We start from the raw sequence: 144,179 nt of genomic DNA, 5'->3' as shown, positions 1-144,179 counted from the left end.
ACGCTATATTAATGATCTAAATAAATACATCATCAATATAGTTTCATTGTCTGATTAAACAGATCATGTGAATGAAATGGGTACAGGTGCAATTTAAAAGAGCTTTTCAGATCATTTGGGTTGAGACTTCAGTTATGTAATGGGACTGGGATCCGGTGGACAGAATAAAACAAAAGAAATACATTTACATCATTTGGCAGATGCCCTTATCATGAGCGACTTACATTATCTCATTTTTTTTTTTATACAGCTGAGCAATTGAGGGTTAAGGGCCTTGCTCAGGGGCCCAACAGTGGCAGCTTGGTGGACCCGGGATTGAACTCACAACCTTTCAATTGGTAGCCCAACACCTTAAACACTAGGCTACCACAGATAATAATAATAAATAAAAGTCATAGGAGCAAGAGCTCGTTTTTTTATTGTAATGCAGACGTGAGTAAGATCTCAAATAAAGACCACATTTGTTACTATGAACATGGAGCAGCTTTTACAAAATACCTTTTCTGGGTCATGATGGTTTAGGTTACTAGATTTTCAGGGAAATAAACCAAGTAAATCAGGACCGACACATTTTAGTTTTTTTAGTTAAGGCTGATTATGACAATATTATGATTGGGGAATTCACAAACCATCCCTTGTGTTTACAGTTTTAAATCTGAGCACAGACACAGATATTTTAGTGCCTAGTCTAAGTTATATATGTTATATGTATATATGTTATATGTACAGATTTTGCACCGATTTTCCAATATCTAGCTTCATGAACACATGGTTTGCTGATGCTGTAATGGAAAAACACCTTTGTGCCTGATTTTGTGCCAAGCCTTTTCATCCTACATCGGTGCCCAATCTTACTAATCCCCAAGCTGCACTCCAAAATCTAGTGGAACATAAGCGTATATAAGTATAATAATCAGACGTCTACATCCCTTTGCCTATACAGTGTATAACAGGATGTAATAATACTGTAAGTCTGCAAGGATAAGGTGCTTTGGGACCTTTACAATATAACATTTATTAAAAAAGACTGTCAGCATTCAAATGAGTCCATGTCCCTTAAATATTTTAGGCAAAAGTGACACACTCAGGTGATCTAAAAACAACAACATTGCTCCATTTATTCCGCAGGGCCCTTAGACCTCATTTCCCCAATTATCCACCATGGCCCAGGTAACCAGACGCTGGCACGGGGCTCCAGTGCCAAGCTCCAGTGCCATGTAATGGGCATCCCACCTCCCAGCATCAGGTGGGAGAAGGACGGACAGAGACTCTCGGCAGATGGCGTCCACGTCAGTTTGATTGAAAACGGCACTTTACACATCAGCAGCCTGCAGGTATTTGATGGACAGTTCAAGGCAAAACAGATTGTTGGCTTTCGTTAGTTAGTGGGTCGGAAATGGAAAGCATATATAATATACACATGGCACATATAAAGGCAGATCTGGCTCTGACTAGACTTTTCAAATCAAGGGAAAAGTTTACAAAAACACACAGCTAATAGAGCTGATCTGAAACATTTACAATGACTCGACTGATTCTAACGTGGAACATAAAGTGTGTTAGTTGCCAGCTTTATTATTGTACATTTAATTTAATTTAGTCATTTAATTTAAATTAATCCAGATAATTGATACCATATTACCATATCAAGGAGGATTAACTTGTATAGATAAGATCAGAAAAAATAAGATAAGATATTAAATGTTATTCATTTCAAAGGAGATTCTTTTTCCAGAGACTGTTTTTGAGTACACAAGAGAAATAAATCTAAATGGAATCTAAATGAAATATCCTATTTATACAAAATAGATAAAATAAAGAAAGATAAAATTGCACGATATGATATTAAACATGATATTGGACACGATATGATTTTCACTTGTCACTACAGAGTTCATACCCACCGAACATTTTCACATTTTGACACGTTACAACCACAAACAAAAAAGTATTTTATTAGGATTTTATGTGATAGCCCAACACAAAGTGGCACATAATTGTGAAGTGGAAGGAAAATGAGAACTGGTGTCCACAAATTTTTTTACAAATAAATATCTGAAAAGTGTGGTGTGCATTTGTATTCAGCCCCACTGAGGCAATACTTTGTAGAACCACCTTTTGCTGCAATTACAGCTGCAAGTCTTTTGGGGTATGTCTCTAAAAGCTTTGCACATCTAGGGAGTGAAATTTTTGCCCATTCTTCATTCATAGCTCAAGCTCGGTCAGATTGGATGGTGAGCGTCTGTGAAGAGCGATTTTCAGGTCTCGCCACAGATTCTCAATTGGATTTAGGTCTAGACTTTGACTGGGCCATTCTAACACGTTAATATGCTTTGATATAAACCACTCCATTGTAGCTCTGGCTGTATGTTTAGGGTCATTGTCTTGCTGAATGGTGAACCTCCACCCCAGTCACAAGTCTTTTGCAGACTCTAACAGGTTTTCATTTAAGATTGCCCTGTATTTGGCTCCATCCATCTTCCCATCAACTCTGACCAACTTCCCTGTCCCTGCTGAAGAAAAGCATCCCCACAACATGATGCTGCCACCACCATGTTTCACGGTGAGGATGGTGTGTTCAGGGTAATGTGCAGTGTTAGGTTTCCGCCACACACAACGTTATAAATTTTGGCCAAAAAGTTCAATTTTGGTCTCATCTGACCAGAGCACCTTCTTCCACATGCTTGCTGTGTCCCCCACATGGCTTGTCGCAAACTGCAAACGGGATTTCTTATGGCTTTCTTTCAACAACGGCTTTCTTCTTGCCACTCTTCCATAAAGACCAGATTTGTGGAGTGCATGACTAATAGTTGTCCTGTGGACAGATTCTCCCACCTGAGCTGTGGATCTCTGCACCTCCTCCAGAGTTACCATGGGCCTTTTGGCTGCTTCTCTGATTAATGCTCTCCTTGCACGGACTGTCAGTTTAGGTGGAGGTGTCGGTAGGCTTGCAATGGATTGTACAGAGCTCCGTGAGATGTTCAAGGCTTAGGATATTAATTTATAACCGAACCCTGCTTTAAACTTCTCCACAACTTTATCCCTGACCTGTCTGGTGTGTTCTTTGGTCTTCATGATGCTGTTTGTTCACTAATGTTCTCTAACACACTTCTGAGGGCTTCACAGAACAGCTGAATTTATACTGAGATTAAATGACACACAGGTGCACTCTATTTACTAATTAGGTAACTTCTGAAGGCAGTTGGTTTCACTGGATTTTAGTTAGGGGTAAAGGGGGCTGAATACAAATGCACACCACAATTTTCTGATATTTATTTGTAAAAAAAAAAAAAAAGGTTTTTTAGTTTTCATTCCAATTCACTATTACAGTATGTGCCACTTTCTTTGGGTCTATTTCATAATATCCCAATAAAATACATTTTTCTTTGTGGTTGTAACGTGTCAAAATGTGAAAAGGTGCAGTGGGTATGAATACTTTTGCAAGGCACTGTATGTATTCTCCCAAATAATGTTTCAAAAAACAGAAGAAAATTCACAAAATCTTAGGAACTCCAATGGAGTTGAAGGATGGGAATTGATTGGGATCAGCTGATATTATAGCAGAGATGAAATTGCTATTCGCTTCACCGTGTTTCAATAAATAACAATTAGAGTAACTAGCTCTTTAATTCTTTTTGGTACTCCTTTGCTTTTTTGTTAGGTGAACGGTTTTTATAAACGATCTGCAGACAAAACAAAACGATAGCCAAAATCAGGTACAAGTCAGGAGAAAAAGAATAGAATAAAAACAGAACGCCTTTATCGTCATTTTTGTGAAATTCGGAGCACTGACACAGACATACTGTATAACAACAGCAAGAATGTAATCAAGTACCTAAAAGATCAAGAGGTAAAAAAAAAAAAAAAATGAAACGACTCCAAATTTACATAAAGTGCAATCGTTTGGAGTATAATGAGGTACTACGAGGTACACAGATCAGGAGGTTACCGATTCTGCTTCCCTGAATAACACCACAATCATCACCCTTGCACCAGAGATATTTACATTGTTTATTATTATATTATTTAAATTTGATTTCCTTGGGCTGTATTTTCTTGATCATAGTTCATGCACAAAAATAAGGCAGAAGGCATAGAATCAGTTCATTGTGTAACTATTTTTATGATCTTCAACACAAGTGACTCACAGCAGAACAAACTGCAAATCAAAACATTATTAACAAGGCATGGTCAGGTGAGCTGCTGTGATATCCAATTATATCCGTTTATCTCTTTTCCTAAGAACCGTGGGCCTTATTAACGTTTAAGATTCCCCTCATTATTTTTCATCCTTATCATGCCTAGATATCCATAATCAGTCAGTGGTTTTGGATATTTTTACGTTTGCTTTCTTGACTGTTATTCCCCTGAGTCAGAGCCACGCGGTGATGTCGAGCAACTAGCGGAGGTAGATGGATGGAGAAATGTGTCCATTTTTTATTACTGAACTCCCACACTAGTGCACCGTGTCAGACTAAAACAACGCAAACACTTCTAATTTAAACATGGCTTGCCTGTAGGTGACTCCTACTAACATTTTAAAATAATAACTCAGAATCCTTACTTATATTTATAGCAATAAAGCAATAGTCATGATATTCATTTGTGAAATAAATCAATAATACAAAACCGGAGACTTGAGTTTTTCTCATTTGTAAATCATGCTTGGTCCCAACCTCTAGTCTGGGAACCCTGAGGTTAAGCCAGTAGTCATGAGGCTAATAAAGAAATCGAAAATTACTCAAGAGAAAAACAAGATGAATGTCAGGGATGGATAACATCATTTGTGAACTTCAGGCATACGCAAAGTTTCCCTGTATGGTTTATAAGCACCGTATAAAGCCAAATTCAATCTATATTCTGTGGTTTATGCTTCCAAATAAAAGACCACTATATTTAGTATGTAGTTTGACTAGTAAAACAAAACAACTAGAAAATTTACACTATGTGTTTTTATCAATGGAGCTGAATGCTCATGAGTCACTGCACACTAATCATGTCTGAACACACTGTAAGCAAACACACGTTGTGTAAACGCATGTAAGACGAGCATAAATAGAGGAGTTAATGCCGGTTTAATTCCCTTTTTTTTTCTCGTAACAACCCCCCAAAGAGCAACACACTGTAGGTGATGTAAACCATAACAACACAATTTTAAAAGGCTTCCAGAGCATCCATCATCCTGCTATTCCTCTAGAGTTTTAAATAGAAAATGGAAGCATTATCTCGCTTTAGAAAAGATTGAAGAAGGTTGTTTTTTTTATTACTTGTATCCCCAGTATTTCTTAAAATAAAAAACTCCTAAGCCACTTGGGGGTTAAAACGGTCTCGATAAAAGCGCCCAGTGTGGATTGCATCGCTGATAAATTTCAAGTGAGACACTGCATGCAGCTATAAATCACTCACCCTGTTTATTCATTTCATTTCACTCATTTAGTCATTGTTTGTTTCCTAATTGGGAGTTTTAGATTCAGTACACAATATAGAACAGATCGTTCCCTTCTCATTACAGGCAGGTGTACAGTGAATAAGGAGGAATAGTGGCACTTAGTTTAATGTAATTGTGGCTCGAGTGCAAATAATGCAGAACTGACAGTTTTCTTGAATCAAATTGCGCTGAGAAACAAATCCAAATTGTGATTTAATATGCGTTGTTGTGCCGTCTTTGCAAAACCCTTTACAAATTGGCTTGGACCCAATAGCAAAATGATGATTTTAATATTTGCGCTGGTATAAAAATTGAGCCCATTAACTTGACTGCATTGCGGATTGCCGTCAGCAGCCGTAGTGTTGGTTTTGATTCATTTTTAGTAGCGGGACTCTTCTTGACGTACGTTATGATTGTTTTATTCAACACTCACGCTTCTACGATATGAATCGATTCAGTACAACCTATCAGTTTGTGATCATTGTTCAAGGATCTTGGTAGGTTTGCTGTTAATTTGTGAATATGTTGAATATGTTTTTACACACCAATGTCTGCATTTATAAAGACTCTAAGAATCATTTAGCTTAAAAAATTGTATCTAGGAATCTTAGTTTAAGAGTGATTCAGGAACAATAGCATAACAACTCTGAGCAAGGAAAATACAACTAATTTTATCTTAGAGAGGAGGCGGGGCTTAACACTGTTACTAAGTATGACACATTCTTTTGAAGACTGTGATTGGTTGGGCAATAATTAAAAAGAAAAAAATCTGGTCTATTATAACCCTTCAGTTTGTCTCTATGTTAAGATATTTGAGACTTTATCGTGTCGGGATTACATTCATGACCGATCTTATTAGAGATGCTCTAATCTGTATGTTACAAATGCATTAAATGTAATGTAATCTAATTGTAAACATCTCCAACACAGAGCAGAAATGTCATAGAGACAAATTATGTGCCACTGTTATTCTGCCACAATGGCATTTTTGTGCTGTGTCAAAGATGTTATCTCTAATATGATCGGTCACAAAAAAAAAATCCCTACACGTTCTAATCATACCTTATTAACTCACTACCATTATTAATATTGTATACAATACATTTCTTCTTCCTCTTCAGCTTTTGGCCATTTTCTTCTCTATTAAATAAACTCTTAAGCTTCTTAAAAAGTCATTCTCCTAACTCCTTAGTCTTTTGTCCTTTTATTTATACTAGGATCTTCTCTTTAATTTCAAGGTGCATTGCATTTCTAAGAATTTTCGTAGAATGTTGTCAGTAGAAGCGACTCTTTGCACTAAGAGGTTTCATGAATACGGGCCCAGTTGCTTGTCTATTTAATAAATGATTTAGAATGGTATGAATTCATTTTAATCACCTTTATAAAATTTTCCATCACTCCAAATCATTAGATTCTAGTTTACGCGATGCTTCTGATCGTTTACCCATACAGTGATTTTATTGCTTGACAGTAGGCGTTACTACTACCGGTTGCCACGGTAATAACATTAATCAGTGGGTAGCACAACTAGCATTCCAAATCTAATTTCAAACTAATATGAAACATCCTGGAGGAAGATTTGAAATTTGCATATAAAACCATCATATGAGATGCAGGAGAAGCGCCGTGTGATCTTCGGACGGTTCACCTGCGCCCTTCCATCCTCACTCTGATTGGAAGTCGCTCTATATTTGCATAACTTTCTCAACTTTGTCACATCCCTGGACACGCCCACATCGAGTCACCAGCAGTTGTTGTCGCTTAAAAAAAAAATTAAAAAAAAAAAAAGAATTAAAATTCGTTTCCAAGCATCCAACAAGTACTATTGTTTTTACTCATTTTGTGTGTCACATTAAGTTTTTATTTCTTTCTCTTTCCCATGTCTTTGTTCCATACTGTTCTTCAGTCAAATTCCTATTAAGCACACAAAATCGTATTAGTAATTAATGGGCTCATTTAGAAATGTAAATAGTGGCTTTGACAGAGTGCCAGTTGGGCTTTTTCTCACCTCACCTGCTGTTTGCAGCTCTGAACAGAGCGTATTGGCTATAGTAATTAATTCAGAACGCATGTGATTTATAGTCTGGTGAATTCTAATTAGAAACTGTCAGGTGAAGAAACACTTTAAGCTTTGTCCCTTTTCAATAAGGTTCAGTCGCAGTGGTAATGCGCCTTCTCCATGCCCAATACATCAGCGAAGTGAAGCGAATCTGTCATGCCGTGATAGTGTTGAACACGAGAGATGCATTAGCCTATCAAAGGCTTAGATAGCATAAAGAGACATTTCCAAAAAGTGGACTGTAATGCTTAATTCACATTACTCTGTAAAGCTGGCTTGAATACTGAAGCAGTGGGCAGCACTGAACAAGCAGCTCTCCTTTCAAAGGAGGTCTTTACATGACCTTTTTCAGGTCTGTGCAATTCTAACAACATTGTGGTGTAGCCACTGACACCTGCTGTTTATATTTTAATAGAAAATCAAGTAATAATAGAGCAGCTTGCTTAGTAGCACATATATACCTGCAAATTCATCTAGTTATCCGGTCAATCAATCATTTAGAACTTGAGAAGATGAGTTCACTTACTCACTCATTTTCTACCGCTTATCCGAACTACCTCGGGTCACGGGGAGCCTGTGCCTATCTCAGGCGTCATTGGGCATCAAGGCAGGATACACCCTGGACGGAGTGCCAACCCATCGCAGGGCACACACACACTCTCATTCACTCACGCAATCACATGCTACGGACAATTTTCCAGAGATGCCAATCAACCTACCATGCATGTTTTTATACCAGGGGAGGAAACCGGAGTACCCGGAGGAAACCCCGAGGCACGGGGAGAACATGCAAACCCCACACACACAAGGCGGAGGCGGGAATATGAGTTCATTTTAACATAAATCCTGAGAATAGGGAAAGCTCTCAATGACTTTGACTGTGCCATAGTTATTGGTGCAGAGAAGACAATGAGGAGAATACAGGTGGAGGTTTGATTTTATTTCTAACAGCAAACAGTCCAAAACACTTGGAAGTCTCAATAACAGGCAACAAGTACAGTATATAAAAGTATACAAAATTAAAAACAGTGAACAAGTAAAGTCATAAACCAGAAGAAGCAAACACTGACTCTAGGGAAACCGAACGTATGTGTCGCACTGTGGCTGAAACTAAAAGGGGTTTATAAAGGTGAGCAGTGTGTGTGAGACAATATGCAGCAGAAGAGCTCGAATTAAACGTCTGCCAATTGCAGGTGTGTTGTCCAGTGGAGGAGTCCAGTGTAATGGGAAACTGAGTGTTTGGGTTTATGTATTTCAGGAACTGATACACTTCAGGGATTTATATGCACAATACACCCTAGAGTTAACACAGCCTGGTGTGAAAAAAACAACAAAATATAAAGATCCTGTTCTGTAGGCAGAAACACCTTATTCAGCTCCTCCCTTCTGGCAGGTGCTGCTGAACTCTGCTTACTAAAACTGCCAGACTCAGGAACAGTTTCTTTCCCCAGACAATCACCCTGATCATCAACTCACCATAATTATATTCACTGCTTCATACAGTATCTATAAGTACTGCATTATCAAGACTGTCAGGCATCACATTATCTGTATATATTACACACACTACTGCTGCTATACATTGTACAAAAGGCATAATATTGCACGATATTGTTATTTGCACTCCCACACTTTATGTACATAACTGATCGTTCATATTCTATATTCATACTCATATCTCATCGTCTCAGTGTCTTGTATAGTATAGTGTTATTTACAGTATGTCTGTACTTTTGAGAGTCACAAACAGCTGGGACCAAATTCCTTGTGTGTATCAACATACTTGGCCCATAAACCTTCTGATACTGATTGTTGGGAGAGGAGGATGGAGAACTGAATAGAATGACCAGACTGGTTGAAGCTGACAGGAAAACTATGGTAACCCAGATTACCACTTTTTGCACTTCTATGGAACAGCTTTTTTTTTCCCCATGGTGATTTTTAGAGTAAACATTAACCGAAGCTCACTGTATTTGCTGGATTTCATGCATTGCATCAGTGTCACACACGTGGCTGATTGGATAACTGCATGAATTATCAGATGTAGATGTATTCCTAATAAAGTGGCCACTGAGTGTATACCTCGTATATTTAAATACAGTATGTCTCACCTTTTTTTTTCCCCATCAGCACCCATCCCATGGATCCCTAGTTTACTGAGGTGGTTGTACTATTTTAAATGCTGCATGTAGATGATTTTAAGTGGCCTGCACGGCCTGATTTCAAGCTGTTAGACAAAGTCATGTACTCGTACAGAAATGTTTGTCAGTTCTTTGGGTGACCTCTAATTCTCAGCAAACAGGCTGTATCTGCCCAAATGTCCCATTTGATCTGCTCCATTTGGATACGGTGCGCTGCTTGCAATTATCTCTGCCTGCTTTCATCCATAAAGTGAGATTATTTGGCCTTGACTGTTGCTAGGAGACCGACTCAGGGATGTACACGTGTGTAGCCTCCAGTTCCGCAGGAGAGACGAGGTGGAGTGGTGCCATCACAGTGAGAGGTGAGACAACAAAGAATTCTTCACAATGAGAACTTTTTTTTTTTTTTTTTTACATCCCAGTGCATGCATTTAAAATGTTTTCCAGGCTTTCAGATTACGTTCTGGAACAAGGTATGTCAAAGTGGGAGAGGTTTATTCATATAAAATAATGGGAAAAGAATAACATGAAGATAGCATAATGAGAAAAAAGGCATGTCAAGCGAAGGGTTAAATGCATAAAGAAATTATATAATTTAAACATGCGCATGGTAATTATGTAAAATTATGCGCTTGAATTTTTATTAATATAAACCTGGGATTTGAATTCCAGGCTATTCACAAACATATTATCATTGGAATGAAATTTTTAGATAAATCGCTGATGAGCGCCTCATACAACCATACAATAATAATAAGCTTTATTTGTGAGTTTGTGTGGGAAAACCCTTTGGATGGCAACGTGGAGGAATTTAGGGAAACAGTCAGTATAAAAGCCTATAAGACATTTTTCTGCCTATAAGATATTTTGATGCTCAACTTTAAGAAAGGAAGATCAGAAGCTTGCGAGGAGGGCTGCACATCCAAAATCCCCCCAAAAAATGTTAGGGTACAGGTGCTGGGCAACAAATAATCAACGAGAAAAACAACAGAAGCCCGCACACTGATAAACTGCTCCAATAAATTTAATGGTGCAATGTTTCGAATACTTTCAATACTTTTTCACCACTAGGGCTCGATGATGAGTTTGACATTAAGCCATTTTTATAGATCTTTAAATGGTTATATTTGTATTGTTGATATGAACTGTACATTTTTTTTATTTTATTTTTGTATTTTTCTGTGTTTATTTAAGATTTTTGTAACATGTGAGTTGATTAATGCTTTATGCATCGTGTGCCTTACTTTGAAAGTGAGTGTAATTAAGGCATACACCTGTTTCCTATTTATAGAGGTGAGGTGATCACATTCTTATATTGTGCCTGACGAAGACCTGATGGTCGAAACGTTGCACCATTAAATTTATTGGAACAGTTTAACAGTGTGCGGGCGTCTTCTGTGGTTATTTTAACTTTAAGAAACAAATTTATTTCAATTCAAGTTTTACCTGTATAGCACTTTTAGCAAACGGACATTCACATGAAACCGCTTAACAGAAATCCGGATATAAAATTTGAAATTGATCCCTAGCGAGAAAGCCAGAAGCAACAATGTCCCTGAGGAGACAAAGACAAAGTCCCTGAGGAGACAACAGGAAGAAACCTTGAAAGGAACCAGCCTCAAAAGGGAACACATCAGACAGTGTGATTATAGATCATTCCACTTCTGTAACTGTATATTACTTCTTCATACTGACGACTCGCATGTTCAAATTTGGCACGTTTTACGCCGGATGCCCTTCCTGACGCCCTCTATTTATTTATCTGGTCCTTGGACTTGCACAGAAATCCCTGTGGCTAACCCCTGTGGCTAGCTTCTATAACTGTATACTACATTGGTTTTAAAAGAAGTTCTTCATCTTTATGCGAAGACCACGTCGTGTAAGGATCCAGTTATACAAACACAGCAGTCAAAAGATGCCTAAAACCCGCGAGCTAATGTTTTGTTGTCCCAATAAGCAACATAGCTGACTCTGAAACTGCAGCTTTATTTTTACAAAAAGGTTTTGTCATTGAGGGTTGTTAATAATTATGTCCTCACAAGTATAGTAAGACAAGCACGTCTGTCTTACAGAGACGTCATCCCTGGTGCGGCTCTCACAGACCCTGCAGCTGCCTGGTCCCCCGCTGAAGCCCGCTGTGACGGACGTGAGCCAGAGCAGCGTCACACTGACGTGGCAACCCAACCAGCACGAAGGAGGCGCTGCTGTCACCTCCTACATTATCGAAGCTTTTAGGTAAACCCGCTAAGAGCTACACTGGTACTTTCACACCAATTCTCACCTCCAGTGTGTATTGTCTGTGTGTGAGTGTAATGAGCTCTGTGACGTCGCGAGTGTGAATCACAAACGTTTTTGTTAGATGCTGTGGAATTTTTTTCACCGTTCTGTTGAAGTGATAAAAGTCTGTTAAGCACAGCACTGACAGTAGTGCCTGGAACTAAACTCCCGCCTATATATTAACGTGCTCCTTGTAATATGCTATCGTTCTGTAGTAACAGCTCATTCACAGGGACTTGCATGGCAGATGCTCCACTTAATTCAAAATGTGTTGCCCTTTACGAAACAAAAGCACAGAACTGATGATAGGAGGAAGCTTTCTGGGAAGTTCTGTAAATTCAAGTCAAAGTAAAGTCAGCTTACAGTACTTAAAGAAGCTTTTAGTGGCATTTCAACCATATATTGCTGAGACGGTACACAGTGAAACGTGACAACCTTTCTCCAGGACCATGGTGCTACATACAGTAGAACAAAGACAGAGCTACATAGAATGACACAGAGCTCGAATTTATGTACTATATGTGTCACAAGATGGAATCTTAGACAGATGCAAAAGCAGGTGTGGCAGCCTGGAGATATATGGGATTGTTATGGATGGCACAAGTTAGACATCATGGAGATAGCTTTGGACTGCAATCGCCACAAAGATTTATTCATTTAAGTCACCATCACTGAACAGTTGGTTAAGTTCAGCATGATAGACTTCCTGTTATAACAAGAATACATTTCTTGGGTACACAATTGCACTTTATGTCCATATACGTAGTACACAGTTATACAAGGGAAATGATTTCTAATCCCACTCTCCGGTGTCACCCTTTTTCTTTTCTTTTTTTTGCTACACAAATAAAATTGAATGAAATTCAAGAAAACAGGAGATTGGCAAACAGGATTAATTAGGCTTGGGAAAATACAAGAAACAGTAGTGTGTGTGTGTGAACGTGTCTCTGCATGCGTATGTGCGCGCAAGTGTGTATGTGTGCGTGCATGCCTGTGTGTGTGTGTGTACGCACGTGTTTGTGTACGTGTGTGCGTGTGTGTACGCATGTGTGTGTGTGAGGATGTGTAGACATGTACGTGCATGAGTGTGTGTAATTGTGTGCATGTGTGTGTGTATGCCTGTGTGCCTGTGTGTGTTTTCTGGTCCAGCGACATCAGTTGGGTTTCATGAACTCAATTGACATAACAATATGTAAGATGTTTGTGTTGTCTCCTCTACTGGAGAGCCTTCAGGACCAAAGGTTTGGTTCTCCCTGGATTCTCAGTAACATGACAAATTGTGGTTTTGTCTTTCTTCAAAAAAGACAGAACAGAAAGAAACAGAGAGCTTGGTGATGGAATTGCTGTTTACATGCTGGGATGTGGTAGCACAGTGCACCAAATGGGGGGTGGGTGTGTGTGATGTCAGCACATATGTTGTTTTCCTCAGTGTATCACACCTGACTTAGCTGAATGAAACTTTCCCGAGCAACTCGTTGGCATGAGGCTGTTCGTCTTTATCTATCTCTGTATGACTAAGTTGTATATAAACAGGTCTAGATATTGTCACTGGATTCATTATTATTTAATTTACCACCAAGATTCAAAGCTCATTATTACATGCAAATCAGCTTTCAGGTACAAAGACAATGCACTAGGGCTAACCCCATCCATCTCACATCATTGTGTTTGCTTTTTCAGTTGCTTTTTCAGAATGGTACGTATTGTGGAAAGGTCTCATTAGGGTGATGGCTTTCGGAGCAGCTCTATTCAAAGGCTGTCATGCTGATGGAGGCTCAGGCTACACCCGAGAGCATTGGCTTTTCTGTTGCAGAATCCTTTTAATACTCTTTTGTTTAACTCAGGTCTAAGCAATATTTTTAAAGGGATATTTGTATCTTTGGCTTTTGATGATGAGTCATTCTCAAAATTACACAATGCAAAGATTATATTCAGGACTTTTTGACCTGAGAGTAACAATAGGAAGTAAAACAGATAAGATGGGAAGTTGATGATGAATGTTCTGGTTGTATTGCTGTAAAAGCCACAGATACTGTATGGTCTGGGGCAACTGTGCATTCATGGTGGGGTGTCAGCGAGGTTGGAAGCAGAGGTCAAGTCATTACTTAGCTTTGCTTTGACACCTTATTAAGGATGTGTTCCGATTTATAGCGTGGCCTCCTCACACTTCAGAGAGTTTGCACATATACCGTCTTTCTATCTGAGTCTCTGTACTGTATGTAGTAGAAAGGCTCTCGTCAAATCTGTCTTTCACACATGTAGAACGTGTGTGTGCATTTCCTTTCAACAACTATTCAGCATAGCTTGTGTTCTGACGTTTTTAATAAACGGGAGCACCAGGATTAACTTTCAGCATAATTTACTAGCTCAGTCTGACATGTTGCTATTTTGATTGGGTGCCAGCAAAAACCTTTTCATGTTTCCCAAGGTTAGAAATGAATGCATTGCCCTGGTGTAGGTGAAGCAGTTCGAAAAGGAGGTTCATTAATAATCTGCAAACTCCACACCAATGAGACATTCACACATATTTTTGTCTAATAATGCGTATGCATAACAACCTTTCGAAAGTCCCAGTTTATTTGCTCCTTATAAGCAGTTGTGTGGATGTCTGAATATGTTACTGTTCCAAAATAACAAATAAGAATAAGAATAACAAAAAAATGCTATGAAAAAAAGGATTTTTGACAAATGCTTGTATTATTTTACAGTATACATGGTGTGACAGCATCTTTTGTAACTGCTGCTCATGCTGCATCACGTGCTGCATCACTGTGTAACATACAGTACACAGAGGAAAGTGCCATCAACCCATTTCTGCATACATGAGCTAACAGACGTCTGTGTTTCAACATTGGTAATGCGGTCTGGGATGAATCAATAGTAATACACTAGCCAATAAAGGGTGTGATAATAGAGACTCAGGAAATTAAGATATGGGGGGGAATCTTTTCCACAGGATTTTCACAAGATCTCATTAGAAGTGTACGTTTACCTTTGTGTGAAATTGTTTTTGCTGTTGGAGTAGATTATCTGGCTAAACCTAAAGGTCATAGGCCTTCAAGATTGCCATGTAATGATTTGTTAAAAAATAAAAGGAATTTCTTTTTGCAAAGAAATTCATTTTTAACCCATTAAACAATATGTTTTTGCCTGCAGTGTGATGGTGGATAATTTGTATCGTGCATAATGATAGCTTTTTCCCCTCAGGCTATCAGACTAATTAGCAGGCATAACTAATACACCCTACAGCATACTGTACTTCCACAATATAGTATGCCACACATTGCACGTTAACTTCAACAGGACTATACATACACACTGCATTTAATACAATAATCTATCTGTTACCACTGGATACCATCCGATACACATCCATGACATTTCTGTATCCGTACAATCTGTTGCACCTTAACATAGTTTATATATAATATATATTTATATATTAGTACATATTGCATACAGTATAATGTACACTGTAAATATGTCTATTAGTACACAGTGTGTACTGACTATGTATGAGCATACTGCACATTTTCACCTGTTAATTTCACTGTATGTAAATTGTTTCTGCAATTTCTGCAGCTCGCTCCCAAGAATTTCACCCACCAAGGCACATGTGCTGTGGTGATGTGACAATAAGTGACTTGACTTGACTTGACCCATGGGAATTCATTTTCCCTAATTTGCTGGGATTTTCACATTTATTGTGTTTTGGAATTTAACTCTTGAATATACAGTCTTTCATAGACTGTTTTAATTGTTAGCATCTTCTTCTTCTTCTTCTTCTTCTTCTTCTTCTTCTTCTTCTTCTTCTTCTTCTTTCGGCTTTACCCTTCAGGGGCCGCCACAGCGAATCATCTCTCTCCACCTATCCCTATCTTCTGCATCCTCAACACTTGCTCCCACTAGCTTCATATCCTCATTAATTACACCCATATACCTCTTCTTTGGCCTTCCTCTTTGCCTCCTGCTTGCAGCTCCATGTCCAACATTCTCCTACCAATATACTCACTCTCCCTCCTCTGAATCTGTCCAAACCATCTTAATCTGGCCTCCCTAACTTTGTTCCCCCAAACGTCCAACATGAGCTGTCCATCTGATGTACTCGTTCCTAATCCTGTCCGATCTTGTCACTCCCAAAGAGAACCTCAACATCTTCAGCTCGGCTACCTCTAGCTCTGACTCCTGTCTCGTCCTCAGTGACACTGTCTCTAAACCATACAGCATGGCCGGTCTCACCACTGTCCTGTACACCTTCCCCTTGATTCTCGCTGATATTTTCCCATCACACAGAACTCCTGACACCCTTCTCCACAAATTCCAACTTGCCTGCACTCACTTCTCTACCTCTTTCCCACTCTCTCCATTACTCTGGACTGTAGATTGACTCTTGGATTTTGTAGTGACCATGCCAGGAGAATTGTGAACTCTGTATAATTCAGGTATTTGTGTCCTGTTTTGTTGTGTCCATGTTTAGCATTGAATTTCTTTTACATGTCACATTCCACAGTGGTGTGAATAAAACTCATGAAAATAGTCACTCAGGGATTTAAGAATGTATTCTTTTTTATACATTTTTCTGTTCATACCTAGCCTATTACAGGCGATATATTATTACATATTATATAGTTACAGAAAACAAAAAGGTTATTTTTTGTTTTGTTTTGTTTTTTCACACAAATGTGTATATTATATGATGATATTAAACCTATTTGTGTTCTGAGTTTCTCCAACTGCTTGTTCATAAGCATTTAAAATTTGAAGAGGTTTTCTTAAACCGCTATAATTCTGTTTTTAAGGTTACACCAACAGAAGTAAAGACAAACATCACGCACTGAAAGCTAACAGCGTCCTGACTCATTTTCTAACAGACTTGCGGCGATAAAATAATTCATTTGCTTGTACTGATTGAAAATGTTCATTTGTGTCTGCCAGAGCGCCCAAACTTAATTCGAACCCAACCCTGTTGTCCACTCTGTGCTGCATACCAAAGAATAAAAAAAACGCTCTGATATCATGACATTCGTTAAGGTCATGAAACTCCTGAGAGTTTTTTTGGCATGTGGGAATAAATGTGCTTAACCATATCAACTGAAAAGCAACACCATGTATTTGAGTTACTCTTTTATGCAATTATACATCTCAAATGTTTAACATGTTGATCAGATTTTTTTGAAACCCTGTTCTTGTTTTTTTTAGTCAGTCAGTGGGAAACACATGGCAGACCGTAGCAGATCAAGTGAAGCAGGAGAAACACACAGTGTCTGGTCTCTTCCCCAACACTGTGTACCTTTTCATTGTTCGTGCAGTGAACTCGTACGGCCTGAGCGACCCCAGCCCCATCTCAGAGCCTGTCAGAACGCAAGGTGAGTCTGATCACCAAATGTGAGATTTACTGAATTCTTTTGTCTCACTGAGTTATGATTGACATCTATGTGTATATACAGAAGAGTCCAAAGCCTTGTTTACACCTTGCATGGACATGTAAGCACACAAGAAACCTTTATCATCTATTATTTCAAACAGAATGAGATCCGTTAGCCAGACCATCTCCGTCAGCAGTGCAATGTGATTGTGGGTCTCAAGCCTTATTTTCATTTGAACAATTATAGGAAATAAACACTTTGCTAACAGACAGATTGCCCAGATGTCCTTTTCTCTGTAAACTTTGTGTACGCTTAGGTTTACCCACATTTACTATGATTACTGATACAAACTACATTACATATTATGTATACATATACATTACATATTATATTACATAATAATATATTACATATATTACTGTACACTACAGTTACATCTCGCATTCTTATTCATATAAATCAAAACCCTTTGTTGCATACATATTATAAATGGAATTCAATTTTGGACCTCATACAATGGAAAACTTTGTTTGTGAGTCAGCTTGTGAAAATCCTTTGGATGTTATTATGGAGGAATTCAGGAAAACAGTCGATAAAGAAGAAGATTAGAGAAGAAGATTTTTATTATCGCTACATATACATTACAGCACAGTGGAATTCTTTTCTGCACATACCCCAACTGAGGAGGTTGGGGTCAGTGTGCAGGGGCAGGGGCAGCTATGATACAGCACCCCTGGAGCAGGGAGGGTTGAGGGCCTTGCTCAAGGGCCCAGCAGTGGCAGCTTGACTGTGCTGGGCCTTGAACCCCGATCCTCCGATCAACAACCCAGAGCCTTAACCAGTTGCGCCACCACTGCCCCATTTTAAAAAGATAAAAATGTGGATTTGCATATGAGACCTTTTGATGCTCAACTAAAAAAATCAATGCTATTCAGTTCTAAGTAATGGACACTGACACAAAACAGCATTACAGAAATCCAGCTAACAGAAATAAACCTTAAAAGGAAACACATGGAACACATCCTCTTATGGGTGACAGCAGACAGTGCGATTATAGATCATTCCACTTCAGTAACTCTATACTACATGTATTATTTCTACGAATTGATTTTAAATCAACTTTTTCATCTTGCCTAGGTAATCATCCGGCAAAGGAAGTCGTGTAAGGAGCCAATTTAGTAAATGCAGCAATATAATAGATGTATTGCTAGCTCAAGTGTGATTTTCTCACACAGTGAACAACAGGCTTCGATCAAGCTGTCGGATTGTTGCGCCACATACAATAGCAAGACCTAAGCCTAATTACAGTGTTAAGCCTAATTAATAGAGTTTGTAATCAGATACCCAGCAAAATGGCCAACATGCTCCAGCACTGGGTTGAAATCTTTCACTGCCATTTACATACAAATGAGAAACAACTGGAATAGAGAAGCCAATTAAGTTGTTTTTGCTGTAGACTGAAGACATCTGAGTTTGAGATCAAAAGATCGTCTTGCTATTTATATGTGCATGTGTTAAACAAAATAGAACCTTGTGCGTTTCGTATCGGACTACCCAATTTGATATGGCAGATGTTATCCAGCTGTGTAGTTGTTAGATTGATTTAAACAGTATACAGGGCTCTCAAGTTTTGAAGACAGGCAAGCGTGACATCTCCAACCCCCCAGCAACACCGCCACCCCCAACCACTCCAATTAAAAAAAAAAACAATAATGGGAGAGTAGTTGTGTTTGGTAAGGATCACTGACCAAAATTTAACCAAATACAAAGTATTTGTTTAATTTCAATTTATTAATTTGTGTGTGTGTGTGTGTGTGTGTGAGAGAGAGAGAGAGAGAGAGAGAGAGAGAGAGAGAGAGAGAGAGAGAGAGATATTATGACTGGTGTTGTTTATTGTGTTTGTTGCCTTTGTGGACTCCATTATCATTTGTAATGTTGCTCCCATTTAAAACACTTCGGCTCAAGCCCAGCCATTTTTAGGATCATGATTGTTTCGTTTAACCGGCCATCGAAAATACCCTCACGAATGAATGTTTTTTTTTTGTTTTTTTTTATTGGATGTTGCATTAAATCTTACTCAGATAGTGCTATTTTCTGATTGGCTATTCTGTAGCCTCTTTTTTGATTGGCTGATAAGTGTCAGGCTCGACTATGCGGTGCGTGCGGACTGATACATTTTGGGCGCTGTGGCTGATTAAATATATGATAAATAGTCAAAAAGTTTTTCTGCGTGAGAAATACGATGTGTGGCGGGAGAGCGGGAGAAAAGACCCAAATGCGTGACTGTCACTCTAAATGCGTGACACTTGACAGCCCTGAGTATATATATACCTGAATTTACACTTTTGTTTTAAGCCTTCAGTTAAACCTGCTTTTAAAAGGATCGTTCTTCATAAAGATGTCTATGGGAGAAAAGCAAACAAAATTTTGCAGCTGAGAAAAAAAAAGGAAAAGTCAATCAGGGACTTTGCAAAAATATTGGTCATAGCCATTCCAACACTGTGGAATATTCTGAAATAAACTAATAACCAGATGTCAGCCAAAGAAACGCTGAGAAACGTCTTATTTCACTGTGTACTGCAACTGCGATATACTGTATGGTTGAAATGACAATAAAAGCTTCTTGACTTGAAAACAACAGCAGCTGATGACTGAAACATTTTGGGAGCGGTGAAGAAAAACATCAGAATAACAGTGTGTGACAACAGCAAGAACCCCCAAAGGGCAGGGGTGACGGTATCACAATCCACCATTCGCAAGAAAAAGAAATAGAGAGCTGAAATATAAAGGCCATACCACAAGATACAAACCTGTCATCAGCAGTAAGAATCAGAAGACCAGATTAGAATTCACAAAGAAATACAGAGATGATTCACAGAAGTTCCGTTACCAAGATTAACCTCTACCAAAGTGATAACCAGCTCATTTTTCATGAGGTGGGTGGGGTGTCATGGCGGTGGGCTTGCATGGCTGCTTCTGGAACAGGATCACTAATGTTTATTGATGATGTAAGACATTTTGGCAGCAGAAGAATGAATTCAGAAGTTTATAGGAGCATTCTGTCTGCCAATTTTCAGAGAAATGCATCCAATCTAATCAGGAGGAACTTCATCATGCTGCAAGACAGTGATCCAAAACGCACTGCCAACACAACAAAGGACTTCATTCTACTTTTTCAGGGGAAAACATAAAACGTTTTAAACTGGCCAAGTCCTTACCTTAAAGAAAGACTTTAACTAAGCTCCTGAAGAGAAGATTAAATGAAAAGAACAAAACAAACACATGAAAGCTGCTGTAGTACAAACCTAAAAAAACATCATAAACCAAGTATCAAAGAGTTTGATCATTTCAGTGACTTACAGACTTGATGCAGTTTCTACAGGCAGGAGATACGCAACAAATCATTAAGTGTTTTTTTACATAATACATTTGAGGTATGAGGTAACGAAAGCTGAAATTCTGATCTGTCGTCTCATATCCATCTTCTGATCTCAAAGCAAATGTCTTTGGTGTACAGCACAAAGTATTGAATTGGACTTGCTGTTCTGATGGATGGATAGATGGATGGATGGATGGATGGATGGATGGATGGATGGATGAGTCAGCTGTGTATTTTTGTCCATGGAATTATATTATTATATATATATATATATTTATTATATTATATTATATTATATTATATTATATTATATTATATTATATTATATTTTGCAAGCAAGTATAACTGTAATTCATTCATTCATTTTCTACCGCTTATCCCAACTTCTCGGGTCACGGGGTATAACGTAATGTTAAGGAAACCTGTATGGCTTTAAAACTATGCAGTTGAGAAATTTATCACACAATGTTACTCTGGACTAGATTAATATATAACAACCAAGCTGTGAATCTGAAGTTATTGACCTCTGAGCTGGTTTTGTCAAATAATCCTAGTATCTCTGCCCTCTGGCATAGGATGGTGAAGGGAAAAATAACGGTTAGCTAAGATTATAAATGAAATAAAATTATTCACTGTATTACACAAGCCATCAGAGGTTTAGACAATGTAGTTTAAATAATTTTCAAGCCAACTAGCTGCAGATCTGTTGAGACAGGGATGATGGAAGAACGTGGTGCATTACTGTATGTCCAAGTTGTAGAGAATGTGTTGGCTTTCTGAGGAGCCTACTGAGGAGCAGAAAATAATTTTGGGTGTAGCAAATTAAGACTTGATTAAGACAGTCATCAGTAAATGAAGTCTTATTGCTGTTACTGCGTCATTAAAAAAAAATCATGTTTTTATTTTGTGTGTCTGTGTGTGTGTGTTTCAGATGGCAGGCCTAGCAGTTCACCAATCGATCCCAGGCGCATACAGGCGGATTTAGCAGAGGTCATGGTGTATCTGCATCCTCCAGAGATCCTGACTCCCACCAGCATACAGATCACATGGACTGTAAGAAAAGGCTTTATTATATTTGTGGATAGCAAATTCATTTTCAGCTTTAGCAACACATTAACTACTAGCGTGTTGTGTTATTTCAGGTCGAGCGTCAGCCGTTCTACCTTCAGGGTTACAGGCTGCTGTACAGGCCGTCAGGCAGCGCCTGGCTGCTTCAGGACATAAAGGCAGGGTCCAAACACACAGCAGTGTTATCAGAGCTGCGCAGAGGCACAGAGTACGAGCTCAAAATGAGACCCTACTTCAAAGAGTTCCAGGGCTCTGACAGTGAGCTAGTAGTGTTTTGCACCCCAAAGGAAGGTATGTTTTTTATATTAACTAATTCCTTTTCTGGTTTTATTCAGAGTCTACAAAATACCCTCCAGCTAGGAACAATGTTCCCTTCACCTACAATATACCAGTTCCTTTATTGCCCATGCTGCCAACTCCAGTTATCTGACCCCAACCTCATTTCAGGATGCAGGAATGGAGCTGTAGGGTTTTCTATGCCAGGAGTTATGAAAATAAGTTGTGAACATTTTGCACTGATCACCTCAGGACGGGTTTCTTAACGAACCGTTCGGGGGGAAAATGAGAATGGAACAAAAGTTAAAAGGAATGTTGAAGCTTGAACTTCTTGAGCTTGGCTCAATGTCTCGATTGAAGTTGTTTAGTAAAACCATGTTTATATTGTAAGCTGACTTTATTAAAGTGTTGCAAACGATTGGGATTTGCAAATATATACCGTATTTTCCGCACTATAAGGCGCACCTAAGAGCCTTAAATTTTCTCAAAAATCGGCCATGCGCTTAATAATCCGGTGCCAATCAGAGAACATTACGTAATACGTACAGTACGTACGCTTACCTCCACCACGCCTCCGGTCGGTATAGTACCAGTTTGTTGCAAAACAAAATTTGTTTGCCTAAGGACCCCCCAAAATGGCACCAGTGAAGAGACATGCTTACGAGGCACAACCGCTCCAACCGCTGGACATATGTGTAAACAGGGCATTCAAAATTAACACACCTTAACTAAGACTTGGAGGCAGCGCCGGGCGAGTTACACCACCATATATGGATGGATTGTGGATGCCTGGGCTAAGGTAACTGTTGTTCGAGCTTTCGCAAAAGCCGGCATCATTGCTGAACAGCCACCTGGCAACGAGACTGACTCCGACAATGATGAGAGGGAACCCGGCATGTTTGATGGCGAAATTGCTCAGCTGTTCAATTCAGACACAGAAGATGAGGACTTTGATGGATTTGTGGGAGAAGATTGATTAAAAAATAATGTGTGTGTGTATGTTGTTAAACAGTAGAATAAAGTTCAACTAAACTCAGAACTAAACTATGTTTTAGCATGCGCCTTATAATACGGTGTGCCTTATGTATGGGTCAAGTACAGAAATAGACCCCGTAATCAAGACTGTGCCTTATAATCCGGTGCGCCTTATGGTGCGGAAAATACGGTAACCAAAGCGTTTCCTGTCCCTTTTAAAAACCTAGTCTTCTGTACATCCAGTAGGTTTTGTTTCATAAACACTGCTGACGAATTAAGATATATTGAGAATATTAGCGTGAAATATACAATAGAATTTAACAAGCAGAAGTGGACCAATTGGATATCCATTGCTTTGTAAAGAACAGAACATAATGACTTGGATTTAATCAGAGTTAAACTTTTTTTTTCTGCTTTTAAAGTGCTAAGTGCCCCCCCTCAAGCTGTCACTGTGGTCCAGTTGGATAACAGCTCCACAGTGCGAGTGTCCTGGGAGCCACCTATCAGTGATGTCCAGGATGAGCCCATTTTGGAGTACAGGGTACAGAATAACAACAGTGCACCATTTTTGGAAAAGTTTGCATTACATTGACCATGATACTGAGTGCCACTCTGGTGTCCTGTACAGGTGTTGTGTGTAGGGAATGTGTCTGGACTTCAGATGCAGATAAACCAAAGTGTGAGCGGGGAAGTCCTCCACGTGCTGGTAAATGAGCTGGTGCCCGAGATGCTGTACAACGTGCAGGTGGTTGCAGTGACCAGCGCAGGAGCTGGAGAACCCAGTGCGCCAGTATTTATTCTCATCAGTGAGTGCCTTCCCCTGACAGCTGACAGCTGCCTCTGGAGCTCAGGGTGACATTTATTGGACGATACAGATTGAACGAGAGAAACGTCCTATCCAATTGCACATCATGTTCATAGAGCTGCACAGCAGATGAACTTTGACAGAATGGGATATGTGTTATTAATGCTTTTTTCACTAGAAGTGCAAGTCAAATTAACATAGATCAGTATTTTATGAGACAAAATATTTCAGAACATGTTTCAAATGATCTGTTTTCAGTTCTAGGTTTCATTTACTGAAGCAAAATTTTGAGCCTCTGCCTAAATGTTTTAAGACAGGAGTTGTGAGACTTCATCTTCACTATCAACTCAACTCCAATGTTATTCGCATTAAGTATCTTTTTTTTACTTAGATTTGGTGTCATGAACACCAGCTGTCGGTAGTAGGATGTAGCAAATGCAACCTCTTGGCAAAACGCATCAGAAAAAATTCGTACAACTCACAAAAATTGGAAAACCACTCAAAATATAAGGAACAGGGATCAGTAAAGAACTAGCGAATAATCCAATTCATGTTAGTCCAATCGCATGGTCAGAAACAGGCACAGGCTAATCAGGATATAGAGAAGTTCCTAACAGGATAGGCTCAATCATGGTAGAAATAGGGAATATATTTAGTCTAGAAACTGAATCAATGGTGATTTTAAACAGCTAGAAACCAAACATACATCATTTGGATGAACACAATTAGGATGACGGTGACTGCGAGAGTCGGAGTGCAAGTAATCCTGAGTGTGAGTGTCCGTGTCTGCCATGTTCGTAGGCCACAGTGAAATGTAGCATTAAGTAATATAGTATTAGGTAATTACAATTTTTAGCACGCTCTTTATGATATTAATGAATTAGTGTTTTAATCACAGTCCTTTAAATCCACTCCAGTGCCACCCACAACCCATAACAGTTTACTTGCAAACGCTTATTTAACAAGTGTATCATCTATTACAAAGACCTGACATACAAATACATTCAAATAGAAAGAGGAAATCTGCTTTCAAGAATACACGAATAGCCTCCAAGGAAAATATTCCACGTTCATCATCAGCATCAGGAAATCCCCAGTAGCCAGTGGATCAGAAACATCAAACAGATGAATTTGCTTAGAAGCATTAAACCAACTAAGGAAATCACCATGAGTTAGTGCTAACAGTGTGAATCGGCTATTACTGATTATTTCAATTCTTGTGATTTTTTCCTCACAAGATGACCCCTACTGTTGGGCAGCAAAGTCTGATTGAAGTGTCAGTTCCACTGTCAGTTGCTAATTATGTTGGCGGTTAATCAGTCACACAAGGCCATCTGTCCGTCTAATGTGACTTAGCTGGACTTCTCCACACACCAAAGAGAGAAAAGAAATCCTACTCGGATCATATTCCTTTTTGGCATTTCAAGACCAATGAAACTATTATGATAATACTTGCAGAGATTAAATATATTAAATTGACTTATACTAAAGTGCAGACTGTCAGCCATAGAATACTATGAAGCGGATTGTGGAATGGAAATCAATTACTTGACCTGAACCTTATTTTTAACGTGCGGTTTTCTGAATACAAGACAAGCCACAGCATCGCAGGATTTGCTTTTAAATTAAAGCTGACATTCTGCACTTTAGCATAATGCGTGTTAAATTACGTAGAAACTGTGCTGCAATTTAGATTTTCTTTTTGTAGCCGTCACAAAACCGACGAATTCGTCTCCTGTGCTGTATCGCTAATTTCACACAGCTATTTTGATGTCAGTTCTGTTATCTTTCCAGAATCCCATATATCTGACAAATCTAACATTACATTCATTCATACCTTCCACTCGATTACACTGAACAGCCAATATGTCATCCTCTCTCTCTCTCTCTCTCTCTCTCTCTCTCTCTCTCTCTCTCTCTCTCTCTCTCTCTCTCTCGCTCTCTCTCGCTCTCTCTCACTCTCTCTCGCTGAAGCCCCCGTGGGTGAGCCCTCATTGCCTGTGCTGAATGATGACAGCAGCAGTCTTTCGGAGCACATCTCGGTACTGTTCAGACAGCCAGCTTTTATTGCTACTCTGGGTTCAGCCTGCTGGATGGTGCTGATGGGCTTCAGTGCCTGGATCTACTGCAGACACAAGAGAAAGAAAGAGCTTGGCCATTATGCCACTTCTTTTGCCTACACACCTGCTGGTATCCTGAAATGAATTATACCACATTGCTTTTATCTTTCTGCCAGCAATCGATTCCAGTGTTTTAATGTTTAAGCACGAGTCTCAAGTTAATCCAATTTCAGTGGTCAGAACCTCTAATCCGTTCTGTTTGGCATTGTTTTTGCTCAAAAAATATCTCATTTAAGTGTGTGCTGTGAAATGAGAGACTAAACAAATCCCGCTGAGAGCTTAACGAATTGTAATTAGGTACTGTTCTCTTCATTTCTGGCAGTAATATAATGCTTTAACCTGTTTTCTTGCTTTACTTACTCATATTCTCAGTAGAGTTACAGATTAATGGTATTAACCTTCCGTTTTTGTCCCAGTCGGCCTCTCCAACGGTGACAGGGCAGGACTTAGCAACGGAAGGTACGCAAAGTCCATCTGCTTCTATTTTTCCTACATGCCTTTGAAAGTATGCTGTCGAAACATACAGTACATAATGACTTTTCTCTGTAGGCCATGCTTGCTCGGATCCAACATGGTTAACTATCCCTGGCTGGCGGAGTCTTGGCCGAACAACAACTTTAACCAGAGCAATAAAGATTCCATGAATTGCTGCACTGGCAAACACGACTCCACTGACAGATACTGCAACAGTAAGAGACTTCTCATATCATAACAGTGACCATGACAGTATTTTTTTACATTTCCCTGTAATTCTTTATAATTCAAGGACGATGGTTGGTTGTGCTGATGGCTTTGATAGCTGTGCTACCCAACTAACTAGCTCAGCAACTAATTTAACAGTAATTTAAAGTAATACAAAGCAGATTTAAATGTTTCAATTCATTCTGAATATATTTATCATACTTGATTATTAAAGGCAGGTCTCTGATTTTTGAAAGCCAATGTCAACATTTGAAATCACCAAAACAAACACGCCCCTAACCCAAATGGGTCCCACCCCTGTATTTATAGCTCCGCCCACATATACATACGTAACCCAGGCAAATAATGGAAAGAAATGTGTCTTTATCATAGCTGAAGGGAAGAACAATACGATTGCAGATAAACAAACAAGCAAAAATGACACACAAGCATAATCATGCAAAGGACGGCATATATTAGTTCTGTGTAACAAAGCAAAACCAACGTTACTCACCTATCGAGAAGGAAAAAGTGCCTCGGCATCTTAAGTAAAGTTGAATTCCCGAGTGAATAACTCCTGAGCTAAACGCTGTTACTACACAAAACGCAGTTGTAGCTGCCTCTCTACATTACTACGATAGAAAAGAGGTGTTATTTGTGTAGTAACAGCATTTAGCTCAGGAGTTATTGACTCGGGAAACTCCAATCTGTGAATATGCGGCCAACTTCCTGCCCTTCAGTTCTCTCCAGCGCTGGAAAGCTGATCCTATATTAACACGTCCTACTTCTTGCCTTATCGTAAGTCTTTCTTCGCTTTCTTTCTTTGTTTTTATCCTCCATGTCAATGTTAAAACAGCTTTCTGCTAATGTCACACATGCGCACTGAACACTCTCTCCGCCCATATTGACAAGCCCCGCCCCTTTCTGCTTATTGGCTACATGTTTGTTTTGATTTTTGTTTTGATTTTTGTTTTTAATTATTCGGCTCGAAGTTTTTTGAAGCATTTCTCAAAAATCGGAGACCCTGCCTCTAAGTCAGTGATACTGTCTGTATATGTATTGGTATTTGTTTAGCTATTTTTTGTTATTTTTGGAGCAGTGGGGATTTAAACTGTTAAGGTGCTGGGTTGTTGATCTGAAGTTTGGGCTTCAAGCCCCAGCACGACTACGCTGCCACTGCTCAGCCCCTGAGCAAGGCCCTTAACCACGCCACACCATGTGCACCGTATCATAGCTGACCCTGTGCTCCGACACTAATATGTGGAGATGAATTTCACTTTGCTGTAATGTATATGTAACAAAAATAAAGGTTTATTTTTGTGGTGATTAGTGTTACAAACATCCTTATATCTATCTTTGTTTGGATTTAGGTCTTAAATGTTCTTTATTTAATTAAATAAATTCCATTATTCTTGTAAATATGTCCTCAGAAACATGCAAAATATGCTGGGAAAAGTGCCACAAAGGTGGGAATGCAAGTCGTCAGCACAGTCTGTGAATTCTGGCTCAGACAGTTTCTTAACCTCAGTTGAATTCATAATTGGCCTCAACTAGAGAGTTGTTTAGTGTTGTTTTGTTTTGTTTCACATGGAATCGTTTCCCAAAATCCCATGACATTTATCAAACAGTTAAGGATGAACAAATAAACACTGCATTTTCATGTTACTGAACATTGGTTTCTTTGTCCCACAAGCCTTATATCTGTTCACAAAAAATAGCTTTTTTTTTAGTTACATCTATCTATCTATCTATCTATCTATCTATCTATCTATCTATCTATCTATCTATCTATCTATCTATCTATCTATCTATCTGTCTGTCTGTCTGTCTGTCTGTCTGTCTGTCTGTCTGTCTGTCTGTCTGTCTGTCTATTCAGTTACATCCCTATATACAGCTTTAACAGGTTTTATGTGAGTAAAGCCTTACATCAGGTAAAAATCTGAAATAGAAACTAAACTAAAATATAGAAGGTATGGACAAGTATTCTGGCAGTTGTGAAGAAATGCCATATTTCTAACTAAGGAGAATGTGTCCCTCTGCTTTGCCCTCCATTTTTTCCCTCCACATCCAAAATGGTTTTCTCTTGTTCCTTTATTCTCCAGCTGCAGGGACAAGCATCGTGGGGCCAAACCAAATATACAGCCCAACATCCAACGAAGGTGCCATCTACAGCACTATAGACAGAGCTAGCGAGTCACAGCATGACCTGAGTAGTGTTTACTCACATGACCTCTACACAAGCTCACCAGTCCTGTCCAAACCTGACCTGGACCAGTGGAGCTTACAGTCTGACCTCAGCTCAGCTGAATATGCCCAGCTCCAGTACCCAAGGACAGGCGACGGTACTGTGGATGCATTTCACCTTCTGTCTTAAAACTCATGTACTATTGACTACATCACATTGTACTTGTATATCCTGTTGACCCAAACAATCTCATAGTAATCATGTAATCATGTAGCAGTAAAATTGTAGGCTTTATTTTAGAATAACCAATATACTGTTTTTTTATATATTGTTTAGTTCAGTCTTTTTTAAAAGATATCAGGATAACTTTATATTCTGGGGGGCACGGTGGCTTAGTTGTTAGCACGTTCTCCTCACACCTCCAGGGCTGGGGGTTTGATTCCCGCCTCGACCTTGTGTGTGTGGAGTTTGCATGTTCTCCCCGTGCCTCGGGGTTTCCTCCCCCGGTCCAAAGACATGCATGGTAGGTTGATTGGCATCTCTGGAAAATTGTCCATAGTGTGTGAGTGTGTGTGTGAATGAGAGTGTGTGTGCCCTGCGATGGGTTGGCACTCCGTCCAGGGTGTATCCTGCCTTGATGCCCGATGACGCCTGAGATAGGCACAGGCTCCCCGTGACCCGAGTAGTTTTGATAAGCGATAGAAAATGTATGAATGAACTTTATATATTTTCACCTTCACCTTGTTGACACGTTAAATATTTTGTTTTAAAATTCATAACACTTGTTAAAACATGTAATTGCGTTGAACATACTGTAAGTGTCAAGTTAATAGATATTTATCTAAGCCCGGATTGCCTTTACATATAAGATAATTATGCCATTTTTAAATGAAATTCTTAAATGTTCTCTGCTGTTACAGATAATATGGAAATGCAGAAGCCTTCTGAGTCAGCGACGTATAACTGGTCCAATGTTCTGTCCCTGCCGCCGCCAAACACACGAGAACAGAGACAGCAGCCCAGGTCAGATCCAACAGCATGCACGTCTTACACAAAGCCAACAGGCAAAATAGTACGACTTAAGAAAACAGCACCATGATTTGAAATAAAATGTTTTAAATCTAAAACTAAAGTTGAACAACTAAGTGAAATTTTTTAGAGAGACCCTTAATATACAATATTTAAATCTAAACACAAACTATTTGATCATTTCAATAACTTATGAAAGTTATGAAGGAATATCAGTGACTCCTTAAAATAAATGTCATCTTGGAATTAATTCCACTTTTACTCTTTACTGCCAGAAAGATTGCAGACATATGACCAGTACATCACATGTGCTTGTTGAACATTTCATTATTGATGTATTCCCCTGTTGGTGTTATAATAACCTCCACTCTTCTGGGAAGGCTTTCCACTCGATTTTGGAGCGTGGCAGTGGGGATTTGTGCTCATTCATCCGTAAGAGCATTAGTGAAGTCGGACACTGATGTTGGGAAAGGACTGGCATGCAGTCAGCGTTCCAGTTCATCCCAAAAGTGATCATTGGGGTTGAGGGCGGTGCAGGAACAAGTTTTGGCCTCTTAAGTTTTGGCTGCTTGGTTTCAGCGAACGGAAATCTAAATGCTGCCTCATACATGTATATTCCAGACAGTTTCGTGCTACCAACTTCGTAGCAACAGTACATACGGCAAGTGTCACATACTGTACGTTTGGCTACATAGTGCCTTCATCTTCTTCATTTATCTTCTTCAATTATTTTATACTCAGTCGTATACTATTCTAAAATTTGCATTCCTGTGTATATTCATTTCATATCCAGTACACCTTTTCTGTGTGTCAGATTTTTTTTTTTTTTTTTTTTTTGCCAGACTATTTTTGACATATTTCTTAATTAGCCAGCCTTGTGCTGGACTGCTCTCAGTGGACAGAACGCAGGTGGAGAGTAAATAAAGGACCCATTTTATCTTCTTATAGTGACAGCTTATAAGTTATAATGACAGAAGCTAATGAAGTTAGAGCCCAAGTCTAAGCTTCAGTGCCACACTAAGAGAACAAGCAGGATGAGACACAGGCCACCTGAGCATAGACGCTTTATAGTAGCTGCTGGCAGTGCACTGTGCAATGAAACACATCAACTTAACTTCCTCCTCTCCTCACATCATGTTTGCAGTGTTGCCCTCTGGGATCGACTGGGTTTAAGAGGATTTTTGTTGCAGTGTTCAATATGTAATATCCATAAATCCTATCCACAAACAGCCCAAGGGTCTGTGGTCTTCTGATACTTGATCCATTTATTTGTTTGGTCTGTTTCTCTGTCATGCTTTTGTATAATTACCTCAGGTCTCAGTGGGCGGGTTGTTAGAATGTTTGTTTAGCAAAAACTCTTAAATGGGTCTCCAATTTCAGTAATCCAGGTCATTTCGATTTGTGGTAACCAGATCCTCTTCAGGATTACTATGATATGGATGAATGGTATGTGCTTTGTCTCCCGGTCCTGCAGGTGTGAGGAGGAAGATGACTGGTGTGCTCCTCTGCCGGAGAGGACCTATCAAAAGGATGGTATGGAGAACTCTGCCACATTGCCTCTGAGAGGGGAGCGCTGTGGGCGAGCTACCACCTACAACCAGCCGTTCACAGCAACCCTAAACCCATCTCCCAACGAGGAACTAATGCCAGTTAATCCATGTTTGCAGCATCCTGACCTACTGCTACGGTACACACACATACTTACACACCTACACATCAGCGTCAAAAACTAGCCCGCATAATTCCTGGCCAGCTCTAGCATCACCAGATGGCTAGCAACCTGAATCAGCATCCATTCTAATGAAAAAAATAATGGCCAGGGAACAGGCAGGTCAGATGAAGGGTTTATGCAATGTACCCTCTACGCATATTAACAAGGAAGGATCAATTGGAATTTCAGACAAGTTCTAAGACTTTGTACTTGGATAAAATAGCTAATAGTGTGCTGGTCAGGAGATGGTTGGTCCCTTGTGTTGAAAGATACATGTATAAATACGTCAGTATTAGGGTTTGTTTTTGTCATCACATTATTTGCTGTTAACAAAGCAGATTGTTTTGGATTTTTTTTTTTTGGAACCAAGTGTGACTGTCTTCTAGCTCTGTCTTTTAGCCCAGGCTGTAGATTGATGCAGCCTCTCGGTGACAGTTGTGTCAAATAAAACACCCCCAGTGTTCACAGCAGCAGCGATGTGAAACAATTGTGGGTATAATGAACCTGAAAAGAGAGGGAATTTAGTCTGTCATCATAATATCTCCTGAAATTCATCAACACTAATAGTTGTCAGGCTATTGATAGATATTAGATTTCTGTCCAATTTCATGACCAGCCATCACTGTGTAGTAAAATTCACAAGGGAACATTTACAATGGCTGGCTAGCTGTGATCCATCTTACTTATTCGCGGATCATTAATTGTAGGGCATTTGTTGTTGTACCATAATTCATTTAATTACAGAGCATGTCAACGTGCATTCAGTTACAGAGACTGTTGTGAGAGCTGTCGTAATTTTTACGTAAATGGTCAAAAAGGACTATAATAAACATTATACATCAAGGGAGTTCAGTTTCATCCGTTAAAGCCAAGTCGGGGTCAACTTTGAAATTAATAAGGGATAAAACTTCAGTTCTTCAGTGCAGTTGTTGTCATTTGTTGGAGGTCAAAATGTTCTTGGGTTTGTTCTTATCTAGCACTAAGGGGCCATGCGCACCAAATTTCAAATCAACTCTCCCCAACTCAAACCTACTCACCAACCTGGAATCACACAACAGCCTGCCCCGTCTGCAGGGCCACTGGAGAGACATCTGCCAAGTGGAGAGGTCTGAGCACTTCAAAGGTAAACACTCTACCAAATGATCTGTTTCAAAACTCTATCATGGGCTAATATAGTGTCACATTTTCTCTAATTATGTTTCTGATTTGATTTCTGAGTAGGCGAGATTGCTTTATTTGTGCGCGAGAAGTCAATTCCATCCCCCACTGAGCAACCACGGTCCAAAAAGACATCATCCAGGGACGGACCTCGGAGAAGAGAAACCTTAAAAACAGGAGGTCAGGAGACAATGTTCTTATTTCCGGAGAATGTTGGTGCGGTAGGTGTGGTACAGTGCATGTAACAATCTCATTCGTTTGATTATTTGTTCAGATCTGCCCCCGCCACCTGAACCCCCTCCGGCAGAAGGCACTAAGGTGGACCTGGCAGCCATGTCGAAGACCAGAACACAGCCACCTGGCCAAGAACGGAGGGCAGACCTGAAAACACAGAACCGGTGGAGCACAGAAGGTCTGAAATCCTACTACACACTCACTAATAGGGTCAGTCACCCATTCTGTAACTAATGTCAGTCAAGTTCTGCAGGGATACCAGAGGAATTTAAACGAGTCTGTTCATGTTTAAAAGCCAATCACTAACAAAGACACACGCTCTCTTAAGGTCAACCCCCTAATTTGATTCCGTTCCATCAGTGCATCCTGTCTGAGTGTAAATGCTGAATGCTGTGTTTGTATACAGAGAAGGAGCTCATCCACTACAGTGTGAACATGCAGTCCAGGGGTCAGTGTTCTCCTCCTGCAACTTCCAGCTCTTGCTCTCGTCCCCACACAGCTTCCCACACCAGGAGGAAAAAAGAGGTGAGCTGGGGATATAAGCACAGTTGTGTGTGTGTGTGTGTGTGTGTGTGTGTGTGTGTGTGTGTGTGTGTGTGTGTGTGTGTGTGTGTGTGTGTGTGTGTGTGTGTGTGTGTGGATGTTTGTTTCTGGATTAATTCAAACTCATTTGAAGCACTAAACCCAAATCCTTGAAAGCATGCATATTTCATAGTCAGATACACAAGACGATATAATTAGACATTTGTAAGACTGTGTGTGTGGTGTGTGTGTGTTTACACGCTACTTGGTTCAATAGGCCTAAATTAGTTAATTATAGTATTTACTCACACAGAACACACGGCACAGTAGAGCGGAGATCGATCTCAAACACAAAGGCCGTTTAATCACAAGGTTCATAATTGACCTTTCATTGATAAACAGTAACAAGTCTTCAAGTAGGACTAACAGAAGTAAGATCTGATTACAGAAAACATCGTCACTAGGTCTGTAGCGTTCAAAGCATCCAGCCACTCAGGAGATCATCTTGTCTTTTGTGCTGTCCTCTGTCCTCAGTACCAGCAGTTTTTCATCATGTGTTTGTTTGCTCGCAGAACGCGATGTGAGTGGAAGATGACGACGACGATGAATTTCTACTCGGTGTCCTACTGTGCCAAATGAACCTTTATTGCAAATGATGTCCAGTAGAACACAAGAGCCATACAAGTCTATGTAATTTTCATCCACCTCCTTAAGCTACTTATTTATTTGTTTGTTTGTTTGTTTGTTTGTTTGTTTGTTTGTTTATTCATTTGTTTGTTTTTTTATTTCTATGCTGTTGAAACCTTTATTTTGAGGCATCTAATATTTTGGACTATGCTTCGTGTGACAGATCAACAAACGATTTTTGCCAGACAAAAATATCTCTGAATGTAATTTTTTTTTCTTTACCTCGATACCTCGATGTTTACATTTAATTCCACACTGTTTATCTTGTGTAATACTAGAGTCTCTGAGTCTAAACCCATAACAGTTTTTATGGTAGAATAGTTTATGATCCAGCATCTCTGCTTCAAATCCGTCCACACTGCAAAACTGTCATGCGCTCCGGAGAGATGAGTCTCGCCTGCTAAGCTGCGCTGCTGACATACACATAACCAGGCTGTGCAAGCTAAAGTGCTAATGTTACACACACTGAATGGAAGTAAACGGAGCGTATTAATATTATACGAATGACATGATTGTGTTGAACACATTAGCATTAAAATTGTCCTTTGTCGTATTTTGGATTGTGCAAGAAAACACAATAAAATAAAAAACATTGAAATACAGTTTTTTAAAATAAATGTTTGTCTAGAAGCTTTTTTTTAAAGAACTGATTTAAATGAATGAATTATGATAGATGAACTGCACTGAGCTATATTTTCATTCCATTCCATTGCAGTGTAATATGTTAGTGAACAAACAGGGTTGGGTTGTTTTTTTTTTTTGTTTTTTTTTGTGCAGAAGTTTAATGGAGTGGTGCAAAAGGGGCCGTAACCTTCTGCCAACACCGTGGGATTTTTAAACCTATTTTTGCTTAAATAGGTGTATGCGTCACTGCCTGCCATGATCCCTCTTGAGATGCAGGGATATTTTCCTGACTTTAAACTCAGAGTTATAGGTTTTTTCCCACTTATAAGAAGAAACATTTTGTGGATGTTTGCTACTGGTCTGTATCTCTTACTTCACATAAACTGACCAATTCATCCAGATACTAAAAATCTGAAAGCGACAGGATATTATTACAATAGACATTATTATGTAGTTGTAGCTATGAAAGGTCAGGTGATAATAAAAGGATTTACAATGTAAGTCTTAAGGAGTTCGGGACAGAGCTAAGAGGCAAGCTAAGAAATGATCATCGCTCAATTTAATCTTGTATTCATGAAAATCCTGTTCAAAGTTTTAATTTTTGATTTACATATAGAGAGACTCACTAATGTGAAACTAATGATATACTGTATAGAGCTTACAGTGGCAAGTTTAAATTGTGATATTTCATGTTAAATACTTAAAGAAAGTAATCCAAAACAAATCTATCAGCTTAGACTAATGTGATGTTAATTCAAAATACAATATTTATTAAATGACTATTCACAGCTTTGTAGCATTAAGGTTAACTTAATTAACGTTATAAAACGGATTGTATGTGATCGATAAAAGTCGGTTTGAATGTTTTTTTATGTACATTTACATTATAATATTATTATAGTATCATTATTATATTATTAGGACATGCAGGCAAATTTCATTTTACAGTTACAGTAATGAACGTGATTGCAGAGACACGATGCTTCAGATTTTAGCATGTTTGCCTCGTTTGAGTCCCTCTACTGCGGCGAAGACATGCTTTGTAGGCTGATTGGCATTTCTAAATTGTCTGTAGTGTCTGAGTGTGTACGTGATTGTGCCGTGAGGTGGGTTGGCATGTCGTACCCAGCCTCGTCCCTTGGGATTGTCTCTAGTTTAATGTGGCGTTGTGTAGGATAAGTGCTTGCTTTTCACTGGTGTCAAAAAAGACAAGCATGGGATTAATCGCATTCTGTACTGAGAACTGAACGATCAACACAAGCAGCAGGATGGTGTAGTGTATGATATCGCCACCACCTTCAACTCCAGCATCCTGCTTCGATCCTAAATTTGAGTTACTGTCTGTATAGAGTTTCTCTGTTCACACCGTGTGTCTGTGTAGGTTTCATCTGGTTTCCTGTCACCTCTCAAATACTTAGCATTAGGATGTAACGCTCACATTTATTAACCCTTTAAACATGTTTCCTTAAAGTGAGAAAAACCTGAAGCAAAATGTGACTTACATCATGTTAAAGAGGTAAACTATTCAATTCAGCTTAGTTATCACTTGTACGCCTAGACAATTAATCATTAAAATCATTAAAAAAACTTTTAAAACAATTGCTTATTACATTTATTTATAGTAATTCTATTTTATTTGTATGGCACTTTTTACAATGGACATTGCCTTAAGGCAGCTTTACAGAAGTATTAAAATTCAGAATATTTTAAAAAAAAGTTTAAAATGAACTTTTAATTTTTATCTCTAATGAGCAAGCCTGAGGTAACGTAGTGACTTAAAACTCCCTACAACTATATGATGAAGAAACCTGGAGCTGAACCAGACTCAGAAGGGAACCCAAACTCTTCTGGTTGACACCGAAATGTGTGTATAAATAATGTTCTTTCTACACCTGTATATATTATAAGTGTAGAAAGTGTGTTAGTTCATTCATTCATTCATTTTTCTACCGCTTATCCGAACTTCTCGGGTCACGGGGAGCCTGTGCCTATCTTAGGCGTCATTGGGCATCAAGGCAGGATACACCCTGGACGGAGTGCCAACCCATCGCAGGGCACACACACACTCTCATTCACTCACACACTACAGACAATTTTCCAGAGATGCCAATCAACCTACCATGCATGTCTTTGGACCGGGGAGGAAACCCCCGAGGCACGGGCAGAACATGCAAACTCCACACACACATAATTATTTCTACTAAGATATTTTACAACAGGTGGAGGCGGGAATCGAACCCCCAACCCTGGAGGTGTGAGGCAAGCGTGCTAACCACTAAGCCACCCTGCCCCCAGCGTGTGAGTTGTGTAAGCATATATAACATAGATATTATATATGTTAGGACTGGAAAAAAGAGCGAGTGAATCTGGATAACTGCATGAATAAGCAGGTGTATGAGCAGGTGTTCCAATTAAAGTGGACACTGGGTTTATATATTACATCATTGGATCTCTGCGTGTTTTTTCTTAAATGCTATTAGACACATGGGGAATTGTTTTATGTCGGTCAGGCTGTCAACTGAATGTAAAATGTGACATTCTTCTTTTAAATAGACTTTTTTTTTCATGCAGTTTAGTGGCTTTATGGCTTGTGTGAGTGCAACCGAACTAATCAGCCATATTGTTCCATAAGATGTTGCATAGCCATAACTGATTCATTATTTCTTGTTAGTGAACAATTCTGTAAACCAGACAATGTAATCCCATTTTTACCTGATTTTAATAATGTAGGTCTATTGTGGAGGGTAACAGCACTAACATAGATTTTGGAACAAGTCAACCAATTTCGGTCAGTCTGGAAGCCGGTGATGTCCAATATGGATTAACCGTGTGTGTGTGTGTGTGTGTGTGTGTGTGTGTGTGTGTGTGTGTGTGTGTGTGTGTGTGTGTGTGTGTGTGTGTGTGTGTGTGTGTGTGTAACAAAAAATGTTTTTTAAATGATAATAAAAGAAGCTTCAGGCTGTGCATATAAATAAATACACCTAGTGTTAAAGAAGCCTTACTCGACTAAAACATGATAATATTATATTTAAGCACATCCTAAAAGCATGTGCAAGGAATATCAATCTCAGGTTTAGAATTAATTTGACATCAGAGATAGCAGTTATAATCAATTGTTGTGTAGGTATTGTGTGAAGAGCCTGCTACTTTTAAATAGATCTGCATCAACAAGCCACAATGCCAGATTTCCCATTATCAACCTACTGTACGCAACAACCTAACTTCTGCATTCAGTATTATTCATGCATTTCCATTTTGAAGTAGTGACACTGTAGCGTTTCAACAGAACAGAACATTTTAAGGAACAAATAATAGTCTGATAAATGTTGTGTCTCATAAATACAAATAATGGTTCCTTAACCTACAGTATGCAACCGTTTAATCCAAGTCAGACATCTGTAGCTTAAAAAAAAATCCAGTGTGTCTGTAGTATTTCACATGTACACACACCTGCACACATACGTGGTGAAAATAAATAGCTGATTCATATCCAGCTGTGTTTGCAGTGTTACCAACAAACCCATTAACGTTAGGCCACTTGCTGTGCATGTGCTGAATGAACAATGAATGAACACTGTACAGAGCGAGCTGTGATCTCTTCCCGAAGTGGCAGGATATATATCTCACAGAAGTGAGTACACCCCTCACATTTTTGTAAATATTTTATTATATCTTTTCATGTGACACTGAAGAAATGAGACTGTGCTACAATAAAAAGTGTGTGTTGAGTGTACAGCTTGTATAACAGTGTAAATTTGCTGTCCCCTAAAAATAACTCAACTCACATCCATTGATGTCTAAACCAAATGTCCAAATTAGGGCCAAAGTGTCATTATTTTGTGTAGCCACCATTATTTTCCAGCACTGCCTTAACCCTCTTGGGCATTGAGTTCACCAAAGCATCACAGGTTGCCACTGGAGTCCTCTTCCACTCCTCCATGACGACATCACAGAGCTGGTGGACCATCCTTAAACGGATGGTCAACGGATATGTTTAATAGGGTTTAGGTCTGGATACATGCTTGGGCAGTCCATCACCTTAGAATTCATGCCATTAATTATTTTTGTTTCTTCAAATCATCACTTGGGAAACTTTTGCATCACTTTTGCTCGCAAAACATGTTTAGCTTCTCTGCTTTAGATTTATAGCAAGTGTCCTTGACTGACCAGTCTGTTGTTAATAACATATAATTTCTTGAACAAATATATATATATATATATATATATATATATATATATATATATATATATATATATATATATATATATATATTCATAACAACAATAAATGACTGTTTAAACAATTTTATTCATGAAATTAGCCTTAACATGTATTTATTTGTTTGTTTGTTTTAGTTTTTTTTAAGGTACTACAGCATGCAAGATGCTATGCAGGCACCAGTAGGGAGAGCTGCAGCTCTATTCAAGCTTTACTTAAGTGCAGTAGCTGCGTATCATATTTTTAATATTTGTAGATTTTTGACTGTTAGAATTGCATCCAAGTCTTCATAATATCACTTAAACAGTAACGTAATATCCAGTGGAATGGAAGAAAGAATTTTCTACCAATAAAAATCTACCGTTATAAAAAATGTCAAGTGCAATCACTCAAACTCAGACTCTATTTACTTTTGTATTACTCCTGTACACATGGCATCCAACAAATATGCAACGCCAGGTCGTATGCCTTTGTTTCTTCATTTGTACTACAGTATGTCATAAAAACTGAACCCTTTATCACAAAGTAAATTTTTATCTCGGAGGTATCTTGCATCTCCTCTACTTTTAACCCCTGTTTATTTTTCTTTTATTTTGGCTTCAGTGGTTTAATAACACAATTATGCACGATGTGTTCCAGGAAAGATGGAAGAAAGAATTTACCCTTTACTGGAGCTAATTGACCTAAACATGTTTTAACATAACTGTACCCCTGTGAATACAGTAAGCGCCATGAAGACATGAATTTCATCAGTCTGCACAATAGAATCAATTCAGCAGGACTCGGAGTGGTCATGATAAATGCTAGAAATAATTCTTATATAAACTATCCAAGAGAGAGTTTAATGTTTTTATAGGAATCTAGCTCGAAAGTGGAATGTCTTAGTTATTAATGACCTGTCTAGTAGGTCCCAGAAGGAGAATGTTGAAAAAGATGATATGCTGCATCTGAAGAATCAGAAATGATCTCCTTTACTCACTTAGGAGTGTTCGGAATAATATAAAAGAATTATTCATTTTTCTATGTATGAAATGATGTGAAAGTTAAGGGAGGTCTGTTCCAGTTAGGACTTTGAAGTATATCGCAGGACTGAATATCTGATTTTCCAAATGAAACATATCATATTAATGGAAAAATTATATAACTACTGTATAATATATATATTCAACATCCACTTTATTAGGAAAAACTGCACATCCACACATTCGTACAGTTGTCCAATTATCGAATCGTGCAGTAGCAGCACAACGAGAGCCATCATGCAGATACAAGTCCACTGATTCATTTAATGTTCAAATCAAAGATCAGAGTGGAGAGAAATGGAGCTCTCTGTGACTTGTTGATATCAGATGGGCTGGACAGAGTATTTCAGAAACTGACGATGTCCTGGGAACTTCACACACAACAGTCTATGGAATTTAACAGAATTCACAGAATGGTGCAAAAATAAAATCAGTGAGTGAGCAACAGATCTGCGGGTGGAAATGCTTTGTTGATAAGAGACGTCAGTGGAAAAGGCCGGATTGATTCATGCTGCACACACACACACACACACACACACACACACACACACACACACACACACACACACACACACACACACACACACACACACACACACATAAAGTAACTCACTTTTTTAAATCACTCTTTACAACTGTGATGAGCAGAAAATCATCTCAGCATGTACTAAACACAAGAGCAGGTAACCACATCAAGATCCACTCATACTGTATCAGGCAAGAATTAGTATCTCAGCACAGACTAATCAAAACTGGACAGCTAAAGACTGGATGATTTTTTTCCTCTAATCTACAACTGTCCAGTGTGTCTGTGCTTCCATGCTACTGTGATACCTATCATGGCTGACAGGAGTGGACCCTGGTGTCGTCATCTTCTGTTGTGGCCCTTCCACCGCAAGGCTTGATGTGTTGTGCTTTCTGAGATGCGTTTCTGCTCACCACAAGTGTACAGAGTGATTATTTTAGTTACTAGTAACTTCCTAACAACTCAGTGTAGTCTAATCATTCTCCTCTAATCTCTTTCATCAACAAGGTGTTTCAGCCTCACAGGATTTTTTTGTGGTTTCTGAAATACTCAAATCAGCCCATCAGGCACCAAAAATCATGTCATGCTTGAGTCGCAGGGACGTGTTGAGAACATAAACTGAAGCTGTTGACCTGTGTCTGCATGATTGTATGTGCATGTCATGAATCATTTTATTTTAGACTCTTGTATAAACAGTCATATGGTTTAATATCGATCAAATGAAGAAGTTATTCATGCAGCCTATTCGTAACAGTCACTAAGAGAAACACTACTTACTGTAGATTTGCTATCTATTTGGATCCTCACTGTCACTGTCATCAGCAGTGCTTAAGGAGACGTGAAATACCGTCACAGTGTAATGAACACCGACAAAGTGGAGTATTTACATTTACCTGAAAATGTCTTTGAACGTTGACTGAACATGCATTGTGCGATTAAATTAGAAATTACACAAAAGGACAGACAAAAGAATCAAGTCGAGTGGGTTTTTTATTAGCTGTGAAAGAAAATGTCACCACTTTCCTGTTTAGCATGGATGGTATTTAGAGGAAAAACAGCACAAAGTCAAAAGCAATTAAAAAAATTAGAAATCACAGCTTCTCATCTGTCTTTAAGTTTGTGTGTAATAGTTTACACCACCCCAAGCCTATTATGTGGCTGATGAGACACAATGTACTGGTCAATGTGAACAGTTTAATTTTCAATCTATTGATGGATATTACATTATATCCCTCCAATTAGAGTTTTATAATTATTAGATTACAACTGTTGTGGACGTTTTTGAGAAAATAAAATATCACACTGGTGGGCTTTTATTTTTATCACACGATTTATTTGTACTGCTGCACAGCAGGACCTAACACTCCTCGTGTAGAATCAGAGAGCTTTGGGGCCTTGATCATTGATTACATTAAGATTTAATAGGCATAATTCAAACAAGAAAACATGTAAGAAAAAAACTTCATCATTGGCTCAGATGCACAACGCCTACTTATCTCCTGATCTGGCTAATCTTGTCCTTACCAAGGCCTGTTAAAAGCTGTTTATGAGTCTTGCCAACTTGTCTACGGTTCCCTCTGTCCCTCTCATATTATACAAAACAATCCCTGGTAACAACAATTTCTAGTCACAACAATGACATCATTGGAAGTTCAAATCCTTACGAATCCTTACTGTAAGTAAAAATGTCCACCACAATTCCCCCCTTTTGCCCCTGGGACATTACATAAAACTTTTCTAATCATTAATCATTAATCAGTAACAAAGAACTAAGCATCATGACCAGCCATCACTGTTTGAGCTATACATGTCATTTTAATCTGAATCCATATCATGACTCTTCCAGTACTGGCCATGCAGATCAAAAAGTTAAATGACGAGGTGATTATTTAGTTGATGGATGTGTAAAGATGTTGTCAGCATGCATCAGTGGATCAGACTGAACAAAAAGCCAGATGCCAAGCTTGGCTTTTCATGCAATTTAAAAACCAGGAACCTTCTGCAGTTGGCATCCGATAAATGGGGAGAGACATGACAAAACTGCTTTCTGGCTTAATGTATTAGCCATGGTTCGACTGACTCGAACTGCTAAAAATGATGAGAGAACAAGAGTGTGCTTGCAGTTTATAAAGTCCTCAAAAAGTGAGGCATCTCAAAGCAAAGTGTTAGAAATTGAAGGTCACATTAGCAATACGGTGTAATTACCATACACAAAAAAACAAAACAAAGCATAACAGTTTTGTATTTTAGGCTATTTTAAGGCTTTGTAATTCAGCAAAAATATAACACCCTGGACCAGAAGAAATGCAAGCTATAACACTGGGGATTTAGAGCAGCAACCAAGAGCTTGTTCAAGTGTCTTAAAAGGTCAAAGGCACAAAAAAAAGAGAAAATAATGGAAGTGTGCGCAATACTGCTGCATTACAGCTCACACGGTCAATTTCAGTAAACTATTCACAAACCACGCAGGCAATTTTCACAATACTTTTTTTGCATTTAAACCTATTCATGTCCTGCTCAGTGTGATACACCGTGAACAGCAGGAATAATCAATAGGCTTACCCAAGTGTTTAAAAACACCTGTGAGAAGAGTTTGAAAGCTGGGAAAAGTGTATTCACTCCTGTGTATTCTCTCTGATATTTTTTTTTTTTTTAGTAATTTTCAGAACAATAATCCTGATCTGATATTAGTATAATAATCCTGATCATACATTAGTCTCTCTGTAGAAACAAATGCATTTCAGGTGATCATAAAATTTTAATGCAAACAAACAGGATAGACTATAGTGACTCTAATAACTTGATATATTAATCTAATGGCTGTTGCATTGCAGATGAAAGATGGTACTGCAGTAAATGCATGTAAGGCGCTGCAGTACAGGAGAGCTGATTAACTGATTCATTATAATCAGTCCCTGAACTAAATGGACCATTTGTTGCGATGTGGGAGTTTTTTTTTGTATTGATCCAGGTTGTGCATTGAATGAGCAACAAGGTGCTGCAGTGTTTGGCCCAGAGGTATGTGTTAATCTTAAACATTTATGGCAAATGCTCCTGGCACATAAATTGTTATTTAGCGCTTATTGTTTATAATATTTTCGATTTAGAGGCATATGCGGTGACTTATATCCCCATGGTACCAGGATTAAAGCAAAGATGCTTTGAGAATTGCTTGTCATAAATCATTTGCCATTCCCTGCATGCCAGTTTAGATTAACTCTGAATGGCTACATAGAGTCAGGTTGGTTTTTATAATGATGAAAGACAATTAAAATCATCCTCGCCCAAAGGAATGTATGTATAGCGTCCCACGTGTTGCTAATCTTCAAGGATAGACATAAGTAGATGGCTTGATAGATATGCAGTAAATTTTAGAAGTATTTCTACACTTTAGGATGGCAAATTGATTGAATGCATGAGAAAACATAAACCATTACACACACTAAAAAAACAAAACATTATGCTCCTTGATATAAAGCTAGTTTTTAATTAAGCAACAAGAGAAAGTAGAAGCTCACACGCTAACAACAATCCAACAATCCTGAATTAACAGATAAGCATTCACACTGTCATAAAATTTCCAAAGTGAATCCTGACAGGGTACTCCGGTTTCCTCCCCCGGTCCAAAGACATGCATGGTAGGTTGATTGGCATCTCTGGAAAATTGTCTGGTGTGTGTGTGTGTGTGTGTGTGTGTGTGTGTGTGTGTGTGTGTGTGTGTGTGTGTGTGTGTGTGTGTGTGTGTGTGTGTGTGTGTGTGTGTGTGTGTGTGTGTGTGTGTGTGTGAGTGAATGAGAGTGTGTGTGTGTGTGCCCTGCGATGGGTTGGCACTCTGTCCAGGGTGTATCCTGCCTTGATGCCCGATGACGCCTGAGATAGGCACAGGCTCCCCGTGACCCGAGAAGTTCGGATAAGCGTTAGAAAATGAATGAATGAATGAATCCTGACAATACCACAACCATTTGTGGCCAAGAGTAAAGACAGTAAAACTGGTCAAACTCACAGGATGGAAGAGATGGAATACTCTCCGTGTTAATCACAGTGGCATAAGGCATAAGAGTTATTAGGAATGAAACCAAAATGCAAACACATAATTTTTATGATGCAAACTGAAGCTATAAAAGCTGATATCTAGTTAACTGAAAGTGCAAAAAGTACATCATTGATTTAATAAGATGATCTAAAGATAATCTGAAAAGGTATAGTGGTGCATTGGCTACCCAGGATAAATAGAATTCCTGATAGACTCTGAGTTGTGGCATGTTTCCCATTAAAGTAAATAGTTGCTGCCATCTAGTGTGAGATTTATAAATTAATGCATTAGAAATGTAGCATGGCTTGGAGCCATTTTCAAAGGAAAATTGAGCCCAATGTAGGAAGAGATCCTGAATGGAATGCCAGTTTGTTGCAGTGCACCACATACACACTCATTCACACACTCATTTGCACCTAGGAGCAGTTTCCATTCATCCGTTTTCTGAAACGCAGGGTCGCAGGAAGCTGGGAGCCTATCCTTGGGGACTCGTGGCACTAAGCAAGAGTGCCAGTCTGTGGCAGGGAACACACACATCCACACACTACAGACAATTTTGAGATGCATGGCTTTGGACTAGGGGAGTTCCTGTAGGAAACAGCTGAAGCACAGTGACAACACGAATACTTTCAGGCACACGGTGGGAATCCTAAGAATTTAGCCTATCCACTTTCTGGCATGCTTTTGAAAGGTGGAAGAAAACCAGAGAACCCTGAAGTAGCCCAAGCTCTGAATCAAACCTAGGGCTCAGGATGTGCGAGGTAGCAACACTACCCAATATCACTTTCCAGACCAGTGTGCCACATCATGAAGGTAAAGGATTAAGTTTAAGAATGCAGGAGCATGGGATGTTTATATAAGAAATATGTTTATGTGATGGTGCTGGTCTTTTCCAGGATGACAATGCCCCATTAATAGTACAAGTGGAGGAAGGCGCAACAGTTACAGTAGCAATGCCAGATTGCAGCTCCAGAAGAGTTTAAGATTCAGGTTATGATGTCATTATTATGTTTTATGTAGTGTATCTATCTTTCTGGGTTTTCTCCAGGTTTCCTATCAACACCCAAAACATAGCAGTCGCTGGACTGGCTACAATAAACTGCCCCAGGTATGTATTAATGTTTTGTGTGTGTGTGTGTGTGTGTGTGTGTGTGTGTGTGTGTGTGTGTGTGTGTGTGTGTGTGTGTGTGTGTGTGTGTGTGTGTGTGTGTGTGTGTGTGTGTGTGTGTCCAGATCTACCACACCACAACCATGACCAGTGGGATAAAGTGTTTACTGAAAGGTAATAATATGTGAGAAATTGAACACACCTAGGTGTGGCTGATTGTATAATGATAATGATAACTTGGATGAATCAAAATACAGCTCTCATATTTACATTAAAAAATGAAAATATGGTTACGTATAGTGATCTATAGTCTGTCTAGTCACACAAGTACTCCTTTCTGCTATGAAAGCCAAAGCTCAAACTATCTTTAGCGTAGTAATTCTCTCTCATATCATTCTCTGTCAACATCTCTCATATGCCTGGAACTCTGAGGTAAACCATTTAGCATGATTATTTAGCATGTTATAGTTTGTATCATCAACATTTTATTCACTAACTTTTTTTTCTGCTAGAGCATTTTTGGATTTTTGATGCTCTTCCAACCCGTACTAATCTGTCTATTAGCATCTCAGTATAATGGTATCAAAGCAGGATACCACAGGGAAAATGAACAGGGTGTTTGCAGGACTGTAATACTGTAATGAAGTATTTAGGCTTCTTGTAGATTCTGACCCAAGATACAATGTACATTATCCCCAACCATTATATAAAACTATAAAACTAACCACACTCTCTCTCTCTCTCTCTCTCTCTCTCTCTCTCTCTCTCTCTCTCTCTCTCTCTCTCTCTCTCTCTCTCTCTCTCTCTCTCTCTCTCTCTCTCTCTCTCTCTCTCTCTCTCTCTCTGCTCCTGACCCCTTCTGCTCTCCAGATGGCCCCATATGGACAGCCTTAAGATACACAACATTACCGTGGATGCCATCACTTAAAAACCATGAAAATTGCTTTGGACTGCAATTGATACAAACAGTTTTGCTACAATGCCTTAGGACTACAATTGTTATGACAGCTTTAGAACTGCAATTGTCAGAAATCGTTTTGCACTCAAACCTCCATCTGTGAAGGATCGATAACTTCAGTAAAATGGACTTCATTCTAAAACTAGAATGAATTTCCTTTTTATATAATTGAACTTTAACCAGTATTTTAGTACACAGTTACAGAAGGGAAATGATTTATAATCACACTACCGGTGTCAGATGGGGATGAGTTCACTTTGAGTCTGGTTCTTGTCACTGTTTCTCCCTCAGCATTTCATAGCATTTATTGTATGAAATTAAATATTTCTGAGATTTAGGAATCGCTGAGGTATTGCAAAAATTTTTGGAGGTGATGTTTGTTCATGGGGATGTTAACAAATATCCATTGGTGTCATTCAAAATTGTACACATGGGCAAAAATCATAAAACTAATTGGGCAGTTAGCTCCCACTTTTACCAATTAACACCTTTTGGGAATATAGTAGCTGGGGATTGTTTTGTCTAATACTGTACGTAAGCCTGGGTATGTCACAGCAAGCATTCTGGTGTGAGGTTTCTCAGCCTTAGGAGCAGGCACACTTCCTGGTGAGTCTGTGACTAGGTGGAGAATAGGAGAAAAGAAAAACTGTGATCAAGTTGTTGGTTCTTAAGAGATGCAAGAAAATGAATTTCCATGATGCCCAATATAGCTCCATGGCTGCCTACCTCAGCGTGGAAAAACCATACATGAGTTAATGGCCCGATTGTATTGCCTGGGGATGTACGGTGGTGTACATCAGTGGTGTAATGACAAAAGACAGCTGTCAGTCCACCCCAAAAGTGTTATTGCACCATCTGTTCCATATTGAGAATCCCTTGTACACTAAGCGTATAATCAGGCCATTAGTCCAGTTAGCACATGGATATAAATTTGTATTAAACCTCATGGACTATGTGGACTTCCTGAAATATTCTCTGTGAAGATTATGACTGAGGCACTGTTGGGATCCAACAGTGATCCAAAGTGAACAGGCCACATAATGTATATCATTGTATATATATACATGCCACAAACTTTATGAACTATTGGGAATTAAAGTCATCCAAACTGTCTTGTGCTGACCCCAAAACAACAGGGTTTTGTGGATGATTTGTAGGTTCATACACAGTGATAAACAAATACTGTATAAATAAGAGTAATGGTTGATTGCTAGTTTTTGCAGTCTAGGAGTCCAAGCAGATCTCTTTAAAACTTATTTGCAATGTTTTTCTATTAATACAGACTTCATAGAACAACACATGTTGTCTTATTTCCTGGCTAAGGACAAAAGAAAAGCAGCTCAGGGAAAAATTGGACAAATTCTCAAAATGGGAGTTAGACAAATATCCACAGTGATTGGAACAGCTTATGTTCAAAGATTTCTGAGTGGATTTCCCAAAGGGGAATTGTGTTTCTAAATCTGTCTAGCATTTGCTTATCCTAGTGCGTTTTATTGATGAGTTCCTGGACAGGCAGGACATGGCTTGTTTTGTACTTGACCCCAGATTTGCTTCACTTGTTACCAAAATCCAAGGCAATATTGGCTCGGACTTTGTTTTTAGTGAATAAATCCAAGGCAATATTCGTTCAGACATAGTTTTTAGTGAATTTAGTGATCAAACTTCCAGAATCAATTTACAGAATCAGTCATGAGGACGTGCAGTATGTGAGGCCAGCCTTGAGAGTCCTTGTCAGCCTCACAGGAAACAACAAAATGTTCAAGATAGCTGGGCTTCAGCTATAGTACAGAATCTAGACAGCAATTGCAACCTGCCCAAAACCCAATTCAATCACAAGTGTGATTTAAGTCATTTTTCGTCTGTAACTGTATAGTATAAGATAAGCAGTGCCTAAAGGAAGTGTGTTAAAGGAAGATGAGCAAGAGCATCATTGAAGTTTTAACTTTTTAGCTTATATGTATTAAAATAAAGCTTCTTCAAGATCTTCTTCAACAACGTGAGTGACTTTCAGCTGAGCAAGGCTCTGAGAAGTGGTGCATCAAGAAGAACCAGGCAAACCCAGAGTACAGAAGGAGGGGTGGTGGTTTAAGAGGGTTAAAACTAAAAGGGTTCTCTTGTCTAACTGTAAACCTGTACATTTGTCATGTGAGAATGAAACGTTCTTGCTCACTTCCATGTACTGACCTATATTTTTTGCTTACTTATATTCCTGTCAGTGTAAAACTCGTTACTGCTTTGGCAGATTTTTCCTACTTTATAAAGACTACATTAGAATTAGAATCAGAATCAGAATCAGAATCAGATTTATTGGCCAAGTGTGATGACACGCACAAGGAATTTGGTTCCAGCAGTTTGTGACTCTCAAAGGTACAGACATAAATAACACTATATTATACAAGAAAACAATGCAGATTATGAGATACAATATAGACAGAATGAGTATATTATATGAATATAGAATGAATAAATATATAAAATATGAATACGATCAGTTATGTACATAAAGTGTGGAAGTGCAAATAACAAAATTGTGCAATATTATGCTTTTTGTGCATATATATATATATATATATATATATATATATATATATATATATATATATATATATATATATATATATATATATATATACAGATGATGTGATGACTGACAGGTTTCTGGTTCTTGTGTCCTACAAGTGCATTTTTTCTGCTGTTCTAAGCATGTGTTGCAGTCCGTTTCTGTCCTGTTTTGTTACTGCACCAAACCAGATGGTGATGGATGTGCACAGGACACATTCAATGACTGCAGTGTAGAACAGCATCAACAGCTCCTGTGGCAGACCAGACTTCCTTAATTGACGTAGAAAGTACGTCAATTTTGATGATAGAGTTTATGTTGGACTCCCTTTTCAGGTCTTGGGAAATGGTAGTGCCCAGAAACTTGAAGGCCTCCAAAGATGACACCGGGCTGTTGGATATTGTGAGGGGGAGTAGTGTTGGGGGGTCTTTCCTAACGTCCACTATCACCTCCACAGTTTTGAGGGTGTTTAGCTCCAGACTGTTCTGACTGCACCATAGCACCAGCCGCTTCACCTCCTGTCGGTATGCAGATTCATCGGCATCTTGGATGAGACCGACGAGCGTAGTATCATCTGCAAATTTCAATAGTTTAACAGTTTGGTCACTTGAACTGCAGTCATTAGTGTAGAGGGAGAATAGCAGTGGGGAGAGGACACATCCCTGTGGAGCGCCAGTGCTGATTGTCCGAATGCTGGAGGTGACACCTCACAGTCTCACCTGTTGTTTCCTGTCTGTCAGGAAGCTGGTGATCCACTGACAGATGCACGGGGGTATAGTGAGCCTTAGGAGTTTGGAGTGGAGAATTTCCAGAAATATAGAATTAAAAGCCGAACTAAAGTCAACAAAGAGAATCCGGGCGTATGTCCCTGGGCAGTCCAGGTGTTGCAGAATGTAGTGCAGTCCAATGTTGACTGCGTCGTCCACTGATCTGTTTGCACGGTAGGCAAACTGTAGGGGATCCAGCATCTGTTCTGTGACAGTCTTTAGATGGGCCAATAAGAGGTGTTCAAAGGTCTTCATGACAACAGATGTCAGAGCGACAGGTCTGTAGTCATTCAGTCCAGTGATGGAGGGTTTCTTGGGGACCCGGACGATTGTGGAGAGTTTAAAGCAGGAGGGGACTTCACACTAGAGGTCTTCACGGGTCCACTTAGATCTGAAAACCCAAGGTCCAACCCGAGCGAGTTTGGGTCTAAAAGTTTCACGTGTGCCTCGAACACAGTCGGGTATACGTGATAATAACGGCACCGGATCTTGGCTAATTTAAAATGAATGTGTTTTCACCGAACGGACCAGAGAAGACCCGAACTACTGTATCTCGTGTGTGTGCATCAACTCGAGTCCTCTTCCAACCTCTCCTCTGTTTGCCAAGGCCGCTTGCGACATGTGGCTGGCAATGTGTGGCTGGCGGTAAGCTCATTTTCGTTAAAATAGACCTGTCAATCAATTTTGAATCCACTCTGTAGCGGTTACTTTAGTGTAAAGTTATGCAACATTTGCGTCCAGCCGGGTTAAAAAAAATTGGCGTCGGGTCGGACTCGGGTCTAATTTTTTAGGGTTTGTCTCGGGTTGGGTCTTTCTAAAAATAAAAAATAAAAAAATTATGCACGTCGGTTTCGGGTAAAAAGTGATTCGGGTCACTTCGGGTCGGGTACATTTCTTTAGACCCGAGAAGACCTCTACTTCACACAGCTCCAGAGATCTGTTGAAGATATGGGTGAAAATAGGAGCCAGTTGATCAGCACATTCACATCTATTGAAAACTTTTCTTTATATCACCTACAGGTGCATAATGAACAGCTTATTGGGAGGTGGAATAGTCTGTGCTGGAGTTGGAAATATACTGCTGGCTGCATCCACAGCCACAGATTACTGGATGCAATATCACCAGGCCAGTGGTTACATGCACCAGGGCCTGTGGCACTTCTGTGTGCCTGGGAAATGCATAATAAACACTGAAAACATTGGTGAGACATAAGAAACTATATTTTAATAAAATTGCATACAGCATAAACATCTACAAATCTTTTTTTCCCCTATTACAGGTTTCCTGAATGGCGTCGGCATATATATGATCATGGCTAACATAACAGGCATCCTTGGCATGTTTCTAGGCATCATGGCTTTCTTTAACTACAACACTGTTGTTCGCTTAAACAGAACATTTTTCGCTGCATTTTTATATTACCTGTCATGTGAGTGTGCTCAATCTGACAGTCAAACTCACTAAACTTACTTATAGTTATGTATTGTCATAAAAAATTAAGCATTGTTTTAAATTATAGTAATCTTCTAAATAATAGGTAAGACCATTTAGTCATTTTTCCCCAGTCTTTTACGTGCTTCCTGCGATGGTTACATACACTCTGATGACTGTGTACTACTATGAGAAGCAATACGAAAACTGGAGATTCTCCTGGTCGTATTTAACGGGCTGGGTGTCAGTGGTGTTTACATTCTTTTCAGGTATATTTCATAAATATTCTACATTACATTTGGGCAGATAAAATGCCTAGTGTATAAAGTAGTTACAAGGGACTTATCTTTTTTTTTTTTTTTTTTTTGCAGGCATTTTCTTCGTGTGCGCTCGTCGGATACACTCACCAACAGGCACTGAGGTCTGAGGCAACTCATCATCTCCTCTTAGATCGACTCATCATTCAGGCTGAAATGGTTCAGTGTGATCCTGGATGCTTACATTTTAATTCATTTCTTTACCTTATGATAAAAGAATAAATGGTTGAGACAAAACTACATGTTCTACTTTAATTTACAAAATAAAACAATCCTAGAGAATACAGTATTTTGGTCTGTTTCACAATTTCTTTACAATTGGGCAATAAGGCACAAATATAAAAAAATGTAGAAATTAAAGATGTAATACTGAAGACAAACAAACATAGGGAGTCAGAACTTAAAAGTTTATTGTACTGTTTTAACAAGAATGAAACATAATATGGAACATGCTTCTCACTGAGCAAACTGGCAGGTGTCTGCCTAAATCTATATTATTACTGTGACTAAAAATATGACAGAATAGAAAAAAACGCACAGCCGCATTGTCACAAAAGTACAATAATTAAAATAGTATTTTTTGTGCCGTAACTTTATTTTTTAAGGTTACACAGGTCAAAACAGATGTACAATAGATCTATTTTTTTTTTTTTTTTTACTTTTTTATGATGCCAGTAAGAATTCTAGCAGGGCAAGTAAAAAAAACAACAAACAAACAAAAAAACTGAACAAGCAGATTTCCTCCAGATCTGCTCCAGAAAAACAACAACACATTACATCACAGAACACATGGTATTTATTACTTAATTTTGTGAATTAAACAACAATATATATTTATATATACTATACAATTGGTAACTAGCCACACCATAAAAACTGAGAGCTTAGTGTGTACTATACTGTTACTTGCTATTTGAACAAGCCAAACACATGTCTATGTCTGTCATTACCAGAAATAAACTGCTGGCATATTTGTTTCACATCGATTTTGTCCAGTTTGTCCTGGTGGACATGGCAAACAGCAATACTGTTCAGTCTCACTTGTGTCATTGTTGTTCTGAGCCATGTTTTTAATCTTCGGAGAGCACTAAAACGTCTTTCGGCCTCAGCTGATGACGCTAAAACCACTAAAAGCAGCCTGACAAGGGTTTCAACTTGACCAAACAGGCCTCTCAATTCAACTGACATTCCTCTTAGAATTGTAGCCACATCAGTAGATCTAAAAGTGTTTCTAGAGCGAAACATGGCTAGCTGGACTTTTAGATTGTCTCTGTTCAGTTCTGGATACTGATCAACAATTTCATTCACTTTTTCAGTCAGTACAGTTTCCTTTAACTTCTGCAGAACATCTAGATCTGGTTGACTGAACCTGTCCCTAAGCTGAACACCAACACTATCTACTGTAGCATTTTATAGAACTCTGTTCTGTAATGCACCACCGGTGACATGACAGTGTGCTGGCTTGCCCCACCAGTGTATCGCCTTGGTGGATGTCTTTGGTGAGGAATCTGAAAGGACGTAATTCCAAAGGAGTCAACCATTGCAGCTGCTTTATTAAAAAAACTCCTGAAAACTTTCCTCATTTCTTTTGGCTTGTAAAGTGGACTTAATGCACTCTATTGCACTTCTCATTCCTGCAACAGTTTCAGTCAATATTTACAGAGTGGAGACATGAATGTAAACTGTTCTAAGGAACTGCGTAAGGCTTTCTAAGAAAGAACATACATCCATTGACAAGTTTCATCTATCTCATAGATCAGTTGAACTAAAGTCAACATTGTACACTTGTACATACAGATACAATCTATATTTCTTCATTTAATTAAAAATTATGATTGTATTTATGGGTGTGTTTGATTTTTTTTTACTTAATTTGACTTTTTTTTACAGTTTCTTTTTTTGTACTTGTCAAGCATTCTCTGTGGACAGCAAAGAAATAATTTAATTGTACGGGGAACTTGTTTCCTTACTGTGCATCTGATAATAAACGCTTAAAATCTTAAAAAATAATCTCATGCAGATCTTCTTTTTCAACAACGTGAGTGACTTTGAGCTAAGCAAGGCTCTGAGGAGAAGTGGTGCATAAAGAAGGACCAGGCAAAGCCAAAGTACAGAAGGGGGGGTGGTGGTATAAGAACATCCCGGTTGTCCATATTAATTAAAACTAAAAGGGTTCTCTTGTCTAACTGTAAACCTGTAGATTTGTCATGTGAGTATGAAGCGTTCTTGCTCACTTCCATGTCTTGACTAACAGCTTTTGTTTACTTAAATTCCTGTCAGTGTAAAACTCATGACTGCTTTGGCAGATTTTTCCTACTTTATAAAGACTGCATTAGAGTGGTTATGAAGTAGTGTGTCATTAGTTGGATGTACTGAATAAATTTGCTCCTTTTAGTATGAATGAGAGGGGTAGATCTACTAATTCTGGGTGAACTGGTACTTGCAGTTCATGAACAAAAGTGGACCTTGTCATTTGAGAGAATAAATTTTGGTGAACCGATGATTATTTCATTTGAAACAATTTGTAAATAAATTCACCTGGACTTTTTTTTGTGGACTGAACTTGCCAATTTTAATAAATCATAATACTAACTCTCGTCTCTTAAAATGTTGAAGCAATAATTTACTCTGATATCTAAAAAGGCACTCAGTGCTGCCATCTAGTGGTGCAATTGTATAACTGGGATGAATTGTGGAACTGGGATGAATTCTATCCTTTATGGGAAAGCAGGGGCGTAATCGACAGACTACCACTGTGTGTATGTGTGTGTGCATATATATATATATATATAAAATTTTGTATTTAATCTTCGAAAATAACTGATCCACATTCATTTTATTAAAGTTGCACAACTTCATAACTTTACTGTTGGAAAACAAAAGGGGAAAATAATCTAACAATCATGTTTTTAAATTGTCAATCAAAAGTACTTTGTCATCAGTATCAGTGTGACCCTCTATATCTTGTGCTAAATGGTTTTGTATTTTCAGCAAATTCCCTTCAGCGATTGACTGCGTCTCTGGCAGCTCTATTGTCCTTTAGTGCTGTGATCCCCTGGTGCCTGAACACGACAGAAACACATCTGTCTATGGTAGTGCAAGAGCTGTGTGTCCTAGTATAACTGAGCCTCAAAGTTTTTAACTCAACAAAGTAAGGTGAATAATACTTAAAGGTAGGTGTTGGGTGTACGTACATATAAGATAGATTTAAATTGCAAAATCATATATTTGGGAAATGCTGGAAATTGTACATATTAAGTTGATCGTTTTGTACACATGTACATACATAAGAGTATTTTAAAAATCTGTTGTTTATCTGATTTTTTATTTTTTTCCCTTTAAAAATATTCTGTAATGTGTACTAACTATCTTATATATAATTTTATATTACTTTATTTTCATGTTTTTATTTACTTAAACTAATTAAATACAACATAAACTCAGGAAAGTAGATTAAATATCATTAAATAGACATGTTTTTGCTTAGATTGCTAATGTGTAGGTCATGTTTTTAATATTCAGAAGTATTATACATTTTTAAGTGAAATACATTCAATAGCCAATAAATAGCCAATATGTCGATAGCCAAATAATTTTTTTTATTTATATCACCTACAGGTGCATAATGTACAGCTTTATGGGAGGTGGATTATTCTGTGCTGGAGTTGGAAATATACTGCTGGTTGTATCCACAGCCACTGATTACTGGATGCAATATCGCCAGGCCAGTGGTTACATGCACCAGGGCCTGTGGCGCTACTGTGTGCCTGGGAAATGCATGATACACTCTGACAGCATTGGTGAGACATAGGAAACTGTATTTAGAAAAAAGAAAACATACAGCATAAACATATACACATCTTTTTTTTCTCCCTATTACAGCTTACTGGGATGCCACCCGGGCATTTATGATCTTGGCAATCATGGCATGCTTCTTTGGCATGCTTATAGGCATCATGGCTTTCATTAACTACAACTCTTTTGGTGGCTTTGACAAAACATTTGCTGCTGGAATTCTCTATTTCATTTCATGTGAGTGTGCTCAGTCTGACAGTCAAACTTACTTATACTGTACATTAGTTATGTATTGCCATAAAGTATTTAAGCATTGTTTTAAATTATATTAATCTTCTAAATAATATTTTAAACCGTTTAGTAATTTTTTCCCAGGCTTTTTCGTGCTTCTGGCGATGGCTATATTCACTGGGGTGACTGTGAACTACTATGGGAAGCGATACGGAAACTGGAGATTCTCCTGGTCGTATATAATGGGCTGGGTGTCAGTGGTGCTTACGTTCTTTTCAGGTATATTTCATAAATATTCTACATTACAGACACAATGCCTAGTGTATAAATTCTTATAATTCTGACTAATCTTTTTTTTTTGCAGGCATGTTCTACATGTGTGCTTATCGGATGCACTCACCAATAGGCCCGATGTCACGCTGAGGCAACTCATCTCCTCCTAGATCGACTTATCATTCAGGCTGAAATGGTTCAGTGTGATCCTGGATGCTTACATTTTAATTCATTTCTTTACCTCATAATGAAAGAATAAATGGTTGAGACAAAACGACGTTCTACTTTAATTTACAAAATAAAACAATCCTAGAGAATACAGTATTTTGGTCTGTTTCACAATTTCTTTACAATTGGGCAATAAGGCACAAATATAAAAACAATGTAGAAATTAAAGATGTAATACTGAAGACAAACAAACATAGGGAGTCAGAACTTAAAAGTGTTTATTGTACTGTTTTAATAAGAATGAAACATAATATGGAACATGCTTCTCACTGAGCAAACTGGCAGGTGTCTGCCTAAATCTTAACACCTTAACACAAAGGTTACTGTGACTAAAAATATGACACCAAAGAAAACAAACGGACTGTGTAATGAGTAGAAATCAGTAGTAAAATGTTGAACAGTTTAATCAACTTCCTCAATAGTTGGTCCAGAAGACCCTCCTCCAGGTGCAGCATTGCCCCCTGGGAATCCCCCAGGCATCCCACCAGGCATGCCACCTGCACCCTGGTACAGCTTGGTGATGATGGGGTTACAGATCTTCTCTAGTTCCTTCTGCTGATGCTCAAACTCTTCTTTCTCAGCAGTCTACGAACATGGTAAGAGTAAACAAATTTAAAGAAGGATCACAAGGAATACTAGGTAAAGAAAGTAATGGTTTTGACACTTGTGACTTAGACCTATGATATGATCAATAAAAATAAACCTTAGCTTGACTTAGCAATGACCCTTGAATACACATCAATTATCAGTTAAGAAAAGCTATTATGCATGTTAGCAGCTTTGTGTGAAAAGCAAGTCGCTTATAAAGGTTTCTCTACCTGGTTCTTATCCAGCCAGCTGATAACCTCGTTGCATTTTTCCAGGATCTTCTTCTTGTCTTCATCACTGATCTTTCCTTTCACTTTCTCATCCTCAACAGTGGACTTCATGTTGAAAGCATAAGACTCAAGGCTATTCTTTGCAGTTACTTTGTCTCGCTGGACATCATCCTCAGCTTTGTATCTCTCTGCCTCCTGGACCATTCGCTCAATGTCATCCTTGCTGAGACGACCTGAAAACAAAAATTAAAAATATTATTATTATTGTAAAAAGAAAAAAAAATGATAAGGTATAAAAAGTCATGACAGTTGTGCTACCTTTGTCATTGGTGATGGTTATCTTGTTCTCCTTGCCCGTGCTCTTGTCCACTGCAGAAACGTTCATGATACCGTTGGCGTCGATGTCAAAAGTAACCTCGATCTGAGGAACACCCCGAGGTGCAGGAGGAATGCCTGTCAACTCAAACTTCCCAAGCAGGTTGTTGTCCTTGGTCATGGCTCGTTCACCCTCATACACCTGGTACAATGATTAAGATTAGAATTTGCTTTTGAGAAATGAACTTTTTAACTGTCTCATCACCAGTTTGATATTCTCACCTGAATGAGTACACCAGGTTGATTGTCTGAATAAGTGGTGAAAGTCTGCGTTTGCTTGGTTGGAATAGTAGTGTTGCGTTTGATCAGGACAGTCATCACTCCTCCCGCCGTCTCAATACCCAGGGACAGAGGGGTGACGTCCAACAGCAGAAGGTCCTGAACATTTTCTGACTTGTCTCCTGCCAAAATGGCTGCCTGGACAGCTGTGGAGCAAAAAGAAATTTATGTGCACTGTGTGCAAATCTTAACCAATGTGACCGTTGCCAATGAATATTCAATTTACCTGCTCCATAAGCAACAGCCTCATCAGGATTGATGCTCTTGTTAAGTTCTTTTCCATTGAAGAAGTCCTGTAGAAGCTTCTGAATCTTTGGGATTCGGGTAGAACCTCCAACCAGGACAATTTCATGGACTTGAGATTTGTCCTGCTTGGCATCACGAAGAGCTTTCTCAACAGGGTCCAAAGTGCCACGGAACAGGTCGGCGTTTAGTTCCTCGAAGCGAGCCCTGGTGATGGAGGTGTAGAAATCAATGCCCTCGTAGAGAGAGTCAATCTCGATACTGGCCTGAGTACTGGAGGACAGGGTCCGCTTGGCTCGCTCACAGGCAGTACGCAGACGCCGCACAGCCCTCTTGTTGTCGCTGATGTCCTTCTTGTGTTTGCGTTTAAACTCGGCGATGAAGTGATTGACCATGCGATTGTCGAAATCCTCACCACCCAGATGGGTGTCGCCCGCTGTGGCCTTCACCTCAAAGATTCCGTCTTCAATGGTAAGGATGGACACGTCAAAAGTTCCACCACCGAGATCAAAGATCAGGACATTTCTTTCTGCTCCTAACTGCAAACGAGGTATTAGGCAATAATCAGAAAAAATTCATATATATTACAGTTTCTTTTCTACTGCTATGATGTATTGCAAGCACACCCACTTTCTTGTCCAGGCCATAAGCGATGGCAGCTGCAGTTGGTTCGTTGATAATTCGAAGGACATTTAGTCCTGAAATGGTGCCTGCATCTTTAGTAGCTTGTCGCTGAGAGTCATTGAAATATGCAGGTACTGTAACTACTGCATTCGTGACGGTCTTAAGGAGGAAACAATTGGGGCAGTTAAAACAGTTAGTGAAGGTTGAAGGTTTAATAAACACAGCAAACAAGAGTTTCCACTGCAAATGTTTTACATGTAAACATAGACTAACATTTCCAGTGTAAAGAATGTGACCCTGAGCCAATAAACAAAGACATCATAAGTATTTGAGAGAGCACAGCTTCAGCATGTTTATGGTTTAAGACCAATGCAAAGTTACAGGACCAAAGACATTGAGTTCATGATCACCTTTCCAAGATATGCTTCTGCAATTTCCTTCATCTTTACAAGCACCATTGAGGAGATTTCCTCCGGAAAAAATGATTTGGTCTCTCCTTTGTATTCCACTTGAACTTTTGGACGTGAGGAATCATTGATCACTTTAAACGGCCAGTGCTTCATGTCAGACTGAACAACCTGATCGTCAAACCGCCGTCCAATCAGCCTTTTGGCATCTGTAAATGTACCATTTAACTGTCACAATTTACACATATAATTTGTGTAAAATTGAAAAAGAGAAGCAAATATAATGCTTACCAAAAACTGTGTTGGTGGGATTCAGGGCAACTTGATTTTTGGCTGCATCACCGATCAGTCGCTCTGTGTCAGTGAAGGCAACGTAACTGGGTGTGGTCCGATTACCCTGATCGTTGGCAATGATTTCAACTTTGCCATGCTGAAACACACCCACACACGAGTATGTGGTGCCAAGATCAATTCCAACTGCTGGTCCCTTTGACATGGTTTGCGACACCTAAAAATACACAGTTAACTGATAAGCCATTTTCGTTTAGTGTGATTTCATTCTAAAATCTGTCTTGCTTTTTATTTTCCTAACCGTATAATGACCGCTCAACTAATCTAATGGTCTTTTTTTTCCCCACCGACTGTCAGCTGGACTTACTTTCATTATCCAGCACCTGTTCAACTGATCTCTTAACAGACCTCAGCTGTCTGTCTGATCTAAAGCTCCCTTAGCAATTAACCTTTATTTTCATGTGCATACGCCATAGTTAAAGGCCATGTATTTATAGTTGGTTCTTATAATAAACTTACAAAAAAAAAAAAAGTTAAAAAGTTATCTGGCTCTTGTAGCTCACATACATTACAGAGCTCATGTACATTATGGTCTGTTTTTTGCTGCCTCATGATTTTACAGGCATAAAGAGAAAGTGGACCTGAAATAAACAAAACATAACAATATGTTGCTATGACATTAGCTACTTTAGCTACAAAACAAGAAGGTTGTTTCTTTCCTCAGTCTTTCGTTAGTATCAACAGGAATCATGCAAACATTACATAACAGCATAAGGGAGTGTCTTGAATGCCTTTTATGGGCATATTTCGAAACAATCACAAATGCTTTCTGGAACATTCTGCATATTCTGGCACAAACTCAATAACAGCAAAGCAAAACTATCCAGCACTCCTATCCATGTACCCTCTGAATTCTATAACACTTCTATGAAGCTACAATGTCCATCTCGACATAGTGTTTACATTTTTCTTAATCAGCTTAACAACATAAACACTAGCATATTTTTTTTTCCTAGCATATTTGTTATTTACAGCCTTAGCTGGATGTACTTACTGAATAATAAAAAAAAGGATTTACAGGTTTTTTTTTTACCTTTTAACACTTTTTAGAGTTCTGGTCCTTTCAGCTGGTTCCCACTGTTGTCACGTCGATGCACAATCTCACCGCCTCTACAGCATGGGCGCATCTTATATACTGCCTGCTGGATTCCTGTACTAACGCCCATAGAATCGTCCAGAACATGGAGGGTGGGATGCAGCCAATCAGAATCGAGAAAGCAAACCAGCGCCGTCCAATCAGAAAAGCGGACTGCGCCCGGATCACCAGATCACAAACAGAAAAAAGCGTCAGATTTAGGTAGAAAGATCTAGAGAACTGTTCAAGAAGGAACAGGAAATAAACATGAAAAAAAAAATAGGTAAAGGTTGGCTAAAAAAATGTAACAACACTAGAGAACGTCAGTGAGCAACGTATGACTGATAAATTATATAGATTACTCATGAATACAGATGCATTTACAATTCAAAGCCTTTCTTATAATAAACTATAATGAATATCATAGCATAATAATGTGTGTATAATAGCAAACTAGGGCTACAGTAACATGCTGAACATTAGGAATAGGGATTTGGTAGCCTAGTGGTTAAGGTGCTGGATTACCAATGGGAAGGTTGTGAGTTCAATTCCCATGTCCACCAGGCTACCAGTTGTATAAAATGAGATGAAAATTGCTCTGGATAAGGGAATCTGCTAAATGCTGGAAATCTAGCACTATATAAGTGCCCAGCTGCAAGCCAAATGATTGGAAACGCCCTGTCTGCTGTTAACTTAGGGGTGCAAAGTGATTTTTTTTACTTATTTGCATATTGCTTACTTTTTTTATTTTTTCTACTTATTTGCATATTGCAGTTGAAATGTTAGCACATACATTTATTTACACATAGCACCGATTTTAATACACCAACTTAACACCTGTAAACCTGCTCATTCATTCAGTTATCCAGTCAGTCAATCATGTGACAGCAGTTGAAATGTTTTTTAATATAAAAATTATAAATGTATAAATTATTAAATTATCATTTTTTTATTTATCAAATTATTTATTTATCAATTAAATGTTTTTTATTTTTACATTGTGTATTTTTTGGTAATCTCATCTTGTTGTTTCTGTGTACTAGAAGTGCATATATTCTGATTCTGATTCTGATTCATGAAGGCATACAGACACAGGTGAAGAGCTCAGTTGATGTTCATGTCAAATATCAAAAGGGGTGGATTGATGTGAGTGTGACCAATGGCAGAGTTTTAGAAACTATTTTTTATTAATAGTCAATCTAACAGGGCACACCTGCTTAACAAGAAACACCTGTCAGTCACACACTTGTGACAAAATGTTTTTGATGGAAAATCTGTGAGTTCATGCAAACAGTGCCATTGTCTAAGATGTTTAACCCATTGGCCTTTCCATTGTAATACTTTTAGAAAGGACTGGATATGCGATCATTTAAGAATTTCCATCACCATCACTCCCCATACACTATGATATCAAAAACCAAATTGAACAACTTTAAGTGTTCTTAAGTTTAAGAATTTTCACAAAAAAAAATTATGTGCAGTATTTCACGTGCTTTAGTAGTATGAGCAAGAGTATAAAGCTTTAGAGTTACTAAAGGTAACCTTTAAAGCTCTTAAGGAAGTTATGACTGCTTTCATAAATCTATTGCATCACCCAGAAGAGTAAATGCAATGCATGAGTTGATGTATGATGAATTGCACCACTGCCTGACCTACTGATTAAACAGTCCTGTTGACATATTTCCATTTTCCAGTCAGACAAAATAAAAATACTTTATCAGGTTATTAGGTTTTGATCATTAGCTACTTTCGATACACCCGACTTGGCTTCATGAGGAGTCTGATAATTAGCAGATACAGTATGTAAAAATGAAAAATCAAGTCAAGAAGCTTTAATTGTCATTTCAACCATATAGCTGTTGCAGTACACAGTGAAATGAAACAGTGTTTCTCCAGGATCATGGTGCTACATAGAACAAAGTAGTTCTATTAAGTAGTCCTAGCCACATAAAGTGCATCTGTGCAACCTGGTGCAAACAGTGCAGGATAAGACAAAAAGACAGTGCAAGACAAAATATAGTGCAAACAAACAATAAAAGGCATTACACAAAAGACAATATACTAAAGTAGCACCAACCATTGTACATCCTGTATATTCTATAGTGCATGTGCAGAAATATTGGAATGAACACTTAATATAGTAGCAGCAGTTATATGAGGTATTGTAATGAGTTGTGCAAAAATGCCATTGACTGAAATGTACAAAACTGCATGTGCAAAAACAGTTGGGTGATGCTGTATACATACTGTAGATGTATATTGGTAGAGTGTGAATTGGTGTAGTTCAGTGCAACATAATGGCATAATAATCATTCCAGGGAGGCCCAGTAATGCAGTAGTTAAATCATTCATATTGATACAGTATAAATAATAAATGCACACACACAATCAGGCACTGATTTACTAATATGAACACAATTTTGGAATTAGGATGACCTTGCATCACACATTTCAAGGGACAGTGCTCAAAAATTCATTCTGGTCCTACATTTCACTGGTCACGGGGTTAAGTAGTAGGACACTCTCACTCACTCTCTCATTCATTTTCTCACTCATTTTCTACCGCTTTATCCGAACTACCTCGGGTCACGTGGAGCCTGTGCCTATCTCAGGCGTCATCGGGCATCAAGGCAGGATACACCCTGGACGGAGTGCCAACCCATCGCAGGGCACATACACACTCTCATTCACTCACAGACTACGGACAATTTTCCAGAGATTTCAATCAACCTACCATGCATGTCTTTGGACCGGGGGAGGAAACCGGAGTACCCGGAGGAAACCCCCGAGGCACGGGGAGAACATGCACAATCCGCACACACAAGGCAGAGGTGGGAATCGAACCCCAACCCTGGAGGTATGAGGCGAATGAATGTGCTACCCACTAAGCCACCGTGCCCCCCAGTAGTAGGACATTAACTTCAAATATTTTGTTTTACCTCCTAAAATCTAATCCAACATTCATTGCACAGGTGACAAGAGTATGACAAATCAGCAAATAACAAAGTGGCTATTAGTAAAAGTACTGGCAATTGGGGCTCTGATAAAAAAAAGTTCCATAGCCAGTTATGATTATCCCTAGTATTCTGACATATTGTTGGACTAGTAAGATTTTATTCATTAGCATAGAATGTGGATACAGTTTGTATATATCCAAATACTGTATTTTGTATAAAAGTTAGTATGTATATTTCATGAAAAATGCATTTACAACAGTAGAACATGTACAGTAGCCAACATGAGTTGGCTAGGATTTAGTGCCTTTTGCAAAGTATCAAATAACCTTAAACCTTTTGAAATCATTGATGTAAATATGCATGCCAATGATCTTATTTATCAACGATTCATATAGATGCTGTGTGAAATGTAAATGTATGTAGACTTACATGGGAAAGGGTGCAAATTTGAATGAAGATGTTTGGCCATGGAAACCCATACTATGAAGCTCTCTACACTCTGTTCTGGAGCTAATCTGAAGGCCACACAAAGTTTGGAGGTCTGTAGTTATTGATTCTGCAGAAATTTGGTGACTTCTGTCCACTATGTGCCTCAGCATGCGTTCACCCTGCTCTGTGATTCACTTTTTTGGCTGAGTTGCTTTTGTTTTCAGTTGATTCCACTTTGTTATAATACTACTAACAGTTAACCTGAATCCAATGATTTGGAGGGGTGTCCCAAAACATTTGGTAATACATCAAATACAAGATATAAAAAAATTTGGCAGATGTGGTGTTGGGAAATATGGGAGACATCGGTGATCTCAGTATTTCAATTTAAATTGCAATTGATATCACTAGATGCAAAGGAACAAGAGTGAGACATTCCCATTCACTTCTATGAAATTAATAATACTACTTGTCAACATACATTGAAGCAAAACCAGGTCACCATTAATGATGATGGAAAGTATATCCAGGGAAAGGCCCACTCTCACAAAAGAGATACATGCTTTGTCTAGTGGGTGGGATGATTTAAAGAAAAGCTATATAGAAAACACTCACTCCTATTCACAACAACATGACTTTGAACAAAAGAACATGTTGTTGCATATAATAGCCTGTATTTTAAAAGCCTGGAGGTATGTAAACTTATGAAAAACATTTTTCAGCAATATTTAGATTACAAAATTGTTTCAGTTTAGTTCTAGAGTTGCTGATCACATATTTTTTATGCCATGGTTGCAAATTTATGTTTTGATTACGCAGACATGGTTGTCTCATACAGTTTCAGTAACCGCTTTATCTCGGTTAATGTTGTTGTAGCAGAAATAACAATAACTCTGGCTTATGTCTATTTTTTAACCTCAAAAAAATTAAAAACGATAAATTATATGTCACTAAAACATCAGTGTGTCTGAATATTTTTATTGGGTGTGATTGACATTCCGTTTAGATGTTGGGTGAGTAGATAGTAAGTAATGAACCCTGACATCTCTAGGACACCCAGTGCAAAAACAATAAACAGGCTAAATATTATATAATAATATTTAAACCCACATGCTATATCTGTTACAAAAACAACTTGAATATCAGTATATCATTATTTCAATTGAATGATGTAGTCCTCATGGTACTAATTTTAGAGTAGTGTTAAATGAATCAAGACACTATTGTTGCAATAATATAATGCAAAATATCCAAGGAGACACAGACAAGGAAGAGCAAAACAATCCAAACCAGTAGAGAACAAAGATGTCCTGGAGGAATAATAGCACATAGCACTTTTGGTTAAGATGTTTAAGAATTAAACCCGTATAAATGATCAATTTTCCTTTAATATTGGACGCTATTAGTTTCTCAGACCAGTCTGAATGGGTCTTGCGTTCCTGGGGCATCAGTGAAAGGTTTCATGTTGCTCTTGCCTTTGTGTCTTCACACCCTTCACCTCAAAGGCAGAGCTAATAAATAGGCTCATTCTGTACACGGCATACAGCCATAAAGGAAGAAGGAAACCAACAGCTATATGTCTGAGAGATTTTAAACCAATAAGGTAAGGCACTGATCTTTTCTTATTAAGAAGTACTTATTAAAATCTGTTGTACACATGTTTGTTGCTCTGACCATATTGGTTTAACCAAAGCAAAATGGTAACAATCTGGTCTGGTTTTGGTCGATTAGACCAGCACAAAAAAACAGTGTGTTTTCAGGATAATGTGGCGAGCATTGCTGATTTGTGTGACTACTTTGACTGTACACTGTGAAGCTCAGACAGGCTCTGAAACATGCAGACACCACTCTACCTTTAGACCAGCAGGTTAGTTTTAAGCATTGCTGTTTGTCTGACTTATATTCACTATTTTAAATAGAACGATCAACCGGAAATTGTAACACACACTCTGTTTTATCTGTATAATAGGCTTAGCCACTGGGAATTGTAATATATCACCTGTGTAGTATTTCCCTCCTTTATATTCCCTGGTTCACTACTATGTAATCATTTGCCAAAAAAAACACGATTATAGAATTAATATTGTTAGAATTTGTAACTTTAACCTGAGACAAATATATCTTGTTATCTGTTTGACAGATGCTTGAAAAAGTATGATTAAAATAAATGTACAGGTTTAGATATATTAATAATTTTATTTTATATAACACCTTTTCAGTTGTATTTATCATTAGATATAATATAATAAATAACTGTATTTGAAAAATTGTGATTTTATTCATATAGTATTGTACACATATGCTCTATTATCGTAATATTATAATAAAAAGTTCCCAGTAGCCAGAGACCCCATTATCTGTAATTTGTCCCCCCCCACAACTATTTATTACTCTGTCATATATAACTATATCCAAAATATCATGCTTAATATTTATATGTGTTCAATAATACTTAAAACATATAGCTTTTTAATTCCTGAAAATTCCACTTCCAGAACATATATTATTGTCAAATGTCATTAGGGATTCCTACTGGTATATTTTCACAGTTGTATCTGTAAAGAATTATGCAATGTTGTATGAGAAATTTGACATCTTTTTAAAAAATTTTTATAACTAAGATAATAACACTCCACATATTTGCACCATATGATAAATAGTTGTCTTTCTTTCTCAGCTGACCAGGACATCACAGTAATGTGCGGAACTGATAGAATCCATCTGAGCATCCTGCTTTGTCCAGTCTACTATGCTGGCTACAATGAATCTCTTATAGCCCTCAATGGGAAATTTAACATTCCAGCCTGCCTTGGAAATGTGGATTTAAAAGCCAATACCCCTGTCCTGAGATTTAATTTCTCAATTTCTGCCGAGGAAATGTCACTCTGTGATAATTCTCTTGAAGTAAGAACTGTAAATACGAGACTTTTTCTCCAAACATAGAAGTAATAAAATAGTGTTAAAGTTTATAGTAGAAGTCATAACCTTACACGTCCTTACAACAACTTAAACTTTTAACTTTTAAACAATTAAGGCTACAAATTCATTTCAATTTTGAACATTATTTTTATTCTTTATTAAGGAATGTAATAAAGGTTTTATTTTAGTGAAAAAACATTTTTAACCCCTTTAAAATAATCATGATGGCTCAAGAGAACATATGTGTTTAAGCTTTTTCCTTTTTTTTTTTTTGTTTTTAGCTTACAGATAAGGTGGGCACAGTCCAATTCTCTGACACCAGAGTTCAGTCTGTCAACATTTCAGGAAGGATAATTCCTTGGGAACCTGTCAGTGTCCCCTATACATTCCACCAATATCTTATTTATCAATTCTCCTGCTGTTACCTACTACAGGATTTAATAAATGACACTAAATTTAACATGTGAGTCCAGATTGACAGTTATACCTTTAAGTTTAAATTTGCCGTTTGGGTCCTGTTGAAATGTTGTGTTGTGTGTTGGCAGGTTAGGCATGAACCTAGCTGCCCTAGAAAATAGAGGAAGTTTTGTCAAGGCACTCCATATAAATCTCTTCACTGTAAGAATATTGCTTGATTTATTCTGCATTCCTCGCTGATCAAAACAGGATGTTTTAATAATGGTTTTGTTTTTATTGCTAAGAATCGACAATATACACAGCCTTTAAAAATACCTGAAAAAGGGCTACAACTGAAAACCCGGATATATGTCCAGGTCAAGGCAACCAATCTGACTAACAGGTATTTTTTTATATATCAGATTCAATAAAATTATTGCCCATGGTAAATATGTACAATTTGCTAGTATTAGCATTATTTTTTTTTGCATTGTTATTTCTTTTATACTGTTAAATCATGTTCTTAAAGGTTAAATGTCCTGCTGGATCGCTGCTTTACAACCACAAGCCCTAATCCAACAAGCACAATTTATTACGATCTTTTTGTCGGGTGAGTATAACGCAAATAAAGAAAATAGGAAAAAATCTCCAGAGAATTTCCAAGAGAAAATCTTTTATAACAATATTGTAAAGGCAGTTACATTTCATTGCAGGTGCAGACATGATGGGCAGACAGTGGTGTATTTAAATGGAGTATCCCAAGAAGCACGCTTTTCCTTTGAGGCCTTCCACTTTGTGGAACGTGACAACAAAACCTTCTCCACGTTTTACCTGCACTGTGTCACCCGACTCTGTGAGAATTCCACCTGTCCCTCCATGCTTCCGGTAACTATATTACTGCAATGTTCATCCCTGTGGCCGTTTTCCATAGACTTGGACATATCTGAACTTTAGTATTGTGTTACTCATTATTCATTTAATTGGGACAGAGGAGAATTAGTGGTTATGTTTTCAGGCTAGTAAAATGATAGTTTTGAGCTTAAATCCCAAGCGCATCAGTTCTGATAGTTCAGTTACATTTTAAATGGTATTAAGGAGATCTGTTTGGCAGCATTTATATATTTATATAAATTAGTTGTTGTTTTTATTTAGGGCAGATGGGGCCATGTGAGGACAAATAATGAAAGAACAGAGAAAAATGAGCAACCAGACAAGAGGCAACTGTTTAACAGTGCCAGCTGTGCCCAACAAACTACTCCTGTGAAGGTTTTAGAAACTTCAACAGCGACTGACAGGCATTATGTAGGAAACAGGGCAGCCAATACTGGTGCTCCTGCCAAAAAGAACAATAAACAGTTTGGATCACATCTTACTTCTAGGGCACATTTATTCCAAAGAATCTGAAAATATACAGCTCATTTTCCACTAAAGGTCCACCTCATAAAGACCACATCAAACAGTGGGGCCTGAACTTAGTGCTATTACATTTGTTCAATTGCCATGTAAACTAAAGTAAAGCTCAGCTATAATGTGACTGAATTGTATTTATTATGGATTTGCACAGTGCCCTGGATACTGAATTAAGCATTACAGTAACTATGGAAAGAACAGCCTGCCCTCTTCTTCAAACATAAGCATGTTGCAGTTGGTTATTAATGTCTTATGGGTGGCTTGAGGATTTGAACTGGCAATACACTATTCTCCTCATCCCTCTGTTAGTTGACAGATCACAAAAAGGCATGCGTCCAGTACACATCCAGACCTATCCTGCACAAGGAATTCCTGCAGATAAACTGATGATATTCTAGTGAGAATTTATAGTTTTGTATCGCATTTTGTGCCCTATCAGGCAAACACAGGTCCTCCATAGACAAAAATTCCTTATGTAGTCCCATCCACTCATAGACTTGCTGAGGCATATCACTTACCAGGACTGTACAATGGTGCTGTGACCACAATACCAAGACACTATGAACTCCCGGGAGAGTGCCGACTGCACCCAGAAATCTATGTTCTCTGAAATGTTGGGCTCAATTAGACCTCTTTGCTAAGGTCAAATCATCTTCTCTTTGGAAGAACTGCACAGCCCACTCCCACATGCTGTCCAATCACAAGTGTAATATACTACACTATATAGAAAAATCATGTGGAGACCTGACCATTAGTGAGCATTAGTGTGTCAGGTATTAATGTTGCCATGGTTTGCAATTAGAGTTGCACTAAATTCAGTGTTCAGTGTGGTTAAGATCAGGACTCTCAAGACCACTCAAGTTCTTCCATACCAGCCTTCTCTTTATGACCCTCATTTGTGCACAAGAACATTGTTGTGCTGGAGCAGATTTGCGCTAGGCCCCTTAGTTCCACTTAAGAGAAATTTTAAAGTTAAAGCATACAAATACATTCTAGACAATTGTGTGCATCCCCATTGTGGCAACAGTGTGGAGAAGAGCTACATACTATATGGATGTGATAGTCAGGTGCCCACATGTAATATAGTGTAATCCAGGAATCATGTTGTGTGAAACACTTTATGTGATGTTTACATATAGGACTGTCATTTAACATTTGCTGTTGTTCCCTATGTACATCTGTCATGATCAATCCCACTATACATATGTAGGGAGTGAAGTGTTTTGTGGTTCATTTAAATATAGTCGTGGCCTAATGGTTAGAAAGATTGAATCCTAACCCTAAGGTTGTGGGTTCGAGTCTCGGGCCGGCAATACCACGACTGAGGTGCCCTTGAGCAAGGCACCGAAACCCCCAACTGCTCCCAAGGTGCCGCAGCATAAATGGCTGCCCGCTGCTCCGGGGTTGTGTTCACGGTGTGTGTGTGTGTGTGTTCACTGCTGTGTGTGTGCGCACTTTGGATGTGTTAAATGCAGAGAACGAATTCTGAGTATGGGTCACCATACTTAGCTGTATGTCACGTCACGTCACTTTATATTCGAGTCATGAAATCTGAGGAGAAACCACTCTGGATAATTGCAAATGAAGTACTTGATGTTCAGATATAAAGCTTTGCACACCAAGTGAAATTTGAACTCACAGACTGTTTGTCTGCAACCTATTTTTTTGCAGAACTGTATAAAGAAGATAAGAAGGTCAATCCAACAGAGTCAGAACATGAACAATGTGGAAACTGTTTCTTCAGGCCCAATCAAGACAAGAACTGACAGTAGTGAGTATAAGGACTAACAAGGTTTATTCTTAATGCTGATCAGTTTATATCAAATAAGGAATTCAGATTAATGTCCACAATAGTTTTTATCTTTCGTACGTTGGACCACAGGCATCAACAATTCAATGCAAGGAATCAAATAATAATTATAAATGTAAATATAAATTCAAGTAAATCCCCAAGTACAGTCAATGTACTCACTGAAATAATCTTTTATTTTCTACAGCTGTTTCAACATACTCTGAGTATAAAGACTGTGCTACAGGAGTGATCATACTCACATGCTTGTTGAGTATCTGCTGTACTGGACTGGTGGTACAGATTTTAATCTATAGGAGACACACATTTTTTATTAGGTGACCATTTATATTTTGATTCAGACCAGGCAACAAAGCTAATTTATGAAACAATATCTTTTTGTAAAGGACACATACTGTACCTTTATTTTTCATATATATATATATATATATATATATATATATATATATATATATATATATATATATATATATATATATATATATATACTGGATATAATTTATATGCATTATTCTTTCCCTGTGTGGAAAATATGTATAATTTAAAATGAAATGAAAACTATTTTGCCAAAATTATTTTCAGAAATATTTGTTTTATGTACCTTTATATTGACACCATCTGTATAAATCTATGTGTCTAATGGGTGACATTTAAATAATGTTCAGTATATTTTATTTATATGTAATATTTAGGAAACTGTTCAACCCCAAATATCAGATTTCAGATTCAGCTGTAATATAAATGTCACCTAAACTGATATTTTCAAACAGTATTTTTAGTGCAATTTAGTATGCCAAAATTCTTTGTTTGTTGTAAGAGCTAAAACTAATAAATTGCAAAATGCTGCTTGCATTTGTGTTCAACTTCTTCAGACTAGTTTTATTTTATTGGGCATTATTGGACCTTTGGCTGCAATAACAGATTTAAGTCTGTTGAGATATGTTACATGGTATATACATATATATAAATATATATAAATATATACATATATATATATATATATATATATATATATATATATATATATATATATATATACATATATATATATATATATATATATATATATATATATATATATATATATATGTATGTATATATATATATATATATATATGATACATATGTATATGTATGATACCAGCTTTTTCACCCAGTTTGAAAGTGATTATCACCAATTTCGTTCTATTTGCTCTATGCGCTCTTGATGTTCGGGATCAATTTCCTGCTGAAATGTGAGATTTCTCCCAAGCTTTAAGCTTTTATTTTCTTTGGTTGGTTCTTTATTTTTGTATTTTGCCTCATCATTCTTTCTCCAATTTTGAAAAGAACACAGGTTCTCAGAGTTTGTATAATGGTGTATTTGCATGATGCTGCAAATTCAGTTATGTGTGCAGTTATAGCATTGTTATAGTTTTCACCACACATAGCATTTTGAAGCTTGTCCAACTATAATATCTCGATCCTGGTCACACCAAAACAAAAAACATTTTTACTGGGTCACTCTTGTGCTTTCACATGTTTTTTTTTTTGTTGTTGTTTTTTTTTTGTTTGTTTGTTTTTTGCAGCAGTTCTCCTACATTTAATTAAGATTGTAACAAAAATACTGACAGGAAGAATATGTGGAGTTTGTACAAAGAATTGCAAATGGGTTGAATGCAAGACACTGTATATTCCATAAGTGTTTTAGATACAACCTATTTTATTCAAGGAAAGAATTTTGACTTTTGAATTGTGTCTGTTTTATGACATGAATATGTTATGTTTGGACAAATGTGACACGGTTATTTTACTTTAAATTAATTGGCTAAATATATATTTTTAACCACTGGATCTTGACCACCAGAGGGTACTCTCACACATATTTTGAACCTCTGCTTTGTTTGTCATTTTTTCAATTTCCTATTCTACCACTACATATAGTACATGGACACTAACACTTATTGAAGTTTGGCTTTGTACGTTCTGAGCCTTGTTTTGTCGATATCTCTATGTTTAACATCTTGCATTGCTGCATTTTGCTTTTGTTTGCCTGTTGGTTTTGATGCTGCCTTTTGGTATTTTTAACCTTGGCCTGTAGTCTTGGTCTTGATTTTTATAAATTGTGTCTTGGATAGGTATTTTGACTGCTCTGACCCTTATATTCTATTTGATAAAACTTGTGAACATGGATCCTTAGACCCTGAGTACTCCATTACAGAAGATCCAACCAAGGTGTACACATCTCTGAACCAAACATAGGTCGGATTTGAACATGATTTTCATGTTTGGTTACCCAGAGTTTCAGCACCTGGAGTCTGGAAGAGAAATACTTTGGAAATACTTTGGCTTCAAGGAGTAACTGGAATGAACCTGCATTAAAAACTGTATTTCAGCAAGGCCTCAGTGTTGTGTGGGAAACTGGACTCCTTCGGCCTGAATTAGTTCATACAGCTTGAATATTCACACTGATAACCTGATTCAGTCTCATGAGCCAAGATACTCAGCATCCAATCCCAAACCGTTTGACACTCTTAAACACAGGTTCATGACTACTCACATTTTGTGTCATCAACCACATTGGAAGTGGTTGAAATAAGAGTGGGACCCATACTGTCTAAGTCAAGAGGAAAAAATATTTGGGAACCAAGATTTACTAGCTTTGAAGGCCTTGTACCAAGTTTTGAATACATTTAATGAGTCCTACTCTGCAACCCTTTCCACTGGGAATTTGTAGATGAAAATATGTGGGTTCTCCAAGTCCTGAATGCCCAAACATTGAAGTTTATGTCCCCAGGATTTAAGAGGAAGTGATGGGGTTGATACATATCATTGACTGTTGAAAGGTATGTTAATGCTTGTCCTGTACTGTATGTGCACAAACCCTAAACCCTGGGACTTGACACTGGGTCACAGGGTCACAGGACTGTAACTTCTCCCCATACACTAAAGACCTGGGTTCCATAAAGTCCCATGGAATTTATTACTGACTTCCCAGTTCTCAGGGTCACACCACCATACTCACCACTATGGATCAATTCCCATCAAGTCAACTTGTGCCAGCTCAGTACACAGTCCACAGGACAATGCATTTGACAGAGGCAACCAGTTCACTTCCTGGTTCTGTTGGGGTTTTGTAAGGGATCAATATTAATCAATAATATCATCTCCTCTCTGGGTGCCATCCTCAAACCAGTGGACAGATGAAGAGATTAAATCAGAAGCTTGGACGGTTCCTGTATTTTGGATAGATATTAGTTCATTTAGGATTTCCTGGTATTGACCCTGATATTCTATTATACCCTTATAAATTGTTCCTGAGTCTTTATATTATTATAATTAATATAGAAATATCATTGGGTTATCAGTGTCTTTAGCTTATAATTATTTTTAGTTGCAACAATGTCAGGTATTTTAGAAAGGTGTCAGTAATTGCTGTTCCATTCTTTTATGCCTTGTGTTTATGTATATAGCTTACATCGTTAAAAAAAAAAAATTCATATTTTAAGAATGGCAAACTCCAGGAATTCATTCAAAGAGATAGATGCAGCCCAAAATAAAGGTGCTAGATATTCACTTATTTGCAATGAGGTTCCATGCTAAACTTATCATGATGAAAATTCTAAGGAAAGAAACGCTAAGGGAAAAAAGCAGACAGCTAACTGAACTGCTGTTTATAGTGTGTGATCCTAAACCTGTGATAGGGCAGATTAAATGTGCAGCATAAGTTATAATTGTGATGTAATCTTTTAGGAAATGTGCCAACAAACTAAACAAAAGGTAAACGATACATTGCGCTTCTTAGGCCCCATGTGAGACTATCTTTTTAAATCAAGTAGAACTCTATTCCAACAGTGAGACTAAGAATGTCTTAACATCCAACAAGTCTAGTCCTTCTTGTTATTCATTTGAAAGTACGCTTACAAAAACTACAAAAATATTTGGCCTTGCAGTGACCTTCAGTCAAATCGAATTAATTACAGTTATGATTTCATATAAATTGTACAAACAATCAACCATTTGTTCTTAAGAAGACTTTCTGAAAACCTGCAAACTTTATATGACCTAGTGGTAGAAACATGAAAATGTAGATAACAATCAATAAACAGTCAACAAAACAACAATTTATTAGTTGAATTTAAAATATCAGTTCAAACAACAATAGGTATGGGAGTTGCTGACAAAGTAGATGATGCCAAATGCTGTGAATATGAATATAAATGCTATGTGAAAAAAATATTTTTTTTATATCAGCAGGATAAATGTAAACATGGTAATATAATGTATGTTTACTTGTTTAATGTTTTCTATATTATTATAGAATTATTATAACTTATTATTATAAGTGCTGAGTAGTATAAATTCATTCATTCATTCATTCATTCATTCATTCATTTTCTACCGCTTATCCGAATTTCTCGGGTCACTGGGAGCCTGTGCCTATTTCAGGCGTCTTCGGGCATCAAGGCAGGATACACCCTGGACGGAGTGCCAACCCATCGCAGGGCACACACACACTCTCATTCACACACACACTCTCACACTACAGACAATTTTCCAGAGATGCCAATCAACCTACCATGCATGTCTTTGGACCGGGGGAGGAAACCGGAGTACCCGGAGGAAACCCCCGAGCCACGGGGAGAACATGCAAACTCCACACACACAAGGCTGAGGCAGGAATCGAACTTCCCACCGCTGGAGGTGTGAGGCAAACGTGCTAACCACTAAGCCACCGTGCCCCCCTAGTAGTATAAATAAAAATACTAATCATACAGTTACTGAGTACTTTATTAGAAACAATGGTAAACCTGCCCATTCATGAAATTATCAGTCAATAATATGGCAGTGCAATGTTCACAATAACCATATGAATGGGGAAAATGTGATCTAAAGTTATTTTGATTGTTGGTGACATACTGGCTGGACTGAATCCTGGCCTTGTTTGGTACGGAAAGGATTTGGTGCCACCATCAAGAAACCATGGACCCAACCTGCCTTGTGTAAATAGTCCAGGCTGATGGAGGTGTTGATATGGTGTAGGGAATGTATTCTTGATGTTCTGTTATTTCCAATCAATCACCGCTTGATCATCGCTTGAATGCCTGCTGACCATGACCTGCTATTTCCAGGTAATGCATGTTGTCACAAAGAAAAAGTTCTCTGAAACTGGATTCATAAACATGGCAATGAGTTCAATGTTCTTCAGCGTCCTTCCCAGTAACTGAATCTAAGTCTAATGGAACATCTTTAGGATGTGGTAGAAGAGGAGAGTCATACTGTAGCTTGAAAGTGCACATGAAAAATCTGCAGGGATTGTGTGAAGCAATCATGTCACCATGGACCAGAATCTCAAAAAAATTTTCCTAACATTTTGTGGAATCCACGCCAGAAAGAATTCAGGTTGTTTTAAGATCAAATGAAGGTTCTACTGAATATTAATATAATAAACCCAGTAAAGCACTCAATGAGAGTATATTATTGCATTTTGGCATTTTATACTGTTACCACATTATTTCTAAATATGTTTTGCTACTGTCATTATTCGCAACGGCAACACATCCTCTACCCACTCATTTGGGGAATCCATCATTCTTTGCCATAAAGCTGCCTCCTTAGCAACGGAGTCCATCCAGTCCACCTTTGTGCCATAACTCTGCCCTGTAAGAGAGATGGAAAGCAAAATGTACAAAATGTAATGTGACCAAAAAAGGTAGGTTTAAAAAAAGAAGGGCTTTAGTAAGAAAGTGCAATCGGGGAATCATCAAAACTCACAGACAGAAGATATGAATGTAACTCAACAAACAACAATTATGTGGAGGATCAGCAGGACACCTGGGTCACTAATAAACAGATGGAAACATGGCTTGTTCAGACAGAATGGGGATCTCAGCACACTTGTTATATAATGTGCCTGATGTGCTGTAGTGTCATCCAAAGAATCCCTGAAACCCCACAGGGTGTGAATGAGTGTACCGCCTGGAACAGGAGTGTGTTACCTAACTAACTAAGCCGGTAAACTAAACTGATTAAGGACAGCTCATATACATTACAAAACTTTCTATCCATAAATTCCTTAGGGTCGTTTTGGATCTTGGGCCTACTCTTGCCCAGGGAAGGAAAAAGTCTGGATGGGATGCCAGTCCATCATAGAGCACCTAGGGGCAGTTTAGCATATCCAGTCCTTATTAGAATATAAACTTTATAGGCTAAAAACTATTCCATACAAAAAAAAATCTAACAATGCTAAATTATGTAAATCCAATAATCATAACCATATAAACACATTAAACAAAAGCAAGAGAAAAAGAAACCCAAGTTGATAAAGGTTTACAGCTTCAGTAAAACATCTGTACCTGTTCCTAGACCAAGTCTCAGTCCTCCTACAAGGTGATCAGTGAGTCGGTCGCGGTCCCACACTGTGAGCTCTACACAAGCCTCCTTCAGGTCCTCTGTCCTGAATCCATCATACACCATTGTGTGGTTAAACACAGGACTTGCAGTCCTCTTTAATACTCGTGTCTTCTGGCAGCTCTTTTTGCTGGTATCCGGCAGCACATAACTACAGAAGCAAGCACACACAAAACATGACAGGTGCTCTAGGATTATTATTAACATTAATCTTGACATTGAAATGAGCTCACTTAAGAAAACTGTAGACAGAGAGTGAGATGTTTTATGAAATGAAAGTGGAACAACAACAAAAAATGGCAGTGACATGCCAGTGCTATGGGGGGGGTCATGGCCTAATGGTTAGAGAGTCGGACTCTTAACCCTAAGGTTGTGGGTTCGACTCTCATGGTTAGAGAGTCGGACTCTTAACCCTAAGGTTGTGGGTTCGAGTCTCAGGCCGGCCTCAACTGAGGTGCCCTTGAGCAAGACACCGAACCCCCTGCTCCCAGGGCGCCGCAGAATAAATGGCTGCTCACTGCTCCGGGTGTGTGTTCAAGGTGTGTGTGTGTTCACTGCTGTGTGTGTGCACTTTGGATGGGTCAAATGTAGAGAACAAATTCTGAGTATGGGTCACCATACTTAGCTGTATGTCACGTCACTGTCACTTTCACTTTCACATTAAATGTAGATGTTTGACTGCATATATGACATGCAAATTACTTGTTATGATTACACAATATAACAGAAGAGCAACAAAACTAATAGCCAATGCTCTTTGAGGACATTACCATTTCGCATATGGGTTTATTGTTACACCACGAATCAGAGGCAGGTTCCTGCAGTCTCTGACCCAAATGTGAATTTCACCTGAGCCTAGGGCCGATTTCGCTGGAAAAGAGAGACAAAAAAAAGGAATAAAAGAAAGGACACATTACAACCAATAAAATAATCTTAACTGATTCTCAGGACCACTTTTGTTATCTTCAAAAGGCCTGATACACAAATGGCAGTAAAAAATATAATATGTGCCATAATATGTTCATCCCAGATCACTTTGTCATAATGTGTTCATATTATTCACACTTAAAGCTGTTTGTTTTGAATCTTTTACATGTGTACTATGTTATAATTGATCATTTTACTCTCTTGTGTCATCCAGAAGAGAACGAGTTTCTTTCCTGTTATCTACATTGTGATGGCAAGTATAATGAAAAGCAGTATACAAGTAAAACTGAATTAAATATAATTTATTCAATTTCATTTAATTTAATTATAGCCAGTGGTTCTCTGTATACCCCTTCTAGACAAGGGATTTTTCTGACAGAAGTTTTAAAATGTTTGAAAGTTTGCCTAAAGGATTTGAAAATGAAAGAAAGTAAATCTATGGTGAGGATTAGGCTCGCACGGACTGGATTCAAAATGTAAATAAATTGCAGAAGTCAGAGTAAAGTTCAAAGCTCTTACAAAGGGAGATGTGAGGTAAGAACCGTATGGCCAGTCTCATCTCGCCCCTTTCATCAGTGGACAGGATGCTGCTTGTGTTCTAAAACAAGAGATGGTGAAAAAATACAAAAGCAAAATTTGTATTCTTTCTAAATTTGATAAGTAAGGGTCCATAAGTCTGAGATCATATTAAAATCAAGACATACTGCATAAAACAGAAAGATTTATTTGGGGAAAATATAACATTTAAAATGTTTAATCACATGCTTAAATATACACAAATCAGCCATCATATTAAAACCACCTGCCAAATATTGTGTAGGTCCCTCATGAACTCCACAAGATTGACAGCTGTCTAATATGTATATCCCACCCTCCTTGACAAGTGCCATTGGAAGAAAACAATCAATGATATTCACTCCACTTGTCAGCGGTTTTAATGTCATGGTTAATCAGTGTAATATATACAGCGAATTACTAAAAGGAGCCATGATTTACCCTTGGTTTGAGATATAAGCAGTTAATCCAAGGGCTTCCAAAGTCCCACTTGGAAAGGTCAATCTCTGTCTCTCCCAGGAAGGTGTTGCGTCCAAATGTGTCATTATGCCAAACAGACAGGTTAAGGATCTGGGTTTTTAAGTACTCCATTTGAACTCTATACTGTATTAGGTCAAAAAAAAAGGAAATACTGTAGTTAAAATTTAGAACTGTAGTTATATGTACTGCATATTATATTATATTATATTATATTATATTATATTATATTATATTATATTATATTATATTATATTATATTATATTATATTATATATGTTTTTATGTTTTGGATTGTTGTGTTTTTTATGTGCAACTCAAATATATATACTATTGCAGTTAATCTTTAATTACATATTTGTTATTCCATATTCTTTACCCTAAGAATCTCATTATATGTTGGGTTCAAGTTCTTCTTTTTCACTGATGTTTTTCTTTTTCCCAGATTGGCAGTGTCAGGTATAAGGTAACTCTTAACATACCTAAAACAAGAGAAAGTACGAGTAAGCACATAAATTTGATCAAATATACACACATCAGCCACTTAATTATGAATACTTGTGCAGCTTCTCATTAATGCAGTTTGTCCAATCAGCCAATCATGTGGCAGCAGAACAATACATGGTCTCATGCAAATACAACTCAAAAGTAAAAACACCTTTTTGATAAAAAGACAATGCTAAAAATGCGAACTAAATGACCGGTCTTTGTAGCCGTGTTGAGCAGAAAAGCATCTCAGAAGACACAGCATGTTAAATGTTGAGCTGGATGGGTTACAACAGAAGAAGACCACGTCGGGTTTCAGTCCTGTCAGCAAAGAACAGGAGTCTGATGTATTCTAAGATGCTTTTCCTGTTCATTATTGATGTACAGAGTGGTTACAGTAAGTTTCCATTTAGAAAAACCAGCATTGATCACAAGAGGTTTTTTCCACAAACAGACTATTGTGCATGTCGTGAGTGAAAATCTGAGAATACCAGCAGTTTCTGGAATATTTAATCCTTCCCATCTGGCACAAGCAGCTGAGTCACTTTTCTTCCACATTTTGATGTTTTCTATGAACATTAACGGACGCCATTGACTTGTATCTGCATAATTTCACTGTGACATGATTGGCTGATTGGATACCGAGTATGTAGCAGTGTCATGTGTATCAGACACTGAAGGAGTGCAAACATTCTAGTCTACTCACGGGTCAGATCGATTCCTCTTCACATCTACTGCAGCTAGATTTTGGCACTGAACTACAAAGATGTGAAACTCCCTTAGCTTTTGGACATAGCTGATTGAAAACTGGATCGTGCCTTGAACTTCAACATTCCCAAAGTCCGCACTGGAAATGCTTATTATGCTCCTGCTCATCTGTGGGTATAAATGCATGATGAGGCACTGAGGGCCAGGAAAAACAGTAGTAACATTAACCGTAGTACTACTGTAATAATATCAGTTGTAGTAGTAATAGCAGGAGTAGTAGCTAATATTTATATTAATAATAGCAGTAGTAGAAGTAGTTTAAGAGTATTATTGCAATAACAGTAGTAGAAATAGTAGTAGCAGTAATAGTGATAGTAGTAGTAGTAGTAGTAGCGGTGGTAATAGTAGTATTATTAAAGCAGTAGTAGAAGTAGCAGTAGTAGTGGTAAAAGTATTAATATTATAGTAGTAGCAGGAGTAGTAGTTTCAGTACCAGGGGTAGTAGCAGTAATAGTGATAATAGTAGTATTATGAATAGTAATGGTAGTGGTAGTAGTATTATAATAGCAGTAGTAGTAGTAGAAGTTATAGTGGTTGTAGTAGTAGTGTTGGTAATAGTAGTATTAACTAGAATGTACATTTCCTGAAGAAAATGTAAAAATGAAAATGTGCTTGCACGTGGCATTTTCAAATTTTAGTAATTTCCCATTCAAGTCTATGGGACTTTTTTGGCCGCTTTTTCGTCCGCTATGCGAACATCGTTGGTTGGATCGCTTATAGAAGTCATAGCACACCTCTCAATGAGCCGGTTGATGAGACACCTCATTCATGGGTCTAGGACAAAAGCTGCGGGACAAGTTACGTGCCGAAGTTTTGTCCGGAAGAAGAATAATCCATATGCAAGATAACAAGAATGTTGCTTTGCAAGCACCATTAATAATAGTAGTGGTGGTAGTGGTACTGTAGTAGCAGCAGGAGAAGTAGTACTGTACCAGTTATAGTTTGTGATTATATTACAGTACATGGAAGGGACAGCTGCAGATCATTTGGATGACTGCTGATATCTGATAAAATCTTTAAATATAAAACATCAATCAAACATCAACATACAGAAGGCACTGCGGAAATGCGAGAGTGGCTTTTAAGTTTAGCCTGAGGACTGCTGTTCTTCCGGTGCTTGCCACTGTGAGAGCTGCTCTCCAAGTCACTCTCATCTCCATCATTCTAGATAAAAAGCATAAAAAAACCCCTATATTGTATATATTATAAAATATATAAATATATCACTCTAAAAATACTAACCCATGCAATGCTGTAAATGTAAATGTTGTGTGCTGTGGATATTCTAACCAGTCTTAGATGCAACATCACTCCGTATAGCATTTATATTTCCGTAGGTTTTGATAAATCATGACAGCCAATGACTAATGACAATGATTAATGAACATATTTTTGGGAAAAAAAATTTTTACTAAAAAGATTTTTTTTAGCTCTGTCAGATTTTTAAACATTTTCTAGAAGAACAAAGATTACGCATTCCTTGTGATCATACTCTACCTCATTCTCCAAGAAATTGGGAACAGATTTGCTGATTTTCCTCAGGTGCTCTTTATCAGAGAAGGAAGATGAAGCTGGCGATGGAGTGCTGGAGACTGTATGTATGATACAAAACATAAAAAATAAATATCCTATCTCTGCTTTACTCTTTAAAATTCTCAGAATTTTTTTAAAATTGTACAGGTAGAAAGAGTCATACTTGCATAGCTGCTAGTCATGAAATCATCCATGTGTTTGCTTTTTTTACTTTGTCCTAACAGATAGCAGACCACAACAAAACAAATTAAATCGCTGAGATCGTTCTATGCTGCACAATGAGACATTGAAGCCATATAGATGAAAGAGTTTTAACATTACTACAGGAGTGGATTTATAAAGTCATGACAATGAAACGAAGGCTTGTACTTACAGACTGAAGGTGAAAAGCAATTACAGATATTGCATTGTAACAGTTTGGCAAATATTTCCAAACATCCACATAATTACATCTATAAAAGGAATTTTCACATGACTCATATTTTTGCCACAGTAAATACAACTAATGCTCACGAGGTACTGCAGTAATGTCTTCGAGGCTTTTATGGTATACAGGTCTAGTGGATGCCCGCCTTAACGCTTCTTGAACTAGGCTCACTTCAGTGACTGGCACATATGGGAAACAGAATTAAAAACAGAGGAGTAATTATACACGACATCAAATAACATATTAAATATAACAACAAAGCTGAAACATACTGCAACGCCGGAGTAAACAAAAAAACTACTTTTCCCAAGAATCAATGCTGTCAAATTCTTTGAGCTAGTAAAAATGTGTCTATGGGCAAAGTAACTTAATTATAAATATCCTCTTTAAATGAACATCATTAGACTGTAATATTTTTGAGAACATTTAACAAGATCTTCATAGCTATGCAGTGCAACACTAACTGTTTTGAATAATAAAACAGACAGTTTATTGGAATAAAATGTGACATTTCAGCCCTCACACAAGGCCTTCGTATGGGCTAAAATGTCATGTTCCTATGTTGCTAATGTCACCAAATTGGGTTATTTTTAGATAATGTGCACATTTTATCTTGATTCATTTTAGATTGTAAGTTACACTTTACTTATAGCTATCTTATACAAATATGAAACATTCTAGCAAAATGTATGTCTCACAGTTTGCACTTGTCCCAGAGAAGGAATCAACTCTATTTAAGGTCTCGGGGTTGTCTTCACTTGCATGTCCCCAGCTCCCTCTTCTGGTGCAAAGCTCTGCAGCGTCTATGGGATTGTCAGCGTTCTCAAGACAGCACTTCACACTACCGTCTGTCTGAAATGAGGAGCACACTAATTCACTCTTCTTCTGCGGTCTAGCTTGGGGAGAAATGTCCTTGCCTCTGTTGTCTCCTGAAACAAATGACCTGGCAAGAGGTTGAGAATCAGGATCCTCAGAAGTGCTTCTGTCAGTGGCGCTATGCTTACTCTTGGTGATTTCTGGAGACTTTTTGGGCTGTAAATAAACTTCTGGTGTTTTTGTGGATGATAACACTGTACTTTCTGGCATCTCCCCAAGCTGTGGGTGGACTGTGTCAGATACCTTCTTAGGCTGCAAGGGTAAATTTTCACCTTGACTTTCCATATTTATTGCAAACATGCTGGTGGCACGTCGAAGAGAATTTCCTCTTCCATTTAAAGTTCCTTTGCCAGTACTTCTAGTCTGCGGCTGGAATTCTGGAGTTTTAGGAGATGATGTATCTTTTGGAGATAACTTTAAGCCACTCTTTGGCTCAGGACAATGGGATGATCTCAGAACATCTGGCTCAGTTGGAGAAATATGCAAATTAGCTGTATCAGGACATTTGTCAACAGTTTTCTCTTTTGAAAATGACTGGAGCTGTCTTTCTGTCTCTGAAGTCATAGACATAGTATTTCCATTATCATTTCCAAACCTTTTTTCTGTCTGGAAAAGTTTTGCATCCACGTGTTCAAGTTGATTTAGCTCTTTGTGCGTTTTTGCTTGTTTACCATCCTGACTTAATTGCTTATGAATTTTGTTTTCAAAATTGTATGACTGCTTGCTAGATCCTGCCCAGAAGTCACGGAGCATCTTAAACTGTAAACTGTTTATACCTTCTCCTGTGACTGTCTTCTCTATTCTGTCTCGTAGTGGAAGAACCGTAAAATTAAAAGTTTCTGCCTCAGATTCTGTGTTGATGGTACTTAGATCATATTCTGATTTGGTGAACCTTTTATTCAGCTTTGTAAATGTCACAGATGAGTTCGTGTCATTTGCTGCTGGTGATTTCTTACATACGTTTGATTGCAATTTCTCTTTTTCCCAAAATGATTTGAGTTCCTTGATCCTTTCTGCTTTGTTGTTTTGTTGCTGGATGCTTTTCTTTGCTACTGAGACTGGGTTTTCTTGCTGGGATGGAACACTAGATGTTGGTGTAGGATTTAGTTGTGATTCTTTTTCCTCTGTCTTTATTTTTTGGTCCAGCTCTTGTACTGTTGCACATCCTTCCTCACTATTATCATTTCCTCCAACATTGTCATTGCTGTGGTCTCCTATCTGGAGACTTAAATCTATTGAAGATGAGGATTTTTGGTCCAAACATTTGTTAACATCCATGTCTGAGGTGCTACTTGGAGCCATTATATCTTTTATCTGATTTATATTGCTCATTGGTGCTTGGATATCTTTAGATGTATCTCTGTCGCTATCTTCTTTTTTATTTAAATGTTCATATATGATGTCATCAGCTTGTATCTCAACAACATTTGAAATGTTTTTTACATGAGATTTGTTCACATATTTTTTGTTCTCATTTACTGAATATTTTGGACTAATGTCAGTTTTGGTTGGTTCCTCTTTAAACTCAATCACCTTCCTGCCAAAATTATTTTGGTCAATATTTTCCTTTTCAGAATTTATGTTTGGTTTGCTCAATAGCATCACTGGTTCCTCAATGGTACCTCGTTCCCACAGTGACTGCACATTGGCGATTTTCGGTGAGTGACTAACTTTAAGTCCTTGCAGTTCATGTTGATTGGGATTATTGTCCAGAATTTCTTTATTTTTGTCAGCGGTCTCAAGCTCTTTCTCTTTTGGAGTTGTTTTTTCAGGATCCAACAGTCTAATACTGGTGTCCTGTGGTGATCTGTGCCTAAATAGACTAGAAGATCCAATGGCAGAAATTTCTTCTGTGCTCAATGGTTTAGTCTGATCAATTAGATCCTGAACAGCCTGAGAATTCATAGAAGCCTCTTTCTTATCTTTCTCTACTGCTAAATCACTCTTGTTTAAAAATACATCATTCGTCATAGCTCTATCCTCATGCATATGTCTTGGAATGATCAAGTATACATTGTTCTCTGCATTGGGTCTTGAATTGGTCTCATTGTCAAAGTCAATGTCTTCAATCCTGATATCATCTTCAGTGTCTGGTAAAATGCCCTCATAGTCAAGTTTATCACTGCTGTCTGAGCTTCTGCTGAACCATTCTAAAACTTTAGCAATGGAGTCTCCTTGTTCTTCAGAAGCTTTGGGAGAACGGAGTTTAGCCATACGAGGGTTTGTGCAATCCTCTGTCTTATTGTTAGTGCCTCTAGTTATCTTCATATCAAACGGACACGGCATGTAGTCACTTTCACATGTTGCAAAGGAAGGATCAGTCCTATTACATGCATTAGTTGGGTTGCTGGCTTCATATGCCTGCTGATCTGTAAAATCCAATATAGCATTGAAAAAAGAAAAAAAAAAACAATCAAAGAGACATTTTGTTAGTCTAAAACAACAAATAATCAATCATAGACTGTGTGTGAAGACCAGTGTTGAGGATGTTATCACGCTTCTGATAAAGCAATTAGTTACACTACAAGCCAGTATAAAACTAGCTTAGTACACTGATGCTGAAAATCAACTGCACAAAATAGGTTTTATTGTTTAGTAAGAGGAGGTTGGAAGCATCAGGAAAACCACAACTGATACACAGAAGAATCGCTCCACTACTCTTTCTTTAATTAGTTTCTGATTATATCTGACAGTTAATATTATTGCATGGCATACAGTAATAAGTATAATATTAAATTATATAGTGACAATTAGTGCAACAGATTAATAAATCTTTACATCTTTGGATGCTCTTTTGTATTGACTGATGCTTTTGGGCCCTCACAACAGTTTCTTCCCTCAAGCCATCAGGATTTTCAACACCCAGAACTGAAATGTTACTGAACACACAGACATTCACTCAATTGCTGTTTTGCACATTCATTCAACTGCTGTTTTGCAAACCACATTTCAATAGCTTGTCCAACTGCTACTACACCACAAGTGCATATATGTTTGCAAGAACCATCTGTGTTTACGACCCTATATTTTTGCACAATGTTTACGACCCTATATTTTTGTGCAATGTTCTGTACAACATACAGAATGCACGCTGTTCGGCTCTAGCTTGTGTATTTTGTCCTGTAGTGTTTTATATTGTCTGTCTGCACTGTCATTTGTCTGGCACTGTTTGCACTTAGTTGCAAACGATGCACCGATGTGGCTAGGCAACCCAGTCTCACGGCAGTTCGTGACACAGGTCACGAACTGCCGTGAGACTGGGTTGGGCTAGGACAACTTCCATCCAGTCCTTAGCTCTGTGGTGTTCTATGTAGCTCTATTTTGTTTTATGTTACTCTATGTTAACTGGTGTAGTTTGAACAGGGTCCTGGAAAAACGCTGTTTCATATTACTATGTCCTGCATTAGCTATATGTTTGGAATGACAATTAAAGCTTCTTAACTTGACTTGCTAGCTATTAGTTTAAAAAACACTTAGGATCAGTTGCCATTTCCTAAGTTACCTATTTTGTTCAATCTTCTTATTACTTCAATTTCTTTAATTTAACAAAAATTCTCATTACCTAATGCTTTCACTTTTAATCACCCTCCTAACCAGCTAGTTAGTTAACAAAAAGATAAGAAACTAGCCACCATTATGCGATTGTGATTCACTATAAATTGGTGCTTAAAGCCTTAAATCCTTTGGTATACTCATGAGTGAGCTTTCTACACTAATTATAATTAGATAATTATTGAACTTGAACAGACACAAAAGATTGTAATTTGTTTATTCAATAGTAATGCAGAACTAGTTATTTGCACAGTGAAATAGTGGTATAATGCTACAAAAACGTAGCCTATAGTTAAGCTTGTTTCTTGTAGCTAGTTTCTCTCCAACACTGGTGAAGACACACCTAAATCAAATATATATAAAAATATGTAATTAAATATAATTTCAAGCAGAATGTTATAATTAATGGTACCTCTTATGCTTAAAGGATGGTCCAATTTTTCTTCTGTCTTTTCATTTTCCCTCTTAGATGCCTTACTGTCCTCTTTCTCTTGGTTCTTCAGTAAGATTTGAGGGTTTATGCTCTGTTTTAATGGTTTGGCTAACAGGGCTTCATATGGTGACTTGGCCCTTGCTCTAGGAATCGAGAGAGGTTCCTTCATCATTCCAACAGCTATATTTTGTTTTTCCGGTTCTGCAGATGTCAACCAACTTGAACTCTTTTCACATTGTTGCTTATTATCCAGTATGCCTTCTGTTTTTTGTTCATCATTTGACTGTGTGCTGGAACTCAGACTCAGTCGTGGTTGAATGTTTGGCTTCTCTTTATCCGTTTGTGTTGGATTATTCAGCACCACTGAGGATCGGACTGGCAGTCGTGATGTTGGAAAGGCCGACTTCTGTGGTGAAGTGGGCTTTAGTGGTTCTTTGTCTTTTAAATTGAGGGAAGACTCCTCTATACTCTCCTGGGTTACTGCATTCTCTTCAAGAATGTGTTCATGACCAGTCTTGGTGGAAGCAACATTGAGGGTTTTGCGGGGTTGAGGCAGCCGGCTTTTGATGTTGGAGTCACTGGAGCTGCAGCTGGAACTGTGTTTGAGGATACCTTTTGGTGGAAGAGACCTGATTTCTGAGTTTGTAGACATGCTCTGAGTGGACAGAGTAGACCTACTGTCAGAGTTTGTAGACATGCTCTGGGTGGACACAGGGGACATGGTGCTGGAGCATGTAGATGCACTTTGTGTGGACACAGATGTATTTGTAGACACACTCTGGCTGGAGATAGAGCTGGTGCTGTCTGCAGGTGAGTTCTGGACATTAAAAATTTTCGTTCTTTTTTTTGGAACAGGCTTTAGACGAGGGGGTTTTTCTGGTAAAATGTGAAAATCTTTGGGCTTGGCGTCTATTTCTGATCCTTCTTGATTTAGTGAAGAATCCACTTCTGATAAAGAAATATGCAGATAAATATTCAAAAGGTGAACCAAGAATGAAACAATCTTTACCTAACAAATTATATCCATTTACTAGGTTCTAAACCAGTACCTTTATTTATACATTCACCAGCTACTTATGTATAAAATTATCGATCAAATAATCAGCTATTCATGTGACAGCAACAAAATACATAAATTCTTTCAGATGCAGGTTCAGATGATGTGCAAGTCAAGTATCAGAACAGAGGAAAAACGTCAGGTCAGATTTAAGTGTATTATATTGTGCTACATGCTACATTAATCCAGCATCTTGGTAGATCCATGCCTAGTCACTTTTACATTGTTTTGTAAGTCAAAAGAGGTCAAACATGCTACTTGATAGGTATACCTTATAAACTGGCATCAATATGTATTTCACATAGTTGATAATACAGTATGGAACCTGTACCTGGTGGATTCTTAGTTTCAGGCACTGAGGCTCCAATTGTTACATCATAGTCTAGATCCATTGGGATATTGTTGAACGGATTGTGTCGTTGCTGGAAACAAAAGAAGTAAGAGCAACATTTTATGAATAGTGGTATATATTTTTTAAATTCTTTATAGAACATGTTGATCTTCAAATCAGGTAAAAACTAATATTGATCAACAATAAAGGAAATTTTAGGAATGAGGCCAATTCATTTTACTGCTTACAAAAAAAGTCAGTGGAAAGATATAGTGTTATAGTGTTATAGTGAACAGTAAGCAGTTTGTTTACCCTGTTTCGACTTTCTTGCTGAGTCTCTGTTGGTCTCCTGTTATGTACACAAAGAGGAGGTTGTGTGAATATGTAAATCAGGATTTTTTTTTTCTTTTTTTCTTTTAGTTTATATTATTTCCTTGATATGCTTAGATTTCCTGCTTATTTTTATGGTCTTTAACTGGATCATTTAAAGGGAAAACATGAATGTAATCTCTATTGGGATTGCAGTTTTAGAAAACAGAATTAATAATTTTCTACCATAGATTAATTTTTCTAAAGGTATTTCCATATTTCTTGATATCGGTAAATGAGTGTCTTTAAATTCCATGCTTTTTTTTAGACCTGTGCATGTTGAAATAATGCTCTTTGTATGAATCTTGGATTACGTTGTATACACATTGACTACATTTTTTTTAGGCCTTTGGATGTTCTTTTATGCTGTGGCAATACAATTTGAACTGGAACTCTGACTGCACCCCAGATCTCTTCACCTTACATTGATACCTGACCTCACTAATGCCTTTGTGCCGAATGGGCAATTTTCCCACAGCCACATTCCAAAGTCTAGTGGAAAGTCTTCCCAGAAAAGTAGAGGTAATTATAGCAGCAAAAATGGGAGTAAATCTGGAATAGTGTTCAAAAAGCAAATATGGGTATAATGGTCAGATGTCAACAAACTTTTGGCCATAGAATGTAGTATACATGTAATTTAGGATCCTCAGTGTCAAGTGTCTTCATTCAGATTTGTAAAGAAAAGAAAAAATCATAGTAATTTATATTTTAACAAAATTCAAGATTCATTTAATGTTCATTCAGTTAATCAAGATTCAAACTGTTCTAGATGTTCCTATACCAGAAAAAACTTCTAACATTTTCTCACTTAGCACTAATACGCTTCCCCAATACAGTTTTATTTACATGCAGAGCAATAAAAATAGGCTTTATACTCTACTGAAAACATGTTATGCAAACACCTCTGTTGACTCTTGTTTGAGTCATCCGGTACTTTGAATCATGAGATTTCCACACCTCAAAAACACACATGAATAAAGTAGGACATGAGGCAGCTACTCAAACAGCAATGTTATACATCACACAAAGTCTTCTGGCATGAACAAAGGGTATAAATTTATGCTTCACAGTATTGGGAAAATTAATATCTAGACTAATCCCTGTAAACTGTGAATGGGACACGCTAGTACATACTTTAACGATTTTTTTGTTCTTTAAACAAAACAGTGCTGAGTTAAACAGACATTGCAGAACTAAAGTAGTAAATAAACTGTTTAAGTATTTCTGCAAAGTTGGTTATCACCTCTCCTTTAGCTTGTCTGTTGATTTTGGATGTGGTGCCATGAGATCATTGTTAGCTTTATTGGGTCGCTCTCTCCATGACTGTGTTGAAAACTCTGAAAAGACATTACAAACATGTTACTGTAGATAAGGTCATCTTTGTGTCTGTTTACACTGTTAATGTTGTGAGACTTACCTACTGTCATAGGTTTCTTCTGTTTCATGGATGCTATGATGATATCTGAGCCGTGAATTCTGTCCTGGTGTCTCTGAGACTTTACCTCATAAAACCACTCCCCTGTGATGTACTTCAGTTTGCCCTCCTCAGGGCCTTGTTCTTGCAGATGCCTAATATGCAAACATAATATTAGAGAAATATAATTTTAAAGTATGTATGTAGATGTCTATAAAATCAGGCAATGTCAAGAAATCATTGGAATTGCTTTCGCATTTTTTAAGTTTGGCTTCTTACAAATAAGTCCCTATGAAGTCTATTTTTTATTTTTTTGAGGCATCTTTATGAGGCATCTAACTCAAGCGAGTTTGTCTACCTGACTGACACTTGGATGAAGCTCAAAGTAAAAGTTTGCTACAATAAATTATTAATTACTCACACATTTGCAAATACTTAAAATTTTAATTCCAGGCATGACAAGTTTGTTTACTTCATCAGCAATAAAATAGAAAAAATACAGTTTGATCTTATTTTAAATGCTACAAAAAGTGAGGGTTTTACCAAACTGTTTTATTTAAAGTGAGCTGTTTCATACAGAATTTTTTTATTTAAACAGAATATATATTTTAAAAAAAAGAAATATAAATGAAAAATAAAGAGATTTTCTGAACTCTACTGTTTTCTGGTGCTACATTTATTTTTTTATACATCGGACCTGATGGAACTCGTTGCACCAGTACCACTAACAGTTCTCCTATTTCACTGTAGTTAAATAAATTAATTAATTTATTAATTTTTTGAAATAACATGGGAATTTTATTCAAAATAATATTCCACTAATCTGAACACAAGCGTTACCCCTCTGCTCTTGGAATGACTGACTAACTTTATTGACAGTGTCTTGAGTTAATGATATTTGCTTAATAAAGATAGAGAACCACTTGTCACACCGGTAACATTACATTCAACTACAGCTTTATTAATTGCGTCCCCAGAGGTACCATGTTTCCAACCTTAAGGGCTTAATTTAATTATAAAAACAACTCTCTTGAAATAAGGGTAGTTTAAGTGAAATGTTGATTATTAATTATTTTCGCATAATTAAAAGTAAAAAAGTAAACATGTTTTCTCTGAACTATTAAAAAATTTCTTTATTTCAACACAAGCCTAGAATTACCTGGTCCAAAAGTTATTTAAGAAGGTCATAATGCAATATGTTTATGAGCCAAAGCAGTAAGTCATAGAAATTTGATTATAGTCAGACATCTGAACATGGCAAGTGGAATACATTCTCAATTTCAGGGAAACTGTGCTGGTCATGTGAAGTGGGCAGGGCAATTATTCCACAAGGGCGGACTTAATCCTTTTAAGCATGGTTGAGCAAAGCAAAGAAATCATCTAGCCGTGGCCAGTTTCTGCATTCCTCCTTTTATGTCCATATTCTTCCATTACTTGTGCAGTCTGTTTATAACTTGGCTTTTCAATACGCTTTACACTTAGTAACAAAGTAGAGAACCACTTCAGGTTCACCTACTTAGACATTTTTTAGCACCATCTGAATTTTGTTCATGTAAAGCCGAAGGTAATGTAATTAGCCTACTCACCCTGAAGCAGTCCTGTGAGTGATAAGAGGTAGAGATCAGCCTGAGCTTTATTACATTTCAAGACAAACATCACTTTTTCACTTCTCAAGAGAGCAAAATGTTTTGAGGACTTACTTGACTCGCTCTTCCTCTGCCTTCTTCAGTTCAGCATCCCTCTTTAACACTGCCATAATAGCCTCCTGCTCCTCCTCATTCAGGTAGCTCAGGTCTATCATGATGATTGGTTCGGCTCTCTTAATGCTCTTCGGACTTATTTGGAAAGCATGCAACGATGTCGTCTCTGGAGGACAACTTCATTTACAGTTCTAGCCTTTAAAATCCTTCATCACACACCACTTAACGGCACCATCTACAAATCACACAACCAGAATATGCAAGATTCAACACTGTCCTGAACCTTTCACCAGTTGATCAGACATCCTTTATAATATCGGATAAATGTAATTATCATTTTGCCACTTGGCATCCAGACAACATGCGACTAAATCTAATGCAATCCAAACTATATATTCAGTTGACAACCAATTGTGCTAAATTTTGTGTCTACCTGTACACAGTGTGCTTTGGCTTTTGGCCTTGACAAGAATCAGTTTCTTTATTACACAAATTGAAAACAACATTATCAAAGTAGAAATAAAGCTAGTCTATTTTTGCACATACACTATAAAAACTATATTAGCACAATCTTTTTTTTTTAAATATGCACCAGCATTCCATTCAGTGTGTAACTTAAAATCATGAAAGTTACATTTTAATTTCTATTTTCATTAGTAAGATTTCATATTTCATTTGACATGTGAAACACATTAGGACAAAATGTTTTGATCAAATCTTGTGAGTTACACCTGCTGAAGTGAGTCCCAACCCAACATCTAACATTTAGTATTACAGCATGTCGTATGTCTGTTAGCTGAACAAATATTTGTGCTAAGTTGTCAAATATGCTATTTGCTAAGTTTTACAGCATAATCAAACAGAGCAGCAACTTCATGAGAAAGAAAATCATATATTATATTACATATGTACACTACGCATGCATATCTTGCATGTAGTATATGCTGTATGTATGTATATAGCAGTATATATTCCGTCACACGCTTTAGAGAGTGGGTGTTGTCTAATGACTGAGGAATGCAACCTTTTGCTAATAAGAAATTTATACATTTATCATTCCAAATAGATTAGAGGTCTGACAGCTTACAAAAGAAAAAAAATGTTTACCATAGATTGCACTATACATTCTACAGGAAAGGTTTGCATTTATTTATCTAATTGTACCCTAGATGTCTGAGAACTGGTTTAAAAGACATGGTGTCTTAATCTCAATGGACAGGGGGAAAAGGGAGAATGATATATTGTGAACAGCGCCCAAGGGACTACAGTCAGTAAATGTATAGAATTATGCACAGTGACCTATATGGTAGGTTTACATGATAAAATTCAACATAACGTAGACTTGCTGTAAGCCGAAGCGAGAGAATTGTCCTTTCAAAAGCCCTCAAATATCTGCTAATCTGCTACCGTTACTGCCTCACTGTCTCAGGTTACTGTCTGTGTAGTGTTTCACATATTCTCTGTTTATGCATAGTTTCCTAGTTACTCCGGTTTTCTTTCACCTCTCCCTAGGTGTAAATGAATACAAGCATGTATGAATGTGTATGTGATGCTGTGCAAAAGAATTCAGACCAGGATGGACACACCACTACTCTTATCAGTATAAAGCATATAGTAGTATTTACATTGTATTTCTCAGTGTTTCATCAATGACACATAAACTTTTAGCTTTTTAAATTTGTTTTTCCTGTTCAAGAGAAGAAAGTAGCTTGTGTGTGTGATTTGCAGCACTAACCTGTTTTATGTGCTGCTTTGTGATTCTAGTGATTCCTACTAGAAAAACAAGGCCTTTCATGTGACAGACACTAGATCTACCACAACTCTGACCAGGATGCAACTTATTAAATGAATCTAAATGAGATGTAGTAAGTCACAATCATTACTTGTCCTTGTATGTACATGACCAAAGGTATATGCAAATCTTACCATCATAAAATATCTGGGTCTTCCCCAAACTGATTAAAAAATTGCCATAAAGTTGGAAGCACACAATTGTCTAGAAAGTCTTAGTATGCAGTAAGAATAAGATTTATCTTCATTGGCACTAAGGAGTCTAGTTCAAACCTGGTTTAGCACAGCAATGCCTCTGTGCATATAGGGAGGTCACATGCTTTGAGAAGGTTGGACCTCAAGAAGTCAAGTGGCCTGCACAGAGCACTGACCTCAACCCCTCTGAAGACCTTTGGGAAAAACTGGAATGTACACTGCAAGTCAGGACTTCCTACTTAAACCCAGAGCCACAACAAAAAATCTATTGGAAAACCTATGCAGAAAACAACCCCTTAAGCAGATACCACAGATAATACAACAAGAAGCTGTAATTAAGCACTAGAGTGGGTTCTGTAGAGAAAAGCTACTGAATTGTTGTGTCTGAATTCTTGATGTGTGCTTTTGGCAATGAAAGTGAGAATATGTTGCCATTATGGAGCATAAAACCGTTTAATTTAAATGCAATTTTAAAATTTAACGCAAACAAGAACGAGTCATTTCAATTGACTTAGTGAATGAATAGAATCGAGTCTTTCAGCTCCAAAACAGATTACTAATAAGCGACATTATGTCCACTGATCGCCCTTCTTTGCCTAACTATGAATGTCCAATGAAATCTCACTCCACTTTCTAAAATTATATGGTTTATAACCTAATACATGATAGATAAGTATTGTTTAAAACATTACAAACTGTACCCTTATTCCAGTTTTCTAATTTCCTGCTTTTACTGTCCCAATTTAATTTTTACTTTTATTTAAATACTGCATTTGCATCTGTAATACATCATATTTGTCATTAATTCAACAGTTATTAATTGAAGCCCAACTGAATGTATGCATGCCCCATTGCATATTAATTCGGGTGTTATTTGTGAAATTTCTCCACTGCATGTGTTAACAAACTTCAAGTGTATACAAATGAAAATGTTACATGTTGATTCAGCACTTCAGGTGTTTATTATAAATATGTAGACCACGATGCTCTTACCTGTTACACATTTATCATGAACAGAAACTAAATACGAAGACAAGTTCAAAATTCCTTTTGATTCACACATCAAGTATTAATTACACGCACCATAAACACCCTCACAGATAAACATGTTTTATCTTAATGTTGCACAACAAATATGAAAATCTCGAGGGACGATCTCAGATCACATTTCATAACTGCTATCTATCAGTTCCAGTAAACCGTGACTGCTTTTTTTCTGAGTTAAAAACTGAGAGCGAGACCACTTACCTTTAGCTCATCTGTGAGAAGATCCTGCTGTATGTTTACAGAGTAGCTGTGTGTGTGTGTATGTGTGTGTATGTGTGTGCGTGTGTGTGTGTGAAGGCTCTCTCACACGGACCAAGGAAGAAATTACTACTCACGCCTGCTTTTGCCTCGTTTGCTTTAGCTCTCAAAGTCCAGTCGAGAAGTTCAACTGGCTATAGAAAGAAAGAAGTCAAAGAATGCATGGAATATCTGAGTTTAAACTAAAGTATAAATAGTGTAAAAAAAATAAAAAATCAAGATATGATATCCGTATTGCATTCCTCCATTCAGAACAATTCAAGTTTGCACATGTTTACACAGATTATTCATATTTAGTTTAAAGTACAGAAACTGTTTCAATCTCAAGACTTGCATAGATGTTTTGTGTTCCTATAACTATTTCTATGTTTTGGGATTAAAGTATCTTTATAATGCCATCATCATCAAAAACTGATTCACTGTCAGATTTGACTGTTTTTTTTTTAGAAAGAAAGAAAGAAAGAAAGAAAGAAAGAAAGAAAGAAAGAAAGAAAGAAAGAAAGAAAGAAAAAAAGAAAGAAAGAAAGAAAGAAAGTGCAAATACTCCAAAATTTCCTGCAAATTTTTACATGTACTTTAAAGGACTGATGTTTGATACTAATGTTAAATTAGCTGTCATTAACCAAGAAACATGGACAAACATTAACTACATTAATTACCTATAAACAAATTAATTAACAACAGCTAATAATATATAATAATGATATATCACTATATATAGCCACAGGGGTTACAAGCCAGTACCATCTGTGCTGATCCCAAGCCCGGATAAATAGAGAGGTTGCGTCAGGAAGGGCATCCAGGGTAAAACGTGCCAAATCTAAACATGCGAATCGTCAGTGGAAATTCCATACCGGATTGGTCGAGGCTCGGGTTAACCATGACCGCCACGGGCACTGTTGACCTACAGAGTGCCAGCGGAAATTGGACTACTGTTGATCGAGGAAGGAGGGGGAAGAGAGAAGGGTTCGTAGGCAGAGAGTGAAGAGGAAAGGCAGATGTATAGGTGTGAGAATATGGACTCTTAATAGAGTTTTAAGGGAATATTCAGAACAGCTAGCGGATATCTTCGCTGACATCTTCAACATTTCCCTGAGTAGCGCCGTTGTTCCTACGTGCCTCAAGACAACCACTATCGTCCCCATGCCAAAGAAGGCCACAGTCTCCTGCCTCGATGACTATCATCCTGTAGCACTCACATCCATCGTGATGAAGTGCTCTGAGAAGCTTGTCATCAAGACTCAGTTACCATCTTCACTGGGCCACTTGCAGTTTGCTTATTGTCCAAACCACTCCACAGACAATGCCATTGCCACAACCCTTCATCCGTTTTAATATGATTACAATTGCTGTAGTGGCACAATGCACTTTATTATCTACAGTATGCACACTATTTGTGACATACTGACATACAGTATGTCAGTGCTATTTTGTGTATTTGTCTTATATTGTGGGGGGCATGGAGGCTTAGTGGTTAGCACGTTTGCCTCACACCTCCAGGGTTGGGGTTCGATTCCCGCCTCCGCCTTGTGTGTGTGGAGTTTGCATGTTCTCCCCGTGCCTCTGGGGTTTCCTCCGGGTACTCCGGTTTCCAAACACATGCATTGTAGGTTGATTGGCATTTCTGGAAAATTGTCCTTAGTGTGTGAGTGTGTGAGTGAATGAGAGTGTGTGTGTATGTGTGTGCCCTGCGATGGGTTGGCACTCTGTCCAGGGTGTATCCTGCCTTGTCTTGTATTGTCTTGCACTTTATGTGGCAATAACTTAAGTCCTTAGCTCTGTGTTGTTTTATGTAGCTTTATGTCATTTTATTTAGCACCATGGTCCTAGAGGAACGTTGTTTCATTTCACTGTGTACTGTCAGCTATATATGCTTGAAATGACAATAAAAGCTTCTTGACTTGACTCAAATAAGAGCATACAATATAATTAATACTAAAATCATTATTATAAATATTAATCTGTGCAAAATGTACACTTTAAAGAACTTTGGAACTCACTGTAAAATAAACAAAGGCATTACAGTTGAGTTGATTGACTTGACTGGTTGAGTTGAACTGACTGGTTAAGCGCATATCAGCATTTCCACACGTGAGACAGCAAAGCAGCAGCTAGATTTAAGTTCATCAATGTATTTAAATAATCAACTCTAATTGCGGCATGCAAGTAAATATTGATACTGTATGTATACTGTATTATGTGTATGGAACATATTTGCATATTAAACATATTAAACTTAGTAATGGAAGGCTCTTACCTTTTTGCTTAGTTAAACCTGTGGTGACTTTTTTGCCAGACGGTGTATATTATTTTTATATAGTCCTGTGCATAGGCCTCCTGTATTGTTTTGTATATTTCAAATGAATTCTGGAAGCATTTCTGTTGGTAGAATAATAGAACTTTGCTTGACAAAAACAAACAAACTATAAGCTCACAAGTAGAAAGACGACAGCGTGTGTTGTGGAAGCTGCACTTTATTTGAAAAAAATTACACTAGTTTTCTTACATTTTTTTAAATATGTAAACAAAAGAAAACAATCTGTGAGGACGACAATATTCAGCAGAACGTCAATAAAGTCGGATTCAATTGAATTGCTTTCACAGTTCAATCCATCCTTAGCTAAACACCCAGTATTCAGTATATACATAACGCACTGGTCAACAGCGCACAATGTTTCTTTTGGTCAAGACTTTCTTTTTGTATGTTACATGATAGATATACAGTGATAAATATGACCTTTGTCCATTATGATATCAAATTAGGCAAGTGGGCCCAGCCAGCAGTCCTGGGGGAAGTGGCTTGCTTTAATCAAGTCTGAAATATGAGGGCAAATCTTCCCATTCAGACAGGCAGCCATCTTGAACTGTGTATGTGAAACAATGGCATTCCATGCATAATGCAGAAACACATCTCTTCCCAGGTCTAACCCCGAGCAGATATTTGGACAACTCAGTTCAAAAACCCTAGGTATGGTTATCGGCTATATAGATCAGCAGGTTCTAAATCGTATCTTCCCAATACCTCTGAGTTGTGAATGCTTGATCTACAAAGAGTATTTCTAGACATGAAACATAGAGAATACTTAGTGTTCTATATCATTTAACTTACAGGTGTTATTTTCACATAGCTATTTTAAAATCTCTAATTGCTTTAATTGCCTTATACAATCCAACACCCATGTGTAAGGTTAAATTATTTAACGTTATTCCAATGAATACACATTCATACGTGTTCTGTTTTTTTTGAGTATAAACCATAAATAAATACAAACACACAAGTGAGGTCTATTTGTGAACATAATTAAAAAGACAAAACTAAAGAAAGTGGTAAAATATCATCACTGCGTCCTATTTACTGTAGGAGTTTCTGACTGAGTTAGGGAGATTTCTGCCCTTTTGTTTAAAAAAAAAAGAAGGAAAGAATAATAATAATAATTAAAAAAAAAAAAAGTAAACGGCAACAGGGAACATTAACATAGATTTTCTCACACGTAATGTTAAACTCTCCAGTCCCATTTACCTATCTTTACAAATTATAAAATGCACGAGGAATCCCCATCAGGGTAGAACAGCAGCATCACTTCATATCGCAGACAAATTACAAAATGATTCTAACAAGCTCTCAGTCTTATTACACCTTCTGGTCCTGCACCATTGACATTTTAGACATGTTTGGTTCATCTGAAGAGCAGGACAGCACAGACCACAGAGCTGCGCTGGACAATGCTTTGACTTCAGGGAGTGAATTCAGCTTGTGTTACATAAACTGCATCTGCAAGCAAAACATTAAAGGTTTTATTTCATACTTATAAATATATATATACACCAAGACATTAAAAACCTCAAACTACCAGAATATAATTTCATTTCCAGAGCAATCATATTAGAATCAAATATTCATATCTGTTTTTATTCACACTATATTCATAAATGTTACCCAACAAATATTTTGGCAGAAAATTGTTATAGTTATGGTTAAGCTTTTGGTTTCTTTGCCAGATTAGTCTTGAATGTACTTTTTTATACACAACATTGCATTCCGATGCATGTACAATCTTCAGCAAGCACTGGAGCAGAGAGTAACACTTTTAGAAGACTTTGGTAAACATGGTTTGTTTCACAGATTTTTTTTGAGTTAGACAAAAACTAACATTACTAAAAGTCTCTATTAACATTTGTATTAATAGTACAAGTGTTAATAGTAATACAGTGCATAGCTTTGCTGCTTCACACTATCTCTGTTCCCAGAATAGGCCACAGATTGACTGCAACTCTTACTTGGATACAGTGGTTTCCATATTTATTAAATCCATTTATTCCAAATTTTCTCCCATAAACAGCTTGCAGAGGCATTTTTCTATCAAAGGGTGGCATCCCAAAATCTTATATTCTACCTACCAGTATGCATTAACGTTCCACATAACAAATAATAAAAATAAATACTCGAAACATGTTTGGCTAACCCACAAACTGATAGATAGACCTTAAAACCCTTTAAACTATTCTTTTTTTTGCCCCCTAACAAGCTTGAACACACCCAAACCTAAATTAGGTGAGTGGGTAACTGTATGAGGGCAGAAATGAGAACAGTTTTGTACGTCTGGATCTAGAAAGCATAAAAGTCATGCGGGACAGGAACAGGGGTCATGCAGTAACTACACAACAGCACAGAGGTCATGTAGTTGTTTAGTACCTAGACAAGAGATGAGGTTCTACAAGAAATCCTTGAGAGAGAGCTGTGAAAAGGGGTCTTGTCCTGGTGCTCGAAGAGGGCTCTGACTGGAGGGACTAGAGGCAGCAGAGGGCTAATGTAGACAGCATGACACAAACAGAGAATCAGAGAAGGAAAGAGCTTAGACAGGTAAAGGAAGGAATACACAAAGGAAAGAGGCCTGCAGGCTGGAAAAAAGATCTTTTGGTCTCATGGAACAGTATACAGTACACTTACAACAGAGCTTTCACTGGACTATATTTTATCTATTCACAAGCAGAAACACATACCTGTGCACTGGACACAGCTCCAAATGGGTTGGATGGCCTCATGACCGGTTGTGTGTACATCATTGTGGGTTGTGTCATCATAGACATTGAGGGCAACTGTGGGGGCTACAGAGAGTCAAGCTTTAAAAAACACTCCTAACGCTTCAAAATTAGAGTCTCAATTAGTAAGTGTTCAACTTAGATAAAAAAGGGTAATAAGGAAGTTTGCAAGAACTGAACATTAATATTAAAAAAAAAAATGACCTGTCCATAAAATCTGATAAGTGAGACACAATACAATCCTTATCAAGAAAATGTAGCATTATCCTTTTTTTAACAGGTTGCTTTAAACATAAGCTGTCACTAAAATTTAAGCATATTACTTGGTGTGAATTACATGGTTTGCTGACACCTTTCAATTATATTTGACAGCTGAACACAACCACCAATTTTTTTTTTCCATAAACAACTTGCAGTGGCATTTTTCTAACAATGGTTGGAATCCCAAAATCTTATATTCTGTATCTTTAAGCTCAAAATACCTACCAATCCATATCCCATCATGCCTGTCGGGGTTGTTGCAGGGAAGGCCATAACTGATGGAGGCTTTAAGACAGAAAGTAAGACCAGTGAGCCCATGAGAATTTTACTTTGCAAAGCTTCTTATACAAGGCTCAAGCTCCAAAATGCTCCAAAATGTTACCATTGAGACAGGGTTCCATGTAGTGGAAGGGGCTGCTTTGGGCTGCCAGTTCATTCCACCTGTCAGTTTCTTCTCTCCTGGCTGGTTCCAGTGGATATCACTGTCATCACATTAAGAGCCAGTTAATGCTTTAATCAGTGCATTTGCTTTAACCATCTAAGAAATAAAATGACTTACTTTTTAGTGGTACCATTTCCAATTCCCAAGTCTGAAATCGTTGGAAAAGAGATTAGAAATAGTTAACATTCATTTTAGTAATTAAATATATACGAAATAAATGTTAACTTATTTTGAACACAAAGGCATATATTCTAGACATTCGTTAAGTAATTCTATGTATAAAAAGACTTACTTCCAACTAGATTTGCTAAAGAGGAATCTAGGTCATTAGACATTATCTTTTCTGGGTGCTGAGAGGAAGGCTGGTTAGAGCCAGCCATTGTGGGCTTCAAAATCCCACCTGAAAGGTTCAACCAAATGACAAGAGATAAAAATATCTGTGAAATGTACAGCTTCGGTATGAGACTCGACCAAAGAGAAAAGCACAAACAAAGCACAAACAAAGAACTAAAAGCACAGTCACACAAATAGAAGCTTTCATTATAAGTGTACTATACCGTTGGTGTCCAGGTTATTACAGGAAGCAGCTTTGTTTCCAAACACAGACTCAAAGTCAACATTTAGCTCCCCCGTACTCTGTTGAGAAGGAACCTGTGGAGGTCCATATCCTACAAAAGACCAAATAAACCACCAAAAAAAAAAAAAAAAAAAAAAAAAAAGGTACATGTAGGGTAAAAGCAGTACAAACATCTGCCATGCCTTTAACATGTATGCTTTGTTCATTAAGAGTGGCAGTCTCAGTCAAGATGTGAACAAAGTATAGATTTTTAGCTTTAATTCGAAGGTTAATATTGCTTTAACTGTTTTGGAAATACAGCTATTTTTCCCTCCATTTTTACAGAATCAAAAGTAATTTACAGAATAAAAGGTTTTCGAGTGCTCTCCTTTAGGTTAGTACCATGACTTGTTTAAGTTAAGTGACTTTTCGTTACGTTCTTGTCAAATAAACCATGGTTCGTCTATATCCCTTCTCAATCATTCCACACCGTCGCCAAGCTGACAGAATGACTCCAGCCGGCTCCAGTGGGATTGTTGTGGAAACCCAGGTTCTGTTTTGGACTGTATAAGACCCAGGTCAAGGACATTCAGGAAGACCATCACTGGGATGGTCATGTCCCATTATGGACTTTCCTGCCCTGATTCCCCAAGGTTGTTCCTCTGCCTTTGTTCCAGCTGAGGATGATGCTCCACTATGGAGGGAACCACTAGGCATCATGTTTGACGGAGAGTAAGACCCCCGTTTTATCGGTTCCCAAATAATTTTCTTATTATTTTAACTTTGCTATTTTGTTTGTTAGGTCCAGGATACAAGAACATTAAAGCTGATTCCCATTGTAAATAAAAAAATAGTGCCTGTCAATCTGTGATGACCTAATTACATGGACTAATGTCTTGGTGGGCACCGAACAAGTGTTACTACACAAAACTGTTTAATGTGCAATCAATTCTCACTAGCATATCTTTGCGCACCAAAGTCAAGAATTCTGCTTGCCAGCAAGCTGTTCTTTCTTTCAGTTCCTCAACATCCCTGATCACATCTAAAGATTGGTCTTGCTAGCTTGGGTTTACTTGCATAAATCCAGGAAATAAAACAGCCTCACTGCTCACACCATTTAACCACCCACAAGCATCTGGACAGCGGCTACTCAGTGTCGCCTAGCTCTCCACAATATACATTTACAGCACTTAGCAAACAGCAAGTGACTCAGCTAAAACCAAGAGTTCATTCCACAAACTGCTTAATATACCCCACCCCTTGACAGGAGGCACTGTTATGAGATTCACTTCACATCTCAGTGTTTTTAATGGTGATGGCTGATGTGATATTCTGTCCCCATTGTTGGGTCCTGGCACAGGACATCCTGGATCCACTCCTAGGAAGTTTCAAGCACTTTGCCTATGATCCTTGCCAAAGAGCTAACTAGAGAGCTTGTCCTGGAGAGAGCTCTTCAGGGAAAGGTATGATCTCCAGCCAGCTTTCATTAGAGCTGATGGACTCCACACCCTATATAATGATTTTGTGTTTTTCCTAGGTCATGCCTGGTTCTCATCAACCAATTTGTTCCCTTTTCACAGTTTTTGATTATTGCCTCGCCCTCTTGTTTTTGGTACTTAGTCCTTGGTCCTCAGTCAGTAAACTGTGACAATTTGTAGCATAATTATAGTTTAGGCATTATTGCACATTTGGTAAGAATTTATAACAAGTGGTTTTGACTTGAACAAAGCATAAGTGATCAGTCTGGCAAGAGGAACATCAGACAAAACTGGGTGAGGTGTAATAGAGGGAAACAGGAAACAGAACAGAATTGACATGAGAAATAAGGCGCCAAAAAAAGTTAGCGAAAAAGCAAGCTGCAGTCACGGGCCCCCTACCTCGAAACAGACCTGCTACAGTGGAAGGCTCGGGAGGGAAGGGAGAGGGGTTTGTGAGATGCTGGATCATGGACGCTTGACCAAAAGAATCTAACACAACAGTGGAGAGAGGGAGAGATGGCATCTCGAACATTAGTAACACTTGAAGAGAGATGCATTTTATATTCGTCTGAAGAGTATGTAACAGGTAACAGATCACCAGTTTGGGTTACGTGTCCGTGTTTGTTCAAAATTTGAATGGCATTCACTAGAAATGATCAACTTATCATATGCTTCTGATCATCCCTTTTGCACTGAAGCCCTATATTCCTGAATAACAGAGGTAGGGATGGTCTGCCATCATACTACCTGAGATTACTTGTTCTATCCGCACTGTTTGATTGTAAATGGCTGATACGGATAAGCTTGAATCAGTAAATGGATTATATTGATCTACAGTGGAAAAGAAAACAAAATCACTTTTCAACCAGATCTTTTAACCAGATTATACACTTATCAATGAATAAATGGTTATTCATGGCTACAGTGTTATAGTGGTAATATTGTAACACAGCTTTTTCTAACAACTTAGGAATAAGAAAGGAGCTTGAAATATTAGTATTGTACTGATTTTTATAATAAACTGCACTGCTTGAAATAATATCACACACTATGTATCCTGAAACAAAGGCCACTGTTTTTTTTTTATCTGTTATAACCAATTGAAATTTCTGTAAAGATTTCAGTTATGACTGAGGTAGCTCTGCGTGAGTATAAAGAAATACACTGTATAGGAGAAACTTCCTTCCGAATAACAAACAAAGAACTGACATCAGTCTGGTGTTAATGCTAATATGGTGCTCATAAAACAAACTATATAGTGCAGAAGAAGAAGAAAAGCAAAGTGTGTTTACCGCCAAATAGTTCATGACCTGATGTCCTAGAAGGAAAGCTAACGCCGTCAGACGACACAGCAGGTGGATGAGCAGGATCAACATGTTTGGTTAGAAAAGGGTTTAGGGTAGGGACGGAGCCTTCGACAGCTTCGGAAGAAGTAAAAGGATCTGAGCAGGCAAAGGGAAGAGAGATAGAGCATGAAGAAGAAAAGAATAACACAGTCGAACGGGAAAGACGTCAGTATGAAAAGACTAGATCATGCAGAGTCTCTGACACTGACATACAGACATGGAGGAGAATTTACACTATACCTCCCCATGGTGTGGATAGTGAGGGCCCAGGCTGCATGGATGACTGGAAGGTACTTTTCAAGTCAAAGAGGTCACTCTCCATCTTCAAAGTGCTGGGAATAAAGAAAAAGCAATTTTATGTTAGTGGCATGAAACTGTATTTACTAGATAGTAGTAATATAATTTCATTATTGCTTATATTCATTTATAACTGTTACATTTGATGTTGATATAATTACTCAATAACTCAATAATATGGATTTCAGATTGAAGGAAATGTTAGAACTATTGAGAATCAGATACCAACATAATACATCAGCCAGAATAACACGACAAATGTGAAAAATTTGAATATGACACAACATCAACATGAATTCTGTACATTTGAAAGCAAACGATTCGGCCGAAGCTGATCGAAATGTTTCAGCTGTGTGGAATCTCCTGCCACCTAGTGTCTGATTTACATGCGGTATGAATAGGACACACCCTAATTTTTCCTCATGTACACAACCGTTACATGACAAAAGCCTTGATATATGAAGGTGAGCCAATAAAAGAAAAGCATTAGGAGGATGCAGGCTTTTCCAACATCCAATGAAATTAATCAAAGTGATGACAGAGAACAGCGTTTCAGTTGTTTGGTGTCTTTTTAATGGATCGTGTCCCTGAATCTCAGAATGGAACCAACTTGCAGCTAGATGATCTTTTTGTCTGGTCTAAATTGTGACACGTGGGGGCCACGGTGGCTTAGTGGGTAGCACTTTCGCCTCACACCTCCAGGGTCGGGGTTCGATTCCCGCCTCCGCCTTGTGTGTGCGGAGTTTGCATGTTCTCCCTACTCACGCAATCACAAGCACGGGCCTTGGGGGTTTCCTCCGGTTCTCTGGTTTCCTCCCCCGGTCCAAAGACATGCATGGTAGGGGTGTGAGTGAATGAGAGTGTGTGTGCCCTGCGATGGGTTGGCACTCCGTCCAGGGTGTATCCTGCCTCAATGCCCGATGACGCCTGAGATAGGCACAGGCTCCCCGTGACCCGAGGTAGTTCGGATAAAGTGGTAGAAAATGAGTGAGTGAGTAAATTGTGACACGATACTCATTAGTCTCTTTTCTTTTCCCCTTTATTCCCCATGGCATCACAGTGCCGCTTACAACTCTGAAGGTACACATTAGAAAATTGTGGTTAATTCAGGTTTCACACAAACTGTGAGCCACCACAGCAGTGGACTCTTCACTCAGCAGTGGAGTTACTAGTTAGTGAGTACTGAGTAGTGCAGTGTGAGGTGTGTCTTGGCAGTAGATGTACATTATGGTACTGTGACCAGGCAGGACATTAAATAGGATGGCAGGACAGTCAGAGAAGACACTTCATAACTCCCTGCCTTTGCCACCTCTCAGACTCCACATGAGCCTGCCAGCTGATCTCATAAAAATGGCAGAGCCAGTGATCAAAGCAGTGCCAGCAGGTCTTTGTTAGTACAACAGAGTATGTCTGCTTCACTCCCTGGACTTTCTATCCATTTTGGGTTTAAATTCCCAGTGCTTCATGGAGAAGGGAATCAGGTGGTGGTAGTGGCTGCTTTTTTCATTTAGGTGGTAGGGGAGGTATGTCACAGGTGGGCATATGGTTTTATCATGGGTCTGCCCTGGGAGGGATGTATCTGGGGACAAGGCAGAGTGATAATAACTAGTATGGAACACCTGAGCCCTATTACGCCACCTATTTCTTGTAATATTTATCTTTCTCTCTCCCTAAGCAGTAAGCATTCATCTGTCAGTAAATGAGAACAAAAGATGAGTAAAACACATGCAATGAGCTAGTAAGTTTTCATTTATTACTGTTTATCTATTGTGCCAGGCATAAAAGCACAAATAAAAAGCTCATATGAGTGTCACACTGCTGAGATATTACACTTTTACTGAAATACTGCTATATTTATGGCATACGAATTGAGTACTGAATTAAAACCTGAAATTAACTAAGACCAAGTAGGGCTGGGCGATAAATCGATTTTATCGATTAACTCGATTGTGTAGTTTACATCGATTTGTTTGAATGAAAATCGGTTTTCTCTTTAACATCCGCTGACGCTCCCCTCTGGGCTCCCGTAGTACTGAATGGGTGCAGCCCTTCCTTCCCCCACGCATTTGCCATAGAGAAACACAAACAACATGGCAGCGAGCAGCGAAGAACTCGTTCCCAAGAAAGGCACAGTGTCATCTGTCATATGGAATTGGTTCAGTTTTGCGGCGTCAGACGCAGAATACAACACCCCGCTGCAAAGTGTGTTCAAAGTCTGTTGCTAGCAAAGGTAGCAGTACGACTAATTTACTGCAGCACCTTAAACAGAGGCATGCTGTGGAGTGGGAGAGATGTTGCGCCCTGCGAAATGAAAAAGACCGCGGCAGCACAAACACACCGCCAAAAAAACAAACTACCGTCTTAGAAACATTTACAAACTATCCAGTATGATAAAAAGGGGCCAATTGGAAATCGATACATCGATCGATGGATGCAGAGAATTCCTGTTATACGCATCAACAAACATTACACTCTATGTTGTGTATTGCGACTTAAGTAAAGTTGGCCGCATATTCACAGATTCGAGTTTCCCGAGTCAATAACTCCTGAGCTAAACGCTCTTATTACACAAATAGCACCTCTTTTTTTATTGTAGTAATGTAGAGAGGCAGCTACAACCCAATTTCCATGTTGGAAAAGATACACAAGTCTCTTATGTGCGAACACCTAAGAGACAAATTCCAAGGGACCGTCTGCAAAGTGCAAAACCCGATTTTTATTTTAGGCCATATCGCCCAGCCCTAAGACCAAGGAACATTTTAGTGAAAAAAAATGATGTAAAAGAGGTTTGCCTTTCACAATCCTTTCTTTTGACTCAAATTAATAATATCATTTAGGGATATAGAAAGAATTATGACAATGTGCTGTTTTTACTTACAGAGCTTTATACAGTTATATAGCAAGTCTTAATACAAAGACAAGTCTCAATCCTGATTCTAACTGAGGATTCTAAGTGCCATTTGTGCATAAATGTGCATATGAATTGAGTAATGTGCTAATAATAACTAACGTCTGCACATCCCGAGTCACGTTTACAAATGACCTGTAGACACTAAACAATCTGCACTGTCTGCTTTTACTACAAGCTTCCCTTCATTTGATCACATGTATATGCCAAAGATTGAAGTGATGAATAGTGAAACAGGTCAGTGGAATTTGCACATGTTTAACTTTACAATCAGATTTGACCATATGAAGTTCTGATGTCTAAAGGCCATTTTAAAATAAAAACGCCAAATGCATGCCTCTGAAAAGCATCTGCCTCGTTTTCATGAAGCATGAGCCTCTGTTTTCCTTTATTCACTCACACACACACACACACACACACACACACACACACACACACACACACACACACACACACACACACACACATATGTGCATTTTATATTTACATACACAAAGATTTTGTACTTAAATCTGAAATCCATGGCTGCTAGATTACGTAAGAAACACATCTGATGAAAGGCTCACCCATTAGAGCAGCTCGGGGTGGAGAACAGGTCAATGACAGGAGCTGTACTGATGCTGGCTGCTGTGGTGGACACGGGAGATGTGTCTGTAGTGGCAAACGAGGGCCTCTTGGAAAGCTCTTTCAACCTCTGCTCCTGGAGATACGTGGCACAGTTACATGATGATTGGCCATCAAAGACATTACAATTTAGCTGGCAGTCAAAAACAATTCTATCAATTATATGTGCGGTATGTTAAACTGAACAAACAGTTTTCAATGTCTTGAAGTCATTTTAATAAAGTGTGATCTGTTTCTAAGACAAATATTAATAATAAAAAGAAGTAGCCTCTTTATCCTTGTCAGGGTTGAGGCAGCAATGTACCATGGATGAGAGCCCAAGTTCCGTGCAGTTCACCGGAGACACATATTCAAACTCTCCTAGGGGCACACCTCGAGGCAATTTAACATAACGTATCTACCTACATGTTTTTGGCAGGTGAGAGGAAACCAGAGAACCCAGAGAGACTCATATAGACATTTGAAAAACATTTACACAAGCAGTAACCTGAGCTCAGGGTTGATCCAGGAGAATGGATTGAACCAAGTTATTTTACTAAACACTTTGTTGTTTCTCCAGCCAAATAACTTACGAGTAGCAGCCAACAATCATACTCCTTTATAAAGCTGGTTGAGAAAAGCCTATTTCATCAGGAAAAGATTATTTGTACAACTGAAAATATAACGCTGTCTTAGCACATCTAGGTAACTGCATAATTCCATATGTGTTGTTTTATAGTATTGATGACATTATTAGTCTAAAATAGTCAATACTGTATAAAGAAAACCCTTGTATTAGCAGGTGTGCCCAAACTTTTTACAGGTAGCAGAATTATAAATAACAATTGCAACACATAGGTTTAAAGGGAAGATTCCTATTTTCACATCATTCCCTGTAAATAATGCAATCTGATAGGTCACCTTCAGTGCTTTCAGACGTGCCTGCTCTTCCTCCAGGGCTGCCTGTTTTTCCCTCTCATCCACTTTGGTGAAAGACATGCCAGTGTTGGCCAGGGACGATACAGCATTGGAAAGCGTGCTTGCCCTATGATAGCCAAATACAGTTACATTACTGAATATTATCTCCATAATACTCTCTTTACAAAAAAAGAAATAAATAACATGCTACTTAAAAATAGAACATAATGCATAGTATTAAAGGCAGGGTCTCCGATGTTTGAAAACCAATGTTGACATATAAAATCACCAAAACAAACATGCCCCTAACCCAAATGGGCCCCACCCCTGTATTGATAGCTCCACACACACATACATACGTAACCCAGGCAACTACTGGAAAGAAATGTGTCTTTATCATAGCTGAAGGGAAGAACAATACGATTGCAGATAAACAAACAAGCAAAAATGACACACAAGCATAATCATGCAAAGGACGGCATATATTAGTTCTGTGAAACAAAACAAAACAGAGTTTAGCTCAGGAGTTATTGACTCGGGAAACTCCAATCTGTGAATATGCGGCCAACTTCTGCTCCTTCAGTTCTCTCCAGCGCTGGAAAGCTGATCCTATATTAACACGTCCTACTTCTTGTCTTATCGTAAGCCTTTCTTCGCTTTCTTTCTTTGTTTTTATCCTCCATGTCAATGTTAAAACCGTTTTCTGCTAATGTCACACATGCGCACTGAACACAATCTCTGCCCATATTGACAAGACCCGCCCCTTTTTGCTCGTTGGCTACACGTTTTTTTGATTTTTGTTTAGTCCCGACTCAGTTTTCTGAAGCATTTATCAAACTTCGAAGACTCTACCTTTTAATTTTGCTACAACATACTACCTTAATCAAGTCTGTAACAACACTGTGCTCTAATGTATACGTGACAAAAATAAAGGCTTCTATTTGAGGTAAGTTATGAAAGCCTATTCTTATGAAGAGTAAAAAAATGGTTAATGAAATCATGCTGATTCAGAAAACCATGCGTGCAGTGCATACCTGCTGGCCGCAGTAGAATCCTTGACCTTTTTGCCCTCCAAAGAGGCCAGGTGCTGCTCTAAAGCATCCAGGAGACTGCTGGGAGCCTGAGGCAAAGCAAGTAATTATTCACTTCACCCATGTGCTCAGGAAACATAAACCAGACAATAAATGCCACGAAGAAAGAGCAATCAAATAAACTATAAAACGTAGCAGAAAACAAGTGCAGAGTCAAAAAAGTGAGTAAAGAAGTACTTACACATACTGTAAACTGAAGGTAGACAGGAAGTGGAAACATAAGGATAGATACAGAATATAAAGGTGGTATAGATCAGAGATCCACGTTTTGATGTTTGAAAGCATCTAATTTATTCCCTGTTTAATATTGGTTTATTTCTATCAGGCCCATGTAACAATAGTCATTTTAAGGCTTTAAATTGTTGCTTGGGTTTAGTTTGTATTGAATGATTGGACTGGTATAACTGCTACATGGCTGTTTTTACACTGTGACATAATGAACAAATCGCTTTCAGTGAGTAGTTTTCCAATCAACTAGTCACAGCTGCGCTCCAAACACCTTTATTTGCTGTAGTGGAAAGTTAAGAAAAGTAAAGTGAAGATTTTTTAGTTACATGCATGTCTTTAGTAAGCTTCATGCAATTTTTGTCCCGTTTAAGCCCGGTGTAGAAAACTATAATAGCAGAGATTTTTTTTTTTTTTTTTTTAGAATACTAAGGTCAGTTACTAATAGAGCAAAAGAAAGTACTTGCAGGGAAAAATAGCAAGAATGCAGTGAACTTGGAACTTCTATTCTAGACGTTCTCTAAGAAGCTTGTGTAGAGCAGATATATGGGGTGTTACCTGAGAAACATCAGGAATGTCCCCTCGGTCGATCCCCACCTGCTGTTGTAGGTCAAGAACATGAACGTTACAACAGCTCTCACCTACACAAATGTTTCATCACACTACAGCAAGAGATACTGTATTTACCTCTGCCACTTTGAGAAACTCAGAAATCCTGGTCATTCTGGTGAGGAATTTCTTGTAAATGTCCAGTCCTTCTTTGCACTGAATCTTCTTCATGTCAAAATACTTCTCTGTGGATGGGAACACACACGTTTCATTTCATTTCTTTTCATAAAATATCTAATCTGCATAGCAATGGGAAGATTTTTAATTTTTTTAATAAATAAATAAATTTCAGGGCTGTGAAGTTTACAGAATTTGTTCAGTTTTGACGTTCTTATGATCCCAGCATCGAACCAGAAATATTAAAAAATGATCCTTGATACCAAGCAATGCCTAAACTGTAAAATGAGCGAAAATCAATGAGCAAAATAATCATCTTAAAAACAAGGGGTGAAAAAATGACCATTTTTAAGAGACCCCAGATAAAGGTGGTGAAATTTTTTTCAGTATATTTCAGATAATAAAATGTAGCTAGTCCCTAACTGTGTAGCTCATAGTGGTGTAAAGCTACAGAAAGTCAGAGTCAGAGTGATTTTGATATGTTGGTGTCTTGATACTATACATATTTTACCCAGAAAGATTCACCTTAAAAGTGCTGAATTAGAACTGATTTAACACTCATGCAACTATGTTTCTATGTTACTGCAACTCATGCAACTATGTTTATATGTCTTTAAAACATTTTTTTGTTTTGTTTTTCACTTTAGTTGTGTTGGTTTCTTTAACAGCTTAAAAATCAAAAAAAAAAAAAAAAAAAGATTTTGCATGATTTTTCTTTATTTTATTTTATTTTTTTTCACCTGTAGTTTCAACATGCGCATGTAGACATTTCATACCTACTGTAGTTCTAAACTAAATCCCAGGCTTTAATTCTAACTGATTCGAGCTTCATGACTGTCCTCTTTTTTACAATATTGTTAAAGGATGCGCATAAATTGTAATCATTTCATATTATTGGCATCTGCAGCAATTGGGAACAAAATATTCTCGTTCTGCTTCACGCTTAATCATATTTAAGCATATGAAATGAATCCACTTATAGAATCAATGAATACTTATGCTTACATTTTCAAATAGCAAAAAAGGTATATACATTATTAAATAATACAACATACAACATACATGCTGCATTACAATAACTACACGTGTGTTTAAACTGTGCTACAGTGATCTGAATTCAGACAGTATCTATAGCTATTTGTAAGTGTTATGACATTCTTTAAGCACTGTATAAGGGTTATTACCACTACACTGGTGCTCCATTCTGACAGCGGAATGGAAATCGACTTATCGGACGTTTTCGATCAGTATAATTGAATGAATTACTTTGTCACTGCAGGACTGACATAAAATGAGTCAGGACACAGTTGGCGTTCAGTGTGAGATGTTTTTACCTCTGTTGGGATAAAATGACACAGAATCTTAGTAGATGAAAGAAATAGCTTCGAATTTTAGAAGCTTATAAACAAGGTGCATCTTAGAGAGCAGAAATGGGGCTGATATCACCATCACTAATATAAATAATTGTGTGAAATAAAAATTCACGAAATTCAAATTTTGCATTTTTGGTACTTTTTGTGAACATATTTCCCCTAGTAGGCTTAAGAAAATCAGAAATATTTACAAATTCATTAAACCCTGAGTGTCTCCTTTCATATGAGCCTTTAAGCACCATGGCTTGCTTGGGATGTGACGTGATAAAGAAATTCAATGCAGGACATAGACACAACCAAACAGGAGGAAAATCCATTATTTGGTATCTGGTAAAGAGGTGAGAGAATGCAATACGATCCATAAAGAGGAATACAAAAAAAAAAAACTACAAATGTATGGCACAAAAACAAACAAAGAAACAATGGGAATACTTTTGTAACTCTACTACATAATGTTAGATTACATTCATAATTATTTATATGTATAATACATGTATAATTATGCTTCTAAATATAATTACTTATATACATAAGTAACAATGTTGTTATATAATATTATTAATAATAATAATAATAACCATAATAATAATGTTATATAATAATAATAATAATGCTGTTATATAATAATTATAAGAAGAAGAAGAAGAACTAGATTTCTAAAGTTCATCGCAACAAACTTTGATGTTGGCTTTGATGACGCAAGTATTCGCAAAGGCCGGTGCTTTTTGGAGGCAAGTGGGCATAAGGGTCATGATTTTGATTTTGCATATTTTGGGGGCGGGGCTGCGGGACAACCGGAAGGCCAGTCGGTACACCAATTTAAAACTTTGTTCAGAGTATCTGGCCAAGTTTGGTGTAGATAGTTCGAAAGCTTGCCGAGTTATAAACCTCCAAAGTTTATAATGGGAGCCTATGGGAAAAAAGGCCAGTTTGAGACCTGGAACCAGAAGTACCGGTACTCGGATAGCTTAGAAAAGTGATAGCAACAAACTTCAGACCAGGGTCTACAACATTTGAATTTGGTTCATGTGGCTCGAAAGCCCTAGGAGGAGTTACTCTTGATAAATTTTTGTCTAAGCTTAAATAGGAAAACAGAATGTTGGCTTCTACAAAGCCAACATAATAATAACCATATACTGATAATCACACACTGCAATAAAAATTGTTTCGAATGTGCGTTAGAGGCATGAAAATAGAAAAGCTTTACCCAGTAGGTTGATTATCCCCTCGTTGTAAGCTGCAAAAAGCCTGATTGAGTCTTTGAAGAGGAGCATGAAGGCTGCGTTAATAACCCCATTGGTGAGCTCGTTGGCATTGACCTGGACATAGAACAATAATTAGATTTTCCTCACAGAAGTATATGCTGCTAAACATAAAAAAAAAAAAAAGACCTGGTGGAAAGTGGTTCAAGCTGAAATAATAACAAACACATCGGAGGTATCGAGAACAGAATCTGACGTTCAGCATTGTGCTAAACTCACATTGAAATCTAACAGGGCGTCCATCTGGTTTTGGATGATCGGGATGGTTTTAAGGAGCTTCTCTGTATTCATAGTTCTCATCACTCCATCAACCCTAAAGGAAAACATTAGGACACATTACTTAAGTGGTTTGTCCTGAGAATTTAATCATACTGAACCTCTAGCAAAGTGATTGCTTCCCTATTCATTCAAGCATTTTATAATGTTTTGAAAGAAAATGTATATGGTAATTCTGAGATTTGTGTGAGCTCATGGATTTACTGATGTTTCTAAAATAACGGATCAGATGTCTTACCCACGCTTTACTTTTGTAAAGTCAAACGCCACCTGTCGATACGACACAGCTTTTTCATTCAGGTATCGACTGTATCGCCGAATAAACGTTGACATGTCATAACCTATGAGAGACCAGAAACATCGAATCTATCAGTACGCTTTGTCTACGCAATCAACCCTGTCAGGCAAGTTAAATATTTATTAAATAAAAGAAATTCCTGCTAGTGTCATGCAGTACCTTGTAGACCACTTTTGTCCAAAAAGTTACTGAGGTTGAATAAAGTATTCCTGGAGGCCAGATACTGAACGAAGCGCTGCAAAGCAACACACAAAAGCAGTGTTTCTTAGCATGTCAACGTTTAAATAAATAAGCTTGAATGCTAGGATTGGTCGAAATCGGTACTGACCTCATTCCCGTAGACCATGAGGTGATGTGTCGTGATGAGGGATTTGAAGACGACCACCCAGCTGGTGTTGGTGGTCCTCTCGAACAGCGAGTCAGCCAGCTGAGGAATGTTCACGTTCATCTCGTTGGTACAGTGGATGAGATCTATAAAGGGGACGAAACAATGTGAGAGTTGCAAAGTGGTTCTGTACCTCATAACAACCGAAGAAACATAATGTGGTGTCCTGTTAGTGCTTTTAGCTTCGCACCAGATAACACAGTGCACAAAACTGTTCAGGAAAAAAAACTATTCTAAATGCAGTTCACAAACTTTTCAAGACATTTCTTTCATGCACCAGTAAAACATATAGAAATTTCATTTTACTTTGACCTAAGATTAAAGCAGATGCATTCTCTGTGTGGTTTAGATAACACTCCATTAATTCTGCATGTTTTTTAAAAATTAAATACTAATTCCATAGCTGTAATTTAAATCGATATTTTATGGGAAACATGGAATAATTGTAATTTCTATTAACAGAATATAGTCTTAAGATTGGTGCTAGATGAAAATGATGGTAAAGTAACCAGCAAGTTGTTCCTCGTAGTTTTGTTTTACTTTATTTTTTTAAAGATGAAGAAACACAAAAGCCAATTGTTATTTTAGCCAACCAAAATAGTTTTTAAAATTATTTAATTATGCTATAGAGACATGTATGGCAGACACTTCATGTAACCTAGTAATGATAAATTATTAAAAAGGGCAATGGTGTCATTCATTTCTAAATTAAAATTGTAACATTTGGTAAATAGTTGTAGTATATAAGCAAAATAATACACTTTATACTGTGCAGTTATATAAAAAAGGAATAATATTCTTATAGAATAATATTGTGACATGTGATCATGTCTATCAAGTTTAATCTTTACATTCAAAGGTCATTCAAGATAGCGTGGAATGTCAAGCTATAGTCACTTCCTAAAGCAGGCATGTGATGGTGATTTACGGTAGTTAAAAAATTAAAACAAAGCCAGGAAATGATAAAGGTTTAGCTATCACACAGTTTTTGCCTTTGTAGAATTAATACCATGCTTCTACTTAAGTAATTAGTGTCTATTCAAACGTCAAACAAAAAGTCAAGTAAGTAAAGGGATGACATTCGTGATTAAAACTGCTGAGATCAATTTATTTAATTTCAATTTTGATATTGGGCTGAACAAGTAGGTACTGTAGCAATAACCCAGTGAGAGGGGAATGGCCTGCAGAGTTTACTCACAGCTACGTAGATCACTATCACTGACATACGCAAAGGACTCAGCAATCAATGAGGCAACAATTTGCAAATACACACTGAAATGACTGCAATAATTGCAGTAAGTAAATGTGGATGTAATGTGAAGCAGGTGAGCTAGAGGCAGGTAACTGGTATCTCTGTGGTGTGTGTTGGAATTGAAACTTCTTCTTTAAATAAAGCTGAGCAAAACAAATCTCACTGCGTCAAATCTCATATGGTTTACCAAATCTCAAATCTCATATGGTTTACCAAATCTCAAATCTCATATGGTTTACCAAACTTTTTGTAGCTTTGTGAATGAGCAAGCCTGACTTCTGATAAGACATTTGCCTGGACTGGCTTGAAAATGATGCCAACTTTGATTCGTGTTGATACATGACTTCTGGCTGGACCAGCAATCCTTCAATAATACATGCTTTATACCTACAGTTATAGACCAAAACTCCAACGTTATACAGTAACACCTTTTAAAGTAATTACAGTACAGACATCAGTGGACAAGACAAGACAAGACCTGAGACAATATTAGTATGTCAGCATTGAAAGGAACTGTTTTGGGGAGAAGGATGAAAGTTAAAGAACACAATCACTGAAAATCTGATTTGTTAAAATGTTTGCTATTAGCTAAAGCTGCTTTCAGTCCAGTAGCTAAAAAGACACAAAAGTCTATTACCAGTTACCTAGATTTACAGACACAATACACACCACTAGACAACTCACATAGCATAGATAGATAGATAGATAGATAGATAGATAGATAGATAGATAGATAGATAGATAGATAGATAGATAGATAGAAGTTTAAATAAAGTTAAGTTTAAATAATATTTAGCTATTGCACGTTCAATTACTTCTTAATGACATTTGTGGTTGGGAATAAATAAATATGAAGTAGAAGTCTATGAAATGTGTAGAAATGAGTGCAAACATATACATGAGTTAAATATATGCATTTAAGGTGGCAATGAAACCAGGATTTAAGAAACTGGTGGCCATTTACTGACATCACGAGCAGGCTTATCTATCCCTAGGACTAAATCGGTTCTAGTCTTGTGGACAATAAGATTTGAATGTATTTGCATTTTTCCATACAGATACATTTACAGTCCTGATTCGGCACATGACAGGTTTCTCGGGTCACACACGATCTCGATCCGGTGCTTTAACATTTAACTCAGGAGGCGAAAGAAACTAAAGAAAAGTTCAAATAAGAAGTGAAGGATTCGAAAGACGTGAGATCGAATCCCAGCCCATAAGCAAAACTCTACACTGCCTTACTTCTGTATGGATGTGTCAATGAATCAATGAAATCTCAGTCTGAATAAATAATATAATCTCTATGATGGACTAGACAGGGATCGTGAACCACTCTAAAAGATACTGCACATGCTGTCTAGGTAGAAATGCAATCAAATCAGCATCACTTTAACACTGAAGTGACATCCAACAACCAACATGGACGAAAATACAGTCAATTGAAAACATTTGTACATCTTTGCTGGCAGTCATGAGGACTTAAAATGTACATTACTGTTGTATAGTAGATGAAACCTATCCTGTATCCTGGAGCTCATGGACTCAGATGTGAAGCTGATTCAGTTTCCTGCAGCTTCAATGTGAAAATCCTCCAGAGATTATTTTCATCTTTGTCTACATCTTTTGTCTATAGCTGGGCCTTCATGAAACTCCAATAAACCCGTATAAACTATATTAGCTTATTCTTAGGCAAAAAAAAATATTTTTTTTAATTCGTTTTAAATAAGAAAGAAAGAAAAGAAAGAAAAGCAACGCTCAACTGCTGTGACTGTTATAATAACTGTTAGCATTAGCTTCCCATTGTGGCTACCGTTAAACATCGCCATAACAACGGAAGCTTGAGCATCTTTTTTGTGTTTACTGCGACAAACAAATTTGAACGTGTCACTTCGATGAAATACTTACAATCCAAATGTTTCTTTTTAGGACCCATAATTTCGTGTGTGGTCGCCTTGCAGACGGTTTTAGACACGGCCGAGCCGGTAACGCTGTGCTGAGCGGCTGTGATCCTGTCAGTAATGCTCTGGCCCGACATCTTCAGCGCGTCGACGCGGATAAAACAGCAAAAAAAATCGGATTTTTCTCAAAACAATCACACCACGATTAGGTTTTTTTTATTCCTCGGTTCACTCGTGGTCGTAGAATAATACAGTTAAGATGAAATAAAAAGGAGATATAGAGTTATGAGGAGAAACCCAGCCTGAGCTCCGAGTGAACGCGACGAAAAATCCCGAACCGATTCGAGATCATTAATATCTGCTAACGTTTATTAAATCCTTACATCGTTAAAAGTCTGACGGAAAACATTTCACGGCTTCTTTGACTCATCTTCCATCCCTTTCTCGCCCCAAATCCCACTGTCTTCTTCCCCTCCTCCTTTTTTTTTTCTCACCACCCTGCAGGCGTGTTAAAAGGACCAGAAAGGCGTTCAGTGAAATGGCGGGCCTGTGCGGCTTCCTCCAATATAGGACACTGCGCTCGCTACAAGGCTGATCCTGGATCAGGCGATGGCCGTATCCCAAATTCCTCCTTATTCCCTATCTAGGTGCACTACTTTGCGTATATAATAATGGCGCTTACAGACTATCTAGTTTACTAATACATCCCAGATTAAGCCATCTGAGATCCGTCCTTTGTAACTAGGCTCCACACCTTGGCCAGGAAGGAAATCATTAATGCACTTGTTCTAATAATCGATCATGAAAAATATCTAATATAGGGTTTCTTTCTTTTCATTTATAGATCCCATAGAATTAAATAAAATAGTCATTTTAACTAGGATTGCTTTCATGGTTTTAAAGTGGCTTTATTAACACTGTATAAACGTGATTACAGTTTAGACTTTGATCCTAATAGCTTTCAGTTTGTTGAATGAAGAAAAGCCAAAAAGTAATTAATGAATATTCAATTAATGAATAATCAGAATTAACGCAGTTTCATTGTGTGATTTATGCACAGCTTTTTTGGACTAAGTGGTATTCTGCATCCTGACATACCTCCACGTCCACAAGAGGGCGATGTCTTCCCATCATGCCATGTTTAAAAAACTTCACTTCCCAGAGGTGTTAAGATGAACCAGTGTATTACACTGTACCCAAATCGTGAAAAGTGAAAATATAACACAAAAATATTAAGATGAGTAGCTATTCTTTGTTATAGGTTTAAAGGAAAACCACACTGAAATATTAAAAATGAAATGTATTAAAAACCTCTTTGAAAAAATTTGGCTATGCTTACCAACTTACCAATGTGAATGTGTGTGTGTGTGTGTGTGTGTGTGTGTGTGTGTGTGTGTGTGTGTGTGTGTGTGTGTGTGTGTGTGTGTGTGTGTGTGTGTGTGTGTGTGTGCCCACCTTGCAATGGACTGGCATCCTGTCCATGGTGTATGCCCACCTTACACCCAGTGCATGGAAGAGTGGACAAGATTCCTAAGCAAATGTCTCCAAACTTGTTAGAAGTTACATGGCAATGAAAATTTACAGTTATAGGTAGGATATGTGTGGTTTTTTTCTTTTTCTTTTTTGCCAATGTTGCAACTCTTTGCTTTTTTTTTATTTCCAGAGCACATCATATCTATAGTAACACCATTCTGCTTTTCCCTTTAAGAATAGGAAACTCTATGAGACCTCCACTTCACCTGTAAGATCTACAGTTGGAAAATTGAAACAACAATGGCAAAAAAGAAATGTCTTAAAAGCTGAATTAAAAGCAGTTTACCAGGTCTATGGACACCACATCTAGGCCTGGATTAAAGTACAAAACAAAATTCATAAACAAACAAAAAAGTCAATAAAAACCAAGAATCACATTGTTCTGAAAGTGTAACAGTCATCATTATCATGAAATAGAGTATAATAAAATAAAGCCATAGAGTAAAATGAGCTAAATGAGCTTGTGTGTGTGTGTGGGGGGGGGGGGGGCTGCCTTGCAATGGACTGGCATCATGTCCATGGTGTATGCCCACCAGTGCACGGAGGAGTGGACAAGATTCTTAAACAAATGTCTCCAAACTTATTAGAAATTACATCAGAAGTCACAGTATTCTCTACATGACAGCCATCATGAATGTTTATTCTAGTGGGGCTGATATAAAGACAATTCATGTATAATACTTTACAGTATCCCCATGTATTTAAGCTGAATTCAACAATGTTCAGGTTATTTACATAATCCAGTCACTATATGTTAAGCCACCTGGGTAATTTGGCTACATTATTCCATATGATCATTAGTGAGTATGTGTGTATGGTGCCCTTCAGTGGACACTTGTAGTATCCTGGATGTATACCCAATGTTCACAGATCCGCTCCACACCAACCACAGCCCTGACTAGAATAAAACTCTAAGGATGAGTGAATGATAAATTAACTAAATACATTCCCAATACAGTTTGATTTAGTTTGCTTTATTTTATAAATAAAAATGGCTAAAATTCATTTTAATTCAATTTATTTTAGCTTTTATATTACATGGCTGGGTCATGATGGGTAGTTACAGCACACTGGGTTGGTCACTTACGTAACCCAACAGTGTTGTAGTTACATATTGATCCAGCATTAGGTTACAGAAATGACTCAGTTTGCATTTGTGCGCAGATCTCTGATTGCGTAAAGAGTATTGGGTCAGAGATCACTTATATCTGCATTTATGAGAGTTCAACAAAAGAAGCAAGTGCACATTGAGGGAAAGTTTAAGTAAACACACATTACTCATGTACATCATGTCAACAAATCAGGCTTGCTTGAATATAAAAGCAAGACATTTTTAATGTAGAATTTGGAGCTCATTAGCTTCATATCAGAGATCAGAATCACTTCATTATTGATGTCTATCATCTACAGCTGCAAAAAAATTCAACAGAAATTTGTCTGTAACTGAATTTAATACTTTTTATGTAATTATGTTCAATTTTATTGTTTATTTGGAAGATTTTCTTTTTTTAGAAGGAAAAATTTTCAAATTTATGGTAACGAGCCTTGAAGTTTTTTATACTGCCTTTTATACTGAATTTGTATTGTACTATTCAAAATATGAGGTTTAACCCTCACAATTTATTTTACTAATTATTTTTTTTTACTAATAGGCAGTTAAAATAGAAAATTGTTAGAATTTAAGTCTAAATAAGCCAATATCCTGAAAATATTAAATTATTATAATTAATAAATTATTTAATCTTTGATCTACAGTACACCCAAATCCACTCCATTTACAGCAATCTGTACATGTGATAATATAACAGTATTGATTGTAATAATTCTGATGCCAATACAATAGACATAATAAAACGTTCTGATTTATAATCACATTCTAATGTCTGGAAAGGGTCAATTATTCAATGGGATTTTGAGCTGTTTCTGTAAAATGCAATACAGTAATCCTGAATGAGTGTCAATGCTATCTATCAAGATGTCTCAAGTGGTTGGCTATCAGCTGGATCCTTACATTAGCTGACATGCATACTAAAACTGGATACTGAAACACCATTCTGTAAGCAATGAAGATGTATGTTAAGAACCTGTATCCCTGGATAGATGTTGAGCAATTACACAGGAGTTCTCAAAGATTTTTATTTTATTTTAGCTTTTATATTTCTTGAATCTGGGCTATAATTCTGTTAGCTCTGCAATAACATTATACTGAAATACCCTTAGCATACTATTTGGAATCTAGTCTGGCTCCTTTCCTCTTTTCTACACTCGACCGGTGATTATGAAAAGTGGCCACTCCAAAGGTTTTGGATTTGTGTGTCATTTATGTACAGGGGAAGCAGAAAATGCTATAATGGAGATAAATGGTCAGATGCTTGGCATGAAGCCATTGTACATGGTGCCATCTAAGTGCAAACTGAAGTGCCTGGCACATTTCACCCATTGTCATACAAAAGGGATCGGCATGAATGAGTGCTGTACCCAACTATCTATGGAACCCCTACCATATAATTTTTGGCTGCCCTCCATCAGGTACACACTAATAAAGCATGCACAGACACTGATTAGCTTCTGTACTTTATTTGGTGTCCTTATGTTCTTATGACTTACTTGATACTAAAGGCTTTATCCAGTACCAGATACAGCATAAATAACCTTTAGCCAGTTAATATTTACACAGAATATTTATATTCTATAATATTTATATGGCCTTCCCTACACTGTTGCCTGAACGTTAGAAACACATGATTGTCTAGAATGTCTTTGCTTGCTGCTTTGCTTTAGTCAGATTACATTTTAACTAAGGAGCCCAAACATGTTCTAGCATGACAGTATCACTGTGCACAAAGCAACCTGAGTGGTCTGGTTGCTATGTTTGAGTGCTATTCTTTGAAATTTCATGCTAGAATACAATGAGTGTGTCAAAACACCCACTGCTAAACAGTGTTAGCCTTCCGCTGATACATGTTTACCTGTCCACAGCCTGTGGCAGAGTCTCCCAGACTACTGTGTTATATTTTCAATTCAATTTATTTGTATAGCACTTTTACAGCATGAAACATTTACAGCATTTGGCAGATGCCCTTATCCAGAGCAACGTACATAAGTGCTTAAATCTCTAACATTGAATACATTAATGCTGGCTCACTAGGTTACATACTTAAGATACCATGAGTTTAAAATATTTGTTCAAAGTTACAATGAAAAAGTGTCAAAGGTTGTGTTTTTTTTTAAATGCAAAAGATAATGAAAGAAGTGCTAGTTGAAGTGTTTCCCTAATAAGTAGGTCTTCAACCGCCACTTGAAAATAGCCAGTGACTCAGCTGTCCAGACCTCTAGGGGAAGTTCATTCCACCACCTTGGTGCCAGAACAGAGAAGAGTCTTGTAGTATACTTGCCTCTTACCCTGAGAGATGGTGGAACCAGTCGATCAGTGCTCAAGATCTGCATCAAGTTGTGATTTCTTTCACTTTCTCTCTGATGATCTTAGCTGTCTTCGATTGTTGCGCAGCACATCTGAAAGCCAAGGAGCAGAACAAGAAGTTTTCGTGGGTTTAGTGGACATAGGGCAGAGGAAGTCCATAGTGACTTTTCATGAGAAAAGAGATGAGAGGAAAGTATCTGTGGCCGAGTCCAAGGGTAGTGAGGAAAAAGACTCAGAATCAGGAAGGGAAGAAAGAGTGCCAGAAGCTACAGAAGAAGGGGAGACAGATTGAAGGTAAGAGCGAGGGGGTGAGAGGTAGTTTTAGGTAGGATAGGTAGAGTGATAGTGAAGGATACCAGGTGATGGTAAGAGTGGGGTAGCAGTCATGTCTGTACCTGGAGAAGGACGGGCGAAAACCAGGTCCAGGACATTGCCTCCTTTGTGTGTGGGGATGGAGCTGTTGAGTGTGAGGGTGAATAAGTCGAGAAGGGAAGAATGGAGGGAGGGAAGAAGAATGTAGCTTGTCAGAGGGGAGTTGGAAGTCACAAAGCACTGTCAGGGGGGAGCTATCGATAGGGAAAGCACTAAGCAGTGAGTCCATTTCTTCCAGGAAGTCTCCTAGGGGACTAGGAGGGCAGTAAACAACAATGATAACAAGGTTGATTGGAGAGGTAACTGAAATGGCATGGAATTCAAAAGAAGAGATGGTTAAACGAGAAAAGAGGAGAGGTGTAAAGCACTATTTCTTTGACTTTTAACAATTCACATTGTCTCAAAGCAGCTTTACAGAAGTATAGAAACAGAAAAGAAAAAAGAAATAATAGAAGAAGAAGAAGAAGAAGAAGAAGAAGAAGAAGAAGAAGAAGAAGAAGAAGAAGAAGAAGAAGAAGGATAGGAATAAAAATAAACAAATGAATACATACATTTAACATTTAAAATTAATTTAAAAATATTGTTTGCTTACAGCGGCAAACCAACCTCAATGAGATGATACGAGGAAGAAACTTTGAGAAGAACCAGGGTCAGAAAGGAAACCATCATCATTTGGGTAACACTGGACATTAAATGATGTAAATGTAAATGATGTCCTTTCTGCAACAGTTCATAATAGTGCAATTGAGAGCTCCTGAGGAACTAATGGGTCAGCGCAAGCTGTGAGCTCACCATGGACCCAACACTAATTCCTTCCCGAGTATAGAGTGTTAAATAAGATATTAATAGTGATAATAATCTACAACCACATAGTGATTTAGTAGTTAACACCCATCAGCAAGGCAATGAAAACTTACAGTTATACTTGGTAGGATGTGGTTTGGTTTTTTTGTTTTTCTGCCAATTTTCTCCCTTTAAGAATAAGTAACTCTATGAGACCTCCAATTCACCTGTAAGATCTACAGATGGAAAATTTAAACAAAAATGGCAAATCAAATTTTGTTTTTAGTTTACCAGGTCTATGCACACCACATCTAGGCCTGGATTAATGTACAAAACAATATTCCAAAAAAAAATGAATAACAAAGAAGAATCAAGTTGTTCCGAAAGTGTAACTGACATCATTATCATAATCATTATCATGACATAGAGTATAATAAAATAAAGCCATAGAGTAAAATGTGCTTTCACAATGTATTTTCCTGTCAGATATCAGTTGATAATTCATTCCAGGCTTTATTTAAATGTATTATCCAAATGAATAAGAATTTGTAATGATGAGGAGGAGGATTTAAGTGCAGACATACTTTATTTAAACTAATACACAAACCTCAGAAGACAAGGACACAGAACCTCAAAATCTAGCTAAACAAAGACAATACAAGGCAGTATTAACAGAGCCACGCTACTCACAAGAATAAAACTTTAGAAGATAATATAAAAACATAACCACTATGTTCAGCAACAAGGACGACAAATGGCAGAACTTATAGGGAAGCTGATAGGGAGACACAAATCTGGTGTGCACATATACAGGAAATTAAACGGACAGACGAAACCAACGAAGAAGACCAACAGGTATTTTCTCTGGATACTACGCACTTGAAGCATAATTAGAATAAGGGATATTTTAGGTATATTCACAGGTGATCGACAGCAATGGCATACCATAATACAAAAAAGCCTGCATTGTGTAATCCTTCCAGGATTCCCTTTACTGTAATAAACAAGAATTAGAAGTTAGCATCAAGCACAACATTAGCTGCAGATAATTTGCTTGATGCAGAAGATGAACCAGAGGCCCAATGCGTCAAAGTCAGCTGCATGCCCATCCATCCTGTCCTGATAGACAGACCCAGAGAAAAGCCCGTTTAGCCCCTTCAGTGGCTGATGAAAACATAATTCCCTGATTTAGCCCCCTGCTGAGTGCAGACATTAGTGCCTGATGACAGGTGAAGATCAAGGCATAAGGATATGAGTGGGAAATTGTAAAAGAGTTTCATGTTTCCAGGCTTGTGAAAAGATTTGTTCAAGGCATTCCAATTTGATGCATTTTCCCATGTTGTTCAGGACAGCTCATATTGTTGAAGAGTTCTGATAATGACTCAGTGTCTTGGCCCTAATCAGGCTGCTGGATTGTAGATGCCATCTTCTTGGAGCCTGCATAGCCAGTCGCTTGCAGGCAGTAGATTGGAGCACATGGGGTTCTGCTAAACTCACTTGCTTAAGGGGATATCAGTGAGTGACACAAACTTCTACCACTCTTTTTTTATGTTGTTCTGGATGAAAGTTTTCAAAGGCTCCCCCTATAACCAACTTTCCAGGTGCTGACATGGAGCTAATATGCCTCTTCCTTTTTTTAATACATGGAATGCCTTTGGCTTTTACTCAGTTTAATGGCTACAACTGTGATCCTGCCCTCCACAGTAGGTTTCCAGGTAAGCAGATATAAACATCTGAGCTTTGCAGTTTCTCTTTTGTTCCAAGAGTTGCTCTTGAAACTTTGCTGTTCTTTTCCTCTATTTTTTATCTTTACTTGAAGCTGAGCGGGATATCACTGTGTACTGTGGTGTGCAGACCATTACATTGAAGATCAACTTCTGTCCAGTGCTCTACTCAGGCTACACTGATACTGATTTGGCCTTGAATGGGCATCACAGTGATGCTCAGTGCCGTGGCTTCATCAACAACAACACGTTCCCCACAGCAGTGTTATTTAGTATCAGCCTCAGCACACTGGAGGCCTGTGGAAACATGCTGGTGGTGAGACATGCTGAAAGGTTCAATATTAATGTGACTGCTTGGTCAGAAGAAGACAAGCCCCTAGTACACAGTATTTAAATTATTTGTGGTTAATTAACAGTGTTAAAAAATATTAGGATTTTTTGTTAGTTGAAAATTAGCTGTAATATCTGTGAAATGTTACTAAGAAAATATTGAGGTATATCACTTTTTCTGGCAGGTTTCGGCAGCTCAGGGCAACAATGCTTTCGGGAATATATCCCTGGTACAAATAGGCAATATTTCAGGCTACATTGACACCCCTGACCCTCCAACCATCATTAGCTACCTGCCCGGATTGCTTTATAAATTCAGCTGCAGTTATCCTCTGGAGTACCTGGTTAACAACTCTCAGCTGGCATCGTAAGTCTTCTCCTCTGTATAGCTGTTGATTCCAAATCACCAAATATTTAAACTAAAGGGTTTGAGTAGAAGTGTGCTATTTGCTCACCATACAATTTTTAGATTTTTATCATGTTAGAACAATTAAACATTAGATACATTTTTACATGCATACATACAGATACCTCAATACAATGTACTTTTTTTCTTTGCACATCTTGTCTCTGCTTTTTCAAGATCATCAGCAGCAATAGCAGTTAAAGACAACAATGGCACTTTTGTGAGCACCTTGAGCTTAATTCTATACAATGTGAGTGAATCTGATATTATTTTGCTTTACAAAGAGAGAAAGAGAGCAGTTAGTGTATCATTTGCATCATACACGGTTCCCTATTTTAGTATCCTATCTTATTTACAGAGTTTGGATAAATGGTACTGTTCATTATGTGATAGAAAAATCTAACCACTTGACAGCTCTGACTTAAAAATAAAAGACTACACTCGTTTTCGTTGTTTCACTATGCATATTCTTTTAATGGTTATTGTGTCCTTGACGGGTAAATTAAATTTGACTGAATGTTAATTCATAATTGAATTATTTTAGGATTCATCCTTCAGTCAGCAGTTGTCCATACCCATGGCTGGTCTGGCTCTGAAGACTAGAGTGTTTGCTGCTGTCAAGGCCACTAATCTAGATAGGAGGTATTGTTTAAAAAAATATAAATACTTTAAGATGAACTTAGTTATGAAATACATTATAGAGTTTCATGACACACCTATTTGTAATCTCCTTCAGAAAGCTGAGACTTTAAAAGAGGAATAATTTAACTTAATAATCAATAGACAAATATGGTTATTATGACAAAATGTGAATACAAAATACATATTTAATGTTTCACTTCTCTTATTTAATTCATATATAGCATCTACATATTTTTTATAAAAATGTTTAAGATCAGATATTTGATTGGCTCCGCTAACACAAAGGGTTGTTTCTCCCCACCCCCACCCCCACCCCCCACCCCCTAGGTGGAATATACTGATGGATTACTGTTACACCACCCCCTCTGGGAATCCCAATGATGAGATACGCTACGATCTTTTCTTCGGGTAATTTCACATTATCTAAAGTGGTGCGTTAAGGGATGTGCAATAACCAGCAGAGAGCTCATTACCTGCTTAAACTAACCACTCACTATACAAATCTCTAACAATGGCCTTTTATAAAATGCTTTATCTCTCTCTATCTATCTGTGTGTGTGTGTGTGTGTGTGTGTGTGTGTGTGTGTGTGTGTGTGTGTGTGTGTGTGTGTGTGTGTGTGTGTGTGTGTGTGTTCATAGATAGTCTAATTCTTTGTTTCATTTTCCTAATAGATGTCACAAAGACCCACAGACCACAGTTTTTGAAAATGGGAAAAGTCAGATGGGCCGCTTCGCCTTTGAAGTTTTCCGGTTTGTGAAACACAAAAACCAGAAGATGTCCACTGTCTTCTTGCACTGTGTCACAAAGTTGTGTCGGGTAGATGACTGTGCATTGCTGTTGCCGGTAAATCTGTGTTCTGTTTGTTATTGTATTACCAGTTTGACACCAACTATAGGCATTCTTAGCAAGACATAATTTTAATAGTTAACGTCTGTCTTGAATGTTTTGATCTCAGATCTGTGGAATAAGAAGAAAGAGGGAGGACACCATACCTTCTCATGCTTCCAGTGAAAATGCTATCATAACTGCTGGCCCTATAATCACCAGAGGTGGTGAGATAATAGTTCATCAGTGTGCTCATCAGTTTGCTTATTTGGTTATTTGTCTTAATGCAAACTATCATTATGTTGTATGTTATGTTGAAGTGCATGGGTGATTCTTACAACAACCAATAGAATATGACATAAGCCACACCTCAGTTATAAAGTGCCTGTCACATCCACAGACATTCCACTTTATTTGTAATGAATAAACTCCAATCATTTTTCCTCAGCCAACAACCAGATGGCTATAGGAATGGTGTGCAAGAAGATGTACATAAAATATTTTTTTTGCTGCTAAATTGTTGCTACTGTAGTGCATGAAATGCTGCTACTATATCATGACAAGCGATGTATATTACCTAGTGAGGTAATCATCAAGAAATTGACTCATTTTCCAAGAACTATGGCATTAAAATGAAAATATAGGTAAAATCGTTTCTGGGGCATTTCGACCATACAAAGAACTTTTGACATTTTTTGTGCATATAAACATGCCTTCCACTTTACCATAACTTGTCCATTTCTTTTTCTTTTGTAGATGAATCCTCAACCACCAACTCACAGCTTGGTAAGATCTTTTTTAATGTCACTTTTTGGTAACTTTGTATTATTAATAAATCTAGTATTTTGACCCAGGAAAAGACCTTGTTGTCATCCCCAACATTTTGCCAGATACATTGCATAGTTCCTATGATAACACACATTGAATATTTGATGTTGATGTTGAAACAAACATCTCTCTCTCTCTCTCTCTCTCTCTCTCTCTCTCTCTCTCTCTCTCTCTCTCTCTCTCTCTCTCTCTCTCTCTCTCTCTCTCTCTCTCTCTCTCTCTCTCTCTCTCTCTCTCACTCTCTCTCAGAACCCGTTTTATAATGCTTTATTAGCATACAGTGGTGCCAATTAATACACAAATACTTTACACAGATAAAACCAATTTGGTTGCTTAAGGTAAATTAATGGTACCCAACGCAGGAAGATTTTGAAACATTAGCCTCCCATATACAAAGATGTAGGCACTGCACAGGTCCAACCTCATAAAGATTTTGGACTCTAATAACTTTTGCAGAGGAGAGGAAAGGCTTCTTTTTCACATAGAAGAAACGGCAAAGTTAAGGGCTAAATTTACCCCTGTATCTGAGCATCTTGGATGTTTAAGTACATGGCCTGGGTGTATTTAGTGAACAAGGTGTTAACTACATTAAGGCAAGGAACCCCATGAGCTCAATAGAACAGTCATATGTGCCATGAGACATGTGGAAGTCCACTGGCTCTCTTTGTTCAAAGTCATAATACTCCAGTTTCCATGGCCCTTGACTGTGGTTGACATTGATACACTGTCAGAGACAAGGTGATGAACAGTTTGCAATTTCTCATTTTCTGCAGGAGATTTGGGGGTTGTGTGCATGCATCCAGGGATATCCCAGCACTATAGGGAACTTGGTAGTGACAATTATAAATATAAGAAATGCAAATGGAAAGGAGTGTAAATGGCTTGGTACAATGAGTGATGGAACTCCATCCATAGTTGACTTGACTATTGCATTGGTTCTACAATGTAGGGTTTTTGGGCAGGGCTCACTTCAAATTTAACCTCCAATTTTAACAAAGTTAATTTGCTTGGGGTATTGACGTTTTTGTAATCAGTGTTGTCTTGTGGGAGTTGTAGTACGATACTAATTCCTGCTTTGATTTGACAAGTACTTCTGTGTAAAAATAAAAAAGGGTCATTCAGTAACAAAAAAATAAATGTTTCTTACTGAAAGCCTTTCTCTGTCCCTGTTTTACTAATAGCATCATCTAGTGACCCCTCTTCACCACTGGACACAGTGACGAGTGCTCTTGTTGCTGGAGTGGCAGTGTTGGGCCTGATGAGCTTGAGTTTCTTCATCCTCTCCATCAGACTTCTGCGCAGGTCCAGTACCACATCTCAGACTGACATATGGAATACCAGCTTTCAATAAAATGCTCAATCCTGCTGCATAATCTTGTCTTCTAAATAATTTTCCATCTGGATCACTGCCAGGAAGTATGTATTGGCAGGACCAGAATTGAGACCATTGTCTGTCATGTGATTTGTTTATTATTACTCTATGTTATTCCTTTTAATGTTTTTTTTTCTTCTACTTCATACAGACTTTGGTTATTTTACTTCTGAAAAAACATTGTCTATTACCTCATCTAGATGTAATTACACTCCCTTCATGAAAATGTAAATAAAGTTATATAGTTTATATAGTAATATAGTTTAGTGGTTATAAGTGATTCTTTGATTCTATGTTATAAGAGCCCCTGAACTACTAGCAACAAAACAGCCCCAAAGGGAACATTTCCTTATATGTAGTCTCAAAACGTTTATATGTTTATATACAGTGTATATATATATATATATATATATATATATATATATATATATATATATATATATATATATATATATATATATATATATATGTAATAAAAGGACCGTTCTGACAACATTTGGACTCTTTGACTACAATACACAAGTGCAATTATAATGATGTTCCATAAAGTTCAGCCACTGCTCTCTGGAAGCTTATTATATAAATAAATAAATAAATAAATAAATAAATAAATAAATAAATAAATAAATACACAAAAAATAACTGTGCAGTTAAAAGAAGTTCATTAATAATGAAACATAATACTGGGATCAATGAAAAATTATAATTTTTTTCAATATTAAAATATGTCCAAGGGGTGTCGATAAGTTTGGAAAATATATGTTTGAAAGAAATGATTAAATGAGTCTACTATAGTTTGAGTCGAAAAAGTGGTTACTGTTTATGTTACAAATCATTTTTTCTCATTTTTTATGAAGGATGGCAATAATTCTATATGCATTTATGTACTGTATGTTATTGTGTATGAGTAGCAAATTGCTGATGCTCTGAAAATTCACTGTTTGTATCCTAAGAAACTTTAGACTTATTTAGGTCTAGTGGACATTGTTTAAATGTCATATGCAGTTATATCCTGAGTTTTGTTTGATTGTTTATTGATTTTGTAAAAAGTTATTTTGCATTGCAATTTATGTATGTAGTCAAGTATGTTTCTCATAAACACATTATGTTTGACTAATTGTTGTCTGCAATGATCCATTGATAGTGAATTGCTCCAGCTCCAGTTGATAGTGAATTGCTTTTAATATTTTGATATTGATAGTTATTTTTTAAGCGAGGAATGTTTAATCACAGAGATGTTGAGCAAAGTGCAGTTAACTGTTTGTGTCCACATCTAAGTGTGGAGACCAAATACTCAGTTCTAAACACTCAGGAGAAGTTTTTAACACATGAATATGATCTCATTTGCATGTATATTATTCCAAGTCATTAAATAACACTAGTATGACTCTCAACAAAAATACAAAAAATGATATCTGCGATATTATCTAGTGTGTCTAGACAGATGATAAGATTATATTAATCTAATAGAAACCTAAGCAGGTCAAGAAGGTTCCTTGCATCTCTACTCTACTGCATCTGTGCCCTGGTCCGGGTGGAAGCTTACCTCTAACTCATACCTCTAGTCTCTGGTCTCTCTTTTATCTATAGCAGTGACACGTCCCACTGGCACCGTTAACACATCCCAAGTGCCTCGAGCTCCACACAGAGAGTCTTTTGCTGTTCTTCCCTACAGTGCCAAACCTTTCAGCTACAAGACTGATGCTTGATATTGTTTAGAGTTTCTGCCTGCATGCCACTACAGTGTTGCTTCCAGGATATTATACAAAACCATCACTCGTAGCTGTCTGTATTTTACAGGATCTTGGGTCACCGGATTATATTTTCACTTTGCAGTGTCCCTGGATTGTCAATATACATTTGTCTTTGTCCATTACAGAGTGTCATGTTTGAGGCATTCAGAAATTTTGAACTGCTTTTTGAATGAAAGTATCTTTTGTCCCAGCACAGTATTTGGTAAACTGAATTTGGGCTCCCCCTTTTTCTGGAGTGTGAAACTTTGTTCTCACTTCTTGTCTGTGTATTCTTGCACCCTGGCGTGATGAGCTGCCAGCCAGTTGCACAATGTTGCATCACTCCAAGTTGATATTATTGCAGGAGACACATGTAGGTTTGTCCTCAGCTAGCATTTGAGCAGTTCAATTGGTGCAATACCTGTGGTAGCATGTTGTGTGATGAGATATTGGAGCAGAATGTCTGTGACATAGGTTTGCCACAGTTTACTTTACAGGATTGCTCTTTGGACACAGCCCTTGAGAATATTATTACAGTGTCTCACTGCATTGTTGGCTTAGTAAAAGTACAGAGAGACACAGTGAGATGTTCCTATCCCACATGTGTTTTATTATTCTAGTCATTGAAAGTCCAGGATGTGACCTGTACAACTCACCAGTGTAACTCACCAGTAGCTAAAAACAATAGCCCGGAAAGTAATGACTGATAGTTGTGAAAACAATTTTAGTCTACTTGCTGTAAAAGTCCATAAGAGTGAGGATATATCTGCAGTCTCAGTTTCCAGACCCAACAGGTCCTACAATGTCCAATCTCAGTCTAATCCCAGTCCAATCTACACATTTCATGATTTTGGAAGACCTCACAAGTGAAGATTTTAGAATTATCCACGGCTGCCATTCCTAGGCAGCACTGCATATCATGGAGACACGGTCCTTTGTACCCTTCGTTTGCCATCATAGTATGGGTGGCACACAGGGTAATGATGTAACCAGGAATGGTGTGACTTTGATAAATCAGGCTGTCTTAAACAGAGAACTAATCTCATAATAAGTTTGAAGCTAGCTTAAGCTAAACACTTTCTGGGATCTGGGATCAATCAGATTCAGAGTAGGCCAGAACCATCAAGATAAATTTGTCTTATCTTAACAGCTTCAATCAGTGCATCATTTATCACCACACATATTGATTCACTCATTCACAGCTGGGGCAATTTATCTTATCCAGTCCACTTATGTTTTACTATTGTGGTTTTGAGTGCTGAGAGGAAACTGAAGAACAAAAGCCTGAGAGTACACACTCCTTGGACCCTAAAAATGTGAGGTAGTGTGGCAATTATATGCACTCCTATGATACCCCATATGTGCTCGGATGTGCAATAAATGTAGAATCACTTAATCATGACCATTTTAAAACCTAGAAACCTAGAAACCCTTTGGTGCCAACTTCTTTTTTAATGCTGAACACAATCATTACTTCAACCACAGTTCTACCATTACTTCAAACAGTTCCAATACATGGGCTTACTAACATATTTTCTCTTTCACACATTAGTCAAAGTCACTTATCCTGATCTTCCTGTTATTTAGGGCTACAATATCCTGGAACAGATCACTATTATTCCTGACTGCAGAGGGCGCATGGATTTACCGTGAATTATTTTCACTTTATGAGTAATATGATTTGAAATAAAGAAAAAGAACAGGCCTGTTATATGTAATTTATACCAGGAGATGGCGCTATGGCTTCGCCGCATGACTTTTTACGCACAAATCCATAGATATCTATGGCACATATCGAGGAACATTTGAAACACGCCCCAAACCAAAACGACACAATTTGCATAAATGGATATTCATAAATCATTATAGATATTTGAATGTCAAATCTCTTAACAGATCAGAGTATACATTTTAAAGAATAACGTGGAATTAAAAACAACAGCTTCAACAGCATATTTTATAGATTAGGAAAAATGTAAATATGAATTTTAGTTTCAATCAACACTTTAACTTGAACACATTCACATTTATGAAATAATATTACTCCATGTGTTTTGTGTACCTTTGTCCAACAGACTATGTCTCATAAGCCAACTGTTATATTTCTTGTTATTTTTCTTTTGTTATGATTGATAGTTTAACTGATAGTAAAAAATTTAATTTAATTAATTTATTATGACCCAATCATATTATGTGCCATCAGCATTTTTTTTCAACATTGTTACTCATTTAAATAAAAGACAGTATAAGTAAAATAACCTTGTAAAAAATTGGGGTGACATGCTAACAGTTAAAAATGAATTCAGATAATAAATAAAAACTGTTTGATTCCTGGTGACCCCAAGCACTTAATCATTCATCATATATTTGTTCATTTAAATAATAAAGAAAAGGCGCAAATCGCAAAGTATCATCTACATTCAGACAAAATGTAGATGATTGGTCAATCTCCAATGGCTGAACAGAAATCAGAAGCATTAGGCTATATCCAGGTGTAACAGGTATGCAAAGTATACAACTAAATATTGTTATAATTCACACAAATTTGTTCTCTTGTACATTTTATGATACCTGATCTACAGGTGCGCTTCTCCTTTAAGTGTTGTGTGGTTAGTATGACCTAATTTCCTGTCCTAACCCCTCCTCTTCCCTTTTGAAATGTGATTCGATGGAAGAGGTAGTTTTTTTTTTTTGTCATCCTGTTAATTTTATGCAATCCTTATTTTTTCACAACATTACTCCCCCCTTTTGAGGCTGTAAAGCCTCAACCAAACCTATGTTGCAGTGGGTTCAACGATGACTGTGCTCCCTGGGGAAACAGGAACGTTAGCAGGAAGTTTTCCCCAGACCAGGTATTCACATCTGGGAAGTAAGGTAACAGCTTGACAGAGCTTCACCGTGCCAAGCATAACAGTCTGGCGAGAACCAGACCAACAAGAAATACAGCTCAAAAGCTCAAGGAACTCTTCAGACTCAGGATTGCTGTTTTCACATGAAATTACTTCCCAGTACTTCTTTTCGGCTTTCATCTTCTTAAGCACGCATTTGATAACGTTACTGCTGAATATGAACTCATCTTTCTGTCCAGGTACTACTAAAGTAGGAATGATAAACTTGAATCCATAGACTTCGATTTCCAGGTCATAAGTGCACTTAGGCTGAATAGTAAGACCACCACAGCCCACCAGGACCACGTTACCAGGAACTACTGAAGGTTGCGAAGAACTCCCTCAGCACGCAACTTGGATTTGCTCTCCATACTCAGGGTGCAAGCCATACTGCTGGAATCTAGCAAACCATTCAGTACAGACTGGCCAATGACAGTCACAGGAGCATAAAACAGTTCACTAGCTCCATCGACAGCGACGTCCAGGATTGGACGAGGACAGTGAGGTAATGCAGAGAGACAGAACTTTATCCATCATGCCGACTAACTGTTGCATACTATCGTTAGGCATAAAAGGGACAGCGTTAGGGTTGAGCTGACCATTCAAACATGGTGACTGACCAGAGGGGGGTTCAAGCTGTTTGGGGGAACTCGATTCAGGATCGTCACGGACAGTCACAGTGTCCTGATGGCAGGCGAACACAGGTGAATAACATTGGGTTCTAGCAGAAGTTCTTTTCAGGTTCCTGCAGTGACAATCTAGCTGCTCTTGAACCTAGGCAGCACTCCACTGTTCAGCAGACTTGAACTGAAAAGACAAAGCAGAAATGCATGTAACAAGGCCCTTTCAAGTGGTACAGTGACATCACACGAAGAGAAAAAAAACTTGTGACAATCACAAAAACCTCCGTTATAATGAGCATGCACCAGCGCGAAGAACAGTTCAGCATACAGTTGCACGGAGAAAGATAAAAAAGAAGAAAAAAAAAGTCCCATGGAAAAAAATGTTCAGTCGCACGGAACAGTTCAAAACACATTAAAGTGTATATATAACAAGTGTATAGCCATTAATAGAAACAAAACAGTTCTCAACCATACCTCACAAAAAGCAACCGTTTGATTAAAACCGGCCTACTTGATGTGAGCAGCAGATACAGTGAACTTGTTGAACACAGGTGACGATGAAACGAGCTGCGGCCTCCGCGTCCAGTGAAACACCCCAGCGATTCAGAACAGCACATGCATTGTCTGTTGAAGCAGCAACTCCGGCTATCGGTGAACAGCCGATCATGCGAAACCCAAAGGTTCACGGCACCACGTGTAACCCGCGCGACTCACCTATGCCCGGTGTGATGTGTGGCCAGCGACACCGAATATTAAAACTTGGTCTGCGTTGTGTTACGTTGTGTGATGTAAAAACAGACACGGGACAGAAGGCAGCCGATTCACTGGATCTTTTTAACTGTTTAACGGAGACAAATAAGCAGCCTCAGATTGAGTGGCCCTTATAACACTTTCTTTCATTGAATCACATTTCAAAAAGGGAAGAACATAAGAAAATGAACATAAAATAATACAAAAAACATACCTGTTTAACAGAGACAAATAAGCAGCCTCAGATTGAGTGGCCCTTATTACACTCTATAAAACAAATGATGCACCTCCATTAGCATGTGCTGGTCTCACATAAAAGACAGAAATATACCTCAAAGAATGTAAAATGATGAAAATAATCCCAAGGATAAATAAAATTTTACTTTACACATAAATTTAGGTGGAAATACTAATATAGAAGATATAATGGCGCACTTCATGTGTCCTTCTATAGCTGTTTGGGCCGTTCCTTTGGTAACTCCTGTTAATGTGGGAATTAACCCTTCCCCTTTACACACTATATGGCCATCGATAGTGGTGGACTCTGTGCCTGTACTACATTTTGGCCATTTCTAACACCATCAGAAGCCACCTGGCCATTACAGGTACCATTGTCAAGAGGTTGTGGGATAGCGGTATGGATCTTTACTGTAGGAAGGCTATTGTGATTGCTAGGTTCAATATCAATACTATGCATGCTATATAAAAGATCTGGGCAGTTAGTCTATCTGCTTCATTTTGTTTGCCAGTTTTATTGAATTTATCTATCGGTTTATCTACTTTGCCCTTGTTTCAGGGCAAGGCTAACTGCACCATGGCTTACAGATGCACTTTTACAGTTTTAGTTTTGAAATAAGGAGTCAAGTGTCTCAAAGTCTTGTGGCGGGTGGATGTCAACGGCTCCTTGCTCTGTCTTTGAGCTTGAGGGCTCCTCCCCAGTGTTTGCTACTGTTGTCACACAACAACAGTGATTGAGGTGATACCAATATTCCTTACCTTCAACCTTGACCACTGTGGGAGCAGCTTACACCACTTTAAGAGGTGTAAGCTGCTCCCACAGTGGTCAAGGTTGAAGGTAAGGAATATTGGTATCACCTCAATCACTGTTGTTGTGTTGTAAGGAATATTGGTATCACCTCAATCACTGTTGTCACACAACAACAGTGATTGAGGTGATACCAATATTCCTTACCTTCAACCTTGACCACTGTGGGAGCAGCTTACACCACTTTAAGAGGTCCTTCTCTCCTTGGTTCTCTCCAATGTTTTCTCTTGAATGTTCTGATGTAGACGTAGTCTCCTAGTTCTACCTGGTTATGTGGCTCTCCTACTGTGGACCCACTTGTGGATATAAGAGTCTGTGGACATGGGTTAAACATTTTACATAACTTGACATTTCGCCTCGTGTAAATGCTACAGGCATTGGCCTGCCTGTCACCATCTCATGCGGTGTCAAGTGCGTTGTACGGTTGGTCTGTGAGCGCATTTTCATCAATGCCAATGGTAAAGCCTGTACCCAATTCAGGCTTGTGTTAGCGCATATCTTTGCAATTTTTCCTTTCAACACACCTTTTGCTATCTCTACTCTTGCTTGAGAACTTGGGTGATAAACACATCCCATTTTGTGTTTGATGCACAATGCTTGTAATGCTTGTGCAAGTGATTTGATTACTTTATTTACAAAATGAGGTCCGGTGTCTGAACTCAACTGATCTGGAATGCCAGATCTAGGGATTACTTTTCAACACAAAAATGTAGCTACTGTCTTAGCATCATTTCTTGCCCATGCTACTGCCTCAACCCATCCTCCACCTACACTTCACTATGGCTAATTTCTTAGGTAGTTGTTTAGCTGCTAATAGTTATAATATGGCTGGTCCATGCGTAATGGTTGAACCATCTGCTCTCTGGAAACCTTGCTGTGCCCAAATTGACTATGGGGCTATCCATTTGTAAATTTACTAGATCTATGATTAGGACTTGGTTAAATATTGATGGGCTTTCACAGTATTCTTGTTGCTCTTGATATGTGAATGCAAACAAGTGCTGAGAGTCAGAGTGCACTGGAACACTACAAAATGCTGAACACAGATCAATTACTGTGTACCATTTTGTTCCTTCTGAAATATTTGATAACAAAGTTTGTGGATCTGGGAGAACTGGGGTCTCAGCCACCACTATTTGATTGACTGGTCCTAAATCATGGACCATTGTCTATTTATCTGAATTTGGCTTTCTGAACAATTTCTGAAAAATTGGAGTGTTGCACTGACTTTTTGTGGGGATCAAAACTCCTGCTTCCACTAGCCCTTTAATAGTGCTATCCCTTCCCTTTACTTGTTTAGACAATGGATACTGTCTCTGATAAGGTAATGGTGCATTGGGTCTAACCTGTATTTTTGCTAACCCTGCTGACTTAACTAATCCTACATCTGTTGCATGTTTAGTCCACAGTTACTCTGGGACTTGACTTAGTGCTTCTTCTACTTTCTCTGTTAATTCTTCCTCATCTGCCACCTGTGGCATCTGTACCTCTACTTCTACTCTTACTAGAATTTATGTTTGTTGCTGACTTACTAACATGGTTGTGTATGATTACATGACAACATGATTGTCCCCTAATCTATCCTCCTAAACTTTCTATCTTCTGACATTTGTACTCTAGGGCTTTTGTCATGTTCCACTTCACCACCCTTTCTACCTCTTTCATCATAGACCCTAAATCTTTGGATTCAAAACCTAGCCTGATCATCAGGGAGATGTGAGAAACTTCATCGCTGACTTGATACCATCCTTGAATCTCTTCTGGGAGTATGGCATATACAGCAACTCCTTGCTGGCCAATTATTATACTGTCCATGCTGATATCATATTGTCTTCATTCTAGTTGTTCCTCCCATAGTGATGCATATTCTTCATCTTTCCCCCCTACATCATATTTCAGGGTACAATTCCATGGTCCTCTAGCTTCACAGCAATCAGGACGTATGTAGTATAACCATGGCTTCCATTCAGAGTATTCTTGCCATATTTTTAATGTATCTTTGTCTTTGATTCCCATCCAATACACTTTACCAGATCTATTATTTCTTCTTCTTGGCTCACTATTAAGTATTGTTGGGCTAACATCTCCAGGAGTGTTATCCATACCCCTGAGCACATCTCTTCCAAGAAGATTGGCTGGAGTGTCTGGGGAATATAGTAAAGGTGCTTGTACTACAATTCTTTCTACAGTAATCCATTGAGGCTCGGTAAATTGTAGAGTCTGAGTTTTTCCTGAGAAGCCCACTGTCTTTATTGCTCTATGTGTGAGGGGAAGCTTTGAGCCTTCTTTTCCAATGCTTGTAAATGTTGCTCCTGTGGAACGGGGCCTGTACTTAATTTCCAATTCCCACCATAATTGTTGGTTCTTGTGCAGGATGCAATGAGGTGGTACACCGCTGGCTTCTCTATGCCTCTTCACCTTCCCTCTGGAGCTGGGCCGATTGGGCTCCCTCCAGGTGGAACTGGGGCTTGTCCTTGGAATCCTGGGCCCATCCATTGACATGCCCAATTTCCAGCTCCTTGTGGTGTTACTGCAGGCACTTGCTGCATTCCTGGCTGCCATGTTCCTTGTTGAAGCATTGGTACAGGCATTTGTTGTCTTCCTTAATTTCCCATGGCTCCTCCTGGCACCCCATATTGTAAGTAGGGACAATGTCGCTTCCAATCTCGCTTGGGTTAGTGCAATTCCAGCAACTTCCTCCTTGTCCTCTTGTTCCCCAGGCAGGTCTTTATTTAGGTTGTCTACTTTGTCCTCCTCTTCCTCGACTCTGCCTGGTCCCCAGCCCCACTGTTGAGAAGCATACTGAAGGTTCATGGGATAATTCATTGGGTATCCCATTGGATATTAGATCATGGATGGGGACAAAGGCTGCGGTTGTGCCATCACCCCCTGTGGCATCCCACCACTTGGGGGTGGTGCTGCCTGCCCTGCAGCTGGTGGTTTTTTCTCTGGTTCTCTCGCTCTCACCCAGCCCGGTTAGGTCTGGATGCCATGGTACAGTCGTGGCCGAGGCTATGCCTGTACGCCTTTCCTCCAATTGCACTGCTCCCTGGAGTTCTGGAGAGAGTTCGCCGGGATGGAGTCTGTTTCCTCCTGGTAGCACCTCGATGGCCGGGCAAGCCATGGTTTGCGGATCTGGTGTCCCTACTCGAGGACCCTCCGTGGGAAATTCCTCCCAGGAGGAATCTCCTCTCACAGGTGGGCGGAACCCGGGTGCACCCCCGCCCAGAGCTGTGGAGGCTGTGGCTGTGGCCCCTGAGGGGGCACAGTTCATAGCATCTGGTCTCTCTACCGAGGTAGTAGAGACCCTTCTCTGCTCCAGAGCTTCCTCCATTTACAGCCCCCGAACAGAAGCGACAGAACCGACTGTGTCCAATGCGAGCACTGGTCAATTACCTCCACAGGACGAGTCCGTGGAGAGAATCGGTGCAGCTGCTCATCTGCTACGGCTCTAACAGGAAGGGTTTCCCGGCCGCTATGCAGACGCCCAACGCCTATTGGTCAGATTACACACGTGGTTCAGAGCGCGGTCACGCAGAGGGCGTTCCCATAGTGCTTTGACGCAGCGTCTCGTTCCTCAGGGAACTAGGGTTACGGTTGTAACCTAGAGACGTTCATGTGTCGTGCAGTGTTGTAATGTAACAGAGTACAAATACGAAATACAAAAACTTCTGTATGTTACTGTACTTAAGTAGAAATTTCACGTATCTATACTTTATTTCCTAGATAAAATGCATATTTTTACTCCGTTATATTTCCACTAAGCATCTTCATTACTCCTTGCTACAAAATAAACTTCCTAACTCTCTGTCAATTTGCCCAATCAATACACCTACGGCTGTAATCACTTATATTACATACCACACAATAATTTCTCCATTCGGATTATGGAGTTAACATTATCTTGAAATTACTTGTACTACATCAAACTGAATCGTCATTCAATTCAACAATACACATATGCACATAAACAATTCCATACATATACTAATTACCGTATATTTATTCCCGTATACTCATTACCGTATACTTATCACCGTATAGTTATTCCCCCCTCCACCCACACCCCCCACCCCTGTCCTACCATGCAGCCCTGTCTCACCCGACAGCGGTATCTAGGACAAGCACAGTGTCAAGGACTAACATCCACACACCGACGGTATCCGCGGGCATTTTTATCTCAGGCCTCATCACAATGGGTTATACCAAATATAAATAACAATATAAACCAAGTATGAAATAAAATAACACTTCACTCATGAGACTTTTTCACACACATCCACACATACGCAGTCATAGCAGGAACTGCCAAAACAGGAACCACAAACAACAAACCCCACTTCTGTATTTATGGGTTTGCTATTTCTCATCCAGCTCTTTTATTTCACCCTTAAAAGTTCTTAATTTTGAGGGCAGTTGTCTGCCTCTCTCACCAGGACCACCCCTCCCCTGTCAGGCCACAGATTCACTATACACAGACATTTGAATATAATAGGCATCTGCTCACCTTGTTATTGTGGCCGACCTCTGTTGCCGTTCTGAGAGAGTGGTCCTGGTTCCGGACGCAGATCACGCTAACCCTTACGAAGTCCCATCTGGGGTGCCATTAAATATGTCAGAACTCAGAGACTCTGAGTGAACATATTGCAGGGTGAACCGCACTTTCAGACTTTTAGCCAAATATTGAATATTAACTATTTAAATTAACTATTTAACTATTTACTATTAAATTAACTACATCCCCCTGCAACCCAAACAGTTCGAACACAAAAAAGCAAGCAAGCCAGCCCCCTTCAAAGGAAATCTCCTCAATATATATCCTGGCTATTCCAAGATGGCGCCGAGCATGGCAGCCCTGTTGCGAGCTCCAAGGAAATTTTGCAGCTTTTCATTTATCTTACTAGTTATTCTGCTGTCCTGCGTGTTGGAAGTTGTTTGCATAACTGCCTACGACAGACACACGCTTCTAAATATAGGTTCCTATGTCGCGAAACGCAAACCGGACTTTGAGTTCCTGAACGCTGGCCATTTGTTTACCAACACCGCATCGGAGCCCTTTGTCTGGGCCGCACGAATGCGACCGAGGAAACGCAGCCGGAAAAGAGGGAAGAGAGCCGGTGTCCTTGTTAGACTCAGACGTTGTCCCCTCCGACCTCCTCTCCCAACCATTTTGCTGGCTAATGTTCAGTCACTAGACAACAAACTCTGTGAACTACGGGCACGTATCTCCTACCAATGAGAAACGAGGGACTGCTGCATTATTTGCCTCACAGAAACCTAGATGTCTGCGGAGGTTCCAGACTCCACCATCGAGCTCACAGGGTTCTCCGTGCACCGCTCGGACAGGACGAAAGAGCTCACAGGGAAAAGCAGAGGTGGAGGTGCTTGTTTTTTTATCAACAACTCGTGGTGTGATGAAAGGAACCTATACTCTATTAAATCCTTCTGCTCCCCTGATCTGGAATTTCTTATGCTTCTGTGTCGTCCATTCTGGCTACCGAGGGAATTTACAGCAGTCATTATCACAGCTGTTTATATTCCTCCTCAAGCTAACACAGAGCAGGCACTCAAGGAACTGTATGGGAATATAAGTGAGCAGGAAACTGCGCACGCAGCAGCGTTTATTGTAACAGGGGACTTTAACAAAGCCAACTTCAGAACAATAGCTCCAAAATACCTCCAACACATCATCAACACGCGTGGTGACCGTATACTGGACCACTGCTACTCTCCCTTCCGGGATGCTTACAAATCCCTCCCCCGCCCACCTCTCGGCAAATCGGACCACTCGTCCATTCTGCTCCTGCCTGCTTATAGGCAGAAATTGAAACGGGAAGCACCCACCCTCAGGACAAACCAATGCTGGTCGGACCAATCAGATGCTATACTACAGGACTGTTTTGATCACGTGGACTGGGACATGTTCCGAGCAGCGTCTAATGACGACATAGAGGCGTACTCAGATTCTGTCACGTGTTTCATCAGGAAGTGTGTAGAAGATGTTGTGCCGACAAAAACAATCCGTGTCTACACCAACCAAAAACCGTGGATTAATAGCGATGTTTGAGCGGCCTTGTCAGCGCGGACGTCTGCTTTTAAATACGGGAATCCTGACGATCGCAAACAAGCCAGCTACGATCTCAGGAAAACCATCAAAGCCGCAAAAAGACAATACAAACACAAAGTTGAAGAACATTTCAACACCAACAATGCAAGAACCATGTGGCAGGGCATCAACAACATCACGGACTTTAAAGGGAACAAACCAGCGACTGTGAACATTGCCGCCTCTCTACCGGATGAGCTAAATAACTTTTATGCTCGTTTTGAGGCTCACAACCCCGCCCACACAGAGCGCGCTCCCGCGGCTGCTGCAGAAGATGTGAGTGCGCTCTCCATCTCTGTCGCGGATGTAACCCGATCCTTCCGACGGGTAAACATCCACAAGGCTGCGGGTCCTGATGGCATCCCAGGCCGTGTGCTCCGAGCATGCGCATCCCAACTGGCCGGTGTGTTCACAGACATTTTCAACCGCTCCCTGTGTCTGTCTGTGGTTCCATCATGTTTCAAAAAAATCCACCATTGTGCCCATACCAAAGAAAAATAAAATCACATGTCTAAATGACTGGAGGCCAGTTGCTCTCACACCCATCTTCAGTAAGTGCTTTGAGAGACTCATCAGAGACTACATCTGCTCTGTGCTGCCTGCCTCACTTGATCCGCTACAGTTTGCATACCGCAGCAACCGTTCCACAGACGATGCTATCGCTTTCACCCTACACACTGCTCTCTCCCACCTGGAAAATAAGAACACCTATGTGAGAATGCTGTTTGTGGACTACAGCTCAGCATTTAACACTATAGTCCCTGCCTCTCTGTGCAGCTGGATTCTGGACTTCCTGACAGGCAGAAGTCAGGTGGTGAGAATGGGCAACATTACTTCATCCCCGCTGATCCTCAACACCGGTGCTCCTCAGGGCTGTGTCCTCAGCCCACTCCTGTATTCCCTGTATACACACGACTGTACAGCCACACACAGCTCCAACGTCATTGTCAAATTCGCTGATGATACAACGGTGATAGGCCTGATCACCGACAATGATGAGACGGCCTACAGAGAAGAGGTGAGCACCCTGACTAAATTGTGTCAGGAGAACCACCTCTCACTAAACATTGACAAGACCAAGGAGCTGGTGGTAGATTTCAGGAGACAGAGCAGAGAACACAGACCCATCACCATCGACAAGACACCTGTGGAGCGTGTGAGCAGCTTTAAGTTTCTGGGTGTTAACATCAGTGAGGATCTCACCTGGTCCACACACACTGACGCAGTGCTGAAAAAGGCACACCAACGCCTCTTCTTCCTGAGACGGCTGAGGAAGTTTGGAATGAGCC

At 38.2% G+C, this 144,179-nt stretch overlaps 8 protein-coding genes across 23 annotated transcripts in view; 5 read left to right on the top strand and 3 right to left on the bottom strand.

Moving 5' to 3' along the window:
- Positions 1-34,718, top strand: part of LOC113660485 (roundabout homolog 2-like) — an 88,063-nt gene extending 53,345 nt beyond the window's left edge. Inside the window, exons 9-27 of one of the 2 annotated variants that reach the window (XM_027174032.2) lie at positions 1,129-1,334; positions 9,909-9,990; positions 11,701-11,863; positions 17,105-17,271; positions 21,582-21,703; positions 21,793-22,009; positions 23,392-23,510; positions 23,598-23,775; positions 25,749-25,964; positions 26,311-26,353; positions 26,444-26,583; positions 28,678-28,917; positions 29,681-29,783; positions 31,264-31,476; positions 32,478-32,623; positions 32,722-32,838; positions 32,933-33,070; positions 33,299-33,417; positions 33,987-34,718. In XM_027174032.2, the coding sequence (XP_027029833.2) occupies positions 1,129-1,334; positions 9,909-9,990; positions 11,701-11,863; positions 17,105-17,271; positions 21,582-21,703; positions 21,793-22,009; positions 23,392-23,510; positions 23,598-23,775; positions 25,749-25,964; positions 26,311-26,353; positions 26,444-26,583; positions 28,678-28,917; positions 29,681-29,783; positions 31,264-31,476; positions 32,478-32,623; positions 32,722-32,838; positions 32,933-33,070; positions 33,299-33,417; positions 33,987-33,998 (2,741 nt within the window). In that variant the 3' untranslated portion in view covers positions 33,999-34,718. The remainder of the gene's footprint in view (positions 1-1,128; positions 1,335-9,908; positions 9,991-11,700; positions 11,864-17,104; positions 17,272-21,581; positions 21,704-21,792; positions 22,010-23,391; positions 23,511-23,597; positions 23,776-25,748; positions 25,965-26,310; positions 26,354-26,443; positions 26,584-28,677; positions 28,918-29,680; positions 29,784-31,263; positions 31,477-32,477; positions 32,624-32,721; positions 32,839-32,932; positions 33,071-33,298; positions 33,418-33,986) is intronic. The other variant, XM_047820789.1, reaches the window with a different exon arrangement.
- Positions 34,719-48,822: 14,104 nt separating this feature from the next.
- LOC113660426 (lens fiber membrane intrinsic protein-like) lies at positions 48,823-51,953 on the top strand. Of its 2 annotated transcripts, none has more exons than XM_027173930.2 (5): positions 48,823-48,958; positions 50,939-51,120; positions 51,199-51,348; positions 51,485-51,619; positions 51,722-51,953. In XM_027173930.2, exons 1-5 carry the CDS (start codon positions 48,912-48,914, stop codon positions 51,775-51,777), a joined length of 570 nt encoding a protein of 189 aa, XP_027029731.1. In that variant the 5' UTR covers positions 48,823-48,911; the 3' UTR covers positions 51,778-51,953. The 2 variants fall into 2 exon arrangements, with proteins under 2 accessions (XP_027029731.1, XP_027029732.1); XM_027173931.2 differs by lacking the exon at positions 48,823-48,958 and adding an exon at positions 49,343-49,440.
- A 2,448-nt stretch (positions 51,954-54,401) lies between these two features.
- Positions 54,402-56,240, top strand: lim2.3 (lens intrinsic membrane protein 2.3). The gene is made up of 5 exons (XM_047820553.1): positions 54,402-54,840; positions 55,286-55,467; positions 55,550-55,699; positions 55,838-55,972; positions 56,058-56,240. Exons 2-5 carry the CDS (start codon positions 55,293-55,295, stop codon positions 56,114-56,116), a joined length of 519 nt encoding a protein of 172 aa, XP_047676509.1. The 5' UTR covers positions 54,402-54,840; positions 55,286-55,292; the 3' UTR covers positions 56,117-56,240.
- Positions 56,241-56,395: 155 nt separating this feature from the next.
- Positions 56,396-60,479, bottom strand: hspa8b (heat shock protein family A (Hsp70) member 8b). The gene is made up of 9 exons (XM_027173973.2): positions 60,325-60,479; positions 59,232-59,448; positions 58,944-59,149; positions 58,540-58,692; positions 57,893-58,448; positions 57,610-57,812; positions 57,331-57,529; positions 57,013-57,245; positions 56,396-56,779 (listed from the first exon to the last, which is right to left on the bottom strand). The coding sequence occupies exons 2-9, from the start codon at positions 59,434-59,436 to the stop codon at positions 56,597-56,599; spliced, it is 1,938 nt and encodes a 645-aa protein (XP_027029774.1). The 5' UTR covers positions 59,437-59,448; positions 60,325-60,479; the 3' UTR covers positions 56,396-56,596.
- Positions 60,480-65,451: 4,972 nt separating this feature from the next.
- On the top strand, positions 65,452-70,647 carry si:dkey-4p15.5 (zona pellucida-like domain-containing protein 1). Its single transcript, XM_047820845.1, has 9 exons — positions 65,452-65,619; positions 66,430-66,656; positions 66,953-67,134; positions 67,217-67,289; positions 67,373-67,470; positions 67,597-67,677; positions 67,781-67,952; positions 70,149-70,248; positions 70,475-70,647. The coding sequence occupies exons 1-9, from the start codon at positions 65,517-65,519 to the stop codon at positions 70,606-70,608; spliced, it is 1,170 nt and encodes a 389-aa protein (XP_047676801.1). The 5' UTR covers positions 65,452-65,516; the 3' UTR covers positions 70,609-70,647.
- Positions 70,648-74,944: 4,297 nt separating this feature from the next.
- On the bottom strand, positions 74,945-95,117 carry sytl2b (synaptotagmin-like 2b). Of its 3 annotated transcripts, XM_047820212.1 has the most exons (20): positions 94,817-95,117; positions 91,583-91,817; positions 91,469-91,480; positions 89,886-90,037; positions 89,712-89,805; positions 88,412-88,448; positions 88,100-88,190; positions 86,691-87,659; positions 82,549-85,095; positions 81,937-82,029; positions 81,587-81,640; positions 81,388-81,482; positions 80,941-81,054; positions 79,829-79,998; positions 79,016-79,118; positions 78,601-78,762; positions 78,124-78,202; positions 77,448-77,547; positions 76,623-76,828; positions 74,945-75,927 (listed from the first exon to the last, which is right to left on the bottom strand). In XM_047820212.1, exons 2-20 carry the CDS (start codon positions 91,681-91,683, stop codon positions 75,785-75,787), a joined length of 5,322 nt encoding a protein of 1,773 aa, XP_047676168.1. In that variant the 5' UTR covers positions 91,684-91,817; positions 94,817-95,117; the 3' UTR covers positions 74,945-75,784. The 3 variants fall into 3 exon arrangements, with proteins under 3 accessions (XP_047676168.1, XP_047676169.1, XP_027029862.2); XM_047820213.1 differs by lacking the exon at positions 91,469-91,480; XM_027174061.2 differs by lacking the exons at positions 91,469-91,480; positions 91,583-91,817; positions 94,817-95,117 and having other exon boundaries at positions 89,890-90,009.
- A 2,212-nt stretch (positions 95,118-97,329) lies between these two features.
- picalmb (phosphatidylinositol binding clathrin assembly protein b) lies at positions 97,330-118,087 on the bottom strand. Of its 12 annotated transcripts, XM_027174026.2 has the most exons (24): positions 117,516-118,087; positions 114,302-114,444; positions 114,133-114,208; positions 113,914-114,016; positions 113,619-113,712; positions 113,345-113,456; positions 110,726-110,832; positions 110,597-110,638; positions 109,995-110,006; positions 109,757-109,842; positions 108,726-108,849; positions 107,768-107,901; positions 104,237-104,328; positions 103,943-104,092; positions 103,398-103,481; positions 103,050-103,139; positions 101,174-101,284; positions 100,909-101,016; positions 100,734-100,764; positions 100,557-100,656; positions 100,400-100,459; positions 99,875-99,979; positions 99,567-99,678; positions 97,330-98,645 (listed from the first exon to the last, which is right to left on the bottom strand). In XM_027174026.2, the coding sequence occupies exons 1-23, from the start codon at positions 117,643-117,645 to the stop codon at positions 99,586-99,588; spliced, it is 2,187 nt and encodes a 728-aa protein (XP_027029827.1). In that variant the 5' UTR covers positions 117,646-118,087; the 3' UTR covers positions 97,330-98,645; positions 99,567-99,585. The 12 variants fall into 12 exon arrangements, with proteins under 12 accessions (XP_027029827.1, XP_027029816.1, XP_027029815.1 ...); XM_027174015.2 differs by lacking the exon at positions 103,398-103,481 and having other exon boundaries at positions 107,768-107,895; XM_027174014.2 differs by lacking the exon at positions 103,398-103,481 and having other exon boundaries at positions 117,516-118,086.
- Positions 118,088-125,226: 7,139 nt separating this feature from the next.
- On the top strand, positions 125,227-129,724 carry zpld1b (zona pellucida-like domain containing 1b). The gene is made up of 10 exons (XM_027173902.1): positions 125,227-125,332; positions 125,437-125,657; positions 125,857-126,038; positions 126,255-126,327; positions 126,622-126,719; positions 127,047-127,127; positions 127,392-127,563; positions 127,676-127,772; positions 128,302-128,331; positions 129,555-129,724. Exons 1-10 carry the CDS (start codon positions 125,227-125,229, stop codon positions 129,722-129,724), a joined length of 1,230 nt encoding a protein of 409 aa, XP_027029703.1.
- Positions 129,725-144,179: the final 14,455 nt, after the last annotated feature.

Source organism: Tachysurus fulvidraco, chromosome 11 (genome assembly GCF_022655615.1).
Source record: "Tachysurus fulvidraco isolate hzauxx_2018 chromosome 11, HZAU_PFXX_2.0, whole genome shotgun sequence".
NCBI lineage: Eukaryota > Metazoa > Chordata > Actinopteri > Siluriformes > Bagridae > Tachysurus > Tachysurus fulvidraco.
The sequence above is the reverse complement of the archived record's forward strand: the minus strand, read 5'-3'. Positions and strand labels throughout refer to the sequence as shown.

What these genes read in the sequence shown, in the direction of transcription:
- hspa8b (XM_027173973.2), bottom strand. Translation starts at nt 59,436, where the DNA reads ATGTCAAAGGGACCAGCAGTTGGAATTGATCTTGGCACCACATACTCG. An exon ending in CAGAAGCATATCTTGGAAAG is followed by an intron (nt 58,693 to 58,943) that starts GTGATCATGAAC and finishes TTCCTCCTTAAG; the next exon opens with ACCGTCACGAATGCAGTAGT. An exon ending in GGCTGTTGCTTATGGAGCAG is followed by an intron (nt 57,813 to 57,892) that starts GTAAATTGAATA and finishes TTTGCTCCACAG; the next exon opens with CTGTCCAGGCAGCCATTTTG.
- LOC113660426 (XM_027173930.2), top strand. Translation starts at nt 48,912, where the DNA reads ATGACACGCACAAGGAATTTGGTTCCAGCAGTTTGTGACTCTCAAAG. An exon ending in ATTTTTATATTACCTGTCAT is followed by an intron (nt 51,349 to 51,484) that starts GTGAGTGTGCTC and finishes ATTTTTCCCCAG; the next exon opens with TCTTTTACGTGCTTCCTGCG. An exon ending in GGTGTTTACATTCTTTTCAG is followed by an intron (nt 51,620 to 51,721) that starts GTATATTTCATA and finishes TTTTTTTTGCAG; the next exon opens with GCATTTTCTTCGTGTGCGCT.
- sytl2b (XM_047820212.1), bottom strand. Translation starts at nt 91,683, where the DNA reads ATGATAGACCTGAGCTACCTGAATGAGGAGGAGCAGGAGGCTATTATG. An exon ending in CCATCCTTTAAGCATAAGAG is followed by an intron (nt 85,096 to 86,690) that starts GTACCATTAATT and finishes TGGATTTTACAG; the next exon opens with ATCAGCAGGCATATGAAGCC. An exon ending in AAGAGGAATCGATCTGACCC is followed by an intron (nt 79,119 to 79,828) that starts GTGAGTAGACTA and finishes CTCTTGTTTTAG; the next exon opens with GTATGTTAAGAGTTACCTTA.
- si:dkey-4p15.5 (XM_047820845.1), top strand. Translation starts at nt 65,517, where the DNA reads ATGTGGCGAGCATTGCTGATTTGTGTGACTACTTTGACTGTACACTGT. An exon ending in AATGACACTAAATTTAACAT is followed by an intron (nt 67,135 to 67,216) that starts GTGAGTCCAGAT and finishes GTGTGTTGGCAG; the next exon opens with GTTAGGCATGAACCTAGCTG. An exon ending in TCCATATAAATCTCTTCACT is followed by an intron (nt 67,290 to 67,372) that starts GTAAGAATATTG and finishes TTTATTGCTAAG; the next exon opens with AATCGACAATATACACAGCC.
- lim2.3 (XM_047820553.1), top strand. Translation starts at nt 55,293, where the DNA reads ATGTACAGCTTTATGGGAGGTGGATTATTCTGTGCTGGAGTTGGAAAT. An exon ending in AATTCTCTATTTCATTTCAT is followed by an intron (nt 55,700 to 55,837) that starts GTGAGTGTGCTC and finishes ATTTTTTCCCAG; the next exon opens with GCTTTTTCGTGCTTCTGGCG. An exon ending in GGTGCTTACGTTCTTTTCAG is followed by an intron (nt 55,973 to 56,057) that starts GTATATTTCATA and finishes TTTTTTTTGCAG; the next exon opens with GCATGTTCTACATGTGTGCT.
- picalmb (XM_027174026.2), bottom strand. Translation starts at nt 117,645, where the DNA reads ATGTCGGGCCAGAGCATTACTGACAGGATCACAGCCGCTCAGCACAGC. An exon ending in GATTCTACTGCGGCCAGCAG is followed by an intron (nt 108,850 to 109,756) that starts GTATGCACTGCA and finishes TGGCTATCATAG; the next exon opens with GGCAAGCACGCTTTCCAATG. An exon ending in GAGCTGTGTCCAGTGCACAG is followed by an intron (nt 99,679 to 99,874) that starts GTATGTGTTTCT and finishes TGTCTACATTAG; the next exon opens with CCCTCTGCTGCCTCTAGTCC.
- zpld1b (XM_027173902.1), top strand. Translation starts at nt 125,227, where the DNA reads ATGGAGCTAATATGCCTCTTCCTTTTTTTAATACATGGAATGCCTTTG. An exon ending in ACTGTGCATTGCTGTTGCCG is followed by an intron (nt 127,564 to 127,675) that starts GTAAATCTGTGT and finishes TTTTGATCTCAG; the next exon opens with ATCTGTGGAATAAGAAGAAA. An exon ending in CCCTATAATCACCAGAGGTG is followed by an intron (nt 127,773 to 128,301) that starts GTGAGATAATAG and finishes TTTCTTTTGTAG; the next exon opens with ATGAATCCTCAACCACCAAC.